General features: G+C 62.1%; 1 protein-coding gene across 1 annotated transcript; it reads right to left on the bottom strand.

Moving 5' to 3' along the window:
- Positions 1–54,211: 54,211 nt before the first annotated feature.
- On the bottom strand, positions 54,212–122,408 carry ADAMTSL4 (ADAMTS like 4). The gene is given in 20 exon segments (XM_075907409.1): positions 54,212–55,759; positions 56,258–56,402; positions 57,778–57,957; positions 60,383–60,556; positions 61,886–62,059; positions 62,363–62,416; positions 62,418–62,480; positions 62,482–62,569; positions 65,723–65,852; positions 68,192–68,419; positions 71,520–71,625; positions 71,908–72,086; positions 72,436–72,640; positions 73,451–73,587; positions 84,363–84,465; positions 85,363–86,584; positions 87,519–88,363; positions 93,115–93,184; positions 103,274–103,422; positions 121,941–122,408. Coding segments are annotated over 19 exon segments (4,275 nt in total). The 5' UTR covers positions 103,306–103,422; positions 121,941–122,408; the 3' UTR covers positions 54,212–55,619.
- Positions 122,409–140,771: the final 18,363 nt, after the last annotated feature.

The following is a 140,771-nucleotide window of genomic DNA, read 5'->3' as shown; positions in this document are numbered from 1 at the left end:
AGTATTGGTTTGGGTGGCTAGGTCCTTGGGCCCAGCCCTCAAAGGTGTTAAGTTGCAGAAGTTAGGAGTCTGAATATTTTTTGAGGCACTGGGCCTGGGCTATAACTTTCATGTCAGGATTGAAGTGGGGAAAGGAGCAAGATGGTCATCAGGAGGGATGTTAAAAGGTCCTGTTCTTGCCACCTGTAAAAGTAGCAAGCTCAATAACAGTGGGTTGGTTTAGTGTTGCTCGTTGGCCCCTGGCCAAGCAGCACTTTTGTCCTACTTGTATGGTTCTAAAAACTGAGTTCTCCACCCAACCTTGTACCATTCAAGCCCACAGTGCCACAATGCTCAGGCCATGCTGTAATAGTTTCCATAGTGACAGACAGACGCTATAAACACAAGACTTCAGTGGTCAACTCTCTTGCCAGCTACTCACTGCTGCTCCCACAGAGAGCCCCATTGCTTGGCTCCATCTACCAGGCTTATGCTGTGCCGGTGTACCATGCTGAATACTCAGCAATATGTTTGCAGTCTTGCTAAAGATCTTCAGGCTGTGGTATGAGGCTAGGCCCATTTCCTTTAATGGTTGCAAGCTGAAACGCTTTTCCTGACATACCATGCAAACAGCAATGTGCAAATCGTGCCTGAAATCTGTCGGTGTTGCAATGCGAGTGTTGTGCAAATCTCTCGTATGCATGCTTCTGTAGGTGGCAGGTCATGGAGGTGACCAAATAGTCTAGACCTCTGATAGAAACTAGAGTTGTATGCAACCTATTATGTAATCGACTCAACAGTGTCCAGAATGGCACTGTCGTGTTCCAAGAATCTTTCTTCAGTGACTGTTTTAAATGCCCTGAAGCAATTAGTCTTGGAGGTGATTCTAAGTCCTCCTAGGTCAGTGGTTCCCAAAGTTTTTGGCATTATGCCCCCTTCTTGATTTTTGAGAAATCCTCCCCTCCTTTCTCTCCCTCCCCCCTGGAATCTCTTCATACCCCCCCCCCCAGCCTATGTTCTAGATGGTTATGTTCCCCTTCCCGTTACTCAACCTAGTTAAATAGCTTCCATCCGCTGCTGTAATACCTGAACGTCTCCTACCCCTCCTCCCCCCACTTGGTATCAGCAATCAAAATGTCCCTATTTTAGAGACAGAAGGCAAGGCACACAGGTGAGGTACTTGTTGAGATCACAAACTTGAGTCTAGCTAAACCAGATCTGAATCTCAGAGCACTGCCTTAACTTCCTTCTCCAAAGTGTTCTGCCACCTTAGGTATACTTAGTTCAATTCATATCAGCTTTCTCAAAAAGTGGCCGTCAAAGGAAAGATACTTTACATAGGTGCTGTCTATCCAGCCTTCGCCTCTGGACTATGTCCCCTCTACCCCGTTGCTGTAGTATCTGATCAATTAAAACTGCTTGAGGTATGTGTTCTCACTCCAGGGAGGCAGGGCTAGGAATACCATTTACAGATCTTTCACACTAGCTGGGCAGCTAGTCAATGTCATGGTTCAGAGTCCAGGCCCTGGTGGAGTGGCATCTGTTTTTTCAGGTCCCTCGGCCTTTTGCTTTTGTCGGCCTGCCGGCTCCCAGCCAGACATTCTGTTCCCCTTTAAAAGCTGCCATTTGTGAAGCGGGTTCTTAGAAAGTCCCTTTGCTCTGTTCTTTTGCCAGTAAGTAGATGTCCCAGAAATCCCCAGCACGTTGGCCAACCGCTTCCCCCCTCTCTTGGAAGTCTCAGTAGAAAGGAAGGATGGAAGAGGGCCCGAAAGCCACCCTAGGACTTAGTGGGGTTCACTCAACGTTTCTGCTGCAATGAATGTGTCTCAGCGCTTTGCCTGAGCATAGGCCAGAAGCCAGTGGTGGCTTCCCTGAATCTTGGCCTCGCAGGGGAGACTGTAAGTTACGCCGCCTCTTAACTTTCCAGCCTGGGAACAAACACTTGAACACTGCCCATCTGTTAACACCGTGGCTTTCCAATGAGATCACTGCTTTGGCTTGCACTGTAATAAGAGACCCTGAGGCCTTGCAGCAACAACAAAGGGAATCCTTCCAACAAGGAGAAATAATCAGAGGGCCACGGGTGGGGAGAGGGGGTGACATTTTGTCCCCCCCAACAAGTTTCCCCTGGTTCAAGGTTGCAGGACACTCTGCGGGCTGGTCCACGTGTCCATGAGCCTGAGTGGCCCTGAAGGTGGAGCGTGTCACCGTGGCAGCATGAAGCTGCCTTGAAATGGGTGTAAATAGCCGGGGGCTTCCCTCACTGGTCTCCAATTTCTAAGCATGGGGGACTGGGCTCAACATTGCTGCCTCGGGGGCCAATAGAAGCGTCTGGATTCTTCTGCCCGCTGCGGTGGGCTAGTGCAGGCAGGCTTTGGGGGGGGCTAGCATCTTCGCACAGCCACACTGCTGCTTTTTTAGGCACTAGCTGGCGCCTGCACGTCCCCCCCGGCCGCGTCGCTTGTCCCAGTGGCTGTCCCCTGTGAGTGCAGCTCAATGGAGGCAGTTCTGCCTTCTCTCTCCACCCCCATCCCGGCCCCAAGTGCAAGGGCCCCAGGCCCAGAGCGTTGAAGGAAGGAAGTCGAAGCGAGCGTGGGAGGCATTCCAGCAGGGTGAATTCATGCCTGGGTCCCAGCCAGGGCTGGAATGCGGATGACTCCCCTTTTCCATCTGTTTCTCCACTGCGGTTAGTGCAGCGCAGGGCTTGGGTTGCTTTTCAGCTCGGGGTTATTTCCTACTTCCCCAGGGGCGCAGAGGTGACTTTGAGCATTTCAGGTTGAATGCCTCTTGCTGTCACATTCTGTTTACCCAACAGAGCTGACTTTACACCACAGGCGCCCCAGGACAGGTATCGACTGGCCCTAGCGCCCTCAACGGCCGTGGAGCCAGGCAGTTTCCACCCGTCTGGCCCCGTTGCCTCCAATGGAGCGAGGCCGTTTCCACCCCCCGGGCTGCCAGCCGGGCCCCCTAATTCCACACTTGGCTGCATTTCTGCACCCTGCTCCCATTGGGCTGGAGGGGAGAACAGGACAAGCTGAGCTCCAAACCTGGCGGAGTTTTAAGAGCAAGCAAAGTCCTGCCTCACCCCCACTATTTTCAGAGTCAAAGGCCAGCCGGAACCATGATACCCCTGCTGTCCAACACGCTAGCCACATGTGGCTCTTTGGCCAGTTGAGGGGCTAGTTCCCGATAGTGGCTACCGCTTCAGGACTGGTTAAACTTAAGAACAGCCAGACTGGGACAGACCAAAGGCCCATCCACCCCAGTGTCCTGTCTGCCCACAGTGGCCAATGCCAGATGCCCCAAAGGGAGTGAACAGAATGGAATCATCATGTAATCCCTCCCCGTCACCCATTCTGTCACTGACAGACAAGGGAGAGCGTTCCTACCCCTCCTGGCTAATAGCCATCCATGGACCTACCTTCCATGAATCTGTCTAGCTCGTCTCTGAACCCTGTTAAAGTCCTGTCCTTCACAATGTCAACGCCACAACACCATGGCATCGTAGTCAACCGTCTAGGAGGTTCCACATGGTCTGTTGTTACCAGCCGCCGACTGTTTGGACAGAGGTTGTCACTGTGCTAAGGGCTCGTGGCCTGGTCATAAAATCTAGACAACAGCCATGCAAGGGTCCCTGGCTGGTGATCTTAGAAGAGGCTCCACGTTGAATGGGCAACGGAGCCTGAGCCCGCTTGACTCTGATTAGCCCCCCTCCCCTACCCCAGGCGGGCTGTGGTATGCAGGCAGGATCCCGTGTGGCATTGAATGGGCAACGGAGCCTGAGCCCGCTTGACTCTGATTAGCCCCCCTCCCCTACCCCAGGCGGGCTGTGGTATGCAGGCAGGATCCCGTGTGGCATTGAATGGGCAACGGAGCCTGAGCCCGCTTGACTCTGATTAGCCCCCCTCCCCTACCCCAGGCGGGCTGTGGTACGCAGGCAGGATCCCGTGTGGCATTGAATGGGCAACGGAGCCTGAGCCCGCTTGACTCTGATTAGCCCCCCTCCCCTACCCCAGGCGGGCTGTGGTACGCAGGCAGGATCCCATGTGGCATGCTCGCATGGCTACAACCCTTCTTCTGCCTGTTGTGCGACAGATGGGACACAACCCCTGAGTTCTAGTCCCAGCGTGGACAGGCCTCCCCCGGTGCTGCCCATGCCTTCCTGAGAACACCCTCCTCCTTCCCGCTGTGACGCTGTTCCAAGGAGTTCCCTGAAACGAGCAACTGCAGCTCCGGTGCGGTGACCCTGCATGATAGACTGATGCTGCAGCCCCAGGCGGGATTAGTCCCTCGCGGTCATTAATCCGCCGCCCTGGAATTCGGCCGTCAACCAGGCAGCATCTGTGCCAAGGCTTAGGTGTGTCACACAGAGCATGCAATTGTTCACGGCGCTGGGGCTACGGCTACACTGCTGCTTTTTTTGCGGAAGAGGATATGCAAATCGTGCTCGCATTTGCATATCTTCTTCCCATTCGTTTTGCAGGAGGTTTTGCCAATAAAAAGCCCCGTGGAGCCGGGGCCATTTGTCGGGGAAAAACTCCTCCGTCATCGGATCCTTTATTCCTCTCAAATCCAGGTTGACGGGAAAAGGGCCTTTTTCCCGACAAAGGGCCCCGTCTCCACGGAGCTTTTTATTGGCAAAACCTCTTCTGCAAAAAGAATGGGAAGAAGATCTGCAAATGCGAGCACGATTTGCATATCCTCTTCCGCAAAAAAGCGGCAGCGTAGCTGTAGCCCCAGCGCTGTGGTGAGGTTCTGCTAACTTTATAGCGTAGTCCAGGCCTGCGTCAACCAACCACAACCAGTGCGGGGGGTTGGAGAAATTGGAGGCCAGAAAACTTGTTTGGAGCACTGAGTCCCCTCCATGGACCGTCCAGGGGATCCTCCTGGCCTTGTCCTCGGCTTGCCCCTGAAGATCTAGCTTACTGCTGCCAAAGCCCAGGCTTCAGCGCCGGATGCACCTCTCTCCTCCAAACGCAGACCTGTTTCTCAGCAGGGGGCCAGGAACCATGGCTCCACTGGGCAGCTTTGGGCACCTTACATCAATGGCAGGAGGGCACCTTACATGAAGGCAGCTGGGGAGTTGGAATAGTTAGAGTTAGGGATGTGCATTTTCGATTAATTGGCTAATCGAATAGCTGATGCAATTTGCATCGACTATTTGTTTAGTCGGTAGGGGCGCCTCGGCTTTTGAAGCCGGGCTACCCATGCTGTTTCGAGGCAGCAGTGCCACATGGAGCCCGGGGTCAGCGAGGGAGTCCCTAGCTGTCCCTGGGCTGCATGCGGCATTTCAAAGCGGCAGCACCGCATGGAGCCCAGGATCAGCGACAGAGTCCCCACCTATCCCTGGGCTGCACATGACATTTCAAAGCGGCAGCGCTGCATGGAGCCCGGAGTCAGCGAGGGAGTCCCCAGCTGTCTCCGGGCTGCACGCGGCATTTCAAAGCGGCAGCGCCGCATGGAGCCCGGGGTCAGCGACGGAATCCTCAGCTGTCCCTGGGCTGCCCGCGGCATTTCAAAGCAGCAGCGCCGCATGGAGCCTGGGGTTAGTGAGGGAGTTCCCAGCTGTCTCCAGGCTGCACGTGACATTTCAAAGCAGCAGCACCGCATGGAGACTGGGGGTCTGGTCTTGGGCTCCACGTGGCGCTGCCCCTTTGAAGCACCCCCTCCTTTCCCCCACTCCCACTTGCTGTCTCTTTCTGAGAGAGGAGGCAAGGGAGGGGGAAGGAACTAGTCGACTAGCGTGTTGATTAGTCATTCATGTCCCTAGTTACAGTAGAGAGATTAAACCTCGTGCTCCAAGGTCTAAAGTAAACCATTCCAACTAAAAGGGAGCTCTGGATGCTAGTCCTAGCTCTGCCACTGTGGGTAAAGCCACTTACATTCCCGGGCCCCCAATTCCCAGGTGCAAGCCAGGGGGTAACAACCTCTCCTGCCTCGGCCTTGCATATGTAGATTGTAAGTTCTGTGGGGCAGGGGCTGCTGCTCCCTGTGTGGCCAGCACCTCACACAACACAGCTGCTTCTAGGGGAAGGTGCAAAGGCAGCTGATCACTGCCTTGTGTCTACAGCTGAGTCAGTTTCATTTTAAGCACATCCGGGACCCGCCCAGCTGAACCTGCTTTCTCAGAATTCAGCCGCTTGCTAAGAATAAAGCAGGACATTTTGGTTTTACTAAGAAATCTGAAGGAAAGAAGGCAGAGATCTCACCGGGGCCCCACGCAGAAGCCGGAGTGCAGGGGCCCACTTCCTGGAAGTGTAACGGGCCAGGAGAGATAAAGCGCCCACTGCTGCTTATCAATCCCTGGAGCAAAGCAGGGCTGCTGAGCAGAGAGGGGGTTGGGCTGGTGCCAGGCACTTAGGGCTGAGATTAGGGCCTTGCCTCACAGACAGCACCAGAGCTGGAGCAGATGAAGGGCTCAGCTCATTTCCAATTGGATTTTTGTCCCTCCCGAGGGCTGGCAGAACCTAGCTCTTTTCAACCATTGGTCTGTGGCACCAAGTCCTGTGTTACAGCTGGGGAAACTGAGGCACGGCGTGCGGGGAAGGGACGTGTCCGAGATTGGAGGCCAGGACCCGGAGCCCAAAGCCCACATGGGGGTGAGGTGGCAGGGCTGACGCGCAGTAACTCTGGGCTTCCTTGCTGCTGTCTCAGGCCAGAATTCCCCTCCCCACCTGCTATTTCCAGTAGAGAGATTAAACCTGGTGCTCTGAGGTGTAAAGCGAACCGGATCTGCTGCTGCCCAGCCCCGAGGCGTCCTGGGATCCCGGCACAGGGCAGGGAGCTGGCAAACACACGGCCGGGGGCGGAGATCAAAGGGGCCGAGCGAGAACCGGGGCCTGACAGCAGGTACGAGTCAAAGCAGAAGCGAGAACAATGCGGCTCTTGAGAGCCAGCTGGTGCCGGACGGCAGCTGGTGCCGCCAGCCCAGCCCAGCCCAGCCCAGCCCAGCCAGCCTGCCATCTGCTCCCCACCCGCGCGCCGCCCGGCCTGGGAGGCGGCAGCTGCCCCTTTTGTTTGCCCCTTTGCCACGGGCCTGGCCCCCCTCCCCAGGCCGGCAAGTGAATGAGCCCGTCCCGCCGCGGTCCTGCCGAGCGGCAGGTGGAGAGAGCCCGGCCTCCCCTCCCCCGCCCAGCCAGGCGCTGCATGTGAGCGCAGCATCCCCCGCCCTGCGCACGCACCCCTCCCGCCAGCGCAGCCCCCCCCGGAGACAGAGCCCCCCCCGCGGGGTGGAGATCACTGCTCGCGGCTGGAGCCCCATGGGCGAGGCACCGCCCCCCCACACCCCCCTCTCTGCACACAGGCTGCCCCAGGCTAGCCCCTATGTACCTCACAATCCCCCAGAGCCCCCTACACAACCGACCCACACGGCGCCCCTACACACAACCCCCTACACAACCGACCCACACGGCGCCCCTACACGCACCCCCGCCTTCACAACCGACCCACACGGCGCCCCTACACACAACCCCCTACACAACCGACCCACACGGCGCCCCTACACGCACCCCCTACACAACCGACCCACACGGCGCCCCTACACGCACCCCCGCCTTCACAACCGACCCACACGGCACCCCTACACACAACCCCCTACACAACCGACCCACACGGCGCCCCTACACGCAACCCCCTACACAACCGACCCACACGGCGCCCCTACACGCAACCCCCGCCTTCACAACCGACCCACACGGCGCCCCTACACGCAACCCCCTACACAACCGACCCACACGGCGCCCCTACACGCACCCCCGCCTTCACAACCGACCCACACGGCGCCCCTACACACAACCCCCTACACAACCGACCCACACGGCGCCCCTACACGCACCCCCGCCTTCACAACCGACCCACACGGCGCCCCTACACGCAACCCCCTACACAACCGACCCACACGGCGCCCCTACACGCAACCCCCTACACAACCGACCCACACGGCACCCCTACACGCAACCCCGCCTTCACAACCGACCCACACGGCGCCCCTACACGCAACCCCCTACACAACCGACCCACACGGCGCCCCTACACACACCCCCGCCTTCACAACCGACCCACACGGCGCCCCTACACGCAACCCCCTACACAACCGACCCACACGGCGCCCCTACACGCAACCCCCTACACAACCGACCCACACGGCCCCCCTACACGCAACCCCCTTCACAACCGACCCACACGGCGCCCCTACACGCACCCCCGCCTTCACAACCGACACACACGGCGCCCCTACACGCAACCCCCTACACAACCGACCCACACGGCGCCCCTACACACAACCCCCTACACAACCGACCCACACGGCGCCCCTACACGCACCCCCGCCTTCACAACCGACCCACACGGCGCCCCTACACACAACCCCCTACACAACCGACCCACACGGCGCCCCTACACGCACCCCCGCCTTCACAACCGACCCACACGGCGCCCCTACACGCACCCCCGCCTTCACAACCGACCCACACGGCGCCCCTACACGCACCCCCGCCTTCACAACCGACCCACACGGCGCCCCTACACGCATCCCCGCCTTCACAACCGACCCACACGGCGCCCCTACACACAACCCCCTACACAACCGACCCACACGGCGCCCCTACACGCACCCCCGCCTTCACAACCGACCCACACGGCGCCCCTACACGCACCCCCGCCTTCACAACCGACCCACACGGCGCCCCTACACGCACCCCCGCCTTCACAACCGACCCACACGGCGCCCCTACACGCACCCCCGCCTTCACAACCGACCCACACGGCGCCCCTACACGCACCCCCGCCTTCACAACCGACCCACACGGCGCCCCTACACGCAACCCCCTACACAACCGACCCACACGGCGCCCCTACACGCACCCCCGCCTTCACAACCGACCCACACGGCGCCCCTACACGCAACCCCCTACACAACCGACCCACACGGCGCCCCTACACGCAACCCCCTACACAACCGACCCACACGGCGCCCCTACACGCACCCCCGCCTTCACAACCGACCCACACTGCGCCCCTACACGCAACCCCCTTCACAACTGACCCACACGGCGCCCCTACACGCACCCCCGCCTTCACAACCGACCCACACGGCGCCCCTACACGCAACCCCCTACACAACCGACCCACACGGTGCCCCTACACGCAACCCCCTACACAACCGACCCACACGGAGCCCCTACACGCAACCCCCTTCACAACCGACCCACACGGCGCCCCTACACGCACCCCCGCCTTCACAACCGACACACACGGCGCCCCTACACGCAACCCCCTACACAACCGACCCACACGGCGCCCCTACACGCACCCCCGCCTTCACAACCGACCCACACGGCGCCCCTACACGCAACCCCCTACACAACCGACCCACACGGCGCCCCTACACGCACCCCCACCTTCACAACCGACCCACACGGCGCCCCTACACGCAACCCCCTACACAACCGACCCACACGGCGCCCCTACACGCACCCCCGCCTTCACAACCGACCCACACGGCGCCCCTACACGCAACCCCCTACACAACCGACCCACACGGTGCCCCTACACGCAACCCCCTACACAACCGACCCACACGGCGCCCCTACACGCAACCCCCTACACAACCGACCCACACGGCGCCCCTACACGCAACCCCCTTCACAACCGACCCACACGGCGCCCCTACACACAACCCCCTACACAACCGACCCACACGGCACCCCTACACGCACCCCCGCCTTCACAACCGACCCACACGGCGCCCCTACACACAACCCCCTACACAACCGACCCACACGGCGCCCCTACACGCACCCCCGCCTTCACAACCGACCCACACGGCGCCCCTACACGCACCCCCGCCTTCACAACCGACCCACACGGCGCCCCTACACGCACCCCCGCCTTCACAACCGACCCACACGGCACCCCTACACGCACCCCCGCCTTCACAACCGACCCACACGGCGCCCCTACATGCAACCCCCTACACAACCGACCCACACGGCGCCCCTACACGCACCCCCGCCTTCACAACCGACCCACACGGCGCCCCTACACGCAACCCCCTACACAACCGACCCACACGGCGCCCCTACACGCAACCCCCTTCACAACCGACCCACACGGCGCCCCTACACGCAACCCCCTACACAACCGACCCACACGGCGCCCCTACACGCACCCCCACCTTCACAACCGACCCACACGGCGCCCCTACACGCAACCCCCTACACAACCGACCCACACGGCGCCCCTACACACACCCCCGCCTTCACAACCGACCCACACGGCGCCCCTACACGCAACCCCCTACACAACCGACCCACACGGCGCCCCTACACGCAACCCCCTACACAACCGACCCACACGGCGCCCCTACACGCAACCCCCTTCACAACCGACCCACACGGCGCCCCTACACGCACCCCCGCCTTCACAACCGACACACACGGCGCCCCTACACGCAACCCCCTACACAACCGACCCACACGGCGCCCCTACACACAACCCCCTACACAACCGACCCACACGGCGCCCCTACACGCACCCCCGCCTTCACAACCGACCCACACGGCGCCCCTACACACAACCCCCTACACAACCGACCCACACGGCGCCCCTACACGCAACCCCCTACACAACCGACCCACACGGCGCCCCTACACGCAACCCCCTACACAACCGACCCACACGGCGCCCCTACACGCAACCCCCTACACAACCGACCCACACGGCGCCCCTACACGCACCCCCGCCTTCACAACCGACCCACACGGCGCCCCTACACGCAACCCCCTACACAACCGACCCACACGGTGCCCCTACACGCAACCCCCTACACAACCGACCCACACGGAGCCCCTACACGCAACCCCCTTCACAACCGACCCACACGGCGCCCCTACACGCACCCCCGCCTTCACAACCGACACACACGGCGCCCCTACACGCAACCCCCTACACAACCGACCCACACGGCGCCCCTACACGCACCCCCGCCTTCACAACCGACCCACACGGCGCCCCTACACGCAACCCCCTACACAACCGACCCACACGGCGCCCCTACACGCACCCCCACCTTCACAACCGACCCACACGGCGCCCCTACACGCAACCCCCTACACAACCGACCCACACGGCGCCCCTACACGCACCCCCGCCTTCACAACCGACCCACACGGCGCCCCTACACGCAACCCCCTACACAACCGACCCACACGGCGCCCCTACACGCAACCCCCTACACAACCGACCCACACGGCGCCCCTACACGCAACCCCCTACACAACCGACCCACACGGCGCCCCTACATGCAACCCCCTTCACAACCGACCCACACGGCGCCCCTACACACAACCCCCTACACAACCGACCCACACGGTGCCCCTACACGCAACCCCCTACACAACCGACCCACACGGAGCCCCTACACGCAACCCCCTTCACAACCGACCCACACGGCGCCCCTACACGCACCCCCGCCTTCACAACCGACACACACGGCGCCCCTACACGCAACCCCCTACACAACCGACCCACACGGCGCCCCTACACGCACCCCCGCCTTCACAACCGACCCACACGGCGCCCCTACACGCAACCCCCTACACAACCGACCCACACGGCGCCCCTACACGCACCCCCGCCTTCACAACCGACCCACACGGCGCCCCTACACGCAACCCCCTACACAACCGACCCACACGGCGCCCCTACACGCACCCCCGCCTTCACAACCGACCCACACGGCGCCCCTACACGCAACCCCCTACACAACCGACCCACACGGCGCCCCTACACGCAACCCCCTACACAACCGACCCACACGGCGCCCCTACACGCAACCCCCTACACAACCGACCCACACGGCGCCCCTACATGCAACCCCCTTCACAACCGACCCACACGGCGCCCCTACACACAACCCCCTACACAACCGACCCACACGGCGCCCCTACACGCACCCCCGCCTTCACAACCGACCCACACGGCGCCCCTACACACAACCCCCTACACAACCGACCCACACGGCGCCCCTACACGCACCCCCGCCTTCACAACCGACCCACACGGCGCCCCTACACGCACCCCCGCCTTCACAACCGACCCACACGGCGCCCCTACACGCACCCCCGCCTTCACAACCGACCCACACGGCACCCCTACACGCACCCCCGCCTTCACAACCGACCCACACGGCGCCCCTACATGCAACCCCCTACACAACCGACCCACACGGCGCCCCTACACGCACCCCCGCCTTCACAACCGACCCACACGGCGCCCCTACACGCAACCCCCTACACAACCGACCCACACGGCGCCCCTACACGCAACCCCCTACACAACCGACCCACACGGCGCCCCTACACGCAACCCCCTACACAACCGACCCACACTGCGCCCCTACACGCAACCCCCTACACAACCGACCCACACGGCGCCCCTACACGCACCCCCGCCTTCACAACCGACCCACACGGCGCCCCTACACGCACCCCCGCCTTCACAACCGACCCACACGGCGCCCCTACACGCACCCCCGCCTTCACAACCGACCCACACGGCGCCCCTACACGTACCCCCGCCTTCACAACCGACCCACACGGCGCCCCTACACGCAACCCCCTTCACAACCGACCCACACGGCGCCCCTACACGCACCCCCGCCTTCACAACCGACACACACGGCGCCCCTACACGCAACCCCCTACACAACCGACCCACACGGCGCCCCTACACACAACCCCCTGCACAACCGACCCACACGGCGCCCCTACACGCACCCCCGCCTTCACAACCGACCCACACGGCGCCCCTACACGCACCCCCGCCTTCACAACCGACCCACACGGCACCCCTACACGCACCCCCGCCTTCACAACCGACCCACACGGCGCCCCTACACGCACCCCCGCCTTCACAACCGACCCACACGGCGCCCCTACACGCAACCCCCTACACAACCGACCCACACGGCGCCCCTACACGCAACCCCCTACACAACCGACCCACACGGCGCCCCTACACGCAACCCCCTTCACAACCGACCCACACGGCGCCCCTACACGCACCCCCGCCTTCACAACCGACACACACGGCGCCCCTACACGCAACCCCCTACACAACCGACCCACACGGCGCCCCTACACGCACCCCCGCCTTCACAACCGACCCACACGGCGCCCCTACACGCAACCCCCTACACAACCGACCCACACGGCGCCCCTACACGCACCCCCGCCTTCACAACCGACCCACACGGCGCCCCTACACGCAACCCCCTACACAACCGACCCACACGGCGCCCCTACACGCACCCCCGCCTTCACAACCGACCCACACGGCGCCCCTACACGCAACCCCCTACACAACCGACCCACACGGCGCCCCTACACGCAACCCCCTACACAACCGACCCACACGGCGCCCCTACACGCAACCCCCTTCACAACCGACCCACACGGCGCCCCTACACGCACCCCCGCCTTCACAACCGACACACACGGCGCCCCTACACGCAACCCCCTACACAACCGACCCACACGGCGCCCCTACACGCACCCCCGCCTTCACAACCGACCCACACGGCGCCCCTACACACAACCCCCTACACAACCGACCCACACGGCGCCCCTACACGCACCCCCGCCTTCACAACCGACCCACACGGCACCCCTACACGCACCCCCGCCTTCACAACCGACCCACACGGCGCCCCTACACGCACCCCCGCCTTCACAACCGACCCACACGGCGCCCCTACACGCACCCCCGCCTTCACAACCGACCCACACGGCACCCCTACATGCAACCCCCTACACAACCGACCCACACGGCGCCCCTACACGCACCCCCGCCTTCACAACCGACCCACACGGCGCCCCTACACGCAACCCCCTACACAACTGACCCACACGGCGCCCCTACACGCAACCCCCTACACAACCGACCCACACGGCGCCCCTACACGCAACCCCCTACACAACCGACCCACACGGCGCCCCTACACGCAACCCCCTACACAACCGACCCACACGGCGCCCCTACACGCAACCCCCGCCTACACAACCGACCCACACGGCGCCCCTACACGCAACCCCCGCCTTCACAACCGACCTACACGGCGCCCCTACATGCAACCCCCGCCTTCACAACCGACCCACACAGCACCCCTATGACCAGCCCCCATACATACCAAAACTCCTCTAAACAGCCCAGAATGCCCCCCACACATATACACATCCTTCATACACAACTCACACAACTGCCCCTGTGCGCCACACAAACCCCTCTCTCTCACACACCATTGCTCTCCACTCTGCCTCCATGCATACACAACCCCCTCTGTATACCATACAACCCCCCCTACACACAGTCCAGGCTGCAAGCATACACAACCCCCCTGCAACACATAGCACCTTCCCCCAAGCCTAACACACCCCCACACACTCTCCTTCCAGTCCAAACACCCCCCCCCTTGACAGGCATGGCCCACAGCCCACAGCCCTCCGGAGCCACGCAGCCCTAGTCCCACGTCCACGGCCGAGCCAGCCCCTGGGCCTCCCCCACGAGGCAGCAGCTAGGGCACCATCCTAGCCCCGAGTCGCCCGCCCTGGTGCCAGGCTCTCCTGCCCCCGTCCCTGCTCCCGGCTGTCAAAGCCGCACAGAGTAAGGGGGCGCCTGGGGTTGCTTAGACACGTGCCCCCCTTCCATGCCCTTGTGGCAGCTGCTCTTGTGCCTAGAGATTTCCAGGATGCACTTTGGAGCTGCTAGGTGGTGGGGGTGGGGGAGCGGGGCCGGCGATCCGCTGTCAGCCGCAGACCCCCATGCTAGGCCTGGGCACCGCCCCGATACCCCAGGGTGCTTTACAGCCTAGGCTGGGCTTCTGCACAGGGCTGAGGCCTCCCCGCCTTCTGCCCCTGGCTAAACGCCCGGAGTCCCTGCAGGGGGCAAAGGGCGTTCTTCCTGCACAGGGCGGGGCAGCGGCTGGTTAGGGGAGGGGAAGGAAATGGAAGCAGGCAATGCAGCAGTCCTGGTGGTGCACGCCCACCCATGCCTCAGCGCACAGAACAAAATTCATTCTGCCCATGGATGGAAAAAACCAGAGGGAGCACTGGTGTGTAGGCACGACTGCAGGGTGCTCTGGAGGGGGCGGGGCTAGGACGCGTCCATGCTTCCCCACCCACAGAGCCTGATTGGCTGGAGGTGGGGGAACATGCAAAGTCTTCCCCCCCCCCCAGAGAACTGCCAGCTGTTCTGAACACCCGGGCAATGGGAGAAGACTTTGCAGGCTCCCTCCGCTGCCCCCAGGTCAATCAGGGCCTGGGGGGTGGGGAGCAGGTGAAGTCTCTCGCTCCCTGCCCCCGCCCTGCAAGGGAGCACCACCCTTAGAATCAGCCGCCTTGCAGGGCGGGGGCGGGGCAGGAGGAGACCTTGCGTGCTTCCCCCTGGGCCCTGATTGGCCAGGGGGCGGGGGAGTGGCAGGGCCTGCATAGGCCAGATCTGGCCCGCGGAGGCCCCTTTTCCCACCTCTGCATTGCTGGTCCCCATCCCGGTTTAGGTGGGACCGATGCTCTTGGGTAAGGCTCAGGCCAAGAGTCCCGGATTTCCCGGATTTCCCGCACCGTGTGTGCACGGGCCCCCCAATCCGCACCTCGGATTCGCCCTCTGTAGAATGGGGGTCGTTCTGGAAGCTGCCTGCTGCTGACTAGAGAGGGCAGGAGAAGGGTGACGACTCAGCCCCTGCCAGGCCATGTCGGGATCCACCCCCCCATGCCTGAAGGGAACTGGCTGGGCATTCGGGGGTTCCTGCTGGGATTGGCTGCACGTCTTGGCAGCATCAGTGGAGGCGGGGGGGGGGGGGGGAGTATCAATGGAACTGGATGAATAATTTGGCGAGTACCATGGGCCCCCCCCCGGGAATAGCCGTGAGATCACCAGGTACCTTGGGGCTGCCCTAAACCCATCAATCTGATCAGCTGATTGTCGCGTGCCCGGTTGAATGGATTCTCACCCTGGCTTTACTGGGTGAGGATGCCGGTGGGTTTAGCCCGCTCCCCGTCAATCCCCGGCACGGTGGGTGGCACTGGGGCGTCTGCCAGCTCCCAGGCCTCGTGGGTGTCACGGAGGCAAGAGGCGGACTAGCGTCGCCAGCTGGGCCCCGTGTTTTCCCCGCCGCCTCGGGGGAAGCTGTGTTGCTTTGAATCTAGTTCCCCCATTAGTCATCCCGCCCGGTTGAGCCCAGAGGTTTTGGGCAGCTGGGGGGGGTTGACCTTTCACAGGGCCCGTGACTAAGCCAAACAGGGTGAGAAGCAAGCGTTTCCGTGCAACACAAATATTGTGGCTGTTACCAGCAGGGGTGGCCAGGGAAAAAGGGCAGGAAACCACATGCTCAGAGGTGTTTCTAGGACAGGATGGGGCAAACCCCGCCACCGTGGGGGGATTATGCCAACAGGGCGTGGAGTTTCCATTGTGGGAGGCATTGCACAAGAGACAAGGGAGACAGGCCCTGCCCCGTACAAACCAACCAGCTGGAGAAAGGCAGAGAAGGAAACTGAGTCACAAAACCCGGAAATGACTTGCCCATGGTCACTAGCCGAGATGGGAAAAGGACCCCGGTATCCTCAGCCATACGAGGCCATCTCTCTAGGCAGCTCTTCGGTGGCATGGGAGGACCATACACCACTTTGCAGATGGGGTGATTAGCCCCATTGTGCAGATGGGAAACTGAGGTGCAGGGCCATTTGACCAGCTGAGGGCGAGCCCTTTGCTTTAACCACTAGACCCTACTTCCTCCTCTCCTCTGGAGGAATCAATCGCTGGCCCTGGGCGCCACAGCTCTAGCCCTACCCAGGAAGGGCGTGCCCGCCACCGTACTGCCATGCGGCCGGCCCACGTGCGTCAGAGGCAGGCTACAAAGCCAGAGGAGCTGTGCTCTGACCCAGCCTGGCTGGTCCTAGCTTCCAAGCATATTAACAGCGCGTTCTTTGCCTCGCGGAGGACTGGCCCTTCGCCAGGCTCGGACCCACTGAAGGCATTTCATTCGGCCACCGCGCCACCTGGGCCGGCCGAGATCTGGGCTGTGAAACCCAAATCTCTGCCCCCTTCCTCGGCCCCAACCCCTACTCCGGATCCTGTGAGCTACTTTCATACAGTTGGGAAAATGTGCCCCCCCCCCATCTAGGGCAGCTTGTGGGCGGTGGAGCGGACGATGCCAGCCTCAGATCCCATTGGGGACTGTTCCCGTGAGCGCCGCTAGGAGACTGAGGCATGGGGACCTTCTAACCACTCACGCGTGGCCTCCACACAGGTGCCGCCGCAGCCCTGCACCGGGCCGCAGCCGGCGTTCTTCAGCGCTTGCCAGTGGTCTGCTCCGTGGTAGCTCAGCGTGTTTGTGTCTGTGGTGGTGACACAGCGTCCGTGGCGGGGTCGGGGGCAAAACGGCCCTGGATCCTCACTGGGCTCAGCATTTTCTGGGCTGTTGACCCCAGCCACATGCAACCCCAGGAGCAGGTTTGCATGAAAGTCAGGTTGGTCCAGCAAGACCCCCAACCCTGAGCCCTGAGCTTCCCCTGCCCCTTCCAGCTCCCTCCTCCCAGGTTTCCCCCTCCCCTCTCTTCCCCTCTCCCACCCTCTCTCTTCCCCTCTCCCACCTCCTTTTCCCAGTCTCCCCAGAGGTTCATCCTCCCCCCAGTTTTGTTCAATAAACCCAGCGTCTGTTTTTGAACATATGTGTCTTTTATTTGACATCAGGACGGGGGGCTAGGGAGGGGTAAGTGGAAGGACATGAGGAAAGAATGGGGCATAAGCCCCCAGTGGGGAGGACTGGGGAGACTCTGAAGACTCTTCGGGGTGGACACGCTCCCTCAGGGCCTCCTGGATCCTGACAGCCCCCCAATGGACCCCCCGGATGGCAGCCTGCAGCAAGTGCAGCCGGTTTGATGACAACGACCCCACAAGACACACCGGTGTGCCATGGGGCAGCTCTGGCTCCATGTGGCTGAGTGCTGTGGTGTCCCGAGTGCGGGCGCTCAGGGCACTCCAAGCCAGATCTGCTTTGCTGTCCCTCATTGAGATAGACAAGCAAACGGGGAACCCTGAGAACTGTCTGTCCGGGGGGGGGGGGGGGGGGGGGGGGGGGGGAGGGTAGGATCCCTTTAAGCACGGAGCTCAGTTAGCCTCAGGCAGCAGCCGCACACACTAAGTCCTAACCTGCTGCCCTGCCGGCACTGGCTCCGGCCAGCCTTAACCTCGGTTCAGGGGCCACTCAGTGTGGACGCGCTATTTCAAAATAGCTTTTGTGTCTAGATGCGTTATTTCAAATTAGCTTAATTTGAATGAACTATTTTGAATTAAGTTAATTGGAAATAGCGCTGTAGTGTAGACATACCTGGAGGAACTAGCGCCCCCCTGTTCCCCAGCCCAGAGCGACTCCCAGCCAGCACCAAACAGGACGGTTTATTGAGCTTTGAACACAGCAAAGGATCCCTCAGGCTAGTCGGCCTGGGCCCTCATCTCCCACGTCAGTCTCCCCTGCAGCCGGCTGAGTTCTGCCTGCTCTGCTCTCTGTCCCCCCAGAACAGCCCCCGTCTCCCAGCAGAGCCCCCGATACCCCCAGCAACAGCCCCTCCCCGTCCCGTGTCTTCTTTCCACGTAAGAGGGTCGCCTGGGCCCCCCTTCGCCACCTCCGTCCTACGTCCTCCCCTCCGGGCCCTCCCTCTGCAGCCCCTTGTCTGTCGTCTGGCCAGAACTGGCCGTGTCCTCTGAGCAGGGCCGGGGACACCAGGGTACCAGAGGCCGAGGCTCCAGTTCTGGGCTGTTCTCAGAAACAACAAACTCCCCGCCCGTCACATTAAACCAGTTACCTCCGGGCACTGAGCGCCCCCCCGCACGCAACCCCCCTCACCTCCGGGCACTGAGCGCCCCCCCGCACGCAACCCCCCTCACCTCCGGGCACTGAGCGCCCCCCCGCACGCAACCCCCCTCACCTCCGGGCACTGAGCGCCCCCCCGCACGCAACCCCCCTCACCTCCGGGCACTGAGCGCCCCCGCACGCAACCCCCCTCACCTCCGGGCACTGAGCGCCCCCCCGCACGCAACCCCCCTCACCTCCGGGCACTGAGCGCCCCCCCGCACGCAACCCCCCTCACCTCCGGGCACTGAGCGCCCCCCCGCACGCAACCCCCCTCACCTCCGGGCACTGAGCGCCCCCCCGCACGCAACCCCCCTCACCTCCGGGCACTGAGCGCCCCCCCCGTACGCACCCCTCTCATCATAGGACACTGAGCGCCCCCCCGCACGCAACCCCCCTCACCTCCGGGCACTGAGCGCCCCCCCCGTACGCACCCCCCTCATCATAGGGCACTGAGCGCCCCCCCGCACGCAACCCCCCTCACCTCCGGGCACTGAGCGCCCCCCCCGCACGCAACCCCCCCTCACCTCCGGGCACTGAGCGCCCCCCCCGCACGCAACCCCCCTCACCTCCGGGCACTGAGCGCCCCCCCCCGCACGCAACCCCCCTCACCTCCGGGCACTGAGCCCCCCCCCCCGTATGCCACCCCCCTTCGAACTCCCAACCCTCCCCACACTGAGTTACTGACTCTAGCGTTGGGAGCTGGGAATAGAACCCAGGAGTCCGGCCCGCTGCTCGTCCTCTACCCACTAGGCCAGCGGGGTTCAAACTACCCCGCACTGGGGGGGGGATGTCGGGCCCTGGGTCTCGTGGCTGCAGGGGGGGGGTCAGGTGAGCAGCGGGGGGGCTAAGGCAGCTCCCTGCCTGGCCTGGCACCGCAGACTGCGCTGCACCCCAGAAGTGGCCGGCAGCCGGCCCAGCTCCTAGGTGGGGGGTGGGGGAGAACGCAGAGGCCTCAGCTCACAACATTCGCGCCGCACACCCATTGGCTGGGTCCCGGCGGCTTCTGGGGGCAGCAGGGTCTGCGGTGCCAGGAGAGGCAGGAAGCCGCCTTAGCCCCCCACCGCACCGCTGATTAGGAGCCGCTGGAGGTCAGCCCCTCCTGTCCCAGCCCTGGCCCCCCCAAAGCCAGAGCCCCCCTCCCTACACCCCAAAGCCCATCCTGAGCCCCACCGCGGCGCCCACACTCCAATCACATTCTCTCGGGCTGCGGCATCCTCAATTTTCTTTCACGGGGTCGTGAGAAAACACGTTTGAAAGCCGCCGGGCTGGACAAAACGGCCCCCGCGGGACACCCGCCGCTCGGCTGCCTCCCGGCCACGGGCGCCTTTAGCCGCAGCCTTTCGGGGGGTTTGACTTCGGCTGTGTCTGGGGGAAGGCCTGTCGCAACCGTCAGGCGGTGCCAGCTGGAGACCCTCCTCTGGACCCCCCGCCCCGCCCCGCCCCCGCGGAGCCTGGTGGAGTTTGACGTGTCACCCGGGCTGCGGCTGGCACCGCTTTGGGCCTGTTTCCCCTTGTGTTCTGCAGGCTCAGCCCAGACAGCTCAGGGCTTCCACCCAGCCCAGCGGGAGAGGATCGTGCAGCTGCCCGTCCCTGTGGCACCAGCAGCCCATGCCTGGAAGGGCCTCCAAGCAGCCAGGCTGTAGGAGGCGAAGGCAGCCCCTGGCATTTCTGCAGCCTGCAGATGTATTTCCCCCGGTGGTTTTGGCTTCTCGGGGGTTTCTATTCTGGGGACTGTCCCTGCAGCCAGAAACTCGGCTAACCGTGCGCATCTGGTAAAGGCTTGCTGTCCGGCTGGGCTCTGGAGGCAAGACCATCTCAGCACCATTCACTGTCGAGTGTGTCTCTGCATGAGGCAGCAGGCGAGGGCACCAGCTGGGTGTCAGGACTCGTGGGTTCTTTTGGCCACTGACCTGCTGGGCAAGTCGCCTCTACCCTCAGTGTGCCTCAGTTTCCCCTGTCAGCACAATGAAGGGCCCGGACCCTGTTGAGGCCTATGGGATGCAACGTTCCCTAGAAGCGCGACCAAGGATGGGGGGTTGGAGAGAGCAGCTGAGAGCGCGCCCGGCGATTGCTCCCCCGGCGTAGAAATGCAGCCACCTCTGGGGGCGGGAGACGGGAGACGCCAGCAGCTTTCTACTACGTCCCAGCAGCTCCCCACAAAGGGGTGGCAGAGGCCGAGTTATGAACGTAGCCCGTTGAAACTGCAGGGGGGAATTAAAGAAGGCGAGAGGGCAATCACCCGCATTGGACCTGACCCAGGACGTGGATTTACCGGGGGATTTAGGCCACGGGGGCGGCCCCAACGCCCCGGCTTTATGTCCCCTCTGCAAACTGGGGCCCTGCGTCTCCCTTCCCCGACTGCTTGTGCCATCCCTCGCATGAGTGCAAGACGGGCTGGAACCCCGGGCAGAGAGCATGCGGCAGCTTGAGCTCGCAGTTCTGTAGCGGCCGGGGAAGTGGCTGCGTACCAGTGAGTCAATTCTGGATCTCTGGGCCGTTTCTTAGAAACCGATCGCAGTGTCATTGCTTGCATGACCTTTCTGCAACCGACAGAAACCACGTCCTGGTTCCCCCTCCCCCAGCCTTAAGAACAGAAGAGTGGCCAGACTGGGTCAGGCCAAAGGTCCATCTAGGCCAGTGTCCTGTCTGCCCACAGTGGCCAATGCCAGGTGCCCCAGAGGGAGGGAGCACAACAGGGAATCCTCACGTCATCCCTCCCCTGTCACCCACCTCCAGAGAAACAGAGGCTAGGGACACCGTTCCTACCCACCCTGGCTAAGAGCCGTTGATGGACCTAACCTCCATGAATCTATCCAGCTCTTTCTTGAACCCTGTTCAAGTCCTGGTCTTCACAATATCCTCTGGCAAGGAGTTCCACAGGTTGACTGTGCACTGAGTGAAGAAAAACTTCCTTTTGTTTGTTTTCAACCTGCTGCCTGTTCATTTCATTTAGTGATCCCATGTTCTTATATTGTGGGAACAAGTAAATAACTTTTCCTTATTCATTTTTTCCTCATCCGTCATGATTTTATAGACTCAGTACAGAGGTACATGTGAGATACTGGACTCAATACAGAGGTAAATGGGTAAAATTCAAGACTAGAGGACATAGGCGTGTGCAGGGGGTGTGCCCAGGCACGCCCTAATGTCTCCAAAAAAAAGTGGCTTTGCGTTTTAATTCAATCGCATGATACACTCTTTTAGTTTTAAAGTATGGATTGTTGTATTATGCAATAAGCGCCGAATTGCGTAATATAGATGTAGAAATGTATAGAAAGCCTGCGTTCGCTCGCAGCCTGTCCTTTATGATTGAATATTCAATAAATGTTTGCCTTTATAAAAAATAAAATTCCATGGGTGCACACCCTACTGAAATGTGCTGTGCATGCCTATGCTAGAAGATCTAAGGTCCCTTCTGGTCTTGATGAAGTGGTGATTACAAGCTACACAGAGGCATCATTTCATTTGTCCCTGAAATGCAGCCACCTCTGGGGCAGAGCGGAGCAGGTAATACAGCGCGCCATGGCACGGCATAGGGAGTGCTCCGCCAGCATCAGAAATGCGACCACCTCTGGGGCAGAGCAGAGCAGGTAATACAGCACGCCATGGCACGGCATAGGGATTGCTCCGCCAGCATCAGAAATGCGACCACCTCTGGGGCAGAGCAGAGCAGGTAATACAGCGCGCCATGGCACGGCATAGGGAGTGCTCCGCCAGCATCAGAAATGCGACCACCTCTGGGGCGGAGCAGAGCAGGTAATACAGCGCGCCATGGCACGGCATAGGGATTGCTCCGCCAGCATCAGAAATGCGACCACCTCTGGGGCGGAGCAGAGCAGGTAATACAGCACGCCATGGCACGGCATAGGGATTGCTCCGCCAGCATCAGAAATGCGACCACCTCTGGGGCAGAGCAGAGCAGGTAATACAGCGCGCCTGGCACGGCATAGGAGTGCTCCGCCAGCATCAGAAATGCGACCACCTCTGGGGCGGAGCAGAGCAGGTAATACAGCGCGCCATGGCACGGCATAGGGGTTGTTCACCCAGGTTCTCACAGTGGCTTCGTCAGCAATCACACGGCACAGAGAGGCGCGAATCCATGAACAGCTCCTTGTGCGCCACGGGGGAAGCGAATGCGAACGAAGCGGCATCGTGCCGCACAGCACGCTCAGCTATTCATATGTCACCCTGGGCACGATCGTGTCCCCGGGATCGTGGGATATGGTTCTGAAAACTTCCCTCCCGTCTATATTTAGACAGGTTCTTTCCATCAGCCGCTCCAGCTCTTGCTATGGGAGCGAACTCCCTTCCCACGGCGCCTCCGGCCTGTCCTTCGGGAGCCAGCAGCCCGCTTCCCCCACGGAGTGCTCCGCTGCACTTTTCGCCGTGCACCCCTGCTGTGAGGCGCTCCCAGACGGACACGCGCTCGTGCCCCCAGTCACAGCGCTAGCGCCCTCCTAGGGGCCCACAGCGGCCCCGGGCATGGAGGTGCACATGTAACTCCCGTGTGTGCTCGGTCGCCCCCCGGCCTTGGGCGCTCACCCCCCCGATTCACATCAAGGCTGGCACCTGGCCCAGAGGCACAACCCATGCGGGACACCCGGCGTGAACCCACCCCGGGACCCCATGAGGGCGAGTGGAGATCACACTGCCTGTGTCTGCAATACCCCAGACTAGCCAGGCGTTCAATGGGCTTTTTCCAGGGAGAGAGCCAAAGCTGGGGAAGAAGACCCAGGAGTCCTGCCTCCCAATCCCCCCTGACATAACCCACTGGACCCTCCCCCCCCCCTCAGATCTGGGAGCGGAACCAGGAGTCCCGCGTTCCAGCCTCCCCGGCTCTAACCACTAGGCCCCACTCCCCTCCCAGGCCCCGTGCAAGGGGATGCTCCCACGCGGGCCAAGCTGCCGCAGGGGCCGGGTGTCGCTCTGCAGGGCCGGGGCTGCGCCCGCGCCGATTGGCCCGTTTCGAACACACACACGCGCTTGTGCACACACGAGGCAGTGTGCTCTGCCCAGCAACAGCGCCGGTAATAGCAGCGTGGAGGGAAATCACATGAGCCGGCTTCCAGGAAGCCAGTTCCTGCCGCGTGGGGGGGAGGGGAACCGCTCTGTGTCCTGCTGGGCAGAGATCTCCCCTCCCCCCCCCCAGCCTGACCAGGGTCTGACTCCCCCCCCAGCTTGGTGTAAACAGGAGTCACTGCCCCGCAAGCCAGGGCCTGGCCTATGGCTATTTCTTGCCCGGCTGCTCTGCCTCCCCCACTCTCCATCCTCTCCGGCGCTCGGCAGTCTTGCCAGCCACCCCCACCCCCACCCCAGGCCCCGGCAGATCAGCAGACTGGCTTAAACAAGTCACAAGCGCTGTAAAAATTCACGCCCGACTCTGTGTATTGAGCGGCCGGGGGTCCCCATTTGGACCCGCACGATTATTACAGTCCCTCGTAGAGGCCCAAGCGAGGTCCGCGTGTCTCCCCCCGCCCCCGTCCTGCCCTCAGCAAGCTAAGCGGGAAGGGAAACTGAGGCACGGAGCAGGGATCTCCTTGCCCAAGGTGGGTGGTAGACCGGCGAATAGCAACCTAGCTCCTGGTCCAGTGCTTGAGCTGCTAGGCCATGCCGGGGACCCACTGACAAAGCCCTTTGGGGCTCCTTGGATAGACAGGGCCTTCCCGCTGCCCCCCCAGCGGGTGCTGCAGCCTGTCCGCTGAGGATCTCGAGGGGTTTGGCAAATATTTATTAGCTGCCACGCCACTCGCTGCTGGGGGGGAGGGGACTCATTTCTAGGCCTACACCTGGGGAAAACCGAGGCAAAGTCATCCCGTGAGCAGAGGGCAGAGCTACACACAGAACCCAGAGTCCTGACTCCTCCTCCCCCGGCTCAAGCCACCAGATCATGCCCCTGCCCCACGCTGGGACAAGCACTCAGGAGTCTTGGCTCCCTGCTCTAACCACTAGCCAGACTGCCCTGCGGCGGGAGCGCGCCCGCCTGTCCCCACTGCCCCGTTGCCGCGCAGGATGCCCCGGGGCAGGGCGGGCCTCCGTGCCAGGACCCCAGAGCTCTGCCCTGGCTGAAATTAGCGGAGGAAATTGAAACAAGGGAGGCCTGTATGGGGGGGAGGGGCGCCGGACAAAGGGCCCTTTGTGGCTCGGGTGTAGACGTAACCAGATGCACCCGAAACCGGCCGAGGAATGAAAATGCGCCTGGTGCCAGAGGGAAAGCGGCGGAGGCCAAATGGATCCGGGGGGTAACAAACACCAGTGCAGCCAGCACCCTCCCCCGCCGGCTATGGAGGGGATCAGGCCCCCCAGACGCTGCCCCCCGCGACCCCCAGGGCCAGGGGAGCTCAGCGTGGGCAGCCACGGAGTCGATCCCCAGCACCACATTTGGGGTTCCTGCCGGCCGCCGACCAGCGACACTGACCAGCAGGGCCGGAGGGGCCAGAGCTGAGGGTGGGCTGAGCCGCGGCAGCAGGGGGGAGCCTAGGGAGGCCGGGCCGGAGGGGCCAGAGCTGAGGGTGGGCTGAGCGCGGGAGCAGGGGGGAGCCTAGGGAGGCCAGGCCGGAGGGGCCAGAGTTGAGGGTGGGCTGAGCCGCGGGAGCAGGGGGGAGCCTAGGGAGGCCAGGCCGGGGGGGCCCAGAGCTGAGGGTGGGCTGAGCCGCGGGAGCAGGGGGGAGCCTAGGGAGGCCGGGCCGGGGGGGCCCAGAGCTGAGGGTGGGCTGAGCCGTGGCAGCAGGGGGGAGCCTAGGGAGGCCGGGCCGGAGGGGCCAGAGCTGAGGGTGGGTTGAGCCGCGGGAGCAGGGGGGAGCCTAGGGAGGCCGGGCCGGAGGGGCCAGAGCTGAGGGTGGGCTGAGCCGCGGCAGCAGGGGGGAGCCTAGGGAGGCTGCGCCGGAGGGGCCAGAGCTGAGGGTGGGTTGAGCCGCGGGAACAGGGGGGAGCCTAGGGAGGCCGGGCCGGAGGGGCCAGAGCTGAGGGTGGGTTGAGCCGCGGGGAGCAGGGGGGAGCCTAGGAGGCCGGGCCGGAGGGGCCAGAGCTGTGTCATGGAGCGCTGGGCGGGAGAGCCCCAAGGGTGCCGCCGGGGGGGGGGGGGGCAGATCTGGAGGAGCAGGGGAGCTGCAGGACACGGCAGAGGGGTCCGGCAGGGCTGGGGGAGATAGTGAGTGTGGGGGGGGATGGAGCACGCACTCTGCGTGTGACCCCGGCTCCCCCACGCACGCGCCGGACGCTGGTGGCCCTGACTGGTCCCATGCACGGCAGGAGTGTGAAATCTCACGTACACCACTGGGGGGGGGCAGCGGTCGCCACTTGCTCAAGAGGAAGCCGGACACGTGGCAGAGAGCTGGCCTGGGGCGAGGTCAGGGAGCCACTCACCAAGGAAGCCAGGGGCGCGGCCCCCTCTGAGTCCAGCCGGAAGGGTGGGGAAGGATCCCCCGGAGCCTCCCTGCAGGGCAGCAGGGGGTGGGGGCAGGGCCGGCTCTGTGGCAGCCTTTGACCATCCTCCCCTGCCCACAGTCAATCACCTTGCTGCTCCCGGGGCTGCCTAATCAATCAACTGGCTGCAGTGTGTGTGCGTGTGCTCACGCACGAGTGTACATGGCGCGGCCCTCTATTGGCTGCAAGTAAGAACATCTTAACTGTGTGTCATAGGCCCTATATGGCAGGCAGAGCACAGGGATTCTCCTTTAGTGCTGGGAATGCAGGGCCCTTTGGGAACAGGAGGTCCTGGTGTCTACCCCTGCAGTTGCCATCATCTTCCAAGTGGCCACAGATTTGTTTCAATGCCCAGGGCTTCCCTCTGTTTGCAGCCCGTTAGCTAATTAATCCTCGCAAGCCAGTGTTATCGTCCCTGCTGGGGAGGTGGAGAAGCTGAGGCTCGGACCCCCTGAAGTCGGCGGCTTTGCTTGAAAGAGAGTCCTGACCCCTCGCCTGGTGTCCTGGAGTTCTGACCCCTCGCCTGGTGTCCTGGAGTCCTGACCCCTCGCCCAGTGTCCTGGAGTCCTGACCCCTCGCCCGGTGTCCTGGAGTCCTGACCCCTTGCCCGGTGCTCACATTGTACCAAGCAGAGTTGCTGCCTGCCTGACATAGGACACCTGGTTGGTTTTGCCTGCACTTAAATGCAGCTGGTGCTGGAGCAAAACACCATCCTTGCGTCAGCCCGCTGACTCCCAGGGGTTTCAGTGTCTGCTCTCAGCTACCCTGTGCAGCCGGGCCACGGGGGCAGACCTGGGTCTTAGGCGCAGATCCCTGAAAGATTTAGGCACCAGGCTTTGAGGAGTTAGACACCTCGGCTGTTTCTGGAGATCTAGGTCTTAGTCACCAGGCGTGAGCCAGATGAGACGGGTTCCCCGCCGAGATCTGGCTCTGGATGTGAGGGCAGGCGTAGGGCTGGGCGGTTCTGTCTGTACCAATCATTGTTGTGGGTAGTGGCTGCGGGCCAGCTCCGCCCCAGAATGGGCGGGGCATCTGGCAGAAGGGGCGGGGCTTCCTGCAGAAGGGGCGGTTCCCTCTAGTTGCCGCATGCTGCTGGCAGGGCGAGGGGCCAGAGACTTTGCGCACTCCCCCGTCCCCAGGCCAATGGAGACCCGGGGGGCAGGGGAGTGCGCAAAGTCCTTCTCTGTTCAGAATGGCTGGCGGCTCCCTCGCGGTGCTGCACACCCCTGGCCGGGGGAGGGAGCCGCCAGCCACGTTGAGCGAAGGACTCGCACGCCCCCAGTCTCCATTGCTCCGGGGCCGGGAGGGCGGTCGCGGGCAGGGTCAAACAGCTGAGTGGCCCGGATCCGGCCCACCCTGGTCTGTAGGGTCCCTTTTCACCCCGCTTCTCCTGGAGCCGGCGTGTTTTCCCAAGCTCTCCGGGCTTTCAGCCTCCAGGATAAACAGGCGAGCGCTCTTTCCAGGCAGGGCTCGGTTATGGTGTGTTTGGATACAGGCGTTGGCCTTCCCGCTGTATTTTATCTCCTGTTCCGGTTATGCTGTAACGGCTTCCTCCAGCTGTGGCCCGCGGCTCAGAACAATAAAGCCCTAGGCGGGGGGGGGGGGGGGGGGGGGGGGGGGGGGGGTTGTTTGCCAAGCAAGACAGCAAAGCGACTGCCAGCCCAAGTTGCAAAGGCCCAGAGGATCCGGGTGCTCTCTGCAGGGCCGTGTTCCCGTCCGGGGGCGTCTGTAGCCGATGCCACGCGGGCGGAATCTCGGCGCTGCCACGGAGGGACAGTCGTGCCCCACCCGGCTCTGTTGCACTGCTGCTGGCCGGAAGCGGGCGGCTCCGTGGTGCCCACGGGAAAAGAAACGACACCAGTCATTCTACTGAAGCAGCAGGGGGGGGGGTGAATTCCGCCCCCCCCCGCCCCCCACGGCCCGGAGCTGGGAAATGTGTCCCGGCCGGCTGCAAAGTTTGGGTCGTGACCCAGCGGCAAAATCCCCCAGATTTTGGAGGGTGCTGGGATCACGCCCTTCCGTGAAGGCCTACGCAGTCCAATGCTAAGGAATGAAAATCTGGGCATCTCCCCAAAGCGCCGTTTGGGCCAGTGCTGCTAGAAGCCCCGTGGGGCGTGTTCCCTGTGAGCTCAGTGCTTCCACGGCCGCCCAGGAGAGAGGCAGGTGCAGCCAGCAGCACGTGTTTCTCCAGGTGGTGCACATCTATACATGCCTTGGTGCACAGAACAAAATTCATTCCTCATGCCGATGGAAAAATTAGAAGGAACGCTCCCTGGGGGTCCCGCCCTGTTTACACGGCAGGTGCATGGCTTGGCATTAAACTGGGACAGACGTTGAACCAAGGCGGTGTTTGTTTGTCTCTGGCTTACTCGGTTTGTGCAGGGTTCACACAGCACCAGCCTTGGGAGGAGGACATGGGGGAGAGGGAGAGTAAAGGAGTGGGGGTTGGGAGGGAAGATCAGGCTGCTGGGGGGGGCAGGGAAGGTGATTGGGTGGGGGCGTTGGGGAGGTGAGGGAAGGAGGCCAAGAGGTCAGGCTGGGGGTTGGTGGAGAGGGGTTGTCTCGCCACAGACCTGGTAGGCAGGGGAGTCCGGCTTGGATCCCGGAGTGTCTCCCGGGCACGGAGCCGGGCAAGGCAGGGACAGCTGTCCTGGCACCGGGGGCTCTAGCAGCCCCAGCGCGCTGTGTCACATGGTCATTGCTGGCCTGGATCAGCCCTGGGGCGGGGACGTCGGCCTCACCCTCGGAAGGGTCGGACCATCCCGAGCCACCCTGGGGGCTGGCCCTGGGGTCAGAAGCCCCCTGGCCAAGGAGCCAGAGGGCCAGGGAGGGCACGCCGCTGGGGCAGGGTCAGACGGGGCCCCCAGGAGCCCCGCGCTAGCTGCAGGACGGGCCCCCAAAGGATGGGGGTGAAAAGGAATTCCGCTTCCCGGACCCGCCCCTGCTGTAACCACTAGGGAAAGAGCCCAAGCATCCTGCCGCCCAGCCCCCTGCTGTGACCACTAGGGACCGTGCCCGCTGAGAGCTGGGGAGAGAACCCAGGTGTCCCGCCTCTCTCCCCCTCCCTCCGCCCTGCCTTGGAAGGCGGCTGGACTTTGCCCTCCCTGGCTGAGCTGGGGCATTTCCAATGGGCAGGGGGGCAGGGCTGGCAGCCAGCTCCGGGCCTGCCCGTGCACCTCGGGTCCTAGCAACCCTCTCCCCACGCCGGCGTCCTGCCTCAGCCATTGTTCCCGGGGGCAGGTTTGGGCTTGCTCGGGAATGTCTCTGATCCGCAGGGGGTCCCCGAGCTGCACAGGAATGAGGCCCCCCCTTCCCTTTCCCCCCTCCCCCCAGCCTCAGACCCCCCCCCCAGCCTCAGCCTCCCCCTCCCCCCCCCCGGCGCTGGCCTCAGACCAGCAGGGAGTTTCTGGCCCCGCCAACCGCAGGGCAAGGCCGGAGGCAGAGCGGCTCCCGGGGGTGTCCCCGAAATGTCCTGCGCCCACGAGCCAAGCCAGCCCCGCACCCTGCGCGCCTGGTGACTGGCCCCTCTCGGTGCAGGGCGCCTGGGTTTCTGCCCCACCCTGCCCGGCGGGTCGTAGGGCTGTAGCAGGGACCCAAACCCCGCGCCGAGTGACAGCCCCGGCCCAAAGAGCTTCCAGTGGAAGCATAAGCTAAGAGACTCCCCTCGGCCAAAAGGAGCCCCCAGGAACCTCCTTTGCCGTGGGGCAGGACCGCTGGCCCCATTTTAGAGAGGGGGAAACCGAGGCACCGGCAGGTGAAACTGGCTGGAGCTGATGAAGCCAGCCTGGGTAAGAGATGAAAGCAGGAGCCAGGAGTCCTAGGCTGTAACTCCCAGCTCTGGAATGCCTGACACCCACTCCCACCTTCTCCAACCCGCCCCCCTCCCAGAGCTGGCCTCGAAACCAGGAGGACTTGCAGCCCCCCCCCCCCGCTCTAACCACTAGGCACCACTCCCTCCGCGTACCACACCTATGCCGCTTGGGCTTTGAGCTACATTCCAAGCATGGCTCAGTCGGCCCCTCCCTGAGAGCTGTGGCTTTCCTGGCTCCACTCCCATAACCCCTGTAGTGGGGGGGAAGGGGAGCCAGGCCGGATTCCTGGCCCAGCCAGTAACACAGAGCAGGGGATGAATCACCCCAGCTGGCTGCAGAAATATGCACAGCGGCTCCTTTGGTTTTCAGCCGGCCAGACAAGCCCTGGCGCCTGGCACCCGCGCTGAGAGTCCCTGACGCTCATGAGCAACGGCGCATCCCCAGTCTGCCTGCCAACAAGCCACTTGGCCTCCGCTCTGAGCTCCAGCGGCCCTGCAGGGCCCCCGTGTGCGGCCTGCCTCCGGGCCGGGGGAACAGCTGCAAAATGCTGCGTCAGGTGGCCCAGTGCACCGGCCCAGGGGGGCGCTTGGCTGGCACTTCGCCAGCGCCAGGCACCGAATACGTAACCGCAGCGAGGGGCCGGGAGGGCAGGAGAGCGGCCGAGGGATGCAGAGGAAGCGTCCGGCTTTTCAAAAGCATCGCAGCACCCGCGCTGCGGGATAGAAAGACAGTCTGAGGCCTAGACACCGGTGAAATGCAGCCACCTCTGGGGGGCGACGTGGCAGGTGTTTCACAGCTGAGTGGCACTACAGTAAGGGGCAGGCCCCAAGGAAGAACTCGGGCTCAGTGCCGCAGGGGACAAAGGGAGAGACAGGCCATCCCCAAGGAGTTTCCAAGGGGAAACTGAGGCCCTGAGCATGGACCTGACGTGGTGCAGGTCAGTCGTTCAGCTGGGTCTAGAGGCCACAGTCCTGCCCACTAGGCCACGCTGCCTGCTGGAGCGTTTGCTGCCTGGATACAGTTGCAAGCGCGAGGCCTGGAACCTGGCTTCAGGGGCCAGCTGGCTAGTTCCCACCCTTGCCCAGCCCGCCAGCCCTGCACATTGCGCTTTGGCGGCCGGATTCTGCTGAGCGCTGCCCCGTGGGCCGGAGGGACCAAGCGCCAGGCTCCCAGAACTGCCTGGCTCAGCAGCACTCGCCAGCCAGCCCCGCCTCACCTGCTTGCGGCCGGAAAGGGGTGACAACTTCCACCGCCAGTTGGCCAGATCCCCCGTCACTAGATCCCGCCCCCCGCTTCAGGCCACTAGGAGGCGCTCTGTGCCGTCTGAGCACCCCCCCCCCCACACACACACACCTTTGCTGGAGGCGGGCCAGTGGGACTGGCCACGCAGCGGGTTAGGAGTTCCGAAAACCGTTTTCGATCCGGCATGTCAGCCCGAAACGTTGGGCCCGGGATCGCCTCCCCCCGGCCGGGCGGCTCCACGGCCGTGTGGGGCAGGAAGTGAGGCAGCTGAAGAAGGGGAGGGATTTAGCCCAACCCGGGGGGGTCCGGAGTCAAGGGACGTTTATCGGCCCGTAACGCTGGCGGCTTTTGGCCTCTGCGGAGAGACGCCGTCTCGTGGCAGCTCTGCCCCGCTGGGCCTGCAGCTCTGGAGGTCCTAGGGCTGCCGGACGCCACCCCAGAATTTCTGCTCCTGCGGGGGGGAGGACTAAGGCGGGACGATTGCCCCATGGGGCCCATAGGGTTGGGGAAGCAGGGTGCTTGACGCTACTCCCTGCCCCTTGAACCTCTCGGCTCCCATAAGCACCCCGTTGTCCCCCCCAAGCAGCCGCCAGGGTCCAAGCCATCACAGCCTCTGGCTCCCACGCACCGAACCCAGCCGTCATGGGCGAGACAAAGCTCTGTGTGTCTGCTGCCCGCCATGCCTGGCACGGGGCAGCGAGGTGCCAGCTGCCGCCCGGAGCTTCAGCCCGGGTCCTGCTAAGGGGAAGCAGCTGGGTGGGGTAGTCGGGGGCAAGATGTCAGCACGGGAGAGCAGCAGGACCATGCCTGGGCAAAGGGGGGGCCCCCACACCGGCCTTCCCTGTAAGCTGAGCGCTTGGGCGGCCGCCCAGGAGAGATTCAGGAGCTGCCCAGCTGACTGGCGGAGAGCCCCCGGCTGCCCACAGCCAGCAGCGGGTGTTTCTAGTGGTGGTGCACATCGGCACGCGCCTTGGTGCACATGACAAAATTTATTCCTCACATGGATGGAAACACGTCTAGAGAACATTGCCCTCACGGACGTTTGCAACCGGTGCCCCTCTCAGCAGCCAGTCACCGTCGGGGGATGTTCCAGCTCAGAGGATGGGGGGGGGGGGCTAGTCGGGTTTTGGGGCAGTGTCTGATGCGGACGGGCAGAGCCACGACCTGGCTTCCAGGCGCACCCCTGACGCCAGGCCGGCTTTCCTCCAGCGCCGGACACCACCGGGCTTCGCAGCGGCTCCCCTCCAGCCCCGCCGGCGTCCAGCTCCGCCCTGGTCACCGGCTCCCGTCCTGGCGCGTCCACACCTGCCCGCTCCAGGAGGTTTTACCGCAGCCCGGCTCCTGCCAATGCAGGCTGGGGCTTGGCCCCCACCGGACCCCGGCCTGGGGCGGGGCCTCCCCACGGGCCATGAGACCGGCTGGGACGGGGGGGGGGGGGGGGTCTCCGCAGCGGCTCCCTCCCCCCCTTGGGGCAGGAGAGTTTCCCAGCGGGGGAGGGGCGGCTTTTTGGTGTGAATTCCAGCAAATCCCCCTCCCCCTCGGCCTTGGCCCCGGCTCAGCTGCTGGGGAAGGGAAAATGGAGGCACAGGATGTGGTGAGGGGGAAGTTGCCATGCGACCGAGCGAACCGGGCCCAGCGCGCAACCAGGAACAGAAACACGCCCACGCACGGCTCCTGTGACGCCTCCCGCCGGCCCTAGCCCGGCCTGGGACAGCCCCACCCCCACCTCTGCCCCACAAGCCCCACCCCACAGCCCTGAGGCCCCCCAGCGCTGCCTCAGCCCCCCACCTGCAGCCCCCTGCTGTCCTAGCCCTGGGACCCCCCCCCCACTGTCAGCCCCCCTCAGCCTCCCCCTCGCAGCATCCTCCTGTCCTAGCCCTGGGATCCCCCCTCACTGTCAGCGCCCCCGCCCCCACCTACAGCCCCCTGCTGTCCTAGCCCTGGGACCCCCCCCCCCCCACTGTCAGCTGCCCCCCCCCCCCCCCCGCGCCCCCCTGCTGTCCCAGGCCTGGAGTTCCTGGCATTTCTTCCAATGTACTTCGGCTAGCCAGGGTGTGGGACTGGCAGCCACAGGGGCCCGGGTCCCCTCCGCGCAGTGACCCCCACTCAAGGGGGGTGTTCATGCTCCGGGGCAGGGCCAGCTTGGCCCCTATTCACAGCACGTTGTGCAGCGTGGGCTTGGCTAATGGCCGGGCTGAGACCTGCCGAACTCATTTCACGTGGGCACCTCACATGCAGCCGTCTGGGCTTCACTGAGCCAGAGCCAGGCCCCCCCCCCCCCCGCCCACAGCAGGATCCTGCTACATCTGGCTCCCCAGGGACGTGAGCTGGGGGGGCCACGGGGCCTCCCTGCCCCAGGCTCAGCCTGCGCAGTGCTGCGGGGGCAGGGGCGGGGGGGTTTCCACGCGGTGTCTGGGGAAAGTTCCCCTTTCGGCAGGTCTGTGACAGGCCAAGAGCGATGGGCCCAGGCAGGCAGGCCCCGAGGGGCAGGAGGGCGGGGATGGGGTGCGACAGGCCGTGCCAAAACGCTAGGGGGCCGGGTGTGTTCCCAGCCCCCCTCCTATGGCAGCAATGCCCCAGGCCTGCCGGCCCCTCCCCCGCTCTGCCATCACCCCTGACACCCACCTCCCCTCCCCCGCTCTGCCATCACCCCCATGCCCAGCTCCCCCACTCTCCTCCCCCCGCTCTGCCATCACCCCCCACGCCCAATGTCCAGCCCCCAGGGCTCCACTCCCATCACCCATGCCCAACGCCCAGCTCGTGTCCCCCCCAATTCTCCCCCCAACTCTATTGTCACCCTCAGTCCCGGCCCTGGCCTAGGCTAAATAACTCACGTGACGCGCACACCGACCCCCCTCCTCCCGGCTGCACTGGGTGCCCCTCCGCCCTCCCCCCGGCTGGTGCACGGCCTCCGGGAGCGCCCCGCCCAGCAGCCCCGCCAGCTCATGGCACCTTTGGACTCAGCCGGCGCCCTGCAGCCACCATGGCTCCACAGGGAACGCCCGGTCCTGTGCCAGGGCGTGGCGGGCGAGCCCAGCCCCAGGCACTCAACCCCTGGGCTGGCCCACGGCGGGGTTAGCTCAGCCCCAGGCACTCACCCCCGGGCTGGCCCACGGCGGGGTTAGCTCAGCCCCAGGCACTCACCCCCAGGCTGGCCCGTGGCGGGGTTAGCCCAGCCCCAGGCACTCACCCCCGGGCTGGCCCGCGGCGGGGTTAGCTCAGCCCCAGGCACTCACCCCCGGGCTGGCCCGTGGCGGGGTTAGCTCAGCCCCAGGCACTCACCCCCGGGCTGGCCCGCAGTGGGGTTAGCCCAGCCCCAGGCACTCACCCCCGGGCTGGCCCGCAGTGGGGTTAGCCCAGCCCCAGGCACTCACCCCCGGGCTGGCCCGCGGCGGGGTTACCTCAGCCCCAGGCACTCACCCCCGGGCTGGCCCGCGGCGGGGTTAGCCCAGCCCCAGGCACTCACCCCCGGGCTGGCCCGCGGCGGGGTTAGCTCAGCCCCAGGCACTCACCCCCGGGCTGGCCCGTGGCGGGGTTAGCTCAGCCCTAGGCACTCACCCCCGGGCTGGCCCGCGGCGGGGTGAGCTCAGCCCCAGGCACTCACCCCCAGGCTGGCCCACGGCGGGGTGAGCTCAGCCCCAGGCACTCACCCCCAGGCTGGCCCGCGGCGGGGTGAGCTCAGCCCCAGGCACTCACCCCCGGGCTGGCCCACGGCGGGGTTAGCTCAGCCCCAGGCACTCACCCCCAGGCTGGCCCACGGCGGGGCGAGCCCAGCCCCAGGCACTCACCCCTGGGCTGGCCCGCGGCGGGGTTAGCCCAGCCCCAGGCACTCACCCCCAGGCTGGCCCGCGGCGGGGTTAGCTCAGCCCCATGGCCGCTGTGGCTCGAGCCGGAGACGCGCTCAGGCCCCATGATCAGAGACCTACAAGCCGCCGTGGGGCTCCCGCCCATTGGCTGCCGCTGCCCTCACCCTGCGCTGCCAGCCCAGTGACACGACTGCCCCAGCCCAAAGCCAGGTTCCAAGGTGTGTGTGTTCGCATGCAGACCTAGGCGTGGGCGTACGTGTGTGCATGCGCAGCTGTGTACATACACGGTGCCTGTGTGTGTGTCTGTCTATGCACATACTCATGAGCAGGTGAAAGATGCCAGTCCCTGGGTTGCCCCCATGTAGCTCTGCCAGGAGGTGCCCGTGGCAGTGGCCGGTGGCTGTGCCAAGCCGGGGTGCCCATGGCAGTGGGCGGTAGCTGTGCCGAGCTAGGAGGGTCCATGGCGGTGGCCGGTGGCTGTGCCGAGCTAGGAGGGCCCGTGGCGGTGGCCAGTGGTTGTGCCGAGCCGGGGTGCCCGTGGCAGTGGGCGGTAGCTGTGCCGAGCTAGGAGGGCCCGTGGCAGTGGGCGGTAGCTGTGCCGAGCTAGGAGGGCCCGTGGCAGTGGGCGGTAGCTGTGCCGAGCTGGGGGTGCCCGTGGCAGTGGCTGTGCCGAGCTAGGAGGGCCCGTGGCAGTGGGCGGTAGCTGTGCCGAGCTGGGGGTGCCCGTGGCAGTGGCTGTGCCGAGCCAAGGGTGCCCGTGGCAGTGGGCGGTAGCTGTGCAGAGCTGGGGGTGCCCGTGGCAGTGGCTGTGCCGAGCCAGGGGTGCCCGTGGCAGTGGGCGGTAGCTGTGCCGAGCTAGGAGGGCCCGTGGCGGTGGCCAGTGGCTGTGCCGAGCCGGGGTGCCCGTGGCAGTGGGCGGTAGCTGTGCCGAGCTAGGAGGGCCCGTGGTGGTGGCCAGTGGCTGTGCCGAGCCGGGGTGCCCGTGGCAGTGGGCGGTAGCTGTGCCGAGCTAGGAGGGCCCGTGGCGGTGGCCAGTGGCTGTGCCGAGCGGGGGGTGCCCATGGCGGTGGCCGGTAGCTGTGCCGAGCTAGGAGGGCCCGTGGCGGTGGCCGGTGGCTGTGCCGAGCGGGGGGTGCCCATGGCGGTGGCCGGTAGCTGTGCCGAGCTAGGAGGGCCCGTGGCGGTGGCCGGTGGCTGTGCCGAGCGGGGGGTGCCCATGGCGGTGGCCGGTAGCTGTGCCGAGCTAGGAGGGCCCGTGGCAGTGGGCGGTAGCTGTGCCGAGCTGGGGGTGCCCGTGGCAGTGGCTGGGCTGAGCCGAGCGGGGGGTGCCCGTGGCAGTGGCTGGGCTGAGCCGAGCGGGGGGTGCCCGTGGCGGTGGCCGGTGGCTGTGCCGAGCTAGGAGGGCCCGTGGCAGTGGGCGGTAGCTGTGCCGAGCTGGGGGTGCCCGTGGCAGTGGCTGTGCCGAGCCAGGGGTGCCCGTGGCAGTGGGCGGTAGCTGTGCCGAGCTAGGAGGGCCCGTGGCGGTGGCCGGTGGCTGTGCCGAGCGGGGTGTGCCCGTGGCAGTGGGCGGTAGCTGTGCCGAGCTAGGAGGGCCCGTGGCGGTGGCCGGTGGCTGAGCCGAGCGGGGGGTGCCCGTGGCGGTGGCCGGTGGCTGAGCCGAGCGGGGGGTGCCCGTGGCGGTGGCCGGTGGCTGAGCCGAGCGGGGGGTGCCCGTGGCGGTGGCCGGTGGCTGTGCCGAGCGGGGGGTGCCCGTGGCAGTGGCTGGGCTGAGCCAGGCTGCTGAGGAGACCTGCCCTCACCTCATTTGTGTATGTGCAGCCTGCGATTTCCTGTGACAAATCCACCGTGCAGCTGCCCGCCCAGCGGTTCCCACCCACCGGGCCCTGCCCCCACCCACACGTGGCCCATGATGCGGAGGCAGGAATCCGGATGCGCTGGGTCATCTCCCTTGACCTCGGGGAGCCGGGGGGCCGGCAGGCGGCTGAGTCAGTGCTCAGGAACGGCCCAGGCAGAGCGCGGAGCCAAGGTCCTAGCACAGTCACGAGAACGGCCCCGCGCCGGCGTCGCCCGGCTCCTCGCGCCCTGCGCCTGCTTCTCTCCCGCCGGCCCCGAGCCGGCCGGGGGCTGGGCCAGGGACTGCAGAGCGAACCCCGGCACTGCCCGCCGCCCGGCCGCGCCCTCCCCGTGCCGATCACACGCCGAGCCCGGCGCAGCCTCTCCAGGGGGCCTGCCCTGCTCCCCAAGGCCCCGGGGCCTGATCCAGCCCAAATGGGAGATTTGTCTCCAGAGACGCACCCCAGCCACCCACCCACTGCCAGAGCCTCCCCGTCTGTCCACCCGTCCTTCCTCAGGTCTCCCTCTGACCCGCCGCCCACCCGGAGTCCTCCCCCCTCCCCCGTCCATCCATCCCTCCGGCCTTGCTCTCTGGCCCCATACACCCCCTCTATCTAACCCCATACACCCCTCTATCTAACCCCATACACCCCCCATCTATCTCCCCCCAAGCCCCCTCTATCTATGTAACCCCATACACCCCCTCTATCTATCTCCCCCCACACCCCCATCTATCTCCCCCCAAACCCCCTCTATGTAACCCCATACACCCCCCATCTATCTCCCCCCACACCCCCTCTATCTATGTGTAGCCCTTCTGCCGGATAGGCCTGGCAGGAACCAGGGCTGGGTTCAATATCTTGGGGTCAATCTCACAAAGAACCGGCTCGAGCCCCCACCCAGTGATCTGGGAAATTCACGCACCCCTGGGCGCCTCTGAGAGGCAATGCTTCCCCACTCGCAAGCACTGAGTCTGAGTGTAGGAAAAGAACATTTAATGAAACAGAGGAAGAATTGATACGGCATTAGCTTGGGGGAAAACACCACAAACAGAGTTCATAACCCAAACATGAGCCCCCACCCCGGCCAAGATTCGCTCGAAGTCCACCGACTCCCCAAAAGTCTCTGTCCCCACAAGTCTCTGTGCCACCCAGAGTCCCAAAGTTCACCCACAGGGTTTCACCTCCCAACCTGGGTAGAAATGGGGGTGGGGAGATAGGTAGGGGGCACCTTATACGAAACTCCGCTACGCTTCACCAGCTGTCTCGTCCCACACCTCTGGACGCTCCGCTGGGCACCTGTCGCCGCTTCTCGCCTGCTGCCGCTCCACGCCACGCCACTGGTCGCCGCTCCTCACCTGCCACCGCTCCATGCCACGCCGCTAATGGCCGCTCCTCGCCTGCCGCCGCTCCACGCCACGCCGCTGATGGCCGCTCCTCACCTGCCGCCGCTCCACGCCATGCCGCTAGTCGCCGCTCCTTGCCTGCTGCCACTCTACTGGCTGCAGTAGGTCTGGCTGTCAGCCAAACCAGTGATTTCAGCTTAGTGATTTCAACTCTCAGCCAAACCAGTGATTTCAGCTCTCAAATGAATCCAGCTTTCACTGGACTAGCAAACAAAAAGACTCCTCAGGGAGTCTGCTTTAGGTCTGTCCTTAAAACAAAGGGGGAAAGGTGCAGGCTGGGCCAGTCTTATAGCTCACACCTGGTAGGTGTGAAGCAGGCTGACTCAAGTCCTTTAACCCTTTCCCCCAGCTCTGTTCACTCAACTCTGGAAGGGGGGAGGCTTGTTCTTCCGAGACCTCTTACCATGATGGTGGTGTCTCTCCTGCAAGCACTGGTGGCATGTTTGACAGTTCCCACATTTAGGGGTAGCATGATTAGTGACCCCCACAACAGTCCCAAATTATATACAATTCTCCACATTCCATTCCAACACTGACCCTCCATCAGCCCTGGCTGAATGGGATTTACATAGCCACACCTTGGATTCTCTCCTGAGCAGTATTTACATGTCAACAGTTAACAGTTAACAACCTTGTAGAGCTAAACAACTGTAGTGGGCACACCCACCCCTCCTTTCAGCTGGCTGACAGCAAGCAGCAGTTCAGCCCCTGCTTACATCCTCCCCCCAGTCAAAAATTTGCCGTCCCGGCAAAATATGTTCCTGATTATACCAGCAACGTGAGTTCTCTTCAAAGGGTCTAAGGAACCCCACTATGGCCTCTACCAGCCTGTGTGCCAGGTGTATCACATCCTCACTAACCACTCCTGGTGCATTGTAAGTTAGCCTGTTCACTGGTTTTATAACCCTGTCACGCCTATCGAGCACAGGCACAGCAGGAACTGTGGGGACTTCTTCTGGGGGTAGGGCTGACAAGGGGTTATGCGTAGGTACCCTCTCTTCAGATACATGCCGTTGCACCTCTTGTTGAGATGCTGGGATGTCCAGGGCACTGGGGACACCTTCCCCTGGAACATACTCTCTGTCCACTGACACAGGTGTGTCATCACAAGCCTGTTCCTCTCCCAGAAGTTCTGAAGATGTAGATGGGACAAACTCATCCTCCGAGGTTTGTCTAGGTGAGTACACCGAACCTCCTTCCACAGGCCTAAATGCCTCAGCCATAGGATTCAGAGCCAAAGAAGTGGAGCTCTCTCCATGTCTCATTGATGGAGTCCGGAATCTGGTCTGCATCCCAGTATACTCAATGGGATCATCTTCCTCTTCAGATTCACTCTCAAAGGTGCTGGGTAGAGGCAGATTAGCTTCACAGGACTCACCACACATGATGGGTGGTTGACTTGGCCGGACACTTCTTTTTCGCTGAGGCCCCATGTCATGGTCCATTTCGTAAGGAGCGCCTACCAATTCTCCCACAGGCAGCAGAAGGTTCCGATGTACTGTTTTTACTTGCCCTGGCCCAGTTTCTGGTTTAATCTTGTAGACCGGTAGATCTCTAAGTTTTTCCACCACCCGGTAAGGCATTGCCTTCCATCTGTCGGCAATCTTGTGTTTGCCAGCAATACCCATATTTCGTAGCAGAACTCTGTCGCCAGGTTGGAGCTCTTGCGGGCGCACTCGCGCATCATATCGGTGTTTATTACGGTCTGCATTTTTCCGGGCAGCTGCAGTAGCCAAGCGATAGGCATTCTGCAGTTTTTCTCGTAATCGGGAGACATATTGCAAGTGTGTCTCATAACTCTCGCCATCTCCTGATACTCCAAAGCATATGTCTATAGGCAGCATCGGCTCTCGTCCAAACATCATGAAGAATGGGGTGACCCCTATAGCATCATTTCTTGTAGCATTGTAGGCATGCACCAAAAATGCGACATGCTGGCTCCAGGATGCTTTCTGGTCTGGGCGTAAAGTCCCCAGCATATTTAGTAGAGTCCGATTGAACCGCTCAGGCTGAGGGTCACCTTGGGGGTGGTAAGGTGTTGTTCTGGACTTCTTAACTCCGGACAATCGTAGCACCTCCTTCAAGAGGTGACTCTCAAAGTCCCTCCCCTGGTCAGAATGTATCCGAGTTGGGAGACCATACACTGAAAAATATCTTTCCCACAAAACTCGTGCCACAGTAGTGGCTCGCTGGTCACGTGTGGGATATGCCTGTGCATATCGGGTATAATGGTCAGTCACTACTAAAATGTTCCCCATATTTTTCCTGTCCACTTCTAAAGACAAGAAATCGATACACACCAGCTCCAAAGGCCTGCTGGTGGTGATATTCTCCAGATAAGCAGCTCTGGTAGGCAGAGTTTTCCTATGAACACATCGGGCGCAGGTCTCACATTTTTTCCGTACATCTTCAGCCATTCGGGGCCAGTAAAACCTACTACGGATAAGTTCCAGGGTTTTCTCCATTCCCAAATGCCCAAAATCATCATGCAGGGCTCTCATGGCCAAGGCTCTGTACTCTTTTGGTAGCACTAGTTGCGTTCGTCGATTTTGCAAAGGATCTACGGTGATCCGGTGCAGCACCCCCTGTATTAGTTCCAGTTTGCACCACTCCCGCAACAGTAGCTTACCCTCAGGGGTGGATGTGGCAACTGCACTAGGGCTTTTCCCTTCTCTTTTTGCAAGTAGTGTGTTACGGATGTCGACATCTTGCAGCTGTGCTCTCTGCCAGTCAGAAGCATTGAGCCTGGGCAAGGGGGACTGGTCCAACATAATGTAGTTCACGGAGACAGAGGGTACACTCTCAGGGGGTAGGCCCAGTGTTTCTGCAACACACCCATGAGGACTCTCATGTGCCTTGGATTTCTGATAACTACCGTTGCAGATAGCTCTCACTCCGTCTACAGGAATCTCACCAATTTCTGTTGGCTGTGGACGCCGAGACAACGCATCTGCATCTACATTGTTTCTCCCTGATCGGTACTGTATGCTGAACTCATAGCTGGCCAGGGCGGCCACCCATCGTTGTCCAGTAGCATCCAGCTTAGCACTTGTCAGTACATAAGTCAGTGGGTTGTTGTCTGTCCATACCTGGAAATTAGCACCGTACAAATAGTCCCGAAATTTCTCAGTGATGGCCCACTTCAAGGCCAGGAACTCCAACTTGTGGATGGGGTAACGACTTTCACTGTCAGACAGCCCTCGGCTGGCAAAGGCCACAGGTTTACGGTTGCCGTTCACATCTTGGTACAAGACTGCTCCCAAACCATCCAAACTGGCGTCTGTATGTAGGAGGAATGGCTTGTTTGGGTCAGCAAAAACTAAGACTGGAGCATGAGTTAGACAGCTAATGATCTCTCGGAAAGCCCTTTCACATCCCTCCTCCCATCGTGGTCCAAAAGGCTCTAGGGGGCCATATTGTCTTGGATCGGGAGGTCGTGGGGATCTCCCCTTATTCTTGGTCTTAGCTTTCCTCTTGATGGCCGGGTATCCCCTGGTAAGATCATTCAGAGGCTTTACAATGGTGGCATAATTCTTCACAAACCTCCGATAGTAGCCACTAAATCCAAGGAAAGTCTTAAGCTCTCTGTAGTTTCTGGGGCGCGGCCAGGTAGTGAGTGCTTCTACTTTATCCGGATCGGTACTCACACCTTCTTGGGACACAATATGACCAACATACTTCACTGATGTTCGGCAGAATTGACACTTATCAATGGAAAGTTTCAGCCCATGGGCCTCCAACCTGTCAAGTACTTTAAGAAGTCTCTCTTCATGCTCTTCCAAGGTCCTTCCAAATACAATCAGATCATCCAAATAGACCAAGACTTGCAGTAAGTTCATATCCCCTACAACTTTCTCCATGAGGCGCTGGAATGTGGCGGGTGCCCCAGAGATCCCTTGAGGCATGCGTTCAAACTGATAAAACCCCAATGGGCAGATGAAGGCGGTCTTCTCCTTGTCCTCTGCTCCCAAGGGGATCTGGTAGTATCCACTTCGAAGATCCAATACTGAGAACCACTGGCTTCCCAATAAACAATCTAATGCATCTTCTACTCGGGGCATTGTGTACTGGTCAACCACAGTACGGCGGTTCAGGGTGCGGTAGTCAATACACATCCGAATTTTCCCATTCTTTTTTCGGACTACCACAATGGGTGAAGCATAGGGGCTGTGGGACTCGGAAATGATGCCAGTTGCAGCCAGTTCCTGAAGGTGATGTCGCACATCATCCATCTCTGAAAGTGCAATTTTTCTAGATCTCTCCCTGAAAGGTCGGGGATCATGTAGTCTGATGTTATGCTCAACCCCTTTGGCACACCCCACATCCCACTCATGCAGTGAGAATACCTTGGGTCTTTCAGAGAGCTTCTTCCTCAGGCGATCCTTCCACTCTTCGTCCAAGGGTGAATCTCCAAAGTCAAACCTTGATGGATCTATAGTCTGAACGTGCGGTTCACACTGGGGACTCACAATCGATTCAGTCTCGAAAAGATCTGCTATCTTTTGCCCTTGATTCACAATAATATCACGACTTGTTTCATTCGCAATCAGTACTGTGACCGTGTCCTGGGATGCTGCTGGTAAAGTTATAACTCCACAGGGGACCAGGACCCCATCAGGAAGCTCTCCCTCAGTTGGTTGTTCTACCATGGCGAACACTCGTTTATTGCCTTTCAGCCAGGTGCTCATGACGAGCACTTCCTGCTCTGTCCTTGCAGGCACTACTAAAGGGTTTGCGCCTGCATACCTTAGAGTACCCATTGGTAGCTCAGACATCTCCTGTTTAGCATCTTCAATCTTCCTATAGGCTTCAGCACAAAGGGTATGGATCATCAGGGTATCCAGATATTGGTCCCCAGCCCGTCGTCTGCAGTATTCTGCGAGCACCTTGAAGAGACTGGAGTTGGTCCCTATCAGTACTGACACATCAGGGACCCCTTTAGGGTCAGGGCATATCAAGGCTACTGTGTCCACCTCTTCTCTTATCCCTGCCACCTCCTCAGGGAATTCCAAATGCACTATGACATACCCTTTGTAGGGATATTCGTTCATGCTGAGACCACACAGGCCAAGGCCAGTCAATGGCTGGATAGGCAGGTGCCTGAGCACCTGTTGGTAGAATGACTGGAATATAATTGTCACCTGAGATCCGGTATCAAGCACTGCTTTGCACTCCACCCCTTCAATCCTTACAGTGACCTCTGCTCGAGGCCCTATCAGTCCTGAAGGGATCCTAGCTGAGTGGTCTTTTCTGGGGAATCCGTCAAATCCTGGGGGCCTGGGTGGTCCCTGTCCCCCGACCGTCTCATGACTGATTCTCAGCTTTCCATAAACTAAACTGGGGTTTTCCTCATTTGGGCAATGTGCAGCCCTGTGCCCATCTTGACCACACCGGTAGCAGAAGAATGAACCTCTCCTCTTTTGGCTGGGTGGGATGGCAGCTCCAGGCGCTGACTTATCCATCAACACAGCCTGAGGTTCCTCATCCCTGCAAATCCGCGCTTGGTCAATGGCTCTCTGCAACTCAGCAATCCGTTCTGTCAGGACCTGAACTTGCTGGGCAATGTCTCCTCTGGTGTTCACCATGAGCACACCGGCTGTTTGTCGGGGTGCAGCGCTGGTTGGCTTAGGCCTCTGGGCCTCCCAAAGCCCAATGGTAGCCTGCCTTTCTTCCTCCTCTCTGACCTCCTTTATCAGTTGGGAGTACGCAGGGGGGTGTTCCAGTCGTTCTCTTAGCCGGAGGTGTAGTAGAATCGGGCTGTAATATGGAGTTCCTCTTACAATTTGAGCCAATCTGGTCTGGTCCATCTGCTCAGCAGTCACGGCTCCCCTAATGACAGCTCTCTGCAGCAACTTCTCCAACCTCTGTACATAGGCTGAGAGCTTCTCTCCTCGGTGCTGCTTAGCATTGAGAAAGTTACAAAAACTGTCTTCAGGACCCTCCATGCTCCCAAAGGTGTGTGTGAGGGCCTCTAGGCAGTCCTTTACACTGACCTCAGGGTTAGTGAGCTTCAAGGTGCGAATCACATCTAAAGCTGGGCCCCGGAGACTGTCTACTAAACATCTTCGTTTTTCTCTGTCTGGCACAGCCCAATGCTCTAGCATTTCAGTGGTGTGTTCCAGCCAGGGTTCAAACTCCTCTTCCCCAGGGAATAATCTTAACTTACAATAGGAACTTGCCATAGCATGGGATAGCACACATTTCTCCAAGATTTGCCCCAGGGCTTTTGCCCAATCATCTGCTGAGGTTGCTGCCTCTGAGCTAGAGGCTTCTGGGCCAGGGCCCAACAAACCTGACAGACAAGCCATGATACAAACAGTAATGCCCTCAAATACAAATCACAATTATTTCCCACAACAGCAACTCACTCAACATGTGCTTGCGAGGGGTACTGACCCAGTAAATCCCGGACGAGCCCCCAAAATGTAGCCCTTCTGCCGGATAGGCCTGGCAGGAACCAGGGCTGGGTTCAATATCTTGGGGTCAATCTCACAAAGAACCGGCTCGAGCCCCCACCCAGTGATCTGGGAAATTCACGCACCCCTGGGCGCCTCTGAGAGGCAATGCTTCCCCACTCGCAAGCACTGAGTCTGAGTGTAGGAAAAGAACATTTAATGAAACAGAGGAAGAATTGATACGGCATTAGCTTGGGGGAAAACACCACAAACAGAGTTCATAACCCAAACATGAGCCCCCACCCCGGCCAAGATTCGCTCGAAGTCCACCGACTCCCCAAAAGTCTCTGTCCCCACAAGTCTCTGTGCCACCCAGAGTCCCAAAGTTCACCCACAGGGTTTCACCTCCCAACCTGGGTAGAAATGGGGGTGGGGAGATAGGTAGGGGGCACCTTATACGAAACTCCGCTACGCTTCACCAGCTGTCTCGTCCCACACCTCTGGACGCTCCGCTGGGCACCTGTCGCCGCTTCTCGCCTGCTGCCGCTCCACGCCACGCCACTGGTCGCCGCTCCTCACCTGCCACCGCTCCATGCCACGCCGCTAATGGCCGCTCCTCGCCTGCCGCCGCTCCACGCCACGCCGCTGATGGCCGCTCCTCACCTGCCGCCGCTCCACGCCATGCCGCTAGTCGCCGCTCCTTGCCTGCTGCCACTCTACTGGCTGCAGTAGGTCTGGCTGTCAGCCAAACCAGTGATTTCAGCTTAGTGATTTCAACTCTCAGCCAAACCAGTGATTTCAGCTCTCAAATGAATCCAGCTTTCACTGGACTAGCAAACAAAAAGACTCCTCAGGGAGTCTGCTTTAGGTCTGTCCTTAAAACAAAGGGGGAAAGGTGCAGGCTGGGCCAGTCTTATAGCTCACACCTGGTAGGTGTGAAGCAGGCTGACTCAAGTCCTTTAACCCTTTCCCCCAGCTCTGTTCACTCAACTCTGGAAGGGGGGAGGCTTGTTCTTCCGAGACCTCTTACCATGATGGTGGTGTCTCTCCTGCAAGCACTGGTGGCATGTTTGACAGTTCCCACATTTAGGGGTAGCATGATTAGTGACCCCCACAACAGTCCCAAATTATATACAATTCTCCACATTCCATTCCAACACTGACCCTCCATCAGCCCTGGCTGAATGGGATTTACATAGCCACACCTTGGATTCTCTCCTGAGCAGTATTTACATGTCAACAGTTAACAGTTAACAACCTTGTAGAGCTAAACAACTGTAGTGGGCACACCCACCCCTCCTTTCAGCTGGCTGACAGCAAGCAGCAGTTCAGCCCCTGCTTACATATGTAACCCCATACACCCCTCTATCTAACCCCATACACCCCCCATCTATCTCCCCCCAAGCCCCCTCTATCTATGTAACCCCATACACCCCCTCTATCTATCTCCCCCCACACCCCCTCTATCTATCTCCCCCCACACCCCCATCTATCTCCCCCCAAGCCCCCTCTATCTATGTAACCCCATACATCCCCCATCTATCTCCCCCCACACCCCCTCTAGCTATCGAACCCCATACCCCCCCTCCCCTGTATCTATCCATCTATCTCCCCACATACCCACCTCTATCTCTCTAACCCCACCCCCTCTAGTTATCCATCTAACTCCATACACCCCCCTCACCCCCACACCCTGTATCTAGCTTTCCATCTCCCCCCACATCCTAGCTATCTATCCATCTATCTATATCCCCACACACCCACCTCTATCTATCTCCCCCCACACCCCGTCTATCTATCTACCTCTCTCTCCCCACACACCCTGTATCTAGCTATCTATCTCCCCCCACACCCTGTCTATCTCCCCATACACCCACCTCTATCTATCTCCCCATACACCCCCTCTATCTATCTATCTGAGCTCCCCCATCTCTCTCTCTAACCGCCCCCCACGCATCTAGCTCGCCTCATGTTCACCCCCCCCCATTCTTTTCATGCTCCCCTTGGCTGCAGAGCCAGAGCTCCTCCTGTGCCCACCCTGAGCTGTGGCCACTGCCCTGCCAGCCAGGGGATTTCTCCGCCGGGTCCAGGGCTCAGGGTGCGTCTCGAGCCCCAGAGGAACGGCTAGACCAGCCTGAGCCAGGCGCCCGGGAGCTTTGGCAGCGAGGCCGTGCCCTGGGTGGCCTGCAGGCCCCTGCCCAGCAGCCTCTGAACACTGCTCCCAGCCTCCCGCAGGGGCAGGGCACCTCAGCGGTCAGAGCCCGGCCGTCGCCTAGCGCCCGCGGGGCCGCACTGCAGGACCTGGGGCCGGGCCGACAGCCGGGCCGTTCCCACGGCAGGGCAGGGCAGGGCGGTGGGGCGTAGGCAGGCGTTTAGGGGTTTATAATTAACTCATTGCCCTTGAAGGGCTGAAGCAAAGGTTCCTTGCGATAGGGCTGGGCACGTGGGCAGCACAGTGCAGGCAGAAAGCAAGCCCTGTGCAGCCCAGCCCCACACCGCCAGGCAGGGCACCTCCTGCCCTCCACTCTAGTGCCACGAAAACACATGCCTGGGGCGGCCAGGGCCCTGCTCTAACCACTAGCTTCCACTTCCCCGCGGGTGTTGGGAACGGAACCCAGGCGTCCCCTCCAGTGTTCCTTGAGTGGCTGCCCAGGTGACAGTCCGATGCCACCCAGCGGATTAGCAGAGTGCGCCCAGCCGGCAGCGTGTGGGTCTTCTGGTGGTGCACATCCACACATGCCTCAGTGCACAAAACAAAATTTATTCTACACAGAGGGAAAACAATTGGAGGGAACATTGGTCCTGGCTCCCATTTCCCCCCGAGCCCTGCCCTCCCCACATCTTACCCAGCTACAGAACCCCAGAGTCCTGGTGACCAGACAGCTGCTCTGACCACTGCATCCCCTGGCCTTCTTGCTGTGTGCACTAGCCATAAATCCAGTGTGTCTATTGGCTCTCTCCTCTGTGTTGTGTTTATCGAGTAGCTGCAGCCGGAAGCTAAGCTGGGCTGGCCCATGGCAGTTTGCGTATCAGCCCTGACCAAGTGGGAAAGAGAAGAGCTTTGGGCTAGTAAACCCACATGGGTTTGCCAGGCGGGGGATGGACCCTCACAGAACATGTGCTCTTGTTAGCTTTGCGAGAGGCAGCCCAGCCTAGTGGTCAGATCACAGGCGTGAACGCCAGGAGCTCCTGAGTTCTCATCGCTGCCACTGACTCATTGTGTGGCCTTGTCCACTCCCTTAGGCTTCAGTCGTGCCCCAGCTGGAACAAATCCGGGGGCCAGCAGGGGTAGCGACAAGCCCCCCAGGCTGAAGTGGGAGGGTGGCAGGTACCCATGACAGTGTGTGTAGGGCAGCCTTGGAGTGTTTTCTCTGCAGTGCTTTTACCCTCCGCCAGCCGCGGGCGTGAGGCTCTGCCGAGAGGCCAAACGGAGCCTGCCAAGGCAGCCTGGCTTTGGTTGGGGCTGGCGCCATGTCGGCAGGGGACGGTGGAGCCCGTTGGAGAGCCATAGGGCTCCTGGGTAACAGCAGGGGAGCCGGAGGCCTAGTGTGCCTGCCCTCGCTGGGCTGCAGAGGGGGGACACGGAGCAGTAGCTCGGCCTGGCTGCATGCTCCACGGGGGCTCCTAGCCATGCTGCACCACACTGCTTGGCCCTTCTGAGTCGGGTCTGCAGCTTGAGCTGCGTCTACACTGCACCACGGACCCGAATCACAGCGGGACGGGGGCTCCGCCAGGCCCTTCTGGGGCTTGCCCCCAGATAGGCTGAGTTGCCTGGGGACTGAAGCGGGGGAGGATGGGGCGTAGGCCCAAAGAGGGGCATCATTGTGGCAAACGGTGCCTGGGCCGACCAAGCGGGCCACCCTAGACCAGAACCGGAATCGGATTCCAGGCAGAGCGCAGTGTAGACACAGGGGGTGGTGCCCTGCGGACGCTGGGCTCTGCTGACCCCTGGTGGCTGAAGTAGGGACCACGCCAGCTTGGGTGGGCTCTTTTCATCCCCAGGTGGTCCCAAAGGCTCTGGATGGCGGGAGCTACACACTAGCCTCCCCCCCCCCCCCCCCGGCCCAGCTGGTGTGCTCGTTTGCAAACTCGGGCCCGTCTTTTGGTGCCTCGAGGGGAGCTGAGCCTGGGAACATCCGGCTCCTGCCGCTCCCTGGGGAATCTAAATTCCCTGGGTTTCGTTTTCTCGCCCTCTCGCCCAGGCTGCAGGGGCAGGGCCGGGTTTCACAATGCCCTGGCCTCTCTGCTTGTCATACGTGGGTTTCAGGGCAGCTCCCGGCCGTGGGGAGGGTTTGGGGGAGCGGGAGGCGGCGCTCCGGGTGCTGCCCCACAGAAACGGCGCCCCCCCCCCCCAGCTGTGCACTCAGCGACCTTTGCTTTCACGCAACCCTCCTCCCCCCCAAGCACTGCAGGCCCTGTGCCATGAGCTGTGCAGTGTCTGCAGGCCGGTGGTCCTCTCCTCAGGGCTGGCGGTGGCGGGAGCGCCCTTGCCAGAGGTCGCCGTGGCGGCGCCTCCCCGGCAGCGTTATTTCGGAATAGCAAAGGGCGCGTCGACACAGCCGGCTGTTATTTCGCAGTCGTGGCGCGCCGGAGGACGTCTTCCGCCGACTCCCGTGACCCCCGTTTGCCGAGGGGTAAGGGCAGTCGGGGGACGCTCTGCCTTCGCCCGCCTGCCGTGGAGATGGCGCCAAATGCCGAGCGACGCTCGTGCCACGGCTGCTGCGCAATTGTCGGCGCTGACGTTGCGCCGCTGAATTCGAGCTTAGCCCTGCTGGGGAGACGTGCCCTGAGTGGGCTCCGCCCAGTCCTCTTCCCCTTCCCAGCACGTCCCTCGCTTCCTCGGGGGCCTGCTTAGCAACCGGGTGCTAGGCCCACAGGGTCCCTGCTGACCCCGACACCTCACTGACACTCCCCCGTTCCCCTCACACACCAGCGCCAGGGCAGGGGGGGCGGCGAGTAGATTTTTGTGGGGGCAGCGATTTACTGAGCCAGCTGGGGAGGGGGCGCACGTGGCCGTGTGTGGAGCTGCTGCCTCCCTCCATCAGGCAGAACCTGACTCTGGGCCGTGCCGCTCGGGGCTTCTTGCCCCACAGTGGGGAACCGGTGCTGGTGCTCCAGTCCTGCAGGGAGAGATGGGGGGGGGGACTGGAGCGCCAGCATGGGCCCCCCAGTGCTGTGGCGGAGCCCTGAGCCTCAGGGGCTGGCGTCTGGCAAGCCAGGGGCTGGCTCCAGCCCCCCAGGCCTTAGGTTCCCCACCCCTGCTCTAAAGGGTCTATGCTGGCTGCCCGGGCTAGCAGGAGCGGCGCTTGGTTTCCTCAAGGCTTGGCTTCGGCAGCACTCCGGCGCTCCTGGGTCACGGAGCCACGAGGAGAGCGGCCTGCACCAGCGAACGGCGGCTCCCGGCGCTCAGCTCCGGCGCCGTAAGCCAGGCTGGACCACGCGCCTTCCTGCCACTGGCCACCACCACGCCCGAGCAACGCCGCTACTTAGTCCTCCCCGGTAGCAGGCCCTGCAGCGAACTGCCGGGCTCCTCCCTCCGCTCCTTGCCCTGGATCACAACGTCCCGGGCCACTAATTCCCCAAGGCTCCCAATCCGCCCTGCTTCGCCGCAGAGTGACGATGGCAGGACCTGCTTGGCTCTCGGCTAGCCCATGCTCCACTGACCCAGCCCTCCCACCGGTGTGCCCTCCAGCCTCTGCCCATCCCCCTCACAGCAGAGTAGCACACCTCCCCGGGGGGTAGGAGACCGGCTGGATGGGTGGTGGGTATGTCTGGGGAGCTGGCGGATCCATCCTGAGGGCGGAGGCACAGCTGAGGAGGGTGGCTTGTTTGCAGAGCAGCCAGCCACAAGACACTGTTTGCACAGCCACGGGAAACCCCAGGAGTGGGAGTTCGGGGCTACGATGTGCCTGCAGCCAGCTGAAGCTTGCACACTGGCCTGTCACTGGCACAATGTTTCTCAACCCGTGGTACCTGTACCCTCGGGATACTCACGAGACATCGGGGGGGCGGATACGTCACCACAACTGCAACCACTAAGTTGTCCAGCGCTTTATTATTTTTTGTACTTTTTACACCCCAGAATTGCATCACCCGCCCGGCTACAATTAAGTTGTTTACACAAATGGGTTGCAATGGTAGAAAAAATGTTGTGTGTCTGACAACTGTAGGTACTGGGGGGGGGTGCTTATAACTGTTGTTTTAAAAGTGGTATTTTATACAAACAAGGCTGAGAAACACTGGGTCAGCAGGCAACGAGGGGAGCCCAGCTAATCTGCCCCGGGTGTAAAACAGGAGTAACTGAGCCCACGGGTGTACATCAGGCATGCCGCGACCGCAGGCACAGCAGCTGCAGCGAGATTAGACCTGGCATGGGCGGGGACTCGGGAGCGGGGTGGCTTTTCCGCCCCTGGCCAGCCAGGATAGAGGCCCGCAGAGGAAATGCAGAGGGGGCTAGCGACGCTGCTGAAAGACAGTGGCGAGGCGAGGTGGGGGAAGGTCTAGCTTTTATTGGCCCAGCACCTGCTTGGAGCCACATAGAGAGCTTCCGGGCTGCGAAAGCTGCTCCCAGCCCCCGGGGAACAGCGCTAGCCCCTCTGGAGACAAGTGGCCCATTAATACCTTCTATACAGTCTAAGGTCACAAGCAAGGTGAGGGGGGTCGCAGATGGGTGTACTGATCCAGCGTCTTTATGAGGATTTTTAGTGCCTGGCACGGGGTCGTGCAGGAGCCAGTGTGATCTCTGGGTGACAAGCGCCCGCCCGCGGGGAGAGCTGGTGTTTGCCTCTTGTGTCATTTCCCCGTGTGACGTCATCGGCGAGAGCAGGGCTTGTTTGGTTTCACCCACAGAGTTGCTACGGGCGCTGGATGAGGTACACCACATGCGACAGACGTGCGTAGGCCCCATGGCTCCGGAGAGGCGTCTCCTGGGGGGGCGCTGAGCATTGTACCAGCGGGGAGGGCTCGGCGGGTTTTGATTATTCTGGCAGGGCCTGGGGCCTTGTGAAGTTGGTCTGTGGGGAGCTTGCCTCTGATGACGATCTTGGAAAATTTGGGGGGTTGCTTGAAAGCCAGAAGGGGGGGGGTGGGTTCAGGAAAGATGTCTTGCAGACGTGGGCCCCATCGCGTATAACACTTCCCTCTGTGGGGTAGCTGGGTGACTCCTTCCATGATGTGAACTACGTGTCTGGTGGAGCATCCTGGTTTGGTGAAGGTGGCTTGACGTGGGTCGAGGTGGCCGTCACGGAGCATTCCATCTGTGCTATAAAAATAAGCGTATGAAGGTGACATCAGAGGGCGGTGCTCTAGGTGAGATACTTCATGAGCCATATCATTGGAAAGGCAATAATCTGCTGAATATGATGACCCCGTATGTGTGCATGTCGCATTCCTGTAGCTGAAGTTAGACATGTGAAGTATAAATGGGTGTCACTAATGTGGCCATGCTAAGTGAGGGCCATTAGTAGTACGCAAGGAACTTAATGGCCCACTACTCGGGACAATGATCTGTGAACAGACTTGTTCTTCCTGTAAGACTGTGAGGCGGGGCCTGCAAAGCATGTGACAGTGTCACCTGCTGCTGGAATCCATCTTAAACCATGTGCAAGTCCAGGAAGAACTGGGAAGAAATTTAAACTCAACACAATTCCTGCCTTTGCTAAAGCCTATATAAAGGCGGAAAGCCAAATAATAGGGGTGTCTGTGAGTTGTCAGCTTATCAGCCAAGCTGTCTACTAGAAACAACTGAAACGGAATGGGTGACTCAGCCGAGACTGGGAGACTTTCCAGTCTTCTCTGGTTTCATCCTAGTAGGGGGTGTTTGAGAGTTGTCCTTTGGCCTCATGAACCAAGTCATCATGGTTGAGTCTGACAACCATGTCCGCTGGTTAGATTGCTATTTAGTGGTTAGATTTCAGGCATTGTGCAACTGCCCCCTTGGTGGTGGAGAGATTGTGGGGCATGTGATGGTTTACAACGGATTTCACTGTCAATTCCCCCACCCGACGCAACTGGTGTCATGATCACCGCGTGGTTGCTTCTATTGTGGGGCCAGATGGCTCGTCTCCCTTATGACTCTTGGTGGGGACGTGAGAGCTGTGGGTGGTGTCACTTGTTGTAGAAAAATTCTTTTTGACACAGAGTCAACGGAAGAATTCTTCTAGTTCTCTACATTCGTGGGGGGTCAGATTTTGTGGTGGGGCACAAATTCAGTCTCTTGTGCAGACAGTTTAGCTCCAGATCGAAGATGCTGGGGTGTCGTGGTTACGCCTAGGGGTGGTGTTCTATGGGTCATGGCGTTTTAAACAAACAAAAGAGAGTTTTTCTTCACTCAGCACATAGTCAACCTGCGGAACTCCTCGCCAGAGGATGTTATGAAGGCCAGGATTTTAACAGAATTCAAAAAAGAACTAGATAAATTCATGGAGGTTAGGTCCCTCAATGGCTATTAGCCAGGGTGGGTAGGGATGGTGTTCCTAGCCTGTTTGACAGGGGCTGTAAATGAATGACAGGGGAGAGAATCACTTGCTCATTCCCTGTTCTGTTCACTCCCTCCGGGGCACCTGGCATTGGCCACTGTGGGCAGACAGGACACTGGATGGACCTTTGGTCTGACCCAGTCTGGCCAGTCTTATGATCCACTTCTTTGTTTTGTGGTGGGTTGATTGGCATCAGGTGGTTTTGATCCTTGTTCTGGGTTTCTTGCATGTCCAGGGAGAGTTCCTGTCGTTTCCTTCCTGTGTGTGAGACCACAGGCTGATTTCTTGTGGGAGCGGGTCTCTTTCGGGGTATGGGAGGTTCCTTGCTTTTGCAGAAGTCCTTCTGCACAGCTGGTCGGCGTATTTGGGGCTGTATGGCAGAGCCAGAGGGTTGCTAAGGGTGAGTCATTTGGGGCTGTTTTGTTTTCTGCCGTCGGAAGTCGCTGTCGCTGTTAAGTTTTGCTTCCTTGTTCTTTGTGTCGGGGAGTTGCCATTTCAGATGCAGTTGACTCGGTCATCTTGCAATGATGCTGTAGCCCTACTGGCTGCAGACAGAGAGCGAAATTCCCCAGGCTCTGGCCCACCTGAGTGAAGCACAGCGTCGAAGGCCCCGATTCTGCAACACACATGAACTCACCTTTCACTTCAAGAGTGTGACTAAGTCCGCTTGGCTTCAACACTCAGCTGATTCGGAGCTTTAGCCTGTAACCTTTTAGGGACCAGTCTCTTATTCAGCCTGTGCAAAGCCCGACACGACGGGGTCCCAAAATCAGCTGACGACTCTAATATGTTATTCTTTACACCGCTTTTTCCTGCCCCGGCCCCCCGAGATTTCTCTGCACCAACAAAGCCTCAACCCGGTAAATAATATCCAATACTTCAAACTGGCAAAAGCAACATATTTCTTCAAAAGAGGGAGGGAGGGATATAAGCCCACAGGAAAACATCAGTTCATGTTTAATAAAAAATAAATTAGATTTGCACAAAACCTCCCTAGATACAATCTTTATAATATATAGATATATAATTATATATTCTGGACATTCTGAATAGCTTTGCAGCCAACAAATGTCTATGAAATGTCTCTAATATAATGCCTTTATTTGTCAGGAGTTTCCTACCCCTGCGACCCTCTTCACCTAGCCTCATAAAATGTGGCCCTGTAATATTCTAGCTGGGGGTGTTCAGCTTGTGGTCCGGCGGCTGGCCCACGAGGCTAACGGTCAGCTAGAGAGGCTGTCTAAGGGCGGGGATGCTTTAGGTCAGCTGGGAGAGGCGTGTGTGTCTTTTTCTCCTGCAGATCCCAGGTTCAAGTCCTGCCCCTCGCTCGAGCAGACGGGTGGGGCTTACACACGGACAAGGGACGGTGATGGGACAAGGAGGGGCCTGCGGAGTCAATCGCAAGAATCCCATTGGCGTCGAGCGGGGCAGAAAGAGAGACGGAGACGCGGTTCAGCGGATGCTACTCCCCAGGCAGACGTCCACGTGACCAGGGCGGCCGGGCTGGGGGCTCTTCCGGAAGCTCTCCAGGCCCAGGGAAGGAAGTTGATGGGGTAGTGGAAGCTGGAGGGCTGGGTGTCCAAGGCAAGCTCCTAGGGGCGAGAGGGGGGGGCACATTCCTGCTGCCCAGTTGGTCCTTGGGCCCACGGTGGTTTTGTCCGCCAGGAACTGGAGTGAAAGCCCCTGCCCCCAAGCCGGGCCGGGCTCTGGAGTGGGATACGTAGCGCACGGGTCCCTTCGTGCTGTTATGGCGAGGCCGGCGCTGCGCTTTGGAGCTCTGTGAGCGTCAGGCGCCGCGGAAGTGACGGGAGCCGCCGCGTTTCCCAGCGGGAAGCCCCGAGTCCTTCTGGGGGAGGCTGGGCGGGGGCAGGGGATCTCTCGGCTCAGCCGTGGGGCCACGTGCTGATGCAGCCGCCGGGGTCCTACAGCATCGCAGCCTGCGGCAGCCCCTTCCCGTCCCCGCCGGGCCCGTTCGCAGCGCTGGTCAGCGACACGCAAGGGCCCCGATCCCGGGCAGGCCTGCCCCGGCGGGAGGGAATGGGGCACTCAGCCCCACCCAGGATCGGGCCCTGGATGGGCGCGTCGCTGGGAAGAGCTGCAGCCCGGGGATGAGCCAAGCATGCGGCTCGGCCGCGATCCTCCTTCCGATCTGTCCCAACCCTTCAGTGCTTGTCCCCTCCCTGCAGGAGGCTGGGTCGCCTCCCGGGGACGAGCCCGCGGGTCCCAGGGGCGTCCACGGGGGTTTCCAGCCCAGGTCCATGCGAGGCTTGGCCAAGCACCAGGCCCGTCCCCGCGGCGAGGGCGCGAGAGCCCAGCCCCCGTCTCTGGCCGCTCGGCGCCGCTACCGGCTCAGCGTCTCCTGGCTCCTCTCCACGGCTCGCACGCAGGAGGCGCAGCACACCAGCTTGTAGTACGAGTAGACGCAGAGCCGGGCCTGCACCACCACCGGGCAGTTGTTGTATTTATCCCGGCAGCTCTCGTCTGCAAAGAGGAGGGGAGCAGTGAGGAGCTGGGCGGGGGGTGGGGGGAGTTAACGCTCTGGGGAAGCCCCGTCTGGTCCCACCCCCCAGCCCTCGGCCCCCGGCTCGGCCCCCACGGAGCCGCTGTCGCCCTCCAAGGGGCGGGGGCAGAGCAGGAAGTAACATCCACTGTACAGAGGGGGAAACTGAGGCACGGAGCGGCACAGTGACAGCGCTGAGCATGGGAGCCAGGAGTCCTGGCTCTCACCACTAGCCTGCTGCACTCCTTCCTCAGTCCTGGTTGCCAGTCCTGTGCTCACAGCCGTTGCCCCCCAGCTGGGGGGAATCTCCTAGGTACAAAGCTGGGAGGGGCTCCCCCTCACTCTAGGAGGCTGTCCCTGTGCGTGCACCCCTTCCCGTGGTAGCCTCCCCCCTGCCCCGGCTGCCTGTGGCTGCTCCCAGCTCGGGGCACCGCGGCGACGAGGCCCACGGCCGGAGCCAGGCAGTTGGGGTCCCTTACCCAGCTCGGGGGTGCAGGGCTGGGTATTGCAGGCGCGTTTCTTGACGGGCTTGAGGTCCGGCGGGCAGAGGTGGCTGAAGGTTTTGTTCTGGGTCAGGCACTGCACCTCCCGCACCTGGACTCCGCCCACACACGACTTGGAACACTGTGGGGCCGAAAGGGGGTTAGCAGCACGACCCATGGTCCCCCAGAACCGCTCTGCAGACCGAGGACGGGGGCCTGGCTTCGCCCCGAGCAGGGAGGCAGCCACCGCTGAGGCAGAGCCGGGCAGTGGCAAGAGCGCAGCAGGCAAAGGCGGAAGGAAGCCAGTGTGCCCCGTGCCAGAGCCGGCCAGGCCCCCTCCCTCCCCAAGCCGCTGCCATGGTCGGTCCGTTCCTCCTCCTCTGCCCCCCACCCCACCCCGTGGCCTTGGGCCCGGATGGCCATGGCTGGAAGGGCAAGACCCCAGTCCTGGTGGGCCCACGCCAGCACCCACAGCCTCTGGGTGGCCACAGCGCACCCAGAATCCAGCCCTGGTGCTCAGGCGGCTGGGAAGTGCAGTCGCCGCCCCCACCAGTGCCGGGGATCCACCAGCCACGCCAGCCCTGGGCATCTGGCAGCTGGGTAGCATGGGGGCTGCATTGCCAGCCCTGAGCCCCCCCTCCAATCCCCTGCCCTGAGCCCCCCCCACCTTCCACCCTGACTCCTGCACCCCCACATCCCTCACACCCCTGCCCCACCCCCTGCTCTGAGGCCCCCTCTCCCTAATCCCCTGCCCTTAGCTCCCCCCACACTCCATCCCACTGTTACATTTCTTACAGGTACTATCATATCTCCCCCCCCCAAAAAGAGCCTGCCCTGAGCCAAGGGGGGGGGGGGGGGAATTGTGCTACGACAGTACCTCTAAGGGGTTTAAGTTACTTTCACTGCAATGCTGCACGGGGCTGAACCGCCCAGCACTGGGATGCGGCCACCTCTGGGGCGAAGCACGGCAGCTGGCTACAGCCACTCAGCTCCGCTGCGCAGGGACCTCGCAGCGCTGAAATGGGCGGGGCGCAGCCGCTGTCGGGCAGCGGTTTAAGACAGGCCGTGAAGTTGGGCCCTGCTGCGGGGGCAGGGAACAACCTGACCTGGCCTGGACCTGAGGGGTTTGGTGCACGCTGGGATCTATTACACCATGCTGGCCGACTCCCGGAGTGATGCTGAGTCCCCGATTTCCCCCACTACCCTGCGGGAGAGGTTGCCTCTCAACCATTTGAACTCTCGTTACACTGAGCCAAACCTGCAAGGCCTGGCAAAATGGACAATCAGATTGCCATGGCCACAGGGCATGTTCTGCACTGCCCTCTAGTGGACGGAATCTGAATGGTTCAGCCGCATGTCATAGCCCCTATATGCCTCCCCGCTGAAGGGGAGTCTCCCTAGGCTCAGCTGGCAGGGGCCCGGGTTGGGAGTGGGCGGATCTGGGTTCGCCCCATGGAAGCCAAGTCTGCGCAGGGAGGGGCCTGGCCAGGCTAGTCAGGGGGTTTGCAGGGTCTTACCGCGCTCCAGGAGGTGGAGAACCAGCGAGCATCACAGGCAGTGCCGGTGCAGGGCTGCAGGGAGGGCGGCTTCTCCCGGGGGGCACACTCCGAGGCCTCCGTCACGTTGAACTCCGAGCCCAGCTTGCTGACGCAGATCACGTCCCGCCGTTGGGTGCCGGTGCCACAGTCTGCCGAGCACTGAGGGGCGGAGGGGGGGCGAGGAGGGCAGGGGGCTCAGTCTGGGGGGGGTGCTCAGAGCAGGGCGCCTGCCAGCTACCCACCCACATGGCACAACCCACATCCAGCGCTTCCCCAGACTGCCCGTCATTCGGGTGGGCCCGAGCTGCACCTGGCAGGCTGATCGCAGGGAGGCCGATGTCTCTGGCTCCCTGGCGCCTAGCGAAGCACCCGATGTGCCGTGTGCATCCTGATCTTGGTGTGTCCCTTCCTGCACATCCCCAATGTATCGGTGTCCCCGCCCTGCAGGCTGCCGCCATCATCTGGGCACCCAGCTCTGCCTGCGGCGTCGGCTGCTGAGCGGCACAGGCCGGATCGAACACACGTGGCCACTTTGTGTGGCACTACGATTCCACGGCATGGGGATCGTGGTGCGTGGGCTGGAGAGAGGCCGGCGGCCAGGCCTGTCTCAGAGGGGCGTGGGCTCTGCTGAGCTGGCATTTGAGGGGGAAACGGTCTTCAAGCCGCAGGGGGTAGATACAGAAACCCCAAAGACGTGAGGAAAAGCAGCAGGGACCATCCCTCCACGTGGACTCTGTCTAACTGGGGTGGGGAACTTCAGGCCCGGGGGCCGGATGTGGACCTTGTCTTGCCTGGATCCGACCCCTGGGGCTCAGGGCTCGTCCCCCAGCACTGGGGAGCCTGCACTGTGCTCCAGCCCCCCCGCTGCCTCCTCACAGGGCTGGAGCGCACAAAATCTACCAGCCTGGACCCCCCTCGGCTCTGGCGTGCGAGGGGAATATGGGGAGAGTTTCTCTCCTCCTCAGCCGGGGCCACGTCAGTGAGGGGTTTTCTTCTGGCGTCTTACTTGTGTGCGGCCCCCGACTGATTTTTCTGGGGCTCAGTGGCCCCCGGCCCGAAAAAGGTTCCCCTCCCCCCAGAGAGCAGGGATGGGAAAGGTTAACGGGTAAGCACAGCGTCACCTGTCCAGGAGCCTCAGTCCGCAGCAATGGAACTGAGTCAAGGGGACTGTACGTCCTGAGTCCCAGCTGGTAGTGTTTGCCCCGGGCGCTGTAAAACGGCGACACCCCGTCCCCTTTGCCACGGCTCCCTCCCAGCTCTCTCTGCCCCAAAGGAAGGGACAACGGAAGCACCGCTGAAGTGGGAAGGGGCCTGGGTTAGACGTGTGGGGAACCCTGGCCCCGAACTGCACTGAGGTTGAGTCAGGCCCCAGCTGCGTTTTCTCTTTACTTTCCTCGGAGCTATTTCTGACTTTTATGCCTCACGACCTGTAGTCACGTATAACGGGGGTGGGGACCCTGCGGCCCGAGGGCCACGCGTGGCCCAGCGGGGTTTTGTATGTGGCCCGTGTGACATCTGGTTAGTTTTATTCCCTACCGGCGTTACTTAAGTGACAGGCGCTTAGAGCAAACGCACCGGCGGGGCAGGCGGATTGCACCCCGCACTGATAGTGAGCACCGCACGCACGCTCTGCAGCCAATCACAGCGTGGCTGGGGCTCAGTCAGCACCGCCCACACGGGTGTGCACACAGAGCATTGCTTTCTGTGCACGGCACACGTGTGGGCACACACACAGAGCACTGCTTGCTGTTCATGGCACACATGTGCACACACAGAGCGTTGCTTTCTGTGCATGGCACACGCGTGGGCACACACACAGAGTGTTGCTTTCTGTGCACGGCACACACGTGGGCGCACACACAGAGCACTGCTTGCTGTTCATGGCACACGTGTGGGCACACACACAGAGCACTGCTTGCTGTTCATGGCACACGTGTGCACACACAGAGCGTTGCTTTCTGTGCACGGCACACGCATGAGCGCACACACAGAGCGTTGCTTTCTGTGCACGGCACACGCGTGGGCACACACACAGAGCACTGCTTGCTGTGCACGGCACACGCGTGGGCGCACACACAGAGCACTGCTTGCTGTGCACGGCACACGCATGGGCGCACACACAGAGCGTTGCTTTCTGTGCACGGCACACGCGTGGGCACACACACAGAGCACTGCTTGCTGTGCACGGCACACGCGTGGGCGCACACACAGAGCACTGCTTGCTGTGCACGGCACACGCGTGGGCGCACACACAGAGCACTGCTCGCTGTGCACGGCACACGCGTGGGCACACACACAGAGCACTGCTCGCTGTGCACGGCACACGCGTGGGCGCACACACAGAGCACTGCTTGCTGTGCACGGCACACGCGTGGGCGCACACACAGAGCACTGCTTGCTGTGCACGGCACACGCGTGGGCGCACACACAGAGCACTGCTTGCTGTGCACGGCACACGCGTGGGCGCACACATACCCCACACGGAGCACAAACAATCCCAGGAAGCTGCTAAGCGTTCCAGGCCTAGCCCCGCGTGCAGGACGCCTCCCACCCAGCCCGGCCGGGATTCCCCGCCCCCCCTCACCTGGCTCCAGGGCCCCGTGTACCACTTGACGGTGCGCTGGCAGGGCCCGCTGTTGCAGGCCCGCATGTCGGCCGGCTTGGTGCCCGCGCAGGTCTCCTCCGCCTGCCCGTTGGCGTAGCTGGACAGACAGACCACGGAGCGGCGCTGGATCCCCGTTCCACACTCCACCGAACACTGGGGCCGCCGGGAGAGAGACTCCATCAAGGAACCCGGCCAGGGGCTGAGAAGCCCCCTCGCCCGCCGGCTCAGGACTCCTGGGGGCTGGGGCTACCTAGCCTGGCATGGCTCAGGTGCCCCGCTCCAGCCCCACGGCCCTGCGCTCACCATCCATCCCCCAGCAGATTCATCCCGCCGGGCTCCCGCCTTGGGACGCTAGAGGGCAGCACCGCCCAGCATTGGGGAAAGCCACAGGCACCGTCTGCACCCAGCCCCTCCTGGCCCCCGCCCCAGGGGCGCAGCAGCCCAGCGCCCCCTATGGGAAACCCACTGCCCCTCCCCGGGTGGAGCTGGGGGCGGGGCAGGGTCACCGTGGTGCCAGCCGTGTTTCTGCAGAGACCTGGGTACCAAGGGCTTGGGGTCACAGGAGAAACGAGTTTCCTGGGACTCGGCCTTGTCCCTAGCGGAAGGGAAGTCTGGCGTGGCTGGGCTGGTAGGGGCGGAGGGGCAGGAGTGAGGGGCACTGGCAGAGTTGGAGGGGCAGGGGCTGCAGGGCTGGGGGGCAGGTCTGGGGGGCAGGGCTGGGGGTAGGGGCTGCAGAACTGGGGGGCAGGGCTGGGGGGCAGGGGCTGCAGGGCTGGGGGGCAGGGCTGGGGGCAGGGGCTGCAGAACTGGGGGGCAGGGCTGGGGGGCAGGGCTGGGGGCAGGGGCTGCAGAATTGGGGGGCAGGGGCTGCAGGGCTGGGGGTAGGGCTGGGGGCAGGGGCTGCAGGGCTGGGGGGCAGGGGCTGCAGGGCTGGGGGGCAGGGCTGGGGGCAGGGGCTGCAGAACTGGGTGGCAGGGGCTGCAGGGCTGGGGGGCAGGGCTGGGGGCAGGGGCTGCAGAACTGGGGGGCAGGGGCTGCAGGGCTGGGGGTAGGGCTGGGGGGCAGGGCTGGGGGGCAGGGGCTGCAGGGCTGGGGGGCAGGGCTAGGGGGCAGGGCTGGGGAGCAGGGGGGCAGGGCTAGAGGCAGGGACTGCAGGGCTGGGGGGCAGGGCTGGGGGGCAGGGGCTGCAGGGCTGGGGGGCAGGGCTAGAGGCAGGGACTGCAGGGCTGGGGGGCAGGGCTGGGGGGCAGAGCTAGAGGCAGGGGCTGCAGGGCTGGGGGGCAGGGCTGGGGGGCAGGGCTGGGGGGCAGGGCTGGAGAGGCAGGGGCTGCAGAGCTGGGGGGCAGAGCTAGAGGCAGGGGCTGCAGGGCTGGGGGGCAGGGCTGGGGGGCAGGGCTGGGGGGCAGGGCTGGGGGGCAGGGCTGGGGGGCAGGGGTAGAGGCAGGGGCTGCAGGGCTGGGGGGCAGGGCTGGGGGCACGAACCGTGTTGCTCCAGTCGCTGTGGAACCAGCTGCGCACGCAGGGCCCCATGTCGCAGGCCTCGCTGGCCGGGGGCCGGTGGCTGCCGTTGCACTCGCCATCGCTCAGCAGGTCGCCGTGGTTACTGATGCAGCGGACGTGGCGGGTCCGGTGGCCCAGGCCGCAGAGCACCGAGCACTGGGGGGGGGGGGGAGGAGTCACCGTGGAGACTGGGGTCCCCACCACGCCTCCCTGCCCCCCACAGAGTCCTGGGGCTCCCCTCCCCCAGAGACCCCCCAGGACCATCGACCCTGCCCCCCATCCCACCACCTCCAGCCCCCCCCCGCTCCTCCCCAGCCACAGACGCATCTGTGCCACTCTCCTCTCCTGATACTCGCTGGGGGGGGGGGATCCCCCCTCCCACATTCGAGCCCCATCCACAGCCTGAAGCTGGGGGGCCGACCCCCCCACGCGCCCCGGCCCGAGCCCAGCCGTGCGTACCGTGCTCCAGTTGGTGCGCACCTCCCAGTGGCTGCAGAGGCGGAGCTGGCAGGGGCTGCGTGGGGCTGGGCCGCTCCAGCGTCCCGCAGTGCTGCGGGTGCACCGTGGTGCTGCGGTTGGGCGTAGATCTGGCGGCACAGGACCTGGCGGTGCTGGGTGCCCGGCCCACAGGACTTGCTGCAGGCCGACCACTCGCCCACGTCCCAGCTGCGGCCAGAGAGCCAGCGTCAGCCCGGGCTGGGCACCAGGCCATCCGGGCTGCAGGCCCTGCCCTGCACGCGCCCGGGGGCTCCCATGGGGACCACAGCCCTGGGGGGACCCGCACTCACCACAGCCCTGGGGGGACCCGCACTCACCACAGCCCTGGGGGGATCCGCACTCACCACAGCCCTGGGGGACCCGCACTCACCACAGCCCTGGGGGGACCCGCACTCACCACAGCCCTGGGGGGATCCGCACTCACCACAGCCCTGGGGGACCCGCACTCACCACAGCCCCGGTGGGATCCGCACTCACCACAGCCCCGGGGTGACCCGCACTCACCACAGCCCTGGGGGGACCCGCACTCACCACAGCCCTGGGGGGATCCGCACTCACCACAGCCCTGGGGGGACCCGCACTCACCACAGCCCTGGGGGGATCCGCACTCACCACAGCCCTGGGGGACCCGCACTCACCACAGCCCTGGGGGGATCCGCACTCACCACAGCCCTGGGGGGATCCGCACTCACCACAGCCCCGGGGGACCCGCACTCACCACAGCCCTGGGGGGACCCGCACTCACCACAGCCCTGGGGGGATCCACACTCACCACAGCCCTGGGGGACCCGCACTCACCACAGCCCCGGTGGGATCCGCACTCACCACAGCCCCGGGTGACCCGCACTCACCACAGCCCCGGTGGGATCCGCACTCACCACAGCCCCGGGGTGACCCGCACTCACCACAGCCCTGGGGGGACCCGCACTCACCACAGCCCTGGGGGGACCCGCACTCACCACAGCCCTGGGGGGACCCGCACTCACCACAGCCCCGGGGGGACCCGCACTCACCACAGCCCTGGGGGGACCCGCACTCACCACAGCCCTGGGGGGACCCGCACTCACCACAGCCCTGGGGGGACCCGCACTCACCACAGCCCGGGGGGACCCGCACTCACCACAGCCCTGGGGGGACCCGCACTCACCACAGCCCTGGGGGACCGGCACTCACCACAGCCCTGGGGGGATCCGCACTCACCACAGCCCTGGGGGACCCGCACTCACCACAGCCCTGGGGGGACCCGCACTCACCACAGCCCTGGGGGACCCGCACTCACCACAGCCCTGGGGGACCCGCACTCACCTCAGCCCTGGGGGGACCCGCACTCACCACAGCCCCGGGGGACCCGCACTCACCACAGCCCTGGGGGACCCGCACTCACCACAGCCCCAGGGGACCCGCACTCACCACAGCCCTGGGGGGACCCGCACTCACCACAGCCCCGGGGGACCCGCACTCACCACAGCCCCGGGGGGACCCGCACTCACCACAGCCCTGGGGGACCCGCACTCACCACAGCCCCGGTGGGATCCGCACTCACCACAGCCCCGGTGGGATCCGCACTCACCACAGCCCCGGGGGGACCCGCACTCACCACAGCCCTGGGGGGACCCGCACTCACCACAGCCCCGGGGTGACCCGCACTCACCACAGCCCGGGGGGATCCGCACTCACCACAGCCCTGGGGGGACCCGCACTCACCACAGCCCCGGGGGACCCGCACTCACCACAGCCCTGGGGGGACCCGCACTCACCACAGCCCCGGGGGGACCCGCACTCACCACAGCCCGGGGGGACCCGCATTCACCACAGCCCTGGGGGGATCCGCACTCACCACAGCCCTGGGGGGATCCGCACTCACCACAGCCCTGGGGGGACCCGCACTCACCACAGCCCTGGGGGGACCCGCACTCACCACAGCCCCGGGGGGACCCGCACTCACCACAGCCCTGGGGGACCCGCACTCACCACAGCCCCGGGGGGACCCGCACTCACCACAGCCCTGGGGGACCCGCACTCACCACAGCCCCGGGGGGACCCGCACTCACCACAGCCCCGGGGGGACCCGCACTCACCACAGCCCGGGGAGACCCGCACTCACCACAGCCCTGGGGGGACCCGCACTCACCACAGCCCTGGGGGGACCCGCACTCACCACAGCCCTGGGGGGACCCGCACTCATCACAGCCCCGGGGGGACCCGCACTCATCACAGCCCCGGGGGGACCCGCACTCACCACAGCCCCGGGGGACCCGCACTCACCACAGCCCTGGGGGGACCCGCACTCATCACAGCCCCGGGGGGACCCGCACTCATCACAGCCCCGGGGGGACCCGCACTCACCACAGCCCCGGGGGACCCGCACTCACCACAGCCCCGGGGGACCCGCACTCACCACAGCCCCGGGGGGACCCGCACTCATCACAGCCCCGGGGGGACCCGCACTCATCACAGCCCCGGTGGGATCCGCACTCATCACAGCCCCGGGGGACCCGCACTCACCACAGCCCCGGGGGGACCCGCACTCATCACAGCCCCGGGGAGACCCGCACTCACCACAGCCCCGGGGGGACCCGCACTCACCACAGCCCCGGGAGACCCGCACTCACCACAGCCCCGGGGGGACCCGCACTCATCACAGCCCCGGGGAGACCCGCACTCACCACAGCCCCGGGGGGACCCGCACTCACCACAGCCCCGGGAGACCCGCACTCATCACAGCCCCGGGGGACCCGCACTCACCACAGCCCCGGGGGGACCCGCACTCACCACAGCCCCGGGAGACCCGCACTCACCACAGCCCCGGGGGGACCCGCACTCACCACAGCCCCGGGGGGACCCGCACTCACCACAGCCCCGGGGGGACCCGCACTCACCACAGCCCCGGGGGGACCCGCACTCACCACAGCCCTGGGGGACCCGCACTCACCACAGCCCCGGGGGGACCCGCACTCACCACAGCCCTGGGGGGACCCGCACTCACCACAGCCCGGGGGGACCCGCACTCACCACAGCCCCGGGGGACCCGCACTCACCACAGCCCTGGGGGGACCCGCACTCACCACAGCCCGGGGGGACCCGCACTCACCACAGCCCCGGGGGACCCGCACTCACCACAGCCCCGGGGGGACCCGCACTCACCACAGCCCTGGGGGGACCCGCACTCACCACAGCCCCGGGGGGACCCGCACTCACTGCAGCACGGGCGGGGCAAAAGGACTCAGGCTCAGGACATCTCTGGACTTGCCCTCCTGTGTCCTGACTCCTGCCCCTGAGGGCGCTGGCCAGGCTGGGGGCGGGGGGTGCAGGGATACTCACTAGGCCGGGCAGGGCTGGGTGTTGCAGGCCTCGTCCAGCGCGGGCGGCTTGGGGATATCGGCGCAGTGCTCGTCCTCCACCTCCTCCTGGGAGTGGCGCTCGACGCAGTGGAACAGGGGCTGCCAGAGCCCTGCAGAGACACGGGGGGAAAGGAGGGGTCTCTAAATAACCTGGGGGTCGCAGACACGGCTGTGGGGGTCAGTGTGGGTGGGGAAGGGGCCCCCCGTAACCTGGGGGTCGCAGACACGGCTGGGGGTCAGTGTGGGTGGGCAAGGGGCCCCCAATAACCTGGGGGTCGCAGACACGGCTGTGGGGGTCAGTGTGGGTGGGCAAGGGGCCCCCAATAACCTGGGGGTCGCAGACACGACTGTGGGGGTCAGTGTGGGTGGGGGAGGGGCCCCCCGTAACCTGAGGGTCGCAGACACGACTGTGGGGGTCAGTGTGGGTGGGGAAGGGGCCCCCCGTAACCTGGGGGTCGCAGACACGACTGTGGGGGTCAGTGTGGGTGGGGAAGGGGCCCCCCGTAACCTGGGGGTCGCAGACACGACTGTGGGGGTCAGTGTGGGTGGGGAAGGGGCCCCCGTAACCTGGGGGTCGCAGACACGACTGTGGGGGTCAGTGTGGGTGGGGAAGGGGCCCCCAATAACATGGGGGTCGCAGACACGGCTGTGGGGGTCAGTGTGGGTGGGGGAGGGGCCCCCAATAACATGGGGGTCGCAGACACGACTGTGGGGGTCAGTGTGGGTGGGGAAGGGGCCCCCAATAACATGGGGGTCGCAGACACGACTGTGGGGGTCAGTGTGGGTGGGGGAGGGGCCCCCAATAACCTGGGGGTCACAGACAAGGGGGAGCTGCATCTCCAGAGGTGAGTGACCTGCTGCAGGCTGCTGGGATTGATGGAGGACCTGGGGGAGATGTGGACCCTCACTTGGAGGGGGCAGGGTTTGCTCATGTGCCTGGGGCAGGCAGGCAGGAGAGGGGATGAGATGTGGGGGGAGCAGGATGGGCGGATGGGGCAGTTGGAGAGGGGGATCGGGGACAGGGAGTGAGGACAGCATGTAGGAGAGGACGGGTCATGGGGCACAGGAAGGGATGGGGACAGTTAGTGGGACAATGGAGGTCTGGGGAATGGATTGTGGGGGACCAGGTGGAGCAGGGCAAGGGAATCCGGGGGCAGGGGCAGAAGAGGGGCCAGGGTGCATGGGGACCGGATGGGGGAGGGGAAGGAATCGGGGCGGAGGAGGGGCCAGGGTGCACGGGGACCGGGTGGGGGAGGGGAAGGAATTGGGGCGGAGGAGGGGCCAGGGTGCACGGGGACCGGGTGGGGGAGGGGAAGGAATCGGGGCAGAGGAGGGGCCAGGGTGCACAGGGACCGGGTGGGGGAGGGGAAGGAATCAGGGCAGAGGAGGGGCTAGGGTGCACGGGGACTGGGTGGGGGAGGGGAAGGAATCAGGGCGGAGGAGGGGCCAGGGTGCACGGGGACCGGGTGGGGGAGGTGAAGGAATCGGGGCGGAGGAGGGGCCAGGGTGCACGGGGACCGGGTGGGGGAGGGGAAGGAATCAGGGCGGAGGAGGGGCCAGGGTGCACGGGGACCGGGTGGGGGAGGGGAAGGAATCGGGGCGGAGGAGGGGCCAGGGTGCACGGGGACCGGGTGGGGGAGGTGAAGGAATCGGGGCGGAGGAGGGGCCAGGGTGCACGGGGACCGGGTGGGGGAGGGGAAGGAATCAGGGCGGAGGAGGGGCCAGGGTGCACGGGGACCGGGTGGGGGAGGGGAAGGAATTGGGGCGGAGGAGGGGCCAGGGTGCACGGGGACCGGGTGGGGGAGGGGAAGGAATCGGGGCGGAGGAGGGGCCAGGGTGCTCGGGGACTGGGTGGGGGAGGGGAAGGAATCGGGGCGGAGGAGGGGCCAGGGTGCACGGGGACCGGGTGGGGGAGGGGAAGGAATCGGGGCGGAGGAGGGGTCAAGGTGCACGGGGACCGGGTGGGGGAGGTGAAGGAATCGGGGCGGAGGAGGGGCTAGGGTGCACGGGGACCGGGTGGGGGAGGGGAAGGAATCGGGGCGGAGGAGGGGCCAGGGTGCACGGGGACCGGGTGGGGGAGGGGAAGGAATCGGGGCGGAGGAGGGGCCAGGGTGCTCGGGGACTGGGTGGGGGAGGGGAAGGAATCGGGGCGGAGGAGGGGCCAGGGTGCACGGGGACCGGGTGGGGGAGGGGAAGGAATCGGGGCGGAGGAGGGGCCAGGGTGCTCGGGGACTGGGTGGGGGAGGGGAAGGAATCGGGGCGGAGGAGGGGCCAGGGTGCACGGGGACCGGGTGGGGGAGGGGAAGGAATCGGGGCGGAGGAGGGGTCAAGGTGCACGGGGACCGGGTGGGGGAGGGGAAGGAATCGGGGCGGAGGAGGGGCCAGGGTGCACGGGGACCGGGTGGGGGAGGGGAAGGAATCGGGGCGGAGGAGGGGCTACGTCACTCACCTTTCCCACAGGAGGCCGAGCACTGGCTGCTGCCCCTCCGTTTCCAGTGGAAGTCGTGGGAGTGGGGGTGGGGCGGCAGGGGCAGTGGGGGGACGCGGATGTGGCGCTGCAGCGTCCCGGGGGTCCTGCCCGACTGGCTGGCCGGCGCCTGATTCCGGGTCTCCGTGCGGCGATGGCCAGAGGTGGGAGGCACCAGCTGGTCGCTGGCTGACGCCATGGTCAGGGCACCTGCAGGGGAGAGCGCAAGGGAGACCTAAATTGGGGTTGCGGGAAGCCCTTCCCGGCCGGTGACCCCCCAGCAGGTGATGGGGGTCGAAGGGCCCATGGGGGTGTAGGGAAGTGCAGGCCCCCAGGAGGACTGACAGGCCCCGGGCAGGGAGTGCAGGGTCGGGCACCTGATTAAACTGTGGCCAGGAAGGGCTCTGCAGCGCGTGGGCCGAGGGACCCGGGGCTGGCGGGCTGACGCTGGATGAGCAGTGGGGCTGTTGCTTAGGTTGGAGCAGGACTGTGAACTGCCAAGGCGCCGTGGCCGAGCCGGAGTGGGGAAGGTGTTTGCTCAGCGGGGAAGGTGGGGATGAGAACACTCAAGCCCCGGTGTGAAGCCACAGCTCGGAGTCCCGCTCCCAAGGGAACAGTCCCGTTTCTGATGGCAGGAGACTGCCCTGGTATTATCGGTCATAGGCCCCTGAGCAGGGCGTGGTGCTCTGCACGGGAAGCGGGGCGTGGATAAATTCCCTTGCGCTGATTGCCAGGTCAAAAGCCCGCTGGGAAGGAATAAAGTCTCTCTGGACAGTATCCTGTTTGTCTCCCAGCTGCTTGGATGCTCCGGGGGAAAGCTGCCAGCCATGAGAAATGAGATCCCCGGATATCCCGGCGCCCTGTGATGGATACTGACGCAGGACGGCGGAGGTCAGCTTGCGGCCTAGCGGGTTCTGTGCGCGGCCCGCGAGACATTTTGGTTACTGCTGCCCCTGGCCTCGGGTTGCCGGATTCCGCTCGGTTCCGTCGGGGTAGGGTTTGTTCCCTACCCATTCTCCAAGAGTGACACACACATAAAGCCAGGGCACGTGCAGGGAGGGGCGTGCGGATTGCACACAACGGTGCGAGTGCCGCACGCTCCCTCTGCAGCCAATCACAGCACGGCTACGGTCCCATCGGCACCCCCCGCGCGTTCTACGTGCGCAAACGCCGCTAGCAAACAACCCCGTCCCGGGAAACCGTCTCGGTTCCGACCAGCTGGCGGCCCACTGACATGAAGGAGGCCGCTCGTGCGGACCCCTCACTAGCCTCGGTTGCCCAGCGCTGACTTAGGGTCTTGGATCTGCTTGAGGTTTTATACAGGGAAACCTAAGTCAGGAGGACGGAGGTCCCAGTCATGGGCTAGAATCAATCTGGAAACGGATTCTGGACTATTCCCACGGGCTACATTTGAAAAGACCTTTTTGCAGCTTCCAGATCACCCACTCGGGGCTGTGTCACCAACCCTCAAGAACTGAACTCACGTGTGTGTGCGCACTGAGCTTTTCACCAGTGCTCCCCTTTTCTCCTTTTTTAAACTCATGGGAGTTCAGGTCACAAGCCGTGGCTGCAAGCATGGCTATGTCTAGGCTGCAGGCTTCTTTCGGCAGAAGCCGTTCCGGAAGAGATCTTCCGAAAAAACGTTTTCCGAAAGAGCGCGTCCACACTGCCAAAGCGCAGCGAAAAAGCAATCTGCTTTTTCGACAGATAGCGTCCACTGAATGGACGCTCTCTCACATGTCAGCTGTGATGACTATGGGCGGAGCGGCCACCAGGGCACCTGTGCTTTCTCCTCTTCCCACTTCTTGCGAAAGAACTCCCTCTTCCCCCAAAAGGTTTCTTCCTCGTAGAAGGAAGTTTACCAACACCGGAAAACCCCCTCTGTTCCTTCGATTTACTTTCGAAAGAACGCGACTGCAGTGTGGACGTTACTCAGGTTTTGTCAGAAAACTGGCTGTTTTTCCGACAAAACTCGGCAATGGAGACATACCCCATGGCTACGTCTACACTGGCCCCTTTTCCGGAAGGGGCATGTAAATTTCATGAGTCGTAGTAGGGAAATGCACGGGGGATTTAAATATCCCCCGCGGCATTTAAATAAAAATGTCCGCCGCTTTTTTCCGGCTTTTAAAAAAGCCGGAAAAGAGCGTCTACACTGGCCCCGATCCTCCGGAAAAAGCGCCCTTTTCCGGAGGCTCTTATTCCTACTTATTCCTTATTTCTTATTACTAGGAATAAGAGCCTCCGGAAAAGGGCGCTTTTTCCGGAGGATCGGGGCCAGTGTAGACGCTCTTTTCCGGCTTTTTTAAAAGCCGGAAAAAAGCGGCGGACATTTTTATTTAAATGCCGCGGGGGATATTTAAATCCCCCGCGCATTTCCCTACTACGACTCATGAAATTTACATGCCCCTTCCGGAAAAGGGGCCAGTGTAGACAAGCCCCCCATGTGTTTGGAGCAAGGCCTGAAATATTCCTGGCCAGGGCAGGTCCTGTGTCCAGGCCTGGTAGCCCTGTGTGTGACTGGGGCGTCCGGGGGTGGCCTGCGCTGGGTACGTCAAAGGCCTGGGGTGGGCTGGACTCGGAGGTATGTCTACATGGCAGCGCATATGGAAACAAGCCATTCTGGAAGAAATACTCCGAAATGCTGATTTCGAAATAGTGCGTCTACACGACAGGAAGCCTGGAAATGACCCCGAGGCAGGCTCCTGTCATGTGGACGCGCTACCTCCCTGTAGAGCCCCGGGAGGCCTGGGGAGGAATCGCTCCCAACGGCCCTGGGGAGGAATCGCTCCCAACGCCCTGGGGAGGAATCGCTCCCAACGGCCCCGGGGAGGAATCGCTCCCAACGCCCTGGGGAGGAATCGCTCCCAACGCCCTGGGGAGGAATCGCTCCCAACGGCCCCGGGGAGGAGCTATTTCCAAACAGCAGGCGAGGGCGTCCGCACTCAGCTGTTCCTTGTGGGGCCCTTTGACCCCCGTCACCCTCTGGGGTGCGTTCACCTCCCCAGCGCCCCTGGAGGCCCCTTTTCCCCTTCACTCCCTACCCAGAAACAGGGCAGCCGGGCACCCTCGTTGAGTGACCTCAGCAGGCTCCCCTGGGGTCCCCGAGTATCACACTCACCACGGGGGGAAAGGGCCCCCTGGGGGGTTAGGGAAGCGAAGGCCCCTCCAAGGGCGATGGGGGGTAAAGGGCCCCCCAGAGGGTGCTAGGGAGGTGAAGGCTACCTGAGGGGTGTTGGGGGGAAGCCCCAGGGGATGATGGGAGGAGAAAGGCCCCCCCCAGTGTGAAGGGGAAAAGGGGGCTGCTTACTGACGTCCTGCCGGCGGCCGTGGGGGGCGTGGCTGGGGCTGTCCGGCGTGGCCACGGCCAGGAAGAAGCGGTAGGTGACACCAGGGTTGTCCTGCTGGAAGATCATCTGGGGGAAACGACAGAGAGCGGCTCAAGCAGGGCGTTGAGGGGGAAGCGCGGTCCAGCGGGCCGCCTTGCAGCCTCCACACCTCCCCCCCCAGCGCGCAGCCTGCCCCACACTCGCCAGCCGGCTGCTCCTCTGCCCACCCCTTCCCCAGGACCCCCCGCCAGGCCTATGACCCCCCCCGACACCTCCCCACTGTCCCCAGGGTCTAGACTCGCTCCCTGCTCCCCTATTGGCCTCTAGGGCACACGCTGCCCCCCGCCACGAGGGGCCCTCCGTACTCACATACACATCAATGGGTTCAGTGGTGGGCCCCTCGGCTGCCAGCGACTCTCCCGCCCCGCGGGGCTCCTCGTGGCCCGGCCGGGTGTACACGAAGACGGTGCCGCCCGCCTCGTAGCGCCCCGGGGGATCCACCGCCCAGTTGCCGTTGATGATCGACTTGCCAGAGCGGCTCCTCAGGGCTGGGGGCAGAAAGCAGGCGTGTGGGGGGGAGGGGTAAGCGTCCCGGGCCCAGGATCGGCTCCGGACCCCGCGGTGCTGGATTGGGACCCTGCCGTGCTCTGTGTGAGCAGCCCATGGGCCCTGGCTCAGGGAGGGAAGCCACCTTGGGGGGCCCACTAGTGGGTCGCAGAAGACAGCGCACCGGTGGCTTGCACGGTCTCAGGTGCACTCTGTGCGAGCGCCCGTGTGTGCCGTGTCCGGATGCACGAGTCCGTGTGGACTTCGCACGCCTGGCTGTGAGACGAGCCCAGTCCGGAGAGGGCAGGAGGCAGCCCCGCCCGCCCTGCCCCCGGCGTGCCCCAGCCGTACCCAGGTAGTTGGGGCTGCGGGTCATCTCGGTCACGTTGATCCTGGTGGCGCCCGGGGGGATCTCGAGGATCTTGTGGTAGCCGATGGGCACGTGGGAGTCGCTGAAGTTGCCCACCACCAGCTTGCAGGTGGAGTGGTCGCCCCCGCACACCCCGCAGCTGTCCTGCGTCTGGTTGGAGCCCAGGACCCCGTCGCAGCCGGGGCTCTGCGGGGCGAGACAGGCCTGGGGGTGGGACAGAGCCACGGCGAGGGCCCTTCCCGCCACGCCCGTGCTCCCTAGACCCCGCCCCCCATGGTACATGCACCTCCCTGCCCCGGCCACGCTACAGCCCCAGGCCTCCCCACCCTGGGAGCAGGGCTGAGGCCCAACACGCTCAGTGCCCGACCTCCTGGCTCTCTCCCCCCCCCCCCAAGCCGGCCTCGGAGCAGCCCCTCCCCAGGGAAGAGGAGAGGGAGCAGGTGAGTCCCTGCTGCCCTGGAGAAACTTACAGGGCCACCCCCACTCTCCCAGGGCTGCCCGCAGACCGGCCCCGCCCGCCCAGCCGAACTCAATCAGCCCAGAGAGGCGTGAGCACATCGCCCCCATCCGCCACACGCTGGCCCCATGGCACCACCCCTGCACATTTCATTGGGGGACGGAGGGGGACACCACAGAGGGAGCCGAGTGGTTGGTAGGGGGCTGAGGGCATCCTTCCCCCAGGGCCTGGATCACAGGCGCTGTATCTCCCTCCTCCCCCACCTCCTCCTTTTGTGCCAAGGGGGAAACCGAGGCACAGAGCCACTCGCCGAAGGCCACTGTGGGTGTCAGTGGCTGTGCCAGGAAGAGAACCCCAGACTCCTGGCTCCCGGCCTGCTGCTCAGACCCGGACACTCCACAGTCTGCCCTGTTCCCCCTCCATTGAATCCCAGACATGGGCAGGCTCCGGAGCTGGGGGGGTCTTGCCCCCCCCAGGGCACAGACCCCCCCCCTTGCCTGTCCCCCCGCCCCCTCCCCACCGGGCCGGGCTGCACTTACCAAGCACTCTCCGGCCACGCAGATGTCGAGGGAGGCAGCCTCGCAGGGCGTCCCGTCCTGCACCTTCTCCGTGTGCCGCACGTAGAACCGGTAGCCCACGGGCCGGCAGTTCAGCTCGCAGCGCTGGGAGCCCCGCACTGCCACGACACAGAGCCAGGGCTGGGGACGGCCGGGCAGGCCCCTCCAGCCCCCCTGCAGCCCAGCGCCCCCGCGCACCGCAGTGACTCAGAAGGCAGAGCGCCCCCTACTGTGCCCCCCCAGCATAGCCCCTCTGGCCTGCCCCGGATTCACAGGCGAGCGTCCCTTCCATTGGGCACCCTGGGGGCTGGTCCCTCTCTCTGGGCTTGGTGATGAGACGGGATGGGGGGGCAATCGAATGCCCCGCTTGTCTCGCCTTTCCCAACCCCCCCACACAGCCCCCGCGCCCGCCGCCCTGCGAAGGGTTAACTCCCTCTGCCCCCCCCCCCCCCCCGTTCCGGCCGGGGGCAGCAGCCAAGACTTTTTAACATTTTCCAGAGTTTATTTTACTAAGAGCAGCCGGCTCGGGGGTGATTTATCACCAACATCCCCCGCGTTCCCCCCGCCCCCCCGCCCGCGATTGGCCTTGCGCTGCCCCCTTTCGCCGGCTGGCAAAGCCGTGGGGCTGCCAGCGGGGCAGGGAACAAAGGGCTTTTTGTGTGAGCCCCTCCCCCCGCCTCCCCACCCCCCTCGTCTAGCAGAAATCCAAATATTGGCTGGGAGCAGAAATAATACGCAGGGCGAGGGGTTGGGGGAGGGGGCTCTGCTTTCGGCTCAGTCCGGCTTCACCCCGGTGGAGCTTACGTGCCTGCTCCGCATTTCCCCCGGCCTGCTCCGTGCTGCGTTGAAGTCGCCCTGCCAAGCCGGCCCCGTCGGCTCCACGGCCAGCGCAGGCGTCCCGAAAGGACAGCCAGGTCTTCCAGGCCGAGCTCCTGGGTGAAAAGGCCCCTCCGTGGGCCCCCAAACTTGCCTTCAGCCGAAGCACAGAAGGAGGGGGGGCAGTCCTTTCCGGCGCGCTTCTCCCTCGCTTCGGGTGCGTCTACACAGCAACGTTATTTCGAAATCGCTTCGTCCGCGTCTACACAGCAACGTTATTTCGAAATCGCTTCGTCCGCGTCTACACAGCCGGCCGTTATTTCGGCAGAATGTCGAAATGCTGCCAAACAGGAGGACAGCTTCCTCCAACGCCTGCAGCCCTCCTCGGACGAGGAGCAAGGGAAGGGGGAGGAGTGCTCTGTGTCGAAAGTAGTGCTGTGTAGACGCTCCCAATTTCGAAATCAGCTGCGCGTGTGACGTGGCTCGATTTGCGTGGCTTCTTCCACGTGCACTTCGAAATCGCGTGTTTCGTCACGTCATGTCAAAATAAAGCGCTCTTCTGAAACGGCCCTTCGCCCTCGTGGGACAAGGCTTGCCGGGATGTCGGAACCGCGCGCCCGTGAGTTCAAAAACTATTTCGGAATCACGGGCCCGCTGTCGCGACCCGGAATAGTTGTGTCGAGATACCAGAAGTATCCCGAAATAGCGCCGCAGTGTAGACGCACTGGCTACGTCTAGACTGGCATGATTTTCCGCAAATGCTTTTAACGGAAAAGTGTTCCGTTAAAAGCATTTTCGGAACAGAGCGTCTAGATTGGCACAGACGCTTTTCCGCAAAAGCACTTTTTGTGGAAAAGCGTCCGTGCCAATCTAGACGCGCTTTTCCGCAAAAAAGCCCCGATCGCCATTTTCGCGACCGGGGCTTTTTGCGGAAAACAAATCTGAGCTGTCTACACTGGCCTGCGCAAAAGGACTTTTGCCCGAACGGGAGCAGCTTAGTATTTCCGCAAGAACACTGACAATCTTACATGAGAGCGTCAGTGCTTTTGCGGAAATTCAAGCGGCCAGTGTAGACAGCTGGCACGTTTTTCCGGAAAAGTGGCTGATTTTCCGGAAAAACTGGCCAGTCTAGACACAGCCACTGAGATCAGTCTCTGAGTTCTACTTGGGATGGGGCTGGCTTGACCGTCCAGCCTTCGGTCCTTGCTCACTAGCCCCCCGGGCCCATGAGTAGCTGGGACGGGAGGGCGTCCCTCCAGGAGCATGAGAACGCGGTGGCTGGCCAAAAGCTGCACTGTGCAGCTCTGGGGGCCGGAGAGCAGCCGGTGCCCAGCTTGGCTTTGTCACTAGGGGTCGGCAGGAGGCTTAGGCAGCAAGGCCCAGTGGTTAGCGCATAGCCTGGGCTGCCGAAGAGCCAGGATTGATTCCCCGCTCTTTCTCCGGGGTCCTGGGTCACATCGGCAGTCCCGGCTCCTCCATCCATCTGTCTTTCCAGGCCTTTGTGGCCCATCTCCACGGGGGTCCCACAAGCAGGGGAGACGCTCCGGGGCTACGGCTCTAGCAGCAGACAAGGGCCTGCAGGGAAATGTTAACTCAGCTCCTGGAAACGAAGATCCCCCCCGCCACGCTCCACTCTCCTGCAGAGCGTTGGGGCGGCTGCTCGGCCGGCCAGCTGCTTTGGGAAATCAGACTGACCCGAGCCAAGTGGGGTCCGGATTGCCGCTTGCTTGGGAGAGCCGCCTGCCGGGGGGGCTGGCAAACTCCCGCGGCCGTGGAGCACCAGGCAGGGCAGAGGGCTCTGGGCTCTCCAAACGCCTTGGCGAAAGCCCTTCCCGGGGGGCTGCCAAGGAAGCGAAGGGCTGAGCCGAGCAGCGGTTCTGCCCTCTGCTCTCCGCGGGATCTTCGCCTGCTCTCAGCACCGGACAGGAGCGTTTTCCAACGGACACCTCCCTGCCGCCCGGCCGCGGAGACGAGCTCGGGGACCGCGGCTCGGCCCTGGCGCATCCGGAGAAAGCCGGGCCGGGCCGTGCGGGTCTCCCCACCGCCTGGGGAAAGGGCCGGACTGAAAACCGGGTCAGCGTTCGGGTGCGGCTGCGCCTCTCCCCGTTTCGCTGGCGTCTCGGTTGGGTCCGCCGCCGGCGGGGGGTAGCGCTTACACAGGACAGCGGCTGCCCCGCGGGAGACAGGCCGGGAATTGGAATTGCTGGGTGCACACCTGAACACCCCCCCGCCCCACGGCCGTGTTCTCCGCCTGCCTTGGGGTCTGCCCCCTGCAGCCGGTGTCCCAGGCACGTTCTGCAGGGAGTGGGATTAGGGGCCTCGCTGAGGGACCGGAGGGGGGAGAACAGGGATGAAGCGGGGGAGGGAAGGAGGGAGACGGGGGAGGGAGGGCGGGGGAACATGTGCGGGAGAGGACTCCGGCCCAGCCTGGCCGGTTGCCCCTCTTTTTCCAGCGCCATCATTCTTCGCAGGTCGTTAATCACTCGGGAGGACTCTGCTCGCCGGCGTCCAACCCAAACGTCCCTGCGCCCATTCCCATCCCTCCGTGCCCTCTTCCGCAGGCCTGGCTCCCTGGCCGGACCCTCCCTCCCTTCCCAGGGCAGGATGAGCCGGGGGTGGCTGGACAGGGATGTTCATTTGCAGGCAGCATCTGCAGCCAGGTCCAGCATCGTGCGGGGACACTGGGGGTACGTCTCACCAGCAGCTGGGGTGCACAGCTGCAGCGGGTGGCCCCGGCCCCCCCGTCTGGGCTCAGTCACACCCCCAGCCACACGTAGACGAGCTCCTCGCATCCCCTCCTCCCGAGGCTGGAGCCAGGGGTTGAAATGCCTTTAAAAAAGCTGGTCCGGCGGTGCCTAAGTCACTGGGGGGGGGGGGGGAATAACCCGGAGGCGCCTCAATCCCATAGGCCTGTCGGAGTTTCACCCCGGGCCTGAGTGGCCCCCAAAGGCGGGTCCCCGCCCGAGCACTCATCGAGGCCCAGGAGCCAGGGTGAGCCGCCCCCCGCCAAGGTCACTAGCACCTGATCTCCGGGCTCCCTCCGCCGTGCGCCCCCCCGGGGAGTTCCTGGCCGAGCGCCCCGGCCTGACAGATCACCGCATACTTCGCAGCAAACGTCGGCAGGGCCCCGCGCTTCCTCCCCCTCCGCCCCTGCCCGCCGGGTGATTGATTCCGGCTGTGGAGCTGCAGGAAGCGGCCGAGCTGCCCCGGCTGTAACCCGAGCGCGGGCACCGACGGGGAGGGTGCGTGGGACAGCGGAGGGGGGCATGTGGCCGCATCCAGACGGGGGCAAACCGGGGGGGGCAAAGGCTGGTTTCAATCCGGATTCTGCATCCGGCTGGCGGCCTCCCCTCCCTCTCAGCAGTACGCAAAGGTGGCTTCGACCCCCCCGCCCCACAAGCCCTTTTCAGGGCACAAGAGGAGGATGGCATCCCCTTCCCAGCCGGAGCGGCCTCTTCTGTGGTCCAGAGCGCGGCAGCGTCGCGCGAGGGCTCACACGCTGTAAGGGGACCCTGTTCCCTTTCTCTCCTTTGCGTCCCCCCCACCGCTGGGTCCCCTGGCCCTGCAGCAAAACACAGCAGTCGAAAGCCTCTTTTTAATCTACCCGGGGTCGTCTTCTCCTGAGCCACCTGCCTGCCCCGAGCTGCCTTGGAGCATGGGGGTGAATGACACTATCCCACTGGGATAACGCAAGGATAACACCCTGCTACTGCTGCTCGCTGACAGTCCCTCCTTTTAACTCCAGGGCCAGAGGTTCAAGGGCTCAGCCCCCTGGCAGGAGCAAAGAGTGGGCCCCGCCAGATGGTGAGCACCAGGGCAGGCAGGGGATGGAGGCAACATTCAGAACAGTCAACGGGGGGGGGGGGGGTTGCGACTGTCAGGGACATAATGAGGCCGCAGGTTCGTCACCAGGCTGGGGGTGGGGGGCGGGTCTGGAACTAGATGGGACAGTGATAGGATGAATCAGAGCCACCGAGTTCTGACCGCGACCCAGGGGGGCCCAACGCCACCAAGCTCCGAGCCACATCTGGAGGGACCCACACCTACCAAGTTCTGACCCAGATGCCCATGGACCCACCGAGGTCCGATCCAAAGCCCAACAAAGCGAAACCCCCCTTGTTCTGACCCCGAAGGACTGGAACCCCCCTTGTTCTGACCCCCAAGGACTGGAACCCCCCCACCTTCTGACCCTGAAGGACTGGAACCCCCCCAAGGACTGGAACCCCCCACGTTCAGACCCCCAAGGACTGGAATCCACCACGTTCTGACCCCGATCCAGGAAGACCCAAAGCCAAGTTCTGCCCCAGATGGACCTGAGCCCACCAAGTTCTGATGCTGATCCGGAGGGACCTGACCCAATGGAGCTCTGACCCTCCTGTCGGACAAGGGAAAGGCAGTGGGGGAGGGGGACTTTGGCCCAGAACTGCTCTGTCCCTGGGCCCCCGGGGCTGACCCTGCCTGGCACCTCCTCTTGCCCGGGCACGTTGTGGGGATCAGGGCGTCGGATGCTGCCCAGGGTGCTTCCCAGCCGCTGGACATGAAACATGCACCAGAGGGGCAGGTGAGAGGCCCCAGCCCTGCCCCACGGCGTGGCATGGCCCTCCCACAGCAGAGCCAGCGCTCAGATGCCCCCCGGTGCCAGCTCGGGTGGGAGGGAAGGGGAGAGGCGCAGCCGGCACGGGGCCCTCGAACAAGAATAACCAGCCTGGGTTTGCTTTTCCAACGTGCTGTCTCAGCGGCTGAAAAGAACACAGTGTCTGAACAGAAACACCATTCATCCCGCACGTCCTCGGCCCCCGGCTGGACTCGGCGGCGTGGGGCTGGCTGGGCACGGGCGGGAGAAAGGCAGATGTGCGGGGCAGGGGCCCACGCCGAGGGAGGGAGGGAGGGAGGGCAGATTCCGCACAGCCTCCTGGCCTCTGGCTCGCTTTCGGGGCTGAGAGACAGACCACCTCCCGCGCCCCTAATAAAAAGCACCAGGCTCCGAACCCGCAGGGCCGGCGAGATTGCGGGGGGGGGGGGACAGCGTGCCGGGGCTGGATCGGTCGGTCGAAGGGGATCAGTTCCAGATCCAAATGGGGGCGGCACTGGCAAATTCACCCTGGAAAGGATCCGGGGGAGTGGGGGGGGGGGGAGAAAGCGTCTGCCTTTGATGCTGCTGTGGAATTGGATTAGCAGTAGCCTGGCCCGCGAAAAGCCCCAGCTGCGCTGAGCTAATCAGACTCCTGGCTGGTCCAGCCCCGGCCACGAACAAGCCACGTCCTTGCATTAGCTGGCTAAAGCTGCTGATGCCGGGGACTGGCCGGTGCTTGCGGCTCAGGGTTTCACTAACTACCCTACCCCCCAGCCGCTCAGCTCGGCACAAGGGGACCCTGCTCCCTGGCTCCGAGATGAGCTCAGCATGGGGCCAAAAGCAGCATGACCCATGCCTGAGCCCTGGGGAGTGTGGCCCAGTGGTTAGAGCAGGGAACTGGGCACCAGGACTGCCAGCTCTGCCACTGACCCGCTGTGTGATACTGGGCCAGTCGCATCCCCTGCTCTGTGCCTCAGTTCCCCCACCTGTAAAATGGGAACAAAGGTCCCTTTCCCTACCTCCCAGGGAGGTTGGTTCCTCCTGTAAAGTGCTTTGAAATCCCCAGAGAGGCAGGGCCGGAGCAGGACAAAGGGTGATTAATGGAGATGCGGCTGGGCTGGGATTAGAAAGGGATCTGATAAAGATCCTTTTGGGAGCAGCCTGACAGCTAACAGCCCAGTGGCAGCCTCACCGAGGGCAGGGCATGGGGAGGGGAGCCAGCTCCTCCAGCTGGGGAAGGGGGGTGAGATGAGCTCTCCCCACGCCAGGGAAGGCAGAGGGGCTAGGAGCTCAGTCACGCAGCTTCTGCTTCTGCTGTGCCTAGCGCCCAGGGAACAGGGTCGTGTCAGCTGGCCGTAAATCTTCCAGCCCTGAATCAATTGGCTATGCACATCATTCAAACAGTGCCGTGCCGGGCAGGGAGAGCATGGACGGGTGGGCAAGAGGGCTCTGGCAAGAGATTGTGTGCCAAGGGGTCTTCTGGGGGGGAGGGAAGAGTCAGGTGGAAAGAAAGAAAGAAAGAAAGAAAGAAAGAAAGAAAGAAAGAAAGAAAGAAAGAAAGAAAGAAAGAAAGAAAGAAAGAAAGAAAGAAAGAAAGAAAGAAAAGTGAATGGACAACAGAGGGTGAGAGAAGGAAAAGACAAGGAGGGAAAAGAAGGGGAAAGAAGGAGAAAAGGACGGAAAAGGAGGAGAGACGGAGGAAAAGGAGGAGAAAGAAGGAGAAGACAAGGAGGGAAAAGAAGGGGAAGGAAGGAAAAGGAGGAGAGAGAAGGAGACGACAAGGAGGGAAAAGAAGGGGAGAGAAGGAGAAAAGGAAGGAAAGGGAGGAGAGACGGAGGAAAAGGAGGAGAGAGAAGGAGACGACAAGGAGGGAAAAGAAGGGGAGAGAAGGAGAAAAGGAAGGAAAAGGAGGAGAGACGGAGGAAAAGGAGGAGAGAGAAGGAGACGACAAGGAGGGAAAAGAAGGGGAGAGAAGGAGAAAAGGAAGGAAAAGGAGGAGAGACGGAGGAAAAGGAGGAGAGAGAAGGAGAAGACAAGGAGGGAAAAGAAGGGGAAGGAAGGAAAAGGAGGAGAGACAGAGGAAAAGGAGGAGAAAGAAGGAGACGACAAGGAGGGAAAAGAAGGGGAAGGAAGGAAAAGGAGGAGAGATGGAGGAAAAGGAGGAGAGAGAAGGAGACGACAAGGAGGGAAAAGAAGGGGAAGGAAGGAAAAGGAGGAGAGACGGAGGAAAAGGAGGAGAGAGAAGGAGACGACAAGGAGGGAAAAGAAGGGGAGAGAAGGAGAAAAGGAAGGAAAAGGAGGAGAGACGGAGGAAAAGGAGGAGAGAGAAGGAGACGACAAGGAGGGAAAAGAAGGGGAAAGAAGGAGAAAAGGAAGGAAAAGGAGGAGAGACGGAGGAAAAGGAGGAGAGAGAAGGAGACGACAAGGAGGGAAAAGAAGGGGAAAGAAGGAGAAAAGGAAGGAAAAGGAGGAGAGACGGAGGAAAAGGAGGAGAGAGAAGGAGACGACAAGGAGGGAAAGGAAGAATGACAGAGGCAGAGACGCGACGGGGAAATAAAAGGACGAAGAAGAAGAAGAAGAGTGGGGGAAGGCGGGGAGCCCGTGGGGACCTGGCATGGGACCTGGAGTCCCACCGCCCCTGGGCTGCCTGATGATTGAGCTGGGTGGGCGGTCCTGGGGGGGTCAGACTAGCAGGGTGGGCAGTGGGGTGGGCGCGGGGCCCTGCGAAAGGGGATTACAGCCGAAAAGGCTGGATCTACCGAACTCGTCAAAAACACCTGCCAGCCCCTGTGCCACAGACCCGGGGACGAGGGCAATGGGGGCAGAGGGCAAGGGAGCTGGGGGGTGGGCAGAGCGGGCACCGCAGCAGGGAGACGGGGGACTGACCCCAGTTCCCACTTGGCCCCCCACACCCAGTGGCTACTTTCCTGCATCCCATTCGCTTGGTGCTGAAAAGTCCCAGCCTGGCCCCAAGTCAACTGGAGCTAGAGCTTTGGGGGGAGGGTTGGGCGGGGGAGCTGGGTGCCCGGACTCCTGGGTGCTCACCCCGCCCATGGGAGGGGGGTGGGTCCCAGGGGCAGCGTTTCTGCCAGGGACCCAGTGGCTGGGAACAGAGCGGCTGCCTGTAGCCAGAGGGGGGTGCTGAGTTAACAGAAGGCACCCCCAGGGTTCCCAGTAGTGACCAGCGGAACCAGTTCGAATGAGATTAGAAGTGACCCCAGTGCTCCAGGTTAGAATTGGCTGAGGCTGCCTGGCTCAGAATCAACCTACCCCGCCCCATCCCCGTCCCCGAGGGGAATTGGAACCAGCCTGTTACCCCCCGTCCCCAAGGGGAATTGGAACCAGCCTGTTACCCCCCCCCCCATCCCCAAGGGGAATTGGAACCAGCCTGTTACCCCCCCCCCCCCCCGTCCCCAAGGGGAATTGGAACCAGCCTGTTACCCCCCCCCTCACCCCAAGGGGCATTGGAACCAGCCTGTTCCCCCCCTGTCCTTGAGGGGAATTGGAACCAGCCTGTTACCCCCCCCCCCCCGTCCCTGAGGGGAATTGGAACCAACCTGTTACCCCCCCCCCCTGTCCCTGAGGGGAATTGGAACCAGCCTGTTATCCCCCCTGTCCCTGAGGGGAATTGGAACCAACCTGTTACCCCCCCGCCCCCTGAGGGGAATTGGAACCAGCCTGTTACCCCCCCCCCCCGTCCCTGAGGGGAATTGGAACCAGCCTGTTACCCCCCCCCCCCCGCCCCCTGAGGGGAATTGGAACCAACCTGTTACCCCCCGCCCCCTGAGGGGAATTGGAACCAACCTGTTACCCCCCCCCCGTCCCTGAGGGGAATTGGAACCAGCCTGTTACCCCCCCTGTCCCTGAGGGGAATTGGAACCAACCTGTTACCCCCCCGCCCCCTGAGGGGAATTGGAACCAGCCTGTTCTCCCCCCCCCCAGGGGAATTGGCAGAACTAGCCCTGCCCACCTGGATCAGGTTCACTCCTGGTCCCCGCGGCGCTGCTCCCCGACACCCCCCCGGATCGGGGCCAGCCTTTGGCTTCCGCCACATCAGCACCGCCCCGGGCTCTCCCTGGGGTGGAACCATCGCCAGCTCCAAGCAAACGGTTTTCGAAGTGTGACGCTCTTGCATTATTATTTAATTCCCACCCAGTCCTGCTGGGGCTGCCCCCGAGACCTGAGAGGTGACTCCCCCGCCCCCTCGCCCGCACTCCTGCTCAGGGCTCAAGAGCGGGGAAGGGAACAGAGAGAGACTCATGCGCTGAGGCAGGACATGGGACGTCCCAGCATCCTGCATGGGGGTCCCCCCAATCGCTTCCTCAGCACAAGGGCCCCCCGTGGAGAAGTTTTCCAGCTGATTGGCTTCCCACGTGCCCTGGACACGGGGATTTAAGAGACAACAGGCCTTGCCCCTGCACACAGCCAGCAAGGCACAGGCGGTTCCCGCTCGTGGGAAGCCACGTGCCCGGAGGAGCCCGTGACCACCGGCCTGCCCGCTCGCGCAACGCTTACGTGTAGCTCCAGGCTCCAGCCTCGCGGCACGTGGTCCCACACCGCCCACGACACGCGCCATCACGCTCCCGAACTGCACCCGGCCCCTGCCCGAACCGACGGAGCCAGGCGAGCGCCCGAGCAGCTTCGGACGAGCGCGGAGAACGAGCCGGCTCATCAGACAAGGGCCAAGGGAGCGGGGGCAGTCGGCTTCTGTCACCAGGGAAATGTGTTTGCCACAGCCTGAGCCGCTGCCTTGGCGGGGAGACACGAACACGCCCGCCGGCGCGGGTCACCCGGGAGCCGACAGGTAAACACGCCCTGCCACGGCTGGGCGCATCCGTCACCACGTGTGCACACGGGCCCGACCGCCCCGTGGCTGCAGGAAATGTGTCCTCCAGGAGCAGAGACCAAACAACCCGGCCGCCAGGAGCAAGGGGGATTGGAAGCAGAGCCTGGGCCCGCCAGGGAGCAAGGAAAAGGCCCAGAGAGCGAGAGGGGTCCCCGAATGCCATGGGGGAGCCAGGACCTTTCTCACCAGCAGGAACCGAGCACCAGGCCCGAGCCACCAACGCAAGGCGGGGCGGGGGGGGGCACGGCTGCCCACCCCAGCTGGGAGCATTGAGGGCTTAAGCAAGGGGGGCAGGGGCTTGGCCAACAGGGCCCCGGGCTCTGTGCAAAAGGAGCCTGCTGCTTTCCCACTTTGTTCATGGCACGGGGCCGCCGGGCAGCAGCCCTGGGGCTAGAACAGGAGGGCAGGGCAGTGGAGCAGCACTGAGGGGCGCCTGCAAAGCTATGCAAGCGGGGAGCCCTGGGCTCTACCAGCAAAGGGGGCTGGGGTCGGGACGGAGGGGCACTGGCAGAGCTGTGGAGAGGCAGCGCCCCCCAGAGAGGCAGGCAGCTCCTAGGAATCCAACCCGTAGCAGAGCACTGAGCTGGTACCGCACGAGGGTCCACTGCCCCCTCCTCCCCGTAACCATGGGAACCCCGTCCCGGCTCCCGGTCCCTTACCGTCCGTGAAGGGCTCCCACTGGTAGAGACGGCCCATGAACTCCTGGCTGTTGAAGGCAGCGCACTGCACGGCCCGGGCGTCCGGCTGGTCGGCGGGGCACGGCTGGAAGGGAAGGAGGCTGGGCTGGCACGCAGGTCTCCCCACAGGTACCCACCGGGGCGCCGGCAGCAGCGCCCGTCGCCAGGGCGCGTTGCAGACACCCTGGGCTCCGACATGCAGCTGCCTCTGGGGTGGGGCACAGCTGATGTGCCCCCTCCGCACCGCACTGCGATGCAGGGGGCCCCGAGGCTGTTCTCTGCTCCACCCAGGCGACACCCATTCTCCTGACAGAGAGACCCCGGGGGTCCTGCCGCCCGGGCCTCTCTTCCCCCAGCCCACAGACAATGCCGCCCCTAAATCACTTCCCAGCATGCTCTGGGCCCCAGGCTGGGCCGGCGTTACCTAAGCGGGTGATTGACACGCCCTGCGCTCTCGGCACACCACGGCGGGGCTTGGCTGGAGCCGGCTGGGCCCGACCTTGCCGGGGTTTTTGCCGTGTATTCAACCAACCCACCCATCAAAAAGGGCAACTTGGCAGGAAACCAGCTCCCGTTGCTCATCTCCTCCCTGGCCCGCTCAGCGGCGCTCAGTCCTGCCGGCGGCCGTGCCCCGCGGAGGACTCCTACACCGGGACTGAGAAAGGAGCCCTGCCCCACGGGATCGGTCAGCCCCGCTGGCTAACGTGGGGGAGGAAGGCGTCAGAACTCTTGGGCTCTTTTCTGAACGGGGCTGAGTGACCTTGGGCCACCTGTAAGAAGGGGGTGGCTAGTACTGCCATAAACTGGCTGGGGATGTGTTCCGAGCACTGTCCGCTTCTGGAGGAAAGCTGGGCAGATCACCTATGTGTCATATGCCCTGTACTGCCAGTGAGGGATGGAGATTCTCCAGTTGAGGGCTCTAAGTTCTAGGCCCACCAGGCTGCGGCATCTGGTGCCCTGGAGGGAAAGCCGAGGTCCTTACCTCCTGCCTGCAGGCTTTGAACTGCTTGCTCTCTCCCTCGCAGTGGAAGGTCTCTGTGCCAGGGTGGTAGAGATTCCACTGGGGCACCTCGGGGCTTGGGTGCAGGCCTGGCCTGGGCCTTTGCCCCCTGGTCTGGAACTGGATGGGGCTGCCGCGGTGGAGCAGCCAGACGTCTGGCTCTGCCGGCCGGCGAGGCGAGGGCTGCTCCACGAAGAGGCTCTGGGGGGCCCGGGCGCCGTAGCTGCCTGGGTGGTACTCGTTCTGCCGCTGGGTGCGGGGCCTGGCCAGTTGGTGGGGATGGGAGCGTGGTGGGGGGTCGGCAGAGCCTGCTCCTTCCAGCGGAGCCTCAGGCCTGGGTTTTGGGGCCCGATGGTGAGCACGGGGGCCGCCCCCTGCCCCACGCTCCTTGGGCGCCAGTGACGGCTCCGCGCTGGCGCTGTGGTTCTGCAGCACCACGTGCGTAAGCGGCAGCTCCTCCCGGGGCCGAGGGGCACGGCCGCTGCTCGGGGCCTTGTCTCCCGCGGGCATCCGGGGGCGGAATGGCTGCTGGGTGCCCCTCCTGCCAGCCCCAGGCCCCTCTCCCCCTCCGCGCTCAGCGGGCGCTTGCTCTCCAGCCCCCCGGCGCGGCTCCTGCCAACCCGTCTCCTCCTCTGGAGCCAGGGGCTCTCCCGCACTGGGCCCTGGGGTGGCTGCCACAGCCCAGCCTGCAAGCAGGGAGGGCTGCTCCGTGGGAGAGGGGCCTGGGGGCGCTGCCGCTGGCTTCCAGTCCCCTCCAGCACTTTCCTCCTCCTCCGAGAGGCCTGCGTGGGACTCGGCCGTGGCCTCGGCCTTCAGTGGCCCAGCGCTGCCCTGCTCGGTCGCGTGGGGCTGGCGGTGAGGCGTGGGCCTGTCTCCGCCATGTCCAGGCCTCGCCCCCTGCCCTGCCAGCTCTGAGCTGTTCTCTGCCAGTGCCCCAGCCTGGAACGGCGTGGAGTCCTCCGCCGGCCCGGCCTTCTGCTGCTTGCGGTGCGGAGGGTGCTTGCCCTGTACCGGCGGCTCTTTCTTCCGCCTTGGGGCTTCCTCAGCCTTGTGCTTGGGGACCTGGGTGGGCAGCAGCAGCGGGTCACTCGGGGGCTCTGGGTGTCTCTTGAACCGCGGCGCCGTCTCCTTGTGCAAGGGCAACGCGAAGGGCACCTTCCCGTAACCGTATTTCCCTGGCTTGATCGACTCTCGAATTCGAGACCTGTAGGTGGGGGGGAGGAAGGGCAGTAACAGGCCCTGAATAAACAGAGCACAGAGGAAGCCAGGGATCCTCCTAGAACAGCTGCACCACCCTCTACTGCCCTCTACTGGGTGGCTTCAGGATGGCACATCTTGTGTCATGAGCCCTGTATTGCACACAGCTCAAGGGGATTTTCCCACAAGTTAGGCGGGATGGGGCAGGGCTTTTGGCGCAGGAGGATCTGAGCTCTTGCTCTGCTGCTGCCATGGGGCGTTCCAGGCACCGTCGTCATGGGGCGGTACGGGGCCTTGGTTTTGAGCTGCTGTGGGTGGGTCATGAGCAACACATAACACTGCCTCCTAGCGAGAGTGCACCCCCATTGCTGGCGCGGCCCTGTACCGAGCTCAGTAGGGGCATAGGAGGAAGGAGGGTACAGTGGTTAGTGCTATGGCCTGGGGCGAAGGAGATCCCAGGTTTAGTTCCCAGCTCTTTTTCTCACCCCATCTCACCGTGGACAATCCCTTAGTCATTCTGTGCCTCAGTTTCCCCCTCTGCCCAATGGGGCTTACTGCCCGGCCTTGGGGGGTGCATTCAAGTTCCCCGGCAGCATGATGATGCAGCCCAGATAAGGCCTGACAGATGCTAGCAAGGGTGAGCTGACTCCATTTCCAAGTGGATTTAGTTGGGGGGGGGGGGGGGCGCATTGCCACATGGCTAGTGCTGGGGCTGCGGCCAGGGCACAGTTTGGCCTCCATGCCCAGATCCAGGAAACGTTGGTGCCTATGGGAATTAGGATCCAAGCCCACAAGCTGGGAGAGAAGCTTCAGAGCAGAGGCCCGGGGGAGGAATTGCACCAGGACCCCTCCCCCCGCACACCAGTCAGTGGCTGGAGGACAGTGCCCCCCCCCGAGCCCGGGCTGTGCTGTGGGGGGCTGACGGGGGACCCGGCTCTCACCTCCTGGCAGCGTGGGACTCCTGTGTCGGGGATGCCGCCCACTTGTGCCCAAGGGTGCTGTGTCGGGAGCTGCCGCCTGCCTCGGGGCTGCCCCGCTGCGGGGGCCTGAAGAGCGGGAGCGAGTCCCGGGCTGGCAGCTGCGCCGGGGCCGAGCTCCCGCGTCTGGAGAGCCGCTCGGGGCTGGAGGTGGCGGGAGCGTCCGGGTGGCGCAGCCGACGTGAGGAGTGGGCCAGGCCGCGGCTGGCGGCGCCTTCTTTGCCCGACGGGACCCCTCCCAGCCTTGGGGGCCTGGGGGCCAGGGCCGGGCTCCTGCCGCGGCTGGGGGGGGAGGAGGAGGCGTCCCGCAGCGGGGACGGAGGCCGCTGCTCGGAGGGAAAGGACTCGTGGCGGAGGTATCTGTTCAGGGGCCCGTAGCGGGCGGGAGGGGTGGCCGGCCGGGGGTGGCCAGGGGTGCTGTGGAGGGGGAGGGCAGAGCCGCTGTGGAGGGGAAGGGCAGAGTCACTGTGGAGGGGGAGGGCAGAGTCACTGTGGAGGGGCAGGAAAGGCCCTGGTGGGGAGAGAGGCACCCTTGACTCCCCATCTGTGTGAAGGGGGTAGGACGGCCGGGGCGGGTAAGGATGGACCCGTTCCTCCGGGTACTGGGGCGGGAGGTAGGTGTGGGGGCCATGACGGCTCCCCCACGGGACTTGCTGATAGGGGGGCAGGCAGGTGCGGACCCTTTCCAAGACCCCCACCCCGCAGGGCTGGGAACAGGACGACCACGGCCCCCAGCCACTCCAGGTGCCGGCAGCTCGGTTTCCGGCTCCGTCCTCCTCCGGCGCCTGCCGTGACGTCCGCGGCGGGACCTGCAGGGGCACGAGGAGACGGACCGGTCACCGGGGGGGTCCGTCAGGACGGGCCTGTCCCCATCTCTAGCCGAAGGGAAGCAGCCGCACCACGGGGCCCTCACACCCTCCGGTCGGCCACGTTCCTTAACGGCAGGGGACATCCACACCACTGGCACGGCCTCAGCCGGAGCCCCGCCCCACCCCCCCCCGTCCGCCCCTCCGCACAGCTCAACACCTGACCCGGCAGGCCCGGGCGCCGGGACTCCAAGGGGCCAGGCTGGCCCAGGTCTCTGGGCTTGCGACAGACCCAAAGATCCAGGGAAGCAGGGAGAGCCCAGCTGGGAAGAGGTCGGAGCAGGAGGAAGAGAAGCCAAGCAATGGGGCTGAAAGGCAAACGGGCAGTGCTGAGGGGCCCGGAGCCGCCCCGGCCAGCACTTCCCTCCTGCTTAAGGGGGGTTTCTCCCCCAGCCCGCCCCACCGCCGCTGGCCTGGCCTCTCCCGGGTTCGTCCGAGGGACAATCCCACGCCGGGCTGGGTGGGCCCAGCTGTGGGGAGCAGGCCTGGGAGTTTATCCCTGCCCAGCTGTTCTCTCTCCCCTCAAACATCCCAAACGCTGCTGGGCCGGAGGGCTCCTCTGTGGCCAAAAAAGGAAAGGAAGGGAAGGAGCAGGCGCGCCCCTCCCCAAAACATTTGGCACGGCTGGGGAGTGACTTGGCTGGATTTTAACGAGGGCACGGGCACCGTGGGGGGAGGGGAGTCCGTGAAGCCCGCGGGGGGCTTCCTCGCACTGCTCCCCCCTCCGCCCCGCTCTCCTTTTCCCCCGGTCTCCTTGGGTGAGCCCCGGGGTGGGGCGCTGCGGGAATCCAGAGGGGCGGCCACGTGTAGAAGGAAAGGTCAAGGACGTCTTCGGGCAGCCCAGAGCTGGCCGGTGGAACTTTCCGCCACTGGAGGGAACGGCCAAGGCGGCGGGGGCGTGTTTAAGCCAGGCGGGAGGGTTGGGAGCGTCCCCGTCCACCCTGTTCAACAATCCGGGGGCGTGGTGGGGCTGTTGCCCTTTTCGAGGCGATGGCAGGCTACGCACGGGGGCGGATTTGCCGGAGGCGGGGATGCTGGACAGGGGGTACCGGCGTGGCTAGGTCTTCACTGCCAAGTGAGCCCCCACGGCAAAGCCCTGCCTGAGGCACCGCTGCCCCGCTGGCCCGGCGCTCCCCGGGGGCATCGCTAGGACCTCCGAGGGCGCATCCCATGGGATTTACCCTGCCCGGAACCAAGCCACGAACTGCCACAGAACGTGGCTGCCCTTCCTGGCCTCAGGGCCGGGCCTAGCCCACTCAGACATGCGGCTGCTTCGGACGCCGCTCGGCACGGTGCCCTATGCGGCCTTTGCCGAGCGCCGGCTGAGGGCAGTGCCCCCAGCCCCCACCCCCGGCCGCCCAAACCCTCAGCCCCCCACCCCCAGCTCTAACTGCCTCCTAGCCCTGAGGGTCAAATCTCTCAGCCCTCTGCCTCCCTGCTCTGCCTCCCTGCCCCCCACCTCCAGCTCCTCAGGCCCTGCTCTGCCCCCCATCGCCCAGCTCCTCAGGCCCTGCTCTGCCCCCCATCGCCTAGATCCTCAGGCCCTGCTCTGCCTCCCAGCCCTGGGGGCCCAAACTCTCAGACCCCCTGGCTCCCTGCTCCACCTCCTAGCCCCATCAGCTCAATCCTCCAGCCCTCCAGCCCCTGCTCTGACTGCCGCCTTGCTCCCCCTCCTGGCCCACAGCTCTGGCAGGCTGCACCGCTCCCCCTTCTGCCTGTTCTCCCATCGGCCCCCCCTGCCCTGGGGGTGGAGCTGGCGGGCGCGCTGCAAAGCGGGCAGGTTGGCAGCCCGAGTGAAGGCCCCAGCCCGAACAGCAAGCCCAGTTCCTTGTGACTGTTCAGACTGTGAGCCCTGTCGGGGGGAGGAAGGGGAGACAGGGACTGTTTCACGCTCGGCATCTCTAGAGGGCCGTTCTGGTGCTACCGTGGTCTCGTAGCCCCGGGGGTGCAGCACTAGCCTCCACGCAGGTTCTAGTGCCATGCCTCAGTTTCCCCAGCTGCCCCAAACAGCCGGGTGGGCCCTTCCAAACCCCAAACCCCCTCAGCAAGGGCCTGGCCCGCTGGTTGATGGCACCTCGTGCACTGGTGCAGGAACGGGGGTTGCTGCCGGACCCCCCGACGTGCAGTAGTTTGCCCCTCAGGGCCCCACTATAAAAACTGTCCCAGCCCTGTGGCGCAGGGGGTGTCGAGACGCCCGCCGACCAGCGTGGGCACGTGCGGCGACTGTGCACAACGGGGCGGGAAAAGGGCCAAGGTCAGCTCACGACGGGGAGCGGCTGGTGCAGGAAGGGCTGGGGGGTGGGGGGCTGCGAGGCAGAGCCTGAGAAAGTCGTCCCCCCCCCCCAGCTGGGTTAGCCACCCTGCCCAGAAACAAACTCTCCCACAGGGCTCTGGGCTTTCCCCTCAGCCCAGCCCAGCTGCGAACTCCTGCCCCCGCCCCGCCGCTCGGCAATTCGGGAATTTCCGCAGCGACGGTGGGTTGGAAGCTCCCCTCCCCCCGCAGTGTCGTGCTCCTCAGGGACTTGGCCTGTGGTGGGGTGTCGTGTTTGAATGCGCCTCGGCCCGGCCCCAGACCACAGGCAGCCCTGACAGGCAGCCCCCCTGGCGGGGAGAGTCTGGCAAAAGGAAGAGGCCTTTAGCCTGGAGTATCTGCCTGCCGCGCTCGCCCGGGCCACATACACACGCTCCCACTGCGCACGCAAACCCCAGCGCACGAGCCTCTTTCTCCCACCGGCCTCTGCAGCGACTCTTTATTTGTTCCTCTGTACCTTCAGGGCATCCCTTATCCTGCCTTCCAACCCAGACGGCCTGTGTATTGGCTACCCCTCTGCTCCCAGAGTGGGGGGCGGGGTTTGAACCTGCCACCCTGCCCTCCCCAGGGCGAGGGAGGGGCGGTGCTGTGCCCCTAAGACTATGCTCCCCTTCCAGGCTATGTCAAGGCTGCAGGCTTCTTTCGGGAGAGGCTGTTCTGGAAGAGATCTTCCGAAAAAACGTTTTCCGAAAGAGCACGTCCACACTGCCCAAGCGCAGCGAAAAAGCGACCTGCCTTTTCGACCGATAGCGTCCACACTGCATGGATGCTCTCTCGCATGTCAGCTGTGATGACGACAGACGGAATGGCCACCTGGGCTTTTTCCTCTTTCCTCTTCTTGCGAACGAACTCCCTCTTCCCGGTCCACCCACGGCTTTTTCCAAAAGAGCCTTTTCATAAAACGGCTTCTTCCTTGTAGAAAGAGGTTTACCCATGTCGGAAAAGCCCCTCTGGTCTTTCGATTTTTTTTCAAAAGAATGCGATTGCAGTGTGGACATGAGGTTTTTTTCGGAAAAACAAGCCGTTTTTCCAAAAAAACTCTGCAGTGTAGACATACCCCCAGAGTCAGGAATGGAACCCAGGAGTCCAGACTCCCAGAGCTCCCCGGATCTAACCACTAGGCCTCACTTCCCCCCAACTGGGAATAGAACCCAGGAGTCCTGACTTCACCCACCCCTGCAGCTGCTCTGGCCACACAGGCTTTCTACTGTGCTTTTGCCTGGCCCGGAGTGTAATTTAGAGCAGCCCGGAGGCTGCTCTAAGTCACGCTCAGCTTCTCACAGCTCAGTGCAGGCCAGGGAAGCAGAGAGCAACATCCCGGATCTGCCCCCTATTTGGGGGGCTGGGACCAGGGCGAGCGCAGGGTGCTTACCCCAAGGGAGGCTCCGGGACGAGGGCGTTCCCAGGGGAATGCTTCCTGCCTGAATAGCATCACTGAGACCCAAACCCGAGAGGGGTCCCATGTGCTCCTGCTGTGCCGGATTTTCAGCCACCTCTAGGGCAGAACGTGGCAGAGGTTTAACAGCCCACAGCAACACGCCAGGCAAAGCAGCCCCAAGGGAGGGTTATGGAGGGAGAGCACCAGCTACCTCCAGCGGGGACTGGCCACACCCCAGCCTGCACCGGGATATCGTATGGGATCAGCTGCAGCCTTGGGGGGCACCGGGGGAGAGCGCCCCCTAGTGGGCAGCTCCCCAACTCTTTCCAGGAGAGAGGTGTTTCAGCCCAGCACCAACCCTGCCGAGGCACCCGCTTCCTCCCCAGTCGTACTCTGGCTGCTCCTGCAGACGCCCGAGGGACCCCATGCGCCCTGGGTCCAGCCGGGCACCGAGCCGACTGGCTAGCCAAGGGCCCCTAGACATGCTCCCAATGGTGCCTGCCCGTCCAGCCCGGGGGAGCCCAAGGACAAAGGTGCGGAAGGCAGCATCCTACCAACCGGGGGGCACTTTGGGGGCGGGAGGGGCGGTTCCCCCCGTCACGTTTCCCGACGTGGCCGGCCTCAGGCATCCAGCCACGCAGCAGAAGGCGGGAGCTGAGCTCAGGGCAGGGAACACGCCCCGGCCGTCAGGCCCCAGAAGGACAGTTCCCGTCCGGCGGGAGCCAGGAGCCGAGCAGGTGCCGGGTTTCCTGCGCGTAAGGGGCAGGTCTAGGCAGGAGAGAGACTCGGAAGAAACCCCCCGGCCTCGTTCCGTGGGCAGATGGGACCAACCAGGCGTTTCCTCTGTTCTCGAGGAGGGGTCCAGGGTCTGCCCCGTTAGCCACGTGGGGCCAGGCCAGTGCGGGGGAGGGAGCCAGGGTCTATCGGGGGCCAGCCCGGCTCTGTGCTTCCCAAGCTTCTGCCCCCCTCCCGGCCCCCCAAACCCAGCCGTAAGGTGGGACTCACCTTCCTGCTGCCCTGGCTGAGCGGGGCCGTCAGCAGGGCCAGAGCCAGGGCCAGTCCAGCCATGCAAAACCTGCCGAGAAACCCAGAGACGCCGCCATTAGCATGGGGAGGGGCCCACCCACCCCGCTGCCCTCTCCCTCCGGCCTCCGCTAACCCCTGGGCAGGGCTGGGCTCCAGCCCCCCCGCCCCCGGCTCCTAATGTTCAGTGGCGGCTCCATGTGCCAGGCCAGAGAGCGGGGCCAGATCTGCTCTCCACGGTAACATGGGGCATGGCCAGGCTCAGGCCCGGGAGACCCTCCCGCGTGCGTCTCTGCCGTCGCCCGTCTCACCTCCAGTGGCCGCCGCGCTTTCCCGCTTCGCGGCTCGGAGCCTGTGCCCCTGGCAGTGCCCTGGCCCAGCGCTCCCCAGCAACCCTACAATAACAAAGCCGTGCCGATGCCCAGCGCTCCCCAGCAACCCTACAATAACAAAGCCGTGCCAATGCCCAGCACTCCCCAGCAACCCTTCAATAACAAAGCCGTGCCAATGCCCGGCGCTCCCCAGCAACCCTACAATAACAAAGCCGTGCCAATGCCCAGCACTCCCCAACAACCCTACAATAACAAAGCCGTGCCGATGCCCAGCGCTCCCCAGCCACCCTACAATAACAAAGCCGTGCCAATGCCCAGCACTCCCCAGCAACCCTACAATAACAAAGCCGTGCCGATGCCCGGCGCTCCCCAGCAACCCTACAATAACAAAGCCGTGCCAATGCCCAGCACTCCCCAGCAACCCTACAATAACAAAGCCGTGCCAATGCCCAGCACTCCCCAGCAACCCTACAATAACAAAGCCGTGCTGATGCCCAGCGCTCCCCAGCAACCCTACAATAACAAAGCCGTGCCAATGCCCGGCGCTCCCCAGCAACCCTACAATAACAAAGCCGTGCCAATGCCCGGCGCTCCCCAGCAACCCTACAATAACAAAGCCGTGCCGATGCCCAGCGCTCCCCAACAACCCTACAATAACAAAGCCGTGCCGATGCCCAGCGCTCCCCAGCAACCCTACAATAACAAAGCCATGCTGATGCCCAGCGCTCCCCAGCCACCCTACAATAACAAAGCCGTGCCGATGCCCAGCGCTCCCCAGCAACCCTACAATAACAAAGCCGTGCCGATGCCCAGCGCTCCCCAGCAACCCTACAATAACAAAGCCGTGCCAATGCCCGGTGCTCCCCAACAACCCTACAATAACACAGCTGCTGAGGGCTCCAGCATTCGAAGCCACGCAGAGAATGTCTCCACCACCTCACAGCCTGGTGAAGATTTTGCATCGCTAGCAGCCTGGGCTGGATTTGAACCCGTGCCTCGAGCCCCCCTCCCATTCCCAAGCCAGCTGGGGCTCGACTGGGCGTCCGCGCAGGAAGCAGCTGCCGCCCCCCAGCCCATCCCGCCACGCTCCCCTGACAAGTGCTCAACACAACCCAGCGCCTGGGAGAGAAAAAGGCCCCGTAAGCCCCATCCCCGAACCAGCTGGGGGCCTGCAGGCAGGAACATTCAAAGTGGGGGAAGCACCGTTTGCTTTCCTCCCCACCACGGCGAACCTCTGGCAGACGGCGGCCGCCACCAGCCAGCAAGCAGACCCCTGAAAATCGGGGGGGGCCCTCGACCAGTCCCGGACCAAGCCTTTGCCCGGACACCCCTGCCTCACTGACCGTGGGCTCCCGTTGAACCAGTGACCTCCTGATGTTCCATTACCACCTACTGAGTCATCCCCTCTCCTCCGGGAGGATGAGGTCACGCGAATTGGCCAAGCACGTCTCTCTCTATCTCTCTCCTCCTCCTCTCCCCTTCCCCCAGCTCTCGGACAGGCTGTAGCCGGCTCAGTCCTTGTGCGGATCCCGCTGCACCGAGCTCACCCTGGGGGCGCTGGGGCCAGGCACCCGATGGGGAGGTGTCCGTGCCCAGCGCCGCCGCGGTACCGAGCGCCACCCCAGCGGGCAAGCCCTGCTAGACGCCGCGCCAGGGAGGTGGCGCCGACGGAGAGCTGGGCCTAGGCCCCCTCCCGGCCCATTGGCTGCTCTTTGGGGTCTGCCTAACACAAACGAATTCCCGGCCTGTCTACGGACTGGCCAGCTCACCCGCCAGCCCTGCCAGGGATGGGGGGGAGAAGGGGGAGGGAAGGGGGGGAGGACTCAGAGCTGGGCCCCGGGTGGACTCGGGCGGGGAGCTCACAGCAACCAGGCTGAGGGCGGCTGGCAAAGGAGCGTCCAGTTTCGCACCCAGGTGGCAGAAATGGCACCAGGGAGGCAGCAAACACCAGCTGGGCGGGTGAGTGGAGAGTAAATACGGGCTGGGCCGATCTATGTCCCGAGCCGGGGGCCCTGGCCAAACTCTCAGCAGGGGCTCAGGACTCCTGCTGCAGCCTCACCACCCTGCCCAGGGGGTCTGGCCCTGGGGTGCCCCTGCAGCCACCCCAAGCTTGGGAAATGGGGGCCAGGAGCCCCGGATCTCCGCACACCCCACGCCGTACGCTGCTGCCATGTCCCAGGGAAGGTACTCGCCTACAGCCCCGTCACCCTGGACATTTGCCCAGAGGTCCCATTCCTGGCCAGCAGGGAGGTGCCTGCACAAGCCATGTAGTTTGTTGCTGGCCGGCAGGTCGGGGTAGGGCAGCAGGTCAAGCTGGGGGAAGTGGGGAGTGGAAGTGGGTCCAAGTATGGGGCCAGGGAGTGGCACCAGCCGGTGGGGAAGCGGATTTTGGGCATATAGGCTGGGCAAGGCTCAATTGTAAGGGCTGGGTATGGGCAGCGGGAAGCTGACTTCACAGTCAACCTGTGGAACTCCTTGCCAGAGGATGTTGTGAAGACCAGGTTCAAAAAAGAGCCAGATAAATTCATGGAGGAGAGGTCCGTCAGTGGCTATTAGCCGGGATGGGTAGGAATGGTGCCCTAGCCTCTGTCAGAGGCTGGGAACGGACGACAGGAGAGAAATCACTGGATGATTCCTGTTCTGTTCACTCCCTCTGGGGCACCTGGCATTGGCCACTGCGGGCAGCCAGGAGACTGGACTAGATGGGCCTGTGGTCGGACCCCGTGTGGCCGATCTGATGAGTGGAGGTGCAGGCAGGGAATGGGGGTGGATTGCCAGCGATGGGAGGGGGTGACATTCAGATGGGGAGCACAGTCCATAGATCTCCCCAAAAACCTTTCCAGATCCCCTGGCACCCAGACCGCAGGGGTTAACCAGCTGGAAAGGGGGCGCCATCCCCAGCCGCCTGGGACAGACCCGCTCCTCCCGGCCCACGGCTCAAGGGCACAGGATACGTTCAGACTGGAGGAACGTGGCTGCCGGCCACGGGCGGCACTGGGGGAAAAGTCACCGTCCAAAGGAGAGGGGAAAAGCTCTTCCCCGCCCCCGCCCGATGCAGACGTCCCAGGAGGCCTCGCACATCTGCCTCAAGAGCCCCGAGTTCAAGGCTCTGTCCTTCCCACTGTGAGAGCCGGCGGCAGCTCGGGGGTCCCGGAGGCAGCTCCGGGAGCGGGGGAGTCGGCATTGCTTGACTGCGTGGGGAAGCACCCGCAGCCGGAGCCGAGCAATCCTGGAGGTCGGGGTGCCAGGTTAAAATCACCCGCTCAAAGTGCGACTTGGACGCGGTGCTGGATTCCGAACAGCATTTGCAAAAGCCCCCGGGGGTACGTCTACACTGCTGAGTAAAACCTCAGAGCCCAAGCCAAGGAACCCAGGTTTGGGGGGCTCCGGCTGCAGGGCTGAAAACAGCCAGGCGAATGCTCCTGCTCCGGCCAGAGCCTGCAATCCGAATCCCTCCCCTCTCGCTGGGTTTCAGAGTCCGGATTCCAACTATTTCTAACCTCGCAGCCCCGCAAGCCCAAGCCAATTGAGCTGGGCTCCAAGACACGAGGCCACAGGTTTTTCTTTGCCATGTAGATGCAACCAAACTGATTGAGAAGTCTAAGTACCAATGTAGGATAGGCTCCTAAATCACTTAGGCACTGTTGCCATTTTAACCCTAAAACTCCTGTTAAAATGTCCTGAGATTCTAATGACAATTCACAATACAATTCAGATTAAGAGAGAAGTGAAGTGTGTGATTCAAATTGCCATCCAGATTAAGATTCAGATCAAGTTTATTAAAACACTGATTCAAATGATTAGGGTTCAGATTAAGTTCCCGGCTCGGCCCTGCAAGCCCTTAAACCTGTTTAACTCTTCGGTCTGTTTCATTTCCCTGGGAATGCCCATGTGCAGAAAAGAAAGATCTTGCGTAAACAGCTGCAGGACCAGGGCCTCACGCTCAAATCCAGAGTCAAATCCAGATTGCATTTATTCAAAGTAAAATTCAAATGAGGTGTATGCAAAGTAAGCCGAAGAATGAAGTTCTGATGCCAGGTAGGACAGATTTTAAATGTATTCAAAGGGAGATGCAGGATTCAAATGCCATTCAAATTAAGATTAGGCCTCAGCTGGAGGATTGTGTCCACTTCTGGGCACCACATTTCAAGAAAGATGTGGAGAAATTGGAGAAGAGCAACAAGAATGATGAAAGGTCTAGAGAACAGGAGCTATGAAGGAAGGCTGAAGGAATTGGGCTTGTTTAGTTTGGAAAGAAGACTGAGAGGGGAGATGACAGCGCTTTTCAGGTATCTAAAAGGGTGTTACAAGGAGGCCGGAGGAAAATTGTTCTTGGCCTCTGAGGACAGGACAAGAAGCAATGGGCTTAAACTGCAGCAAGGGAGGTTTAGGTTGGACAGTAGGAAAAAGTTCCTAACTGTCAGGATGGTTAAACACTGGAATAAGTTGCCCTGGGAGGCTGTGGAATCCCCATCTCTGGAGATATTTAAGAGCAGGTTAGATAAATGTCTATCAGGGATGATCAGGATGGTGCTGGGTCCTGCCATGAGGGCCGGGGACTAGACTCGACCTCTAGAGGTCCCTTCCAGTTCTAGTGTTCTAGGATTCGATGACTCTAAGATGGGCGTTTCAGACGACAGATTCCCCGCCTCAAAAGCCAGAAGGGACAACTTTGAACCTGGCGTCTGAGCTCCTCCATCACGCCGGCCAGAGGGCTGCCCTGAATTCAATCCCGTGGGAACGGGAGCCTGCCTTTCAGCACAACATCCCCTCTCAAGGTTAAAATTGCCCGTGCTGGCGAAGGTCCCCCCGCCCCTCCCGGGACACCGTGTTCGTGTTCAGAGGTAAAGTTTGGATTCCGAACGGATGGAGAGTCAGCTCGGAAATCAGATCCAAGGCTTCAGTTCAGAGCGTCAGACTGACTCGTCCCAACCGAGCCCTCCCCTCTATCCCCCGCCGGCCCCCGTTAGATCTCATTGTGCTTCGTGCGACGGTCTCTGACTGTGAATCGGTGGCAGCTCCCAGACGCCGGGCGTGCGCCAAAAGGCCTGAAGGTGGCAGGTCTTTTCGAGCGCGGCCGACACAGATGAACTCCCGCGCGCTGTGTTTATTATTGTTTCCCCCGCCTGGGCCGGGGCGCGGCCGGCGCGTCGAGCCGTGGGCTGAGAGGTCGGCTTGCTGGGGACAGTTCCACCGTCTCGGCGGGGTTGGAATTAAGCAGCCCTGACCTCGCTGGGAGACGGCATTTCCGTCAGCTCTTCATCCGCTCCCAGCCGGAGACGCGCCACCAGCTGGCGATGGCGCCGAGGTCGCTGCGGCTCCCAGCCCCGACTACAGAACCGGGCCAGGGTCCCGAACGGCTCGGGGCGCCGGCGACGTACCGCGAGACGCCTCCCTTCACCCGTCCCAGAGCCGGCCGCCTGAGAAAGTCAAGGCCTGAGCATTTCCCATGCACAGAGAACCACCACTCCACGGCCTCCCTGCCCTGCAAACCGGCCGCTCCTGGGTTCCACAGGATTGCAGCCCGGGGGCTAATCAGAGCTCATCCAATTAGCTAGAAGAAGCTGGTGGCTGGGAAAGAGGGTGGCTGGGAAAGAGGGCTGCGACTGGTGTTCTGCAGCTGTCGAATTCAATGCACGCCGGGCACGGAAGCCAGCAGGGCTCTGTTTTGCTGTCTGGATGGGGAGGGGAAAGAAGAGGAAGCCTGATTCTCTTCCCGCTTTGTGGCACCGAGACCGGGCACAGCGCAAGTAACAAGCCTGTACCACGGCCTGCACTGCCAGCCAGCCGGCTCTTAGTGGGAGAGGCTCCTGCACTAAGCTCCCGAGGTCGCAGGTTCGCGTCCGCCTCCCGCAGCACCACTGGATTCCATGAAGTGACCCCAAAATCCGCCTGCTGGGAATCAGGCCTACTGATGAGGGTGTTGCTCTGGATCGGGGCGGGCTGGATCTGGCCCACCAAGCCCTTTGATCCCGCCCTGCCACCGGGCCCGTTGGGGGTGGGGAAGCCCACGGAGCCTCCTCCCCTGCCAGGGGTGAGTGGCACTGGAGGGAAGCCCCAGCTGTTCCAAACAACTGGCGGTGCCCTTGGCAAAGTGGGGGCAGGGGCAGAAAGATTCCCTCAAGGGAACCTGCCTAGGCCCCGCCCCTTCTGCCTGATGCCCCGCCCCTTCCAAAATCTGGTGACGTGCCCACCCCTGCTCTGGAGTCACCCCAAAGTGTGTGGATCAGCGTCAGGCTGGGAGGTGGCCGTCGGCGCTCAGAGATTCCCTGGGTCTCGTTCTCCGCTGCCATTTACGCCCGCGCAGGCTCAAATTCGGCCGTGGCCTTGGGAGGATCTGGCCCCGCTTCTCCTCGTGGCCCTGGGCCCGCGGGGCTGGGAGGGCAGGTCCCAGCCCGTTTAGCAGGGAGGGGAAGGGAGCTGCCGGGGGAGGAATGCAGGGCAGGAAGGGCACAGCTCAGAGGCCCCACAGGCACAATCTGCGTCCCCATCTGAGCACCAGGAGTCAGGGGGGAGCCGAGCAGCCCAGCCAGGGACAGGTGCGGTGCACGGGGTCCCATAGTTCCACGGGGCTCTGTGCTGCTCCATCCCGGCTGGGCACCGGAGCCCCCGTGGGTGCCGTCGGCTGGCTCTGGCTTCCGCCCTGGTCCCTCGCGGGCCCACCTGCTCCGAGCAGCGCCCAGGGCTGGAGGCATCGCTGCCCATGTCAGCCCCCGGGACGTGCGGGAAGTTCCCGCGTCCTTGATGCAGAAGGCAGCTGAATTCTTGCCCTGCCTCGGGCCCGGGGACGGAGCGTTTGCAGCGGGAAGCCGATGGCCCCTGGGCGACAGCGCGAACACCCTGGAGGGGGCCCCCTCCTGCTCCAGAACGGACCCCTCGCTCGTCCCCTCCTCCAGCGGCGCCCCCCACGGCTCCGCAGCGAGGATCAGGCTCCGCAGCACAGTCTTACGCAAAAGCAGCGGCTCCACTCGCTAGCAGCAGTAGCAGGCTTTTGTCCTTTCGCTGCAGCAGCCCCCCGAGGGAGAGACGGAGGCACACGCCCGCTCCGTCTGTTAGGGCAGGCCACCCCTGCATAAGAGGACGCTGTCCCCAAAACGGTTTGCCGAGCTACTGCCCTGGTCTCACCGCCAACCCCCCCTTAAAACTCACTCCTCCGGCAAACCGAGCAGCAGCGGGCTTGCAAAGGGAGCTGCCAACGTGGGTAAAGGGCCAGGGCCAGGGGGTTTCAAACTAGGGGGCGTGCCCTAGGACTGGGGGGTGGGATGTCGGGCGCTGGGGCTCATGGCTGCAGGGGGTCAGGTGAGCAGTGGGGGTGGGGCTAAGGCAGCTCCCTGCCTGTCCTGGCACCGCAGACTGTGCTGCGCCCCAGAAGCGGCCGGCAGCCGGCCCAGCTCCTAAGTGTGTGGGGGGGAGCTAGGTGTGTGTGGGGGGGGGCTCCGCACACTGCCCCTGCCCTGAGCACTAGCTCCACCCTCCCGCTGGCTGGGAACCTGCTGCCGGCTGCTTCTGGGGGGCAGCCTGGTCCGCGGTGCCAGGAGAGGCAGGAGGCTGCCTTGGCCCCCCCCAGTGCACCGCTAACCGGGGGCCGCTCAAGGGAAGCCCCTCCCGCCCCAGCCCTGCCCCGCCCAAGCGGGAGCCCCCCCCAAAGCTCCGCCTCAGCCCCACGCCCACTCAGTCCCATTCTCTCGGGTCGCAGCATCAACGATTTTCTTCAACTGGGTCATGAGAAAACGAGTTTGAAAACCTGCCGGGCTGGAGCCAACCCTGAGCCCCCAGGGCTGACTGGTCTGCCGGGATTCCACTGGCCTTTGGATCGGGCCCTTTCTCAGCGGCCTTGCGAGCCCAATACCCGTCCTTTACCTTCTCCCCTTCACGCTGGTTTTCTTGTGTCACATTTCCCAGGGCCAGGACCCAGCCTCGCTGCCCAGAGGCATTTAGCACCCGGCAGAGGTGTGTGTCCAATCAAGGCGCAGACATTCCCAGGGAAAGCTGGGATCAGGGCCCCCTCTCATTTTTTTCCATCCCTGTGCGGAATAAATTTTGCTCTGTGCATCATGGCACGTACGGACGTGCACCACCAGCAGGAACACACGCTGCCAATACAGGCACTCGGCTAATCATCTGAGTGGCACCTGAATCTCTCCTGGGTGGCCGCCCAAGCGCACAGCTTACAGGGAACACAGGCTGGGATCGTGGCCTTGAAACCCTGCCAGCCGGGAGTCCTGCTGCCCCTTTGGCCTGGCAGGGTCCGATGACAAATAAAAAGGCCGGCTTCCTACCCCCCCGCCCCACTAATTCCCCTTGGGCGTAAGAACCACGCCAGGCCCTCTGTGGTAGAACAAAATCCACCTGCCCAGCGCGAATGGGAATAGACCAACGCCAGGTCACTGCCCAGAGCTAAGATCGCTCCGAAGGTCGCACGGCATAAGCACTCGTCCGCGTCACTAATGTAGCTCTCACTCTGTGTGTGCACACCCACATGTGTACACACGCGCCTCCCCTCGTGTGCACACACACACCTCCCTGTGTGTGCACACACACTTCCCCTTGTGCGCACACACACGCCTCCCCAAGTGAAAACACACACGCCTCCCCAAGGCATGCACACACAGACCTCCCCTCATGTGCACACACACACACTTCCCTTGGGTACGCACACACGCCTCCCTTTGTGCACACACACACTCCTCCGCACATATGCACACACACCTCTGCACATGCACGCACACACGCACATGCTTCCCTTCATGTGCACACAGGCCACACACACATGCCTCCCTTTGTGCACGCACACATGCCTCCCTTTGTGCACACACACACACCTCTGCACGTATGCACACACACACATGCTTCCCCTCATGTGCACACACACCTCTCCCCTTGTGCACACACACACCTCCCTTCATGTGCACGCACACGCCTTCCTTCGTGTGCACACACATCTCTGCACGTATGAACAAAAACACCTCCCCTCGTGCACACACTCCCCTCCCCTCGTGCATGCACACACACACCTCCCCATGTGCGCGCACACGCGAGACAAGAGGGAGCCATCCGATGTCACTTTTCTGACCCCGGCCACCCAGTAACACCCGGCTACGACGAGCTGGGGTGAGGAGCTGCCCTGGCAGATCGACCATCGGCTCCTCGTGTCTGGCTTCTCCGCCTCCGGCAACGGCCAAGACCTGCCGCTCCAGACAAAGGAGATACAAGAATTCCACACGGCACCTGGCTGACGGGCGAGGTGAGGAGGGAAGGAATTTCCCTCCTGCCAGTGATCAGTCCATGCCCTGAAACCTGAGACCCACGTTACCGGAGCTTGCACGGCTTCAGCGCACGGGCGGGTGAACAGGACCCAGCCTGGGAGGCAGAATCCATAGGGAAGAATGGGTCAGTGGTTAGGACTCTAGCATGGGATTGGGTTGGCAGAGCTCAACTCCCTGCTCGGATACAGACTGCGAGATCTCGGGCGAGTCCGTGAACTGCTCTGTGCCTCAGTTTCCCCATCTGTGCAGGCGGGAGAAGAGCCCTGCCGTGCCTGCCAGGGGACTGTGAGATAAATGCGCTATAGCTAGGTTATTCCTGGCTCTGCCCTGAATGCTCTGCGTGCACAAAGCGCTGCCCTTTTAGCTGCAAAGTGAGGCTGATGACAATGGCTGGAGACCTATGGACACAGTGAGTCACATCAACATGCTGAGCTTTGCCTCCTGCAGCAGTGAGTTCCACAGATTGACGCCCCTCTGCATCAGATTCCAGGCCTCCTGCCACAGCCAAACCTACCCAGAAACCCTGAGATGATCCCTCCTTACCTGCTGATCCAGCCTCCATGCACAGAGCCCATTTTGCTCCTTGCTTTGAGGGGGAAGCTCCTTGCTTCACTTCTTCAGAGGACTTCCTCTTCCTCTCACATCTGGGCTGTCCCGAGAGTCCCCGGACTTGTTAAGGTGTCCTCGCCTCCCTGCACGAAAAATAATAAGAGAACAAAGTCAGCTGCCGCAGAAGCCCTTCACCTCCACCTTAAATACTGACCAGGCAACTCTGGTTTATAGGTGTCTCTGCTCTGGAACCTAGTCCCGAGCCCTTTGGGGAGCTTTTTCTAGTCCAAGGCACCTGGGGAAAGTAAGGTCGCAAACTGGCCAGCGCGTGGGGGCACCACTGCTCTCTGCTGGTGGGAACTGGGAACTGCTGGCTGTGTGTCTTAGACACCATACTGCAGTGAGGATCTGCCTTTAGCTCCAGTGGCAGAGGCCTATGCTTCCAGAGGAAGAGGTTGGGATCAGTAACCCTAAGGCTGGCACGAGGGTCCAGTGCAGCATCGATGGCCCCCGAGCATCCAAACATCAGCAGCCAGGCTTCAAAAAACTGGGGGGGGGGGGTGATGCTTTTTGTCCAGCGTCAGGGATCGTATTCTTTCCTTCCGGGTTTAGAGCCTTTAAGGGGGGAAATCACACCTCCCCCCCTTCTATCTCCACCCACGAGGGTTAGGAAAGGCCTTTTCGTATTGAAATAACAGCTGAGCGCTCCCCATCCCCCGACTCGGGGAGCGGGGGCTTTAAGGAAAAAAACAAACATTGCGAGACCCCCCAGGAACAGGGGCCCCACCAGGGCTGCTGCGATTCTGGGCAGGAATGTGCCTCCCCGCGGTCGCGCCTCTTCGCGCGGCTGGTGTCGCGGAGGGGGGCGGTGGGACTTTCGCGGGAGCCCATGGGAATCGGAGGCCCAAATCCCACGGGCACCAGAGGAAGGCTCCCAACTCCCTTGGGCCCCTTTGGAATGCCAGGCCTCGGTGCGCACAGCGGCCCGCGCCCTCGCGAAGGCGGGGAAGCGCAGCGCATCGCCGGGACAATGCTGAGATCGGGCTCGGTCCCCCCCACAAACTTCTGGGGCGCGGTGCAGCCTGCGGTGCCAGGCCAGGCAGGGAGCTGCCTTAGCCCCCCCCCCCACCCCCCCGCTACTCACCTGCAGCCAAGAGCCCCAGGGCCCAACATCCCCCCCCCCCCCCAGTGCTGTGGCACGACCCGTTGTTTGAACCCCCCGGCACGAAGGATGTTCCTGCCCCCACCTCGCCTCTCCCAACACTCCCTAGAGGGAGGCGCCCGTCCCCCCGTGCTCCAGGGCCCGACCCTGCTGCCTGCGCCCGGCCCCACGGAGCTTCCACCAGCACCGCCGAGATCCGGGGGCCGGAGGGGCAGCCTGCAGGCAGCGCTGAGGGACGCTCAGCCACAGGGCGGGCGCAGAGGGCCCAGGGCGGAATCCAGAGGGACCCTCTTGGCATCAGTGGCTCTACCGCGTGTAAACGGAGCCGAGAGCGTCTTGGGAAGGGCGCTCGGGCCTGGCTGCTCCTCCTGGGCGGTGCGGAGAGGGGGTCGCTGGCTGCTCCTCCCGGGCGGTGCGGAGAGGGGGGTCGCTGGCTGCTCCTCCCGGGCGGTGCGGAGAGGGGGTCGCTGGCTGCTCCTCCCGGACGGTGCGGAGAGGGGGTCGCTGGCTGCTCCTCCCGGGCGGTGCGGAGAGGGGGTCGCTGGCTGCTCCTCCCGGACGGTGCGGAGAGGGGGTCGCTGGCTGCTCCTCCCGGGCGGTGCGGAGAGGGGGTCGCTGGCTGCTCCTCCCGGACGGTGCGGAGAGGGGGTCGCTGGCTGCTCCTCCCGGGCGGTGCGGAGAGGGGGTCGCTGGCTGCTCCTCCCGGGCGGTGCGGAGAGGGGGTCGCTGGCTGCTCCTCCCGGGCGGTGCGGAGAGGGGGTCGCTGGCTGCTCCTCCCGGGCGGTGCAGAGAGGGGGTCGCTGGCTGCTCCTCCCGGACGGTGCGGAGAGGGGGGTCGCTGGCTGCTCCTCCCGGGCGGTGCGGAGAGGGGGGTCGCTGGCTGCTCCTCCCGGGCGGTGCGGAGAGGGGGTCGCTGGCTGCTCCTCCCGGGCGGTGCGGAGAGGGGGGTCGCTGGCTGCTCCTCCCGGGCGGCGCGGAGAGGGGGTCACTGGCTGCTCCTCCCGGGCGGTGCGGAGAGGGGGTCGCTGGCTGCTCCTCCCGGGCGGTGCGGAGAGGGGGTCGCTGGCTGCTCCTCCCGGGCGGTGCGGAGAGGGGGTCGCTGGCTGCTCCTCCCGGGCGGCGCGGAGAGGGGGTCACTGGCTGCTCCTCCCGGGCGGTGCGGAGAGGGGGTCGCTGGCTGCTCCTCCCGGGCGGTGCGGAGAGGGGGTCGCTGGCTGCTCCTCCCGGGCGGTGCGGAGAGGGGGTCGCTGGCTGCTCCTCCCGGGCGGTGCGGAGAGGGGGTCGCTGGCTGCTCCTCCCGGGCGGTGCGGAGAGGGGGTCGCTGGCTGCTCCTCCCGGGCGGCGCAGAGAGGGGGTCACTGGCTGCTCCTCCCGGGCGGTGCGGAGAGGGGGTCGCTGGCTGCTCCTCCCGGGCGGTGCGGAGAGGGGGTCGCTGGCTGCTCCTCCCGGACGGTGCGGAGAGGGGGTCGCTGGCTGCTCCTCCCGGGCGGTGCGGAGAGGGGGTCGCTGGCTGCTCCTCCCGGGCGGTGCGGAGAGGGGGTCGCTGGCTGCTCCTCCCGGGCGGCGCAGAGAGGGGGTCACTGGCTGCTCCTCCCGGGCGGTGCGGAGAGGGGGTCGCTGGCTGCTCCTCCCGGGCGGTGCGGAGAGGGGGTCGCTGGCTGCTCCTCCCGGACGGTGCGGAGAGGGGGTCGCTGGCTGCTCCTCCCGGGCGGTGCGGAGAGGGGGTCGCTGGCTGCTCCTCCCGGGCGGTGCGGAGAGGGGGTCGCTGGCTGCTCCTCCCGGACGGTGCGGAGAGGGGGTCGCTGGCTGCTCCTCCCGGGCGGTGCGGAGAGGGGGTCGCTGGCTGCTCCTCCCGGGCGGTGCGGAGAGGGGGTCGCTGGCTGCTCCTCCCGGACGGGTGCAGAGAGGGGGTCGCTGGCTGCTCCTCCCGGGCGGTGAAGAGAGGGGGTCGCAGCCTCGGGGCCGGTGCATCCGGAGCACAAGGAACTCGGAGGACTCTGGCCAGTGACATGGAAGAGGGGGCCCCGGAGGGGTTAAAACCAGTCCTGGGAGCCACAGTGTCTCAGGGCCGGTGATCAAAGCTTGTAGACGCCTCCCAGGGAGCCCTCTCAGTGGCGGCTGGAACCGGCCGGCCTGGCAGATGGCAGGATAAGGAGCCATGGCCCGGAGCGGAGGAAGGAACAGTCCAGTCTGTGCCGAGAGATTCCGTCTCGGGAAGGGTGAAGAGCGTGCGGCCGTCTCCCCCCCACAGCCAGGGGACGGGGCCTGGGCCCTCCGGGGGCCTGCGTCTTCCTGGGGAGCGTCTGAGCCCCGCGCTGCACTGGGGGGAATGAGGGTGCGCACGAGGCGGGGGGGTCTGCGTGCGCGGCAGCGGGGTCAGGGCTCCCCGGGTGCGCACGGCATTGCCTGTGGCCCCGCTGGGCAGCAACCCACGTTGCCCCCGGCTACCGTGCATTGCCAGGCGCCCGGACTCCTTCCCAAAGCACCCAGCGCCAGGAGACAGCCCGCTCCCCTGCCAACACCGTCCTGCCTGGAGGGCCAGCGCCCCGGCTGTGTCCCCGGCACCCCGCGGCAGGCCCAGGGTGGACTCTCCTGGCTGTTGCCCCGGGGACAACCGGGGGCAAAGTCGCAGGCTCATGCCGAGCCTCCATCGACTAGGCCGTCCTCGTTTCCAAGGCCGGGGGCGGCTGGGGGGAGAGCCGGGCTGGGGTGTGGCAGGGACGGGACCCAGCCGGGACAGCAGCAGCCCCGCCCGGAGCTCTCCGCTCCCCTAGGTAGGACACGGACCCTGCACTGGCAGGAGCTCAGTGGGAACTGCCCGGCTGCGGGGCCGGGGGCTCGGAAGGCTGAGCTGGGGCTGCGCCGTGCATCCCCCGAGGTTTCTTGGTACTTGTCCCCCGAGCGCAGGCAGTTCAGAATAGGGGTCGCACCCCAGGACTGAGCGGCAGGAGAACAGCGCGAGGGACCGGACCGGCCCAGCCCAGCCCAACGCGGACACAGTCTGAGTCGACCAAGCTTTGTTATCTGCCATCTCTCTTGTTGCAGCCACTTCTTCTCTGGTCAGGGCCAGAGGCAGCCTGGTCTCGTTCACGGTCTCTTAAAAGTTTTCCATCCATGTGCAGAATAAATTTTGTTCAATGCACCAAGGCATGCGCGGATGTGCACCACCGGGAGAAGCACAGCTCTGCTAACCAGATGGGCGGCATCTACATCTCTCCTGGGCGGCTGCCCCAGCGCTCAGCTTACAGGGAACACAGCCCTTCATGGCCAAGGAAGGGTTTTGCCGAGATGCCCCCGGCTGTGGTCAGGACCCAAGGAGAGGGACCTGTCCCCCTTCTCCACTGCGCCCCTGCTGAGTTCAAGTTCTCAGTAGTGGGAGGGTGTTGACCCTTTGGCTTCCCTATCATTGGCACCCATGGGTGCAAGGGAATTCAGAATCCACCCCACTCCACAGTTTCTCTTCCTGGTTCTTGTGCTGTTTTGTTTAGGTTCCAAAAACGGCAGGGGGACGGAGGGGGGCGGGGGACTGTTACCATAACAACCACAAATGTTTTCATTGCTATTTAAAATAAACCCCACGGTCACATTTCTATTTGCATTCAACTTCCTATTTAAAACATCACCCATGGACATCAATGCCCCAAATGTGGGACTCACACCACAGGGCTGGCTCAGATTTTTGCGTAAAATCAGACCTGGGCCCTTGGACATTTCACGGCAAAACCGGTGCGTTTGTACACTGAGCCAGCTGGGAAATTCGCAACAAAACTTTTGTCAAATCAACATTTTTCATCGAACCCAAACAGGTCAGCGGGAAAAGGGCCGATTCCCACCTATTTCCCGACCTGAAAAGAAGTTGGGAAAAAGTTTCCAAGTCTCCCACTGTGCTGCTCTCAAAACAAAACGGCGCGGTTGGCGGTTTGAAATGTAACTTATTTGGTACGAAAGGAAGGTTACAAAAAACGGTGCAAACGGGCACGACACACTTCCGTGGACTTAAACCAAAACCGTGTTGCGTTTGCCGGTTTGTGCACATTGTGTTGTCCTGATGTGGACTGGGCCTGGGAATATTTTAAAAACCCTTGAAAATTCTCCAAGGCTGGGAACACCATTTTTCCTCCCGCTCTTGTTTTGACACAGCTAGCTGTTACAGTGCACAATGCTAGCCAAGACAGGACCCAGGGAGTTTTACTTGCATGGAGCTAGCTCAGGTAAGTTCAGTTTGCTTAGCTCCAAGGTAAAACCAGGTCTCCTCTAGGACCTTATACAGGTAGTTATCTTGAGACGCCATTCTGTAATGAAGACATAGGCTAACTCTCAGAGCAAAAAGGCCTTACAGTGGGCGTGAATTAGTTACACTGAATCCCTAGCTGTTAATGATCACGCTTCTCTGGTAGATCTCAGAAGAGGTGGGGCATCAGGCCCATTTTACAGATGGGGAAACTGAGGCAGAGTCACAGTCAGTAGCCAGGGTGGAAATGGAATGCACCAGGCCATGCTGCCTCCTTTTACACTGAGGCAGTGGTGCGAGTGGGCCTTAGTAAGAATTCGGTTCAGTTAACGTTAAGGTAGTCGTGCTAGATGTGAGATTTTGGCTTGGTCCCTGCTTGGCCAACCAACCCCTAACCCATGCTCTGGTATTTTTATACAGCTGGGATGTCTCCAGCTCCCTGTTATGTGGCACTCGGTCAGATCCAAATACTCCATGCCTGTTGCATTCCTGGTTAGCTTCCCAAACCAGTCCTGGCCAAGTGGGTGATTAGAAATAGCACCGTCTCTCCAGGGCATGCGAGGGTTCTGCAAGCCACTGCCAGGCAACAGGACAGCTGCTCACTCAGCCAACACACGTCTCTGCCTTTCAAAGAACCCACAATCGTGTCCCCAGTAAGCTGAGCGCTTGGGCAGCCGCCCAGGAGAGATTGAAATGCTGCTCCACTGATTAGCTGAGAGCCCACAGCTTTCCGCCTGTGTGGTGCACATCTGCACACGCTGTGGTGCACAGAACAAAATTGATTCCGCAGCACATCGGCCCGCCCCTCCTCCTCAAGGGTCTCCCAGATCTCAGCAGCATCCATGGCATCTCTCTCCAGCCATGGAGCCCATCTACTTTCCACGCCCCTGGCAGGATGGAATGGACCCCAGTGTCCGGAACCCAACCCCAGTGATCCGCCCACTAAGCCCCACTGCCTCCCTGTACAGCTGACTGATGGTTGTGCTGAGGCTGGCCAGACTCTCTCTCTGGCACTGCAAATTATTCTCCTCTCCCCCTGCCAGCTCCCGAACCAGGTCAGCCTCCGCGAGGAACTTCCCAACCCAGCACTACCTAGTCATCCCACCCGGCATCTTTCTTTCCCGGCCCTGCCTAGGGCTCTGGGTGTGGTGAATAAGATTCCTCACTGCAGCATGTACCCCCCACTTGGAAAGGATCCCCCAGTCTCCAGCCAGGTGCTACTGAACAGCCTGCCACCTGCCACAAATCGCCTGCCTTCCCCTCTCCGAGCTCACACTAAGCCACGCCTGCTGTGGTGTGACTCCGGGACCATCAATCCAGCAGCAGGCCCCGCCACTGGGCCGTACCAGGCCTGATCTTCAAGGCTACCACAAAGCCCTGGGAACCAGGGGATCCTGAAAGACTCCGCAGATGGGGCATGTACCAGGGGGAGCCATAATGCCAACAGGCAGAATCGAACCTGGGACCTCTAGAAGTGCAGGAGCTTGGTGCCCAGCTCAGGCAGTAGAGCAGACTCATTATTCTCTCTGCAAGAGGTCTCGGTGCCACTAGCCGGGACGGCGCCCGCACGCAGCCCCCTCGCTCCCCCAGCATCTCTCCCCCAGCGCCCGAGGGGGCTGCGGTGCTGAGGGTACCGACATGCTGGGGAGCAGGCCGGCTGAATTCCATGCATCTAGGATCCTGCCGGTTCCGCTGAGAGCCCAGAGGGAGACAATCCCCCATCAAGGTCTCAGAGGCGATTACACAGAGGACAGAAAGAAGCCCCGCGGCGGCGCAGCAGCAGGTTTGGGTCGGTGAGGACGGATTAGCTCTAATCCCTTTGGAACCAGCTCTCTGGGCTGGAAGACGCGGTGCCGTCCGCCGTCCCCCTCCCCGCGCCAACTCGTGCCCTTGGTGCCCGGGGAGGCAGCGAGCCAGGGATGTTGGCAGGGCAGCCCCGGCCAGCCAGAAAAACAAAGGCTGTTGGAAATCAGATCAGGTTGTTCGTAAGTGGCGTGTCACCCGGCGCGCCATCCTCCCTGCTCTGCTCTGGCCCCGGATTGCAGGGCCAGGCGGAGAACGGTATCATGTCTGCCTCGCCTCCCATGCCCTGTCAGCCGCTGCTTAGCCCGCAGGGCTTAGCCCTTTGCAGACATGAGCCAATTAATCCCCCCCAAAGGCCTCCGTGAGCAAGGAGAGCAAGGCACAGACGCGGAAACGGCGGCACAGCGCGGTGCAGTGACGCCCTGGGGTCCTTGTCAGAGCCGGGAGGAGACCCTTGCTCTTTTCAGACGGCACAGCGCTTCTCCCCCAAGCTGAGCTGTGAGGCTGCTACAACCCGCCACCTCCCCCATCGCTGCGCCGGTCCACTCGTCACAGGCGGAATAGGAATGACCCTCGGAGCTTCTGTCTTTGCTGCGTCACTCACCACAAGAATAAACAGGAGCCAAAAGACCAGGATTTAGCAAGCTCTGTGTCCCACTGAGCGTTCATCCCTGATGCTACCGGAAAACGTAACATTTTGTTCCCCTAAAACCAGACCACTCACTTTCACTTCACATTTTTAGTCAGTTTCATTCTCTGGGTCTCACACCTCAGGGCACGTTTGTTATGTTTGGGTCTCTGGCCTCATGGAAAAATGAAGGAAAGTTTCATCCCTTCATGCACCACTGGAAGGGGGCCAGATGCCACGGCGATGGGTGTGTCAAAGGACCCTAAGCAAGATAGAACACATTTTTTGAGCTCACGATATTTCCTATTCCAGACCCTTTAAAAGTCCCACCTGAACCCTAAACTGGCGATCTCAACTGCCAGATGCTTCCTCTTTCAACTAGAAAGCTGGAAAATTTGGATCCCGATCCAAACATACATTTCACACGCCCCAACATTGGAGACGTGGGATTTTTGCATCGGGTTTGTTATAGTCAGAGAGCCAACCATAAAATCCAGATTCCAAAACACACCAGGGATTGGAAGAGTTTCTCTGGGTGGGGCCCAGATCTGGATTATACACTGGATCCAAACCCCCCCATTGTTAAAGACACAGGCCTGCTCAGTTTTGTTCAGACACAAGAGCACAACGTTCCTGATAACCATCCTACGAGTCACCGGTTTGCAGCAGGGCGATGGGGGAGGGGAGGACGATATGCTAGAGGAATTAGGTGTCCAGGCACAGCAGAATGCTAAGACAGATGTTTTCGCCCAGAAGGCAGGAGGTGATTTACAGATAACGGTGGATGATGTGAGCTAACTGTCTAGCAAGCCATTTTAATAACACACACAAAACAATGAATAAAACAACTGCTGGGTGCCAAGGCAGCTGGTGCCTAGTGGAAAAAACGTTCAGGAACACTCTGCATGAAAAGGATCCTGCCTTCCCTGCTTTTATTGCTCGCTGTTACGAGGAGACTCGAGAACGTTTGCATGAGAACGCAGGAGCTTGGCTCCGGGGCCCGTGAACTCCCCACCTGAAGTTACAACAGCAAGCCTCGAAAAATCACTCATCAGGCCCCTCCAAGTCAAGAGATTGGCTGTAAAAAATCACAAGATTGAAAAAGAATTTAGATTGAACCTCACTAGTCCGGCATCTGCCCGGTGCCGAGCCAGAGGATTTGCCGGACCCCAGGAGGTCAATAGCGTCTAGCAGCACGACCCACATGAGCTGTTAGAAGACATGTAGGGGCACATCAGAACTAAAGAACATCACAGAACACTACCAGCAGGACTGGGGGCTATCAACAAACTTTATGGGACCACGGGAAACTTGTTAAGTGGACATCCAGCTAACTAAAATCATGCCGGACCACGGATGCTGCCAGACTAGAGAGGTTCAACCTGGAATACACTTGAGTTCTTTCTTCTTTGCTTTCCCCATTTTGAGCCTTTAGGGCATTCTCGGGACCATGTGTTTCCTCTTCATCTTTTTCCATCCATGTGCAGAATAACGTTTGTGATGTGCACTGAGACATATGCAATGCGCACCACAAGTAAAACCACATGCTGCCTGCTGTGGGCACTGTGGGTGCTCTGCTAATCAGCTAGGCAGAATCTCTCCTGAGTGGCCGCTGTGACAGTCCCCTCCTCCCATGCTTTATGAAAATTAGCTAATGAATATAAATATGCATAACTTGGAGATGCTTGACAGTGTAAAGTTTACACAAAATACCTCATGTAACCTATCAATTTTAATGTTACAATCCACTGGATCGGTATATCCTATTTTGGCGCATGTATCCTTGTGTGTCAAGTTAGAAATGTGAAGTATGAGACTATTTCTAGTTTTAAATGTGCTAAGGCGAGCCATTACTAGCCATTTGACCTAAAGATTATGCCCAGGGCTTGACAAACTGTGGTGAAAACCATTCGCCCACCCCACACTGTGCATGCACAAGACCTGCACTGTGCATACGTGAACCGCCGATGAACGGGGCGACCGGTTGAAATCTACTCGCCACAGGTGAGTAGATAAGCGGATTTGTTGAGCCCTGATTATGCCTACAATAAGAACAGTTCTTTAGCGTAATATACTTGCAGTAAGTTTTTAGTGAATTAGAACTAGCTATACATTTCCTTTTCATTTTTACTTAGTAACTTACTTTGATCTGTCAGACTGTTTTCACTTGCAACCATTTCAATCCTACTTTAATAAAAACATTTGCTTGCTATTAAGCCCAGTGTAAATAACTGTGACTTGGTGAGGACCACCAAGTGCATCTCTCACCTTCATTGATAAAGGGGGCGAAGAGCCTCATGAGCTGTCTTTGAGTAAAACTTTTACCCAGAGAAAGATGGATTTATCTGAGGTTTTGATACCTTTTGGGGGATTGTTTACTCTGTGCTGTGCCCGACAACTGTATCCTCCCAGCCCTGAAGTGATTCGGTGTCAGCATTGCTCTTCAGGGGGGCAGTCACCCCAGCTTTGTGCCTAGACTGGGGGGCTCTGTCTACACTACATGATTTGCCGAAAGAGGCCATGCAAATAAAGTGCGGATTAGCATTTTCTCTTCAGGAGAGGCATAAGGATCTTGCGCAAAAAGGGGTTTTTGTGCAAAATGGAAACGTCCACCCAGTTTGTTTTTGCGCAAAAACTGAACGAAAGAGAGTATGCAAATGAAGCGAGAAAATGCTAATCCACACTTCATTTGAGTTGCCTCTTTCAACTCAAGTGTAGCTGGAGCTGGTGAGATCAGAGGATCTGGCCCAGCAGGACAGGGCGGTGGGAAGCCCCAGAGAACAAGAAGGTGGGCATCAGTGGAATAACCAGCACACTGGGGAACAATCCCATGGGGTCTCTCGTGACGCTCTCCGTCACAGCCGCCCAAGTGCTCAGCTTACAGCAGTGTTCTTAAACTGTGTTCTGACCTTCCAGTCGGAAGGCTGTTGTGCTGCGGAGAGCAACAGAGCTCAAAATGGCAGCCCTTAAAGGAGCAGGCGACCTTTTTTTTTTTTCTCTCAACAAAAAGTCATTGGTTTTTCTCATAAAAAAAGTTATTGTTTGGTGTTCCTCAGTCTTAAAAAGTTTAAGAAACACTGGCTTACAGGGAACACTGCTCAGGACACATTGCATTCTCATCTGCCACCCTGCGGGCTAGAAACCTACATTTTCTTTTACACGGAAGCTGAGTTCCATGTGCTCTCACAGGACTCCGGGGACTGGGGTTTAAAGGAAAATCATACCCACTATCAAGATACAATTTCAAGAGTCAGAAACGCGGGAACAGCGACGCCAGAAAGGCGCAACATGACGTGAGAAGGGAGAAGGGAGCCCCTGGTTTGATACAAAAGGTCTTGGTGGGCATAAAGAAAAAGGGAAAGGAAACGGCACATAACTCGCCAGTTCAAAACAGGACTATTGGCCTGGAGGGGTTACGACTGCTTTGGAGGAGAGGGCCATAATTCAACATGATCTGGACAAACTGGAGAAATGGTCTGAGGTCAACAGGATGACGCTTAATAAGGACAAAAGTAAAGTGCTCCACTTGAGAAGGAATAAGCAGTTTCACACCTACAGAATGGGAAGCGACTGTCTAGGAAGGAGTAGAGCAGAAAGGGATCTAGGGGTCATAGTGGATCACAAGCTAAATACGAGTCCACAGTGTGACGCTGTTGCAAAGAAAGCCAACATGACTCTAGGATGCATTATCCGGTGTGTTGTGAGCAAGACACGAGACGTCGTTCTTCCGCTCTACTCTGCGCTCTACTCTGATTAGGCCTCAGCTGGAGTACTGTGTCCAGTTCTGGGCGCCACATTTCAAGAAAGATGTGGAGAAATTGGAAAGGGTACAGAGAAGAGCGACAAGAATGATTAAAGGTCTAGAGAACATGACCTATGAAGCCAGGCTTCATGAACTGGGCTTGTTTAGTTTGCAAAAAAGAAGATTAAGGGGGGACATGAGAGCGGTTTTCAAATATCTAAAAGGGTGTCACAAGGAGGAAGGAGAAAATTTGTTCCTCTTGGTTTCTGAGGACAGGACAAGGAGTAATGGGCTTAAAGTGCAGCAGGGGAGGTTTAGATTGGACATTAGGAAAAAATTCCTAATTGTCAGGGTGGTCAAATATTGGAATAAATTGCCAAGGGAGGTGGTGGAATCTCCCTCTCTGGAGATATTTAAGAGCAGGTTAGATAAATGTCTATCAGGGATGGTCTAGACAGTATTTGGTCCTGCCACGAGGGCGGGGGGCTGGACTCGATGACTCTCGAGGTCCCTTCCAGTCCTAGTATTCTATGATTCTATGAGACATTTCCCACCTGGCAACATGGCCCTTGGCGGCTGCTTTCTCCCTGGACAAGCTGTTTTACATTCCCTTGTACCTTACCGCTGGACGAAAGCCCGGGTTTGGTCCTTGGCCCAGCTTGTATTCTTTGCCATATAGCGGAGATCCGTGATCTTTGCAAAGAGCAAGGGGAGGACCTTTCCCAGCATCCTCTGCACCACAGGCCAGATTCTTGGGCCCAGCTGAGCGGGGAAGAAAAATGGCTCTAAGCCATCTCCTGATCTTTCACCCCCAACTCAGGGCTGGGCCAGCCCATGTCATAACTTAGAGCAGCCTTGGGGCTGCTCTGAGTCACGCCCTTAAGAATCTTGACCCCAGCCAGTGAGTGCCGGAGCACTTTGCCGTACGCCTGCATCTCCTGTCTCCACCAGCCCCCTGGCCCTGGTGGGGTTACATGCAGCACAGAGCTGACCAATCAGGGCCGGGGGGGGGGGGGAAACCTTGGTGGAGTCCTCACAGAAAAATCAGTCGGGGGCCACACAGGTGAGAAGGAAAAAAACCAACAAACCCTCAATGACGTGGCCCCCGACAGAAGGAGAAAGACCCTCCCCACATTCCCCTCCCACACCAGAGACATAGGGGGCCCAGGCTGGTAGATTTTGTGGGCTTCAGGACTGCGATGGGTTGGCAGGGCGGTTAAAGCACCAGCACAGACACCCCCCCCCCATGCTATGGGGAGCCCTTAGCCTCAGGGGCCAGATCCAGTCAAGCCAGGGGCTGGGTCTTAGGTTCCCAGCCCGTGAATTAGGGAGCGGAGTTTGGCACCAAAACTCAGCCCCAGCTCATTTTGTCAGGCCCGTCCCACGACAGTCCCGGGGCGTGAAAGGAGATTTTCAGACCACGGCAGCATCTGCCACGAAAGCAGCATGATCTGGAGATGGCTGCCCCGCCACGCGGCACGTCCACAGCCCGGAGGCATCTCCCCCCGGGGATGACCTAGGGCCAGCCTGACACCTCAGATACCCTTCGACTTGGAGGCGTTGGTGACGGGGCTCCGATTTTGCAGCCCAACCCATCTTCCACTCCCCCCAGCAACTCGGAGAGGCGCTTCCCCTCCTCTGGAGAGAACGATGGTTCAAACCAAACTCCCAGAGGGGGCCTTGGGGTTTAGTGCTAAGCCCCCCCCACACCAACGGGAATTGGGCTCCCCCCAGTACCCTAAAGGCCGCCTCGAGTGGACCCCAAATCACTACTTACTCCGGCCCTGATTCAGCAAAGGATCTAACACCGGCGTAGCTGAACGGGGCCCGACTTGCGGACAAGCGTGGGTATCTCAGGCGCTACGCCCCAGCTCTCCAAAGGGATTTAGGCTCCCGAGGTTCACCAGTTTCCATTACGTCCATTGAGCTGTGCCTGCCTCGCCGGCCTAAGCACACAGGTTAAATGTCAGGCCAAGGACCAGGCCTCTGTCCTTGATGATTGCCACCTGCTTCCCTGGAGCCGCAGGGCTCTCCAATTGATCACGCTCACATATGGTCCTTAATCCGATGACGCACGCCGTTTGGTGGAGATGCGCTGGGAAAGGAGGCAAATCGCTGGGAAATAAAACAAAAGACACGGAGACAAGGGGAAAGGAAGAGCCAACAATCAGCAAACGCTGCCTCTCTGAGCCAAGCCGCTCCTCGGCTGTCAGCCCCATTAAAAGTCCCGGTCCTCCGCCCTGCTTCGGTTCGACATCTGCTCTCCAAGGCTGCTCGCATTCCAGTGCGCACGGACGACAAGGGTTGTGCCTTGCGAAAATCCAAGCAGTTCAGATGAGCTCAGGGCAAGAGGCTGCCAAGATCTTTGCAAAATCTTACCATGGGAGCTGCTGGGCGCTGAGTTCTTTGGAGACCCTGATCCTGCAATCAGATCTGGGTGCAGGATTCTGCCTGCACCAATTCCACTGCAGCGGCCACAACTCTGGACAGGTTTGATTCAAACCGTTGGCCAATGACTTGCCGGAATCACACACTCGTGCACCAGAGTGCACCAGAGGCACCACGTGCACAGGGATGGACCAGCTTCCATTCGAGGGCAGAACGTGCTGCAAATCAGTGCAAATCAGCCCCCGGGGAAGAAAGGTCATTACAAAAAGCAGAGCGGGAAGCGAGAACTCTTTTTTATCCTCCCAGGAAAATTTTCTATGAACATGAAAAACAAAATTCTGCCAAATTTTCCAGGTTGGCCTCACCAATCCGACAATTTGCAGAAATCTTTCCACTTTTAACAGCCACAAACTGGACATTTTTGGCTGCCCGGGGAATAGTGTTTGGTTTTTGCTAAAAGTTCACCCAACTGATGGGAATTTTTCGGAGGGGGCTGCCAAGAGCGGAAAGCTTTTGGGAAAGAATTCCGTTTTTTTCTATACGACCCCCAGGACTTTCAGGCATAAGGGCCGTTCCCCTCCAGAAATTCCCATTTTGACAGATTCGCCATTTTTCTATCCAAAATAAACCCTTTTAAACTGAAACATGATGACCGGAGCTAGGCACGGATGCTAAGGTCCCACCATGGATATCAGCCAAGTCGGAGCTTCAGGGGACACGCGGCAAAAAAAACAAACCAAAACACATCCGCAAGTTTCAGAGCTTAGGGCAGCTCACCCCTCTGCCCTGCACAGGAGCTGCTGTTACCCTGTGCTGCTGCCTCTATATCAGAGGCAGCAGCGTGGGGTGACAGGAGCCCGTCTGCAAGAGGAGCTGGTTTTTAAACTGGTTCCTCTCGTGGACCAGCTCCTGCCTAGCACCCGATGCTGGTGCCTCTGATACAAAAGCAGCAGCGCAGTGTGGCAGGGGTCCGCTTGGGAGTGGGGTCGGAGCACACTGGCTTCTGGCCCCATCCCCAGGAACTGTGGAATAGTCGAGTAACCGATAAGAATTCATGAGGTTCATCGACTAGTCAATTAACTGATATTTACCATCCCTAGCGCCAGCGTAAACTGGATTTCAGTGCTGGGGGCCACATTCCCAGTGCTGTTAGCTACTCCCCCCGTCCCGGTGGTTTATGGTTCTTCCAAAGCTGCTTTGATTCCTGCCGTTGGAGGTGTGAAAAGCAAGTTTCTAAATGTGATATTTAGGTAGCGGTGCATTTGCTCCAATCACAGGAAGAAATATGGCAGGGAAACGTTATTTGCTCTTCCTCTAATGGTGTCTGGGCATCATCTCTTACGTGTCGGTACAACCGTGCTCTCAATGGACAGAGCTCACGAATACACAGAATAATCCAGGGGCATGTAACGTCGATGAGAACAGGGCTTTCTAAATTTGTGGTGTGGGTTTATAAAGCCCAGAACCACTACAACCCCCTCCGAAAGATTTTCCACTGCAGCAAAGTCCACACACACAACTACAGCAAAGTCAACACACACGCACACAACTACAGCAAAGTGAACACATACAACTACAGCAAAGTCAACACATGCACACAGCTACAGCAAAGTCCACACACAACTACAGCAAAGTCAACACACACAACTACAGCAAAGTCAACACACACACACACACACACACACAACTACAGCAAAGTCAACACACACATCTACAGCAAAGTCAACACACACGCACACAACTACAGCAAAGTCAACACACACAACTACAGCAAAGTCAACACACACACACATCCCACCCTGTCACAGGCGTGGATTCTAATCTGAACATTACAGGGCTCTGAAATAGCTTTGGCTTTCCATTATAAACAAAGTTTGTTCCGTTCCAGTCCGCAATTAGCAAGCACGTTATTTTGGGGCCTGCTCCAAGCTTTGGGGGCTACTACTCACATTAGACTATGGGAGGGGTGGCAGGTTTAGTCTTGTACCCCATGCTGGTTCTAAACCAACTTGGGCAGAGGGCTTCAGGGCGGGATTTGGGGTAAGGTGGGTAGTGGTTCATGCTGGCATTGCCACTCAAACAAACGCTTTGAGGAGGCGTAGAATATATCTCCATGGCCTTGTGAAATAATGCTTACAGATCACCTTACAGACCCTTACAGATCGCCTTCCAGTCAAGTCACTCAAAACCTTTCCCTGTCAGTTGGAAGTTTGCCTGAGGAAGGAATACAGATCCCATGGGATCAGTTACACTTCACAACTCCTGGAGGAGAACAAGGAATATTCCCACTTTGGGGAAACAGAGGCACACCTGCCGGGTTGCCAGCTCTCTTGATTCAACTATGAGATTTATAATATTTGGCGCTTTTCTTTCAGCCCCAGGTGCTGGAGTCGGGTGAATGCCTCCGAATCTCAGTTTCCCTTTTGTTTGGGGAGGTTTTTTTCCTTACGTACATTTCTAGCCCTCCTGGTTATGAAAAAAAGCTTGAAGTCTCAGAATCCCAAGGCCTCACCAAAAGGCCCCCCACGATTTCTTCCTTGCTCTAGAACTCTGATTTCTAAACCAAATCTGGTGGATTTTTTTCTTCCTGCCCCTGAGAGCGGCGGAGAGAGGCCTGGTCCATTTTCAAACGTTTGTCATTGGCCAAACCGAAAAGCAGAGCAGCGCCTGGAACCGGGTCACACAAGGGAAGAACAGGGAACAGAACCCGGGCGTCCCGGCACTTGGCCCCGGATCCGACGCGCAAACACACGGCTCCCAAAGCTGGACTAGAAAGCAGGAGCCCTGCCCCCTGCTCCCGGGCACAAGCAGCAGAGAGAGAGAGCACACAAACACATTAGTTGCAAAGTTCCCCCCCTCTTCCCAAGCAGCTCCACTCGGCCCCGGACCTTCCCCTCCCGCCGGAATCGCCATCAGCAGGTTGCAATGCAGGGAATCAAGGGAGTTTGCAAAGGGAATTTCGCTGGGAGTTGGCAGCAGGTGATGAGTGGGAGAGGCGGGGGGGGCTCATGTGTCCCCCCCCCGAGATTTTAATTGCTGAAGCCGAGTGTCCTCACTCCACCCCTCCTCCTCCCCAGCCAGCGGTCGCCTCGGGTTGTGCGCTATCGCCACCGCCTGCCACCTCTCACGGCATTACGGACCGCTACCATTTGCCCGTGGAGATTAAGCCGCACTGTGTGAATGGCCACACGGGCCAGCGGGCAGACCCCCAGCCTGCCTGACTCCCGGCCTGCCTCTCCAGCAGCAGCAGCAATAAGGGATATGCCTCCAGAGGTGGTTTCCGGGACCTCTGGAGAACAGAGTCGCAGGCCGGGTTGGCACCAAACTGGGCTGAGACTGACACACCATGTCCCATCCTCCCCCCCCCCCCCCCCACACCAAAAAAAATTCACGGCAGAGAAACGAGCCACGTTTCCTCGCCCCGGCTTGCACCTAGGACCAGCCAGGCTGCTACACGGGTGAGTGGGAGAGATTTCATGGATTTTACCTCTTGAGCAGATCCCGGGAAGTTAGTGCCAGCCAAGCTTAGCGACAGATTAGGGTTAAAAAAAACCAACCACCCTGCTATGTTTCTTCATACCGCACAGGGGCCTTTTATATTGCTCCCAACACAAGCCTTTGCCCTTTTTGGGACAACGGCAGAGCCAGTTCAACTGCCCAGATTCCTCACCGGCGTAGCTTGGACAAAGGAAAACGCAGCCCAGTAAATACCCGGACCCACAGGGTGGAACGGACCCACGGAGGGGAGCAGTGCTGGGTCCACGTATGGCTAAAGACCAGGTCTCTGCTTGCACCTTTCTCCTCCTCTCTGTAACCTGTCCTTGTTGGTAAACATTCCCCTCCCTGCCCCCTTCCCGGAGCCCTGGGAAATGAAAGAATCCAAAGTATTTTTGGATGCCAAAGTGAAACAGTAGAAAGGAGCGTTTTGCTGTTGCCCCTGCACAGAAGGGCCCCAGATCAGCGGGGTGCTCTGACCATTGACGCCCACAGGGGCTTTGGATCAGGCTCGGCACCTTCAAATACGAGTCCCACCCCACGGGAAGAAGAAAAACACTGGGATGGGAGGGGGATTTCTCATTTGCACAAGCCATAAAACAACATTTCGAGCTATTTCCCGGGCAGGCAGGGAGGAAAAGTTCCGTCTCTGCAAGAAATAAAAGTAAAAATAAACTCGATGGGGCGTTTTTTGAGGCTGGCCGTTGCCAAAGCATCGCCCCTGGCTCCCCTTGGCACGCTCCAGCGGTGGCTTTCAGCTCACCCCGGCACACAAATAAACACACCGTGGTAACTATGTCACACCCACCATGGGCCGAGAAAAGGGGAACTTTAAAAAGCCGGACTGACTTCTCTTTAAAGCATCTGGTGTTTCAAATATTAACCCCGCCCTGGCCCTTTGCTCTCCCAACAATCTGCTCTTGCGGGCAGAGATCAGCTCCTCATACACTGCTCGGAGCAGGTGAAAGATTCATTTTCCACCAAGGCTGGCACACAACCCACCTGTGTCTCTCACACACACAGCCCCTCCCTCTCTGGGACAGCTGTAGTCTCCACACCCGCAGGTGTATCAACTCTCAGCACACTGATCAGGCAACAGTGAAACTGACCCACTTCCAGTGAGTCACAACAGCCAGGCCCCAGGGACAACAGGGTGGCTTCCCCAAGACAATCGGCTTTATCTGCAGAGAATAATCAAGCCCTCTCCTTTACCTCCTTTCTGAAGCGCGTCCAGTCACATCCAGGGGCCTGGGGCCAGCGGGCTGCAGCCTGGACTTTTAACCCTTTGGCTCTTGGGTTTGGTTTGAGAAAGAAAGATATTCCCGGAGAAATAAAGGGATAGACAGATAGAGAAAATGTAGAGAGATGGATAGATAGATGGGGGAGTACAGGTGATAGCTAGATGGGGTGTGTGGGGATAGATAGATGGGGGAGTACAGGTGATAGCTAGATGGGGTGTTGGGGGATAGATAGATGGGGGAGTACAAGTGACAGCTAGATGGGGTGTTGGGGGATAGATAGATGGGGGAGTACAGGTGATAGCTAGATGGGGTGTTTGGGGATAGATAGCTAGATGGGGTGTTTGGGGATAGATAGATGGGGGAGTACAGGTGATAGATAGATGGGGTGTTTGGGGATAGATAGATAGATGGGGTGTTTGGGGATAGATGGGGGAGTACAGGTGATAGCTAGATGGGGTGTTTGGGGATAGATAGCTAGATGGGGTGTTTGGGGATAGATAGATGGGGGAGTACAGGTGATAGATAGATGGGGTGTTTGGGGATAGATAGATAGATGGGGTGTTTGGGGATAGATGGGGGAGTACAGGTGATAGCTAGATGGGGTGTTTGGGGATAGATAGATAGAGGGGGTGTTTGGGGATAGACAGACAGATGGATACAGTGTAGAGGGATGGAGCGAGTGTCTAGGGATGGATAGCTAGATAGAGGGGGTGTATGGGGAGATAAATAGGTAGACAGCGAGTATAGGGATGGACAGACAGAGGGGGGGTGAGGACAGACAGACAGACAGGGTGTATAAATCCGGACAGAATATCTGGGGGCGGAAATCCACGGAGCAGCGGGTAACGCCAGCTGTTTTGCTGGGGCTCCAACAGCTGGTTCCCGTCCCAGGGTCGCCACTCGCCTCTCCACTCCAGCCGCGTCTCCGGACGCCCCCCGTGCGGCACGGGGCCCCCCAAAGCGGCGGGGAGTTACCGGACTCCCCCCCTCTCGCTGCCCGGGGGCCGCTCCGGGCTCGGCGGCAAGTCGCGGGCGGCCGGGCTGCAGGGACCGGCTCCGCGCGGGGCTCTCGCCGGCTGCGCTGGAAGCGGCTGGGCAGGATCCGCCGGGCCCCGCGGCAGCCCCCGGGCGCGGATCGCAGCAGCCCGGCCAGCCCTGCCTCCTCCTCCTTCCACATGCAGCCCCGGCCGCTCCTCCCCCTCCCCGCCCCGGGCTCGCCCGCGAACTCACCTCCCCGCACGAGCCGAGTTCCCGCCAGCGCCCGGCGAGGGGGGAGCCGAGCCGAGCCGAGCCGGGCGGAGCCGAGCCAAGCGCCCCCCACCCCCACTGCCCGCTCGGATTCGGACATTCCCCCTCCGCCCCGTCCGCCCAGCGGCTCGGAACCCCGCGTGCTCGTCCAATACCCCCAGGCGGGGTCTTTGTCGCCGGGGAAACTGAGGCACGGAGACGGGTCTTTGGCCTAGAGTGTCCTGGGAGCAAATGGGAACACTTTGCGGGGGGTGGGTGGGGATAGCTGCAAGACGAGGGGTCTAATACCGGGACCTCTCCCCCTTCCCCCGGGTTTTGCCCAAGCTGGCAGGGCAACTCAGTGGCAGAGATGGGAAGGGAACCGAGGCATCCTGACGCCATCGCTAATCCCCAGACGCCAGCCCTAGCTCCATCCCTAGAGAGGCAGCGTGGCCTAGTGGATACAGCACTGGCCTGGGAGACCTGGCTTCCGTCCCTGGCTCTGGCGCTGGCTTGCAGGGCGAGCTTGGGTACGTCCCTTCCCTGTGCCTCAGTTTCCCCACCTATAATGTCAAGCTGACGGCACTGACCCCCTTTGGCACTGACCCGGAAAGGCTCCGGGCACCAAGATGGTCACAGGTGGCAGCTTGTACCCCAGGGAGCTTCTTGCTCTAACCCCCGATCCTTCCCACAGGTCCCCCCAGCTGTGCGAGTAGGGCCCAAGCTGTTCTGGTGCTTACAGCCCCAGATTGGCTCCCTAACCCTCCCCGGCCTCCCCACAGGGGACCCCGAACTTCCAGCCCCTCCGCGTAAGCGTGTGGATTGTAGCGCACGTGGAAGAGCTGAGCTTTAACTAGAAAGCCGGGCTGGCCCTGGGCCCAAGCAGGCCTGGCAGTGGGTGCCTGGCCACAATAATCAACAGCTCCCCGACGTGGGAGTGGCAGGGAAATCCGGTGGTGGTACAATGCACCCTGAACCCTGCCGTGGCATTGGGGGTTGGGCCTCCCGCCAGCGTGGCCCTGGGCCGGAGAGATGATTCTGCGTGTCACTCCCCCCGCACGCCAGCCCTGCCCCCTCCCGCCTTCCAGCCACGCAGAATTCCCCTGGCAAGGCCGAGACGCCAGAGCGAGAGCACCTGGACCCGCAGCTGCACCTGCCTGGGCCTGGCCCAGCCTCTGAAAGGGATAAAACAGGTTCAGTGAGGCAGAGGTGGAAAACCCTCCCTCTGGGGCCAGGCGAGTGCGTGGCTGTAATTTTAGTCGCCTTCTTATGCTGCGCTCTGCACACCCTCAGCGAGAGCAAGCGCCCAGCACGGGCCAAGGGCAGGAGACAAGGTGACCAGCTTCCTTGTACCACTGGAGAACTAAAGCCCAGCCTGATTAAGGCCCAACCCCTTGGTGCTATTCGCCCAACTCCCCTTGGTTTCATCGGGTTGAAGACCTGGGCCTAAGTGACTCACCCAAGGTCAGGCAGGAAATCAGGGGCAGAGCTGGGAGGCGAGTCCAGAACTCTGCCAGTCCCAGCTGAGTGTCTGATCCAGCCTGTCTGAAGGGGGGTCTTGCATCACACCCCCCACGCAGGGGTGGGGAGCCCACAGCCTGTTTTGATGCGAGGCTCGGGGATTCCCCCACAGTGGGGCGAGCCGGCACATGTGCTCCAGCCCAGTGGAAAGTCTCTGAGCGTTGACCCCCCTGACCCTGCAGGACTGGAGCATCAACACCGGCTCGGCCAGCTGCTGGGGGACGGCGCGCGAGCGGAGCCCGGCACCCCCAGGTGAGTGAGTGAGGTGTCACCCTGGTTTTTTGCTTTTCAGTTGGGATTCAAGTCTGAGGAGAGGGAGAGAGGGAGCTTCTCACTCATGTGTGTCCCCCCCCACACTGATTTTTCTGTGGGTCAGTGGCCTCTGACCGAAAAAAGCTTCCCCCTCCTGGTCTAACGCATCAGTTTCCGGGCATGCTCATGGTCAGGAATCGGATTTAGTCAGGCAGCCCATCGGCACCAGCCTGGCAGGCCTTACACATTCCCTGTGTGAACAGGCTGGGAGCAGGGTTCCCTGTAAGCTGAGCACTTGGGCGACCACCCAGGAGAGATCCCAGTGCCACCCAGTGGATTAGCAGAGCGCCCACAGCCGGCAGCCTCTCTATCCTGGTGGTGCACAGCCACACAGGCTTCAGTGCACCGAACAAACTTTATTCCACATGTGGGCGGGACCCAAATTAGCAGCAACACTAGCTGGGCGTGCCAGGCACACAGCTGTCTCCCGCTGGACTTTCTCTGCTCCTGCTTCCCGTCCCGACTGTCACGTGGATCCACGGCTTGGAGCCAGGACACTAAAGAGGCAGAGGGGGAAACCAACAGGGTCCGGATTACAAAAGGGCTGTTGGCCTCCTGCTCAGATCCGCTCTAGGGCTCACTGGAGAGCAGAGCTCTGGCCTGGGACACACCTGGGGGGCGGATCAGCTGGCCTCCCTGCTCCTTTCTGGCCTTGGGGTCTATGAACCATAAAACTCCGGCAAAGGGATGAGTTGATGCTTATTTTGATCAGATCCATGAAGAGGGAGCAGTGAAGCCACTTCCCGGTGCCCCCGGCTGCATTTTGTGGGTGCTTTGCTCCCCCCGGACCTACCGGTGGCCTGCATCCGGCCCTCCTGCTGGCAGGTCTCCGTGCGTAGGTGCGCTCAGAGCACAGGCAGGGCCTGGCTGGGGAGCCTGCCCGGACTGAGCTCCCTGTCCTGGGGTATCCGCTTGGGCCGGGCCTTCAACTTGCTCCACAGGCAGCACCGAGCCCGCTTTCGAACTGCCAGCCAGCAGAGATGTAGGGGTTAGGCACCCTGGGGGCCGGCGCTGAGGGGGGTTAGGCACCCTGGGGGCCAGTGCGCTGCAGCTTTGGCAAGGGCAGTGGTGCCGAGGGGTGCCGGCAGCCCCGGATTCTCAGGGAGAGCCCTCCTTTACATACGGATCACCTGTCCGCCTTGGAGCGCTGCAGGGTCAGCCGGGGCTGAACATGGAAATCACAGGAGGCGTCTAGGCCTCGTGCGCCCCTCCCCCCCAGTCCAGAGGGTGAGTAAGGGGTGTGGATACCCTGTGTGTCCCGGTGCCTGCCGTGGTGCTTGTGTGCGCACTGCAGGAGCTGGGGGCAGCTCCATCTGGAAGGCAACAGGGGTTGTCGGGCTAAGAACACTGGCCCGTATTTCTCCAATATAAGGCTGGTGACCCCGGCGGGGGGGGGGGGGAGGGGTCCCGCTCCAGTCTTCGACATCCCCTTCGGAATCTAGCCCCTTGTCTCGTGGGCCCACATCCTCAGAGGTATTGAGGGGCCTGTGGCTTTCAAGGGGCGTGAGGTACCAAACTACCTCTGCAGAGCAGGGGAGGGGCCCCGTGCCTCATCTGTACAATGGGGGTAATGGCACTGCCCTGTCCTCACAAAAGCCTGGGAGGCGCCCAGGCACATGGGCGAGGGGAACCGGGCAGGCCTGGCGCTCGACAAGCAGCGGGCCCAGGAGCAGGTTGGCAGGGGCAGAGAAGGGCTGGCCAGAAATCCCCGTGGCACAGCGGGTGCGGTGACAACGGTGTCTGAGGCGGCTGCAAATGCCCCAGAAAGAGCCCAGAACCCGGCAGGCTGCCCTCATTGGCCGCAGCGCTAATTAGCCATGTGCCAGGCAGGTCCCTGGCCGCCCTGGGCGTCGGGATTTGGACGCCGTTGCACTTCGTGGGCTGGCGTAAGGGCTCGTGGCCAGACCGCAAACGACCCCAGAGCCACAGGGACGGCTGGGCTGGGCCGACGCGCGGCCGTACGGCAGGTGCCTCGCGCAGGCCTTCTCCTGCCTGCTTGGGGCTTTCTCCAGGTGCAGCCGGGAAGCGTCCTGGTGTGAGCCCAGAGGCCTGATCCAACCCCCCAGGTCTCTCTTCCTCCACTTGAGCAGCCCCCTGGCCGCAGGAGGGAAACGGGAGGGGACGAGGCCATCGGGCAAGCGCAGGCCGAATCTCTGGCAATATTTCCTCGTGCGGGCGGGGGGGGGGGCGGGGGCTATGCTGGTGTCTCTCAAGGAGAGAGATAACCAGGCCGGACCATCCATGGCAGGGAGCGAGTCTCCGCTGGGCAGGGTCTGGCCTGGGTGCAGCTGAGCGGGAAAAGCGATAAATGGTGCACACACTCTGAGCGACAGCCATCCAGAGTCCCAGCTCGTCCTGATCCGCCACTGGACCCCACCCGTGGCTCTGGAACAATTTGGGGCTGGGGGTGCTGAGCTGCGCTCCCCACTGCCCCAGGCTGGGGCGGATGGTGAGGGGTCCCCAGGCCTGCAGCACGGCCCCCACGCTGGGCAGCCAGGCCACTGGGTGGCAGCAGAGCCCCTGGTGGCCCAGACCGCAGGCCCAACGTTCCCTCTAATCTTTTTCGTCCATGTGCAGATGTTTTTTCAATCCAAGTGTGGAATAATTTTTTCACATGCACCGAGACATGTGTGACTGTGCACCACCAGAACAGCAATTAATGGTGGGCTGTTAATCAGCGGGGCCACATCCCTCCTGAGTGGCCACACAAGCACCCAGGGGCCACTGCCCACGACCTCTCAAAACAGCAGGACCCCAGCACAGAGTACAAAGCATGGGGGGTGCTGCAGGACCCATGGGCTCCACCTCCTCTCAGAGCCAGGACTAGACCGCAGGATGCCAGATTCCTATCACCACACTCCACTTCCAAGAGCCAGGACCGGAACCCAGGCCTCCTGGCTCCCAGGCCACCCCCCTTGCTCTAACCACTGGACCATGGTGCCAGCGTCAACAGGTGAAAAACCGCCACGGTGCTGCAGGAGGCCGAGTGGGGGCACCTCAAAACATGAGCTGCAGCCTTCGCCCGGCAGGAAGCCCTCCAGTGGGTCCGCTCAGAGCACCGCCTGGGACCCCCGGGGTCCATCTCCCTCCTGGGGTTACGGAGGGTGGATGGTTCTCGGCGGATGGCAGGTGCCATGGGAAGGGGAAAGGGCCCATCACTGGGGCATAGCTTGGGGCCTGCCAGGGCGCCCTGGGAAGGAGAGAGCCGAACAGGAAACCTTCTCTCCAGCTTGCTTGCCCCTGGCTGTGTATATTGGCTGAGCCCTTGGGCAGCTGGAAGCCCTTTGGGGATGAAGCTGCCGCCAGCGCATAAGGGCCGCACTGTTCCCAGCCCTGCACAAACACAGGCCCGCCGAGCCGGCTGCCGGGCTCTGGGAATCCAGGCAGCAGGAGGAGGGCAGAGCAGGAAGGGTCAGGAAGCTGTGGCAGATGGAAGGACTCAGCTAATCCGCCGGGCTGGGTGCGAACGGAGGCCGCTCCCGCCTTGGGGCTGTGGCCAGAGTGCTAGCCTGGGACCCACGTGACCTGGGTCTGTGCTCGTGTGACGGCGCGTTGGGGGTTCCCCGTCTCCTGCACCCCGAAATGGCACAAACAGACTGCACCAGCCAGTGGAATTGAGGGTGGTTTATTGCTCCTCCAGCACAGCGCAGCACAGATGTAATCTGGTTACAGGAACTGGGCTAGGATGCCTCAGGCCCCCTTGAGATGGAGGAGACTGGGCCCCTAAACTCCAGCCCCTTCCCCTAGGCTCTCCTCCATGCCCTCCGACAGCCAGCAACCAACTCACTAACTTCCAGCCCTGCCCCCCAGCCAAGGCAGCATCCACCTTCCTTTGTTCCTCTCCATGGGGGGTGTCTGGCCACTGGTTTGCATAGTGACTCATCCTGTTTTGCTGGGTCGTGGTCCCCACGACAGCCAGTGGGGGTTACCCCAGAGCCAGCAGCATAGAAACCAGCCAGGTACCCCCACTACGTCACAGTTCTCCCCCCTCCGAGAGCGAACTGAGCAGGGTCACTCCGCTCGTGACCTAGGGAAGTTCGGGTCCTCTGCGTGGGAACCCGCCCTGGGGACATGGGTGCTCCCCTTGACTCGGGCCGGCCGTGGCGAGGCCCCACATGAATTGGCTTCCCTCTGTCCACTCGCCGCCCCGCTCCAGGGCGACTGGCACAGGCCTGTCCTCGGGGGTCACACCCACCCTTCCACTGGCCTTGATCTCTGGCCAGGGTCTCTCGGGCCGGGGCCATGAGCCCAGCGAGCCTTCTCTGGACAGCCAGGGCGGCTTCCACCCCCGATGCTCCATCCAGGGAGGACTTCCCCTCCCATAACTCTCTCAGCAAGCCCAGAGGGTCTATCTGGGGTAGAGACCCCCAAGCCGCTTTCCTCCTGTCTTGGGCCTTCCCGCCCCTCTGGCAGGAGTCACAGGACCGGCAGTACCGCTGCACGGCTGTAAAGATTCCCGGCCAATAGAAGTGCTGGAGCAGCCTCAGCCGGGTGCTCCGGATCCCCCGGTGGCCCCCAACGGGGGAATCGTGGGCCAAATACAGCAGCTTGAGGCGATACTTTCGGGGGACGACCAGCTGCCGCTCTACCCTCCATGCCCTCGTCTTCCTGGGGGGGAGCCACTCACGGAACAGGAGCCCACGCTCCCGCAGGAATCTCTCCTGGCCACCTCTCCCCCGGGGCTGAGCTGCACGGAGGCCAGCCTGACCCCTCAGCCTCTGCAAGGAGGGGTCTGCCTGCACCTCAGCCTGGAATTCAGCTGCTGAGGCAGGGATCGGGACCTGTCCCCCACCTCTGCCTAGGTCCGGAGTCCCAGCCTGGCTGGACCCCGTGTCCACTGGGATGGGACCCTGAGGACGCTGCCAGGAGTCCTTCCCTGGACCCACGTTGTCAGCCCCCCGCTGGCTCTGGCTCCAGGTAGTGACTAGAGCCCGCTGGGATTCATGGGGCCACTCCTCTAGGTCATTCCCCATCAGCACCTCGGTGGGCAAGTGCGGGTGCACCCCCACTTCCTTGAGGCCTTCCTTCGCCCCCCATTTCAGATGCACCCGGGCTACAGGCACCTTAAACGGGGACCCATCTATGCCCTTCAGGGTCAGCTGTGCGTGGGGTAGTATCCGCTCCGGGGCCACTATGTCGGATCGGGCCAGAGTCACCTCCGCCCCCGTGTCCCAGAAGCCCGTCACCTTCCTACCATCCACCTCCAGGGGTATGAGGCACTCGCTCCGCAGGGGCCGTCCTGCCCCCACCCGGTACACGGAGAAATCCGTCTCCTGAGAATCAGACCTCTCAGGGGAGGTGCACTGAGCATCCTTCCCCTCTCTCTGAGCTGAGGTTTGCCTGCCAGCCCCTGCCTCTGGGGCAGCCTGCCCTTCCTCCCGCCCCAGCCAGTTAACCCTGGAAAGTCCCCGGTCCTGGGACCTGGTGCACTGAGCCCTCTTGTGGCCTTTTTGCCCACAGCGATGGCAAGTTAGGCTTTGGGCTGTCTCTGTCCCGGCCCTGGCTGGTTCTCTGGGGCACAGATGACCTGTTCCTTGGTCTCGCCCCGTAGTTGACTCCCTCCGTCGCTCAGCCAAGATCCGGTCTCTGCGCGGTTCCCTCTCTCTCCGGGACTCCCGTTCACACCCGGACCGGCTCTCCGTGAACTCATCCGCCAGTCTCCCGGCCTCCTGGGGGTTCTCTGGTCTCCGGTCCTTGAGCCACAGCCTCAGTTTGGGTGGGCACGCTTCATAGAACTGCTCCATCATGACCAGCTTGAGCAGCTCCTCTGCGGTCTGGGCTCCGACTCCAGACACCCACTTGCGGCAGTATTGCGCCAGGCGGGAGGCCAGGTCCACATAGGTCTCCCGTGGCCCTTTCTGTACCCCCCGGAACTTCTTCCTGTACATCTCGGGGGTCAGCCCGAACTTGTGCAGCAGGGCCTCCTTGACTCGGTTGTAATCCCCTGGCTGTAGGTCCTCCAGCTGACTGAGCACTCCGGCCGCCTCCTGGTTCAGTGCGGGGATGAGCTCCTGCAGCCAGTCAGCTGGGGGGACCCGTTGCAGTCCACAGGCCCTCTCAAAGGCACTGAGGAACCCGTCTATGTCGCCCATGTCCTTCAATTGGGCCACCACGAGCCTCTCCAAGCGTCTGGCAGTCCTGGGACCCTGGGGCCCATCCGCACTTGGCGCAGCCGGTGCCCCGCCAGTTCTCCACTCTGCCATGGCCAGCTCATGCTGCCGCTGCCTCTCTCGATCTTGGCGGTCCCTTTCTCGATCTTGGCGCTCCCTCTCTCGGTCCTGGCGGTCCCTCTCTCGGTCCTCTACTTCCAATTCCCTGATCCGCAGCTGGATCTCCAGCCGCCGCAGCTCCGCTGGGCTGTCCCCTGCCCTAGATGGGCTACGGCTTGCAGGCCTCCTGGGAGACGCTGTCTCATCTCTCCGGTGGGTTCCAGCGCTCCTCCCCCTCTCTGAGCCTGACACACTCTCAGGGGGGGTCTGGCTGCTTCCCATGGGGACAAGATCCTGGCCCTGTGGCTGGTCATTCTCTTCCAGCTGGGCAATCAGCTGGGCCTTGGTTGCTTTCTGCACAGGCAAGCCCCTCTCTCTGCACAGCCCCACCAGCTCTGCCTTCAAGAGTCGGGCGTAGGCCATCTGCCCGCTGGGCCCCTCGGTGCAGACTCACCAGTCTAGTGCTGCAGCGCCCCACGATTCCCAGGAACCGCTTCGCTCTGTCTCCAGCACGCCTGGCTCCAGGGCTCTTGCTTCTACTGTGCCTTGTCGCTTGCCGCTGGGAGCTTCATCCACGGGGTGCAGTGCATCCCACTTCTGACACCAGTGTGACGGCGCGTTGGGGGTTCCCCGTCTCCTGCACCCCGAAATGGCACAAACAGACTGCACCAGCCAGTGGAATTGAGGGTGGTTTATTGCTCCTCCAGCACAGCGCAGCACAGATGTAATCTGGTTACAGGAACTGGGCTAGGATGCCTCAGGCCCCCTTGAGATGGAGGAGACTGGGCCCCTAAACTCCAGCCCCTTCCCCTAGGCTCTCCTCCATGCCCTCCGACAGCCAGCAACCAACTCACTAACTTCCAGCCCTGCCCCCCAGCCAAGGCAGCATCCACCTTCCTTTGTTCCTCTCCATGGGGGGTGTCTGGCCACTGGTTTGCATAGTGACTCATCCTGTTTTGCTGGGTCGTGGTCCCCACGACAGCCAGTGGGGGTTACCCCAGAGCCAGCAGCATAGAAACCAGCCAGGTACCCCCACTACGTCACAGCTCGTCTACGAACCGTGGCCGCGTGGCAGCCCTGCTCTGTGCCTCAGTTTCCCTAGATCACAAGGTCAGAGGCAGGGCCTTGCCTGCAGGACCCGGGGCCCAATGGTTCCTGAGGGCGGCTGGGATGTGGCTACGAGCTAATCAGTCCGGGAGACAGAATTCCCACCACCTCCTTTCCACGGGGGAGGACACGCGGAAAGAATACAAAATAAAAGGAAGTACGGAAAGGCCCAGGCAGCAGCTCAGCCCAGCTCCCTGCACGCCCAGACCACAGTGGCTAGAGGGTTTTACTCAACGTAGCAATCCCAAGCCCTTCTCCACGTGCGACTGATTACACGCAACCCCGGAGCCTGGCCGCAGTGCCGGGGCGGGTTGGGCAGCTGCCCTGTTACTCTGTGGCCTACTCCTAATCCCAGCACTAATGCACTGACCGGAGCTGGCTGCCAGGACCCTGCTCTGCTAACCCCAATGGCTCGAGTCGGGGAGACCGGGGGGGGGGGGGGGGGGGCTTCTTTAAAGGCAGCAAACCCAGAGGCGTTTTTCAAAAGCCCCGGAGAATTTGTCATTGGTGAAAGGTGCCAAATCACCAGCCACGGCGCCTGGCTCCTTTGGTGAGCCAGGGATTCGCTACAGCACTGCCCACCTGCTGTCCCGCGCCCGCCGCAGCTGCAGACACCCCTGCAATGTGGCCGGGGGGGGGGGGCATCAGTCTGCCTGGATCATTCAGTCCTTGGTCTCCCTCATGAGTCCTGGCCCGTGAATGGGGGGGGGGGGCAGGGACTATTGTAATACACCTAATAGCACTAAAATGTACAGCACCTAACACACCAGGATCCTGGCCCATGAATGGGTTCCCAAGTGCTACCTTAATACACCTAATAGCAATACAATGTACAGCACCTCGCACTTTGAGGTCCTGGTGCTTGACTGGGCTGCTCAGATGCTCCCATAATACCCCCACTGGCAATAAAATGTACAGCTCCTAACACTCGGAGGTCCTGGTCTGTGACAGGAGTGCTCAGGTGCTACCGTAATACACCTAATAGCAATAAAAATGCCCAGCACCTAATACACTGGGGTATGGGATCGTGTCTGGGTTGCCCAAGTGCTACCGTAATACTCTTAAGAACAACTGGAGGGCTGCGACACTACAAATACGTAATAACTGATAATAATGGATGGTGAGTTCAGCCCCCTCCCCCCAGGTAGACCCTTTCCCAGTGTTTTAGAGGGGGTAGCTGTGTTAGTCTGTAACTGAAAAAAAAAAAAAACTTAAACAAGGACTAGTCCTGCAGGACCTTACAGACCAACGAAACATGGAGATGCGATCAGGAGCTTTTGGGGGCACAGCCCTCTTCTTCAGACGAACGGAGTTAAGGGGTCCAGGTTGCAAAATAAACAGCAGAGAAAGGGGGGGTGGGGAGGGAAAGAGAAGGAACTAAACGGCCCATTAGAGCGTCCTTGCTAAACGCGGCGGATCGCGTGGGTTCTAAGCACCCGTCTTTGGCTTTTTCTGTCAGTAGGATAATGACAAAAATGGGGAAGAGTCGCTCAACCCCCATTGGGGACACTGCCCCCAAGACTGTGAAAAGTGGGGGGAGGTGATGGAGGAAGGGGCCTTTGAAAGGGCCAGAAGATTGGAAAGTGCCAGGCCCCTGTACGAGCCTCCCAAACACGGAGACACCCGGAGTCACCCCGAACAGCCCGACCTCCACTGCCAGCCAGGAGGGCTGGATTCAAGCCCAGAGGCCGGCCAGTCCCCTCGCTAGCTAGTGGCCAACGACCGTCTGGGCCACCCGTGTGGCAAAAGCCCCAGAAGGGACATACACTGAGACCCCTCCCTGGATCCTCACACCCCGGCTACCTCATGGCGCCTGGGTTCAGCGGAAATCAGGGCATGACAGAGACCAGCAAACTGGGTAGAGCGAGGCTGCAGGGACAAGCAGGAGTGGGGGGGAAGGGGGGGCGGCGCTCAGGTGTGGTCTCGTGGCCTTCTCTTCCCCGGAGAAACGCCCCCTCAGTACAAGTGTGCTATTTGGGGGCGCCAGGAGGCCGGCAGGGTAGACCAATCCAGCTGCCCTTTGAACAGTCTCTGTCTTTTTCATCCTATGTTCTCTGGCCCCAGATCAAAGCGTGATAAGCTCCCACTCTGTCAAATAATAAAAAATCCCCTTTTTTTCCTCAGGTCTCTGTGACTCACTCGATGTCTATTTCCTCTGGATGGGCGCAGGAAACCAGCCTTGCCAGAAAAATGCTAATATTAGCCGCAGTGTGCGGACATTTTCGCCGAGGGGGAGTTATTTACACTGTGCGGAGATGCCGGAATCTGTCTTATCGGACCTCCATCCTCTCCACGTGTCCCTGGGCCCCTGGGGAGCCGCGGCGTTCTGAGCCAGCAGGACCCCGGGGCCGCGCGATCCGGCAAAAGCCAAACCAACCGTCACGGGGCCGACTCGGCGCCACGGCGCCTCCAGCGGGTTGCTCTGGGAATTAGCTCGTTGACTCACCCGACGCCTCCCTCGAGCTGGTGTCTCCCCGTGTTCTCCTTGACCGCGGCGTCCTCTTCAGGACACGGCCCTCCAGCAGGGCCCACTGCCGGCTCTCTGCGCCCCCTTCCAGGGGGGGGCGTTACTCAAGTGCACATGCCAGGGTTCTCCCCTCCCAAGGGGCACCCAGTTCCCCTGTATCCACCTTGCCTCAGTGCCCCACTGCCAGTCTCCAGCCAGCCCAGTGGTTCCCAAACTTTTTGGCATCACGCCCTCCTTTCTGATTTTTGAAACCCCCCCCCCCCCCCACAAATAGCAGCAAAACTTGTTGAGCAAAAAAAAAAAAAAGGAACTCAACAGGGCAGCAACACTTGATGGGAGGGGGTCACTTCATGCCCCCCTGGTTTTCTTCACGCCCCCCAGTCTGGGAACCCATCGTCTAGCCCTGCCTCCGGACAAACTGCCCTCTGTCACGGCCACTCCTCACCGGCAAAGGGGCGTGGACCTGCTGCTCCTCGCGGCCCCAGTAGCTTCAGGCCCTGCAGCCTGGGGGCTTGCTTGGCCAGACCCTCCCCAGACCCGCCCGCCCGCCCGCCCGCCCGCCCGCCTGCCTGCCTGCCTGCCTGCCTGCCTCCAGGAAGGCCCCTGCTCTCCAGCCAGAGCAAAAGTGAACTTCCCCCTCCCCTCCAGGAACCCGTCTTTATAGAGCCCCCAGCTGGGCCCTCATTAGCAATACCGGCCCAGCTGGGGCGCTGGCTCAGGGCTGGGTTCTGCCCTGAAAGGGCCGGTGCAGGGCAAGCGCCCGTCACACCAACACTTCTCTCAGGAGTCTCAGGGCTACGCCCAAGGAGCCGGCCCATCCCACTGCAGAGCCAGGACCCATCCCGGCCTCGCCCCGGAGCCAGCGCGAAACTGGCACCCTGGGAACACCAGCCCCCCCCCCCCCCCCCCCCGGCCTTTCCACAAGGCAGCTCTCTCCAGCGCCGGCCTAGGCCGCTGTCAAAGGCCAGTGGCTCCGTGGTGGAGCTCAGGCAGGGCCCCCAGGGTGCCCGCAAGGGGGCAAACCCCCGCACAGAGCCCAGCCCCCCCCCGACAGGCCGCGTCCAAACTGCGGGCGACGCCGACCCAGCCCCTGAGCCCCAAGGCAGAGCCCCCCCCAACCTTCATTCCTCCACTCTCCTTCCAGGGCACGGCCCCCAAGCCTACATCCCCTCACCCCAGAGGCCGGCACCGCCCCTCTTGGTAGGAGCCCCAGGGCCGGGGGAACCCCAGACGGCAGACGGAGGGGGGGGATGAACCTTCGGAGACCCTGGCTCCCAGCTGGGTGGGGGAGGCCGCCTGAGCCAGCCTCTCCAAAGCCTTTTAATTGCTCTGCTCTATGTGGGGCACAGGAATTTGCTGGACAATTAGCGGCTTTGACTTGACGTGCAATTACCTGGAGCTGGGGGATGCACTGGGGCGAAAAAGTCACCGTCCCGGAGCCCAGGCTGCCCCCGGAAGGGGAGATCAGACCCCCCCTCCTCTCCACCACCTCCCCGCCTTTCTCAGGGCTTTATTCTCCGCTCCCAAAAAATCCACCTGGCTACAGGGAGAAATGGGGCAGCTCCAGCCAAGGGGAGGCAGGGGGCTGGGAAAGAGATGGCTGGAGAGAGGCTGGAGCCGGGGAAAGACACAGCTGCCAGCTGCTTTCGCGCCGGGGATGCAGGCGCCAGGGGCGCTAGCCGCAGGGGAGGAGGAGAGAGCGACCCGGCCCTGCCTTCCCAGTGTATCGGAAGAGGGGGGGGGCCCTTTCAATAGCTTCTGAGCCCCTGGACGGCCCTCCCCGTGGGTTACGTCCCCAGCGGCGCCGGGCAGAGCAGCGCTGGGTGTGCAGGCTGGGCTCGGCGTGCTGTGCGTGGCCACAAACAGGGCCCCTGGCCTGCTGGGGGTGGTCCCTTCACCTTGTCTTTGGGGAAAGGGCAAATGAACACAGCCGTGGTGTTGGGACCCCCCCTGCCCTGCGAAGCGCCAAGCACTCGGAATGCACCCTTGTGGGTCTGGTGCACGGCCGCCAGGTTCCGGAAAGCACAAGTCAGCCCCCTCTCCATCACAAGACTGACTTAAAAATCACCTGATTTGTTTGTAAAGACGCGCCGGAGGGGTCGAGGGGACACGGTTTTAAGCTTTTCCCCAGCCCCACGAGGACTTAGAAACTTGCTTCCTCCTTCTCAAAGGAAAGCCGAGGCTCTCCCCAAAACACGGGTATCCCGGAGCGGGGGGCTGTCGGGGAAATGTCCCAGGAGTGGCGGGCTTTGTACACCAGCCACGGGGCCACGACATCAGGGACCGAGTGGCCCTGGGCCTGTGCTCAGGTTTGCGAAGGGCTCCCGGGCGGGTATGGGGCCGCACCCCGTTAAGAGCGGAAGGGATTCTCCGCGGCTGGGTCACGGTTTGCCTCGGCGCAGTCAGTTGGCATCGGCATAACTGGGCTGAGGCGGTGGCGCTCGGCTACATGCCTCCCGCAGAGGGGGAGGGAAATGTTTCTTGGAAATGTATTTTCGGCCCCAACGTGCCATGTGGCCATGACGGCCAAGGCCTTTGGGGAGAGAAAGCGCCAGCTTTGATCCAAGTGTGTTGGGGGAGAGGGAGGACGGAAGCTTTTCAAGAATGTCAAAGCAGTCGCGCCCGGGCAGACAGCTCCACGTTGTCGCTTGGACACGAAAGGCGTGGATTTGAGGTTCAGTCTGAATCGGGGGGGTTGGTTTTCTGGTTGCTGGAGCTGCCAGACGAACTGCGTTCCGCCAGAGGGATTTCGGGGGAGACCCCAGCCTGCGTGGTGCGGGCGGGCAGGCCGGGCGTAGGCCTTGCCTGGGAGCAGAGTGCCGGTCCGAGCCCGCGGCGCCGGCCCCCGCGCTATAAAGTGCGCTAAAAACAGCAGCGTAGCCGCAAGGAGAGGCCAGCTGCTGCTCGAGTGTTTGTTTCCCAGCTGGGATGGATGGTTCGCGGGATGGCAGGCCCCATGCCAGGAGCCTGTTACAGGTTGGACCTCCCTGCTCCAGCACCCTTGGTCCCTGAGGAGGGGTTTTCCCGGAGCAGGAGGGGTCATTTCTAGCCAACCTGCACAACCCCCCCTCCCCTCCCAGAGCTGTGATTAGAACAGACTCCTGGGCCCCAGTCTGCTGCTCTCACCCGCTAGAAACTCGGCCGCTGGGAACCGCTGGCGGTCGCACGGGGCCAGCGCCCGTCTTAGCAGAGTCACACTGGCTCAGTGCCAGGGGCCACTGGGCTCTGTCCGGCAGCCTGGGGGATGCAAGAGGCGTCCCGGAGGCAGCGGCGAGGCCTGGACGATCCCCCCGCTCAGGGCTTGACATTCCCGTCCAAGCGGGGGTGACAACAGGGACCCCTTATCGCCCAGCAGCTCTGGCAGCGTCAGCTCCAGGCCCAAGTGAGTCTCCGGGGGCGCGGAGCCCCTCGCTCCAGCCGGCTCCTATCAGGCCTGGCAGCTTGTCCGCCTGGGGGGATGTCTGAGAGCTCTGTCAGCGCCTGCAGGCTCCGGGCCTGATGGCCGCCAGGCACCTCCACCTCGGTCAGCATGACCCTAGGAGGGTAAATGTCCGGTTTGAAAGCCACGTGTCTCGGTCACATGCTGGCCCCTGTAAGCCACTGCAGCCAAGCAAAGGGCCAGAAAGTGGGGGACACCGGCCCCCAGGAACCCACCCTTCCAACCAGAGTCCTCTTGGCTGCAGCAGAGCTGGTGAACGGGGCCTGCGCCCAGCCCCTGGCAGAGGGAATGTGGCTGGCGTGGCACACCCTGAGCTGTGGGTATTCTGTCTTCCCCAAAGCCCAACAGGGAGCCGGCAAGGAGCAGAGCAGGGCTACTGAACACATGGCCCACGGGCCGCACGTGGCCCACGCCCCATTTGTTTGCAGCCCATGGGTGGGAGCCAACTCAAACAAGTCATCCATAGAATCCCTGGACCGTCATTGCTCAGTAAACGTGCTGTCGTATGGAAATCGGGCAAGTACGACATTTGATTCATTATTCCATTAAATAAAAGTAAATGTTATTGTATTAATCTCAGCAGAACTGACTTAAATGGGGCCTGCGTGTTGCGTCGTCTTGCCTCGGTCTTTGTAGTCAGGCTCATCGCTGTGAATGAAGCTATTTGCATATATTTGCATATATTTGCATGTACAGGCAACCCCGCTTGAGTTGCGGCCCTCGGCGTGTGCTGTGAGTATCACAGTGACCCCCGGGGCTTCCAACATTGAGTCGCCCTGGAGTAAGTGCGAATAGCCCCCAGGCTCCCTCCTTCCTTGTAGATGTGTTGCTCCCCTTCCTAGGTGCAGCAACCCATTCCCGCCGGGCCTTGCTCCCACGTGTGCTGGTGGGGGACGAACGGGCATCGATGGCAGAAGGTGGTTTGAACTGGGGGGCCTTCCAAACAAAGGGAGCTGAGCCCTTCCAAACTCACGTCACACCGGCCAACAGGCGCTCGAGGTGGCTGCGCAGGCGTCCTTCTCCAGCTTGGATCTGCCTCCGAAACCAGCGAGAAGGGCCAGCACACCAGAGGCAAACGGGGGCTCTGGAGCGGCAGCTTCCCTCTAGTTGCTTGCAGCCAGCACCGCCTCATAGCCGCAGCCAGGCTATTTTCCATGGAAAGTTCCCACCCTGCCTCCAGAAAAAGGCAGTTTCCTCCTAAACTAATTTTTTTGGCAGGGAAACGTCCATTCTGTAAGGAAGCATGTTGATTTCTCGCTTTATTTCATGCGAGGCCCCTTCCCATGCTGCGGTTTTAAAGCAAATGGACATGAAAGGCCGTGTGATGGTTGCCGCCGCCGCTGCGCCAACACAGCGATTCTGTTCTCGCTGCGCCGTACGATGGGCTCTGTGCAGCGTTCGTTACAACCTGCTCTGTACACACAAAGGCAAGACGCTAACGAGTTCTCAAGCAGCGTTTTTCTTAGGTTGTCTCTTGATAGATGCCAGCTAGTACCAATGGAAATCCGTTCGGTGGGTATATGGTGCATGCGACGTTTACTGATAAAAATCTCAGCCTTCCAAGCCTGGGGTTCTAAGTCAGACCCAATGACAATTGCTGGTTTATTTCAACATAATCGATTTGAAACAAAAACAACGAGAAATGAACAGATTGATTTGGGCATCAGCTTTTGGAATCAAGGTTACTCCACTTTGGAAGTCCCCGGGGGTCACAATGATACAGCACATGCTAACGGCCACAACTTAAGTGTGTTGCATGTATATGCAAATATATGCAAATAGCTTCCTTCACACTGACAGGCATGAATACAAAGCACTTCCCACAATGCCCCCCCCCCCCCCCCAGCACTCCTGGCACCTCTTCCCAGGGGGGCAAGAAATGCCGACACCCTGTACCCGTCTCTTCTAGCCAGCCCATCCGCTTGCATCTTTCAGTGCTCACCCGCCTGGGAGACACCTTGCCACTGTGGAACGTGTTCCCAGTGGAGGCCACGTTCAACGGATCCCACTCGCGGGCCACGTTTGACTTGGGTCCTTGTCCTTCAGCACCCAGGAGTGCCCCTGCCCCCGCCAGCAGCCACGGGGCAGCCCGGCTGCAGGGTGACGTCGGAGACCCCTCAGGCAGCAGTGTTCCCTGTAAGCTGAGCACTTGGGTGCCCGCCCAGGAAAGATTCTGCTGCCACCCAGCTGATTTGCAGAGCACTCACAGCACCCAAAGCCGGCAGCCTGTGTTTGTCCTGGTGGTGCACATCTGCACAGGCCTTGGTGCATAGAACAACATTTATGCCGCACATGGATGGAGAAAATTACAGGGAACACTGTCAGGCAGTGAGGTTCCATGACTGCAGCATGCCCTGAGGCGGCAGGCGGAGGGCGGAGCTAAACACATTGCTGTCTCTGTCACTTGAAGTCTTTCGTTTAACCCCCGATCTGAGGACGTCAGTAACTCAGCCAGAGGCTAGAGCGGGGGCTGGCAGCCTGTGGCTCCGAAGCCACATGCGGCTCGTCGGCTGCCTTCTT

The sequence above is a fragment of the Pelodiscus sinensis genome, chromosome 24 (assembly GCF_049634645.1).
Source record: "Pelodiscus sinensis isolate JC-2024 chromosome 24, ASM4963464v1, whole genome shotgun sequence".
NCBI lineage: Eukaryota > Metazoa > Chordata > Testudines > Trionychidae > Pelodiscus > Pelodiscus sinensis.
The sequence above is the reverse complement of the archived record's forward strand: the minus strand, read 5'-3'. Positions and strand labels throughout refer to the sequence as shown.